This window comes from Phalacrocorax aristotelis, chromosome 6, assembly GCF_949628215.1.
Source record: "Phalacrocorax aristotelis chromosome 6, bGulAri2.1, whole genome shotgun sequence".
Taxonomy (NCBI): Eukaryota; Metazoa; Chordata; class Aves; order Suliformes; family Phalacrocoracidae; genus Phalacrocorax; species Phalacrocorax aristotelis.
The window spans coordinates 14,226,255-14,347,918 of NC_134281.1; the positions used below are offsets into that span (position 1 = coordinate 14,226,255).

Consider the following 121,664-nt stretch of genomic DNA (forward strand, 5'->3'; position numbering starts at 1 on the left):
GACACGCCGCACTGGGAGGGCACAAGATGGCGGCGCCCGCGCTGTACGGGGAGGGCACAAGATGGCGGCGCCCGACAGGAGAGGAGGCCCACAATGGCGGCGCCCGCGCGCTCTCGAGGCCCCCGGCGGGGTAGGGCTGCGGTGCGAATGCCTGAGGAGAGAGACTGGGCTGGAGGTGCGGTCGCGGCGGGGCAGGTTACCTCAGAGCCCCGGGGTTGGTTCCGGCCTCCTGCAGCCCTGGAGGGCCGCCTCCTTCCCCCGGTACTTTCCGGGGCCGGGCGGCAAGCCCGGTAGTCCCCGCGGTGTGCCCCCGCTGAGCTCCCAGGCCTCGGGGCTGGCGGAGGGGCGGTAGGGGCTGTGTCGGTGCTGCTGTGGAAAACCGCTGCGGGGCCTGAAAAGGCGCAAAAACCAATTATAACAAATAATCCGGGACGCTCAGGACATCCACGTGCTTTTAAGTGTCTTCTCCAGCCGCCGCATAAAGCGTGTTTTGTGTTTTCTGCTCCTTGTTAGCCAAAGCTGGCTCTTGCCAGGGCTCTGACAGCGGCGGCTTCCAGCGGCCAAATGCGTAAAGCCTGGCGGCAGCACCGGCCATGAGGTGGCACCGGAGAAGGGCAGTCAGCGGGCTGGTGCTGGGATTTAGCACCAGAGTGGAGTTACGGTGCCTGTGATAACCCAGCTGAATAAAGGAGCTACAAATTGGGACAGTTTGTCTTGCTGGCATGTGGACTGCTGCTGTTCCGTAAGGCAAGGTTTTACACAAGTGGATTTTAAGCTGAATCCAAATCTGCTAAAAAACACCGATAATGGACAGCTAAATGATGCCAGAGTAGAAGTGCGGCAGGCAGCTGAGGCATGGTAATAACTTGCCCTGAACTAACTTAGGCGAAGAGAGCTGGAGAAAGGAAAATGTTAGTGGTTTAACACATGACTAGGGAAGAGGTGATTGACACTTTATTCCCAAACATCTAAAGCAGATAAAAGGGAAGAACGGATGTTGTCTGCCACGATTGCCGGAGCAGGGCTTTTGCCTGTGAGCCCTATGGGACAACAGGCTTTTCATGTTTGCATAATGTGATCCAGGACTCGACCTTTCTTTAAAATCTTAATATGAGTCACAGAGATAATTCTTTGAATTAGCCTGAGATTGCCAAGTATAGGAAGGGGATTTCCTAAATGTTGTGAGCTTGGATCTGGAGTCAAATAGCCCCTTGGCAAAGGCTAAATAAAATGAGATGTCTCCTGCTGTGCTATGTTCAACACAGCATCACCTCCTAACTGGCCTTCCCTTTCTTCCCTCGCTGCCTTCCTCCTTCCACCCCAGTTCCTATAATGGAAATTTTCTTGGAAAATTACTTCAATTCTCCTTTGATTTATTTAGGCACCAGACCTGTAAATTTGGCAGCTGGCCCTGCTAGCATATCCTAGCATAAGTGGGTATTTTGTCACCATGTTTTGGGTGACAGCGGGGCTATCTTCCAGCAGCACAGCAAGAGATGCTCACGGGAATGGGTGTTCAGCTCATTAGCCTTGTGCTACCAGCTAGGGAAATGTTCCAGGTTCCTCTGCTCTCCAGGAAAAGCATGTTTATCTTGGCCCTCTTCTCCAAAGAGCCAGGATTTGGGGCCCCAGAACTGGGTAGGCAGGTTCAGGGAGAAACAACTGCAAAACATGGAGGGCTGAGCGAAACAGCTGGCTCTAATTTAAGGCTGGCCAGCAGTGCTGCATCTGGGGACTCCCTCCAGTTGTCCGAGCTAGTTTTGCTGTGGAAAGTTCCTCTACTAGGAGCAGTTGTCACTGTTCTTCCTTCAACCCCAGCCCCCATGTCACAGGGGATAAATGAACACCAGGCTGCATCTTTAATAACACATGTGGCTCCAGCCTTTATTTCCCCTCTCTCCCTCAGGGCAATTTCTCCTGGCAAAGGGAGAGAATGAAAGAAATGCACATTCCCCTTGTATTTGGAGATAATTGGGCTTCAATCATTATATCCCCGGCCAAAGTTTCCTCTCTGATGGGTTCAGCTGAAAGCCTGGATCTGAGCTTGCTGGCAAATGCAAAAGTTTCAACATCTGACCCATCCCAGACCCTAGCGAGCTCTGAATCAGGCTGTTATATGCTAACCCCATGGTCAGATCCATTTCTGATTATGATAATTGAGTCACGCCAAGCCTGTGCAGTGTCTGTTCCAAGACTTCAGCCCAACCATGTAAGATAAATTTATCTTTGGGTTGAAAAGCTGCTGCATTTAGGCTTGCTTCAAGGATGAGTTTGGCGCTGCAGGCCCCTCTCGCTGCTGCCCTGCATGTTGTGTAGACCTTTAAGCTTGCACTGAGCAGTGCCAGGCTGTTGTTACTTCATGCATGGGTTCAGTTAACAGCTGGCAGTGGGCTCCGGGCTGGCTGTGTTGGATATGGTGGCTGGGATAGCTCACAGATAGCTTGCAGGCCATGTTTGAGCAGGGAGAGGCTGCTTTTGCAGGCAAGGAGCACTGTGAGCCCCCTGCCTCCTAAATGTCCCAGGATGTGGTGCCGGTGTGTGGATCTGGCCACTCAGAGCCAGCGCCAAGCAGCAGCAAGAGCCAGGACTCCAGAGGTGGTTATTTTTCTTTGTGCATTATTTTCCTTTTTTTAATTCTCCCATTGTGAAGAATGATCCCCTCCAGCAGTAAAGCCCCAGAGAGCTGCAGGTCAGGAAGCAGCATGAGAGGGGTTACCAGACCCTGCTGCCATCTAGGCACTGGCATAATGCCCCAGCTCCTGGTGACATGCTGTCGTCCTCAGAGACACCAAGCAGTAGGAGGGAAACAGCAGGGATGGAGCTGGTGCCAGCCCAGCTGTCTGCCAGGACTGAAGGACGAGAGTGGTCTAATAAATGCCTCTGGCAGGATAAGCCGTGGACAGAACTGCACCCCAGGAAAAGCCCTATGCTCTTCTGTTTTTACAGGGCTCACGCCAAACTCAGAGCTGTGTCGTCTGTCAGAGCAATTTGTTCTCGAACGAGGAAAGAAGAAGTTGTTGTTTTCCTGAAGGAGCAGGCTGGCTGTGACCCCAGTAGCACACTGAAGCCTGTAGCAGCAGGGAATGGGATTTATCCTGGTGTGATCCTTGTACCAGCAGGGACCATAATATAACATGTTGTTCTCTGAGGAGCCCAGGGTAGGGGCAGGAGATATTAAACAGGGCTGTGCACGCGTAGCAGAAGTCATCCTGGCAACACCTTACCTTGGAGATTAATACAAATCTAACAGCGATCTTGAAAAAAATGACAGGCACATGGCTGTCGTGATGACTGAAAAAACTCTGTGCTTCAGATTTTATTGGTGTTTCACTGTTTAATCCTGTCCATGTAAAATCAAGGCAGCCTTCTGCCTGCCAGTGGGAGGCAGAGGGCATTTCTCTCTCTGTATTCAATCCCAAGCCATGAGAGCATACGTACAACTGGGCTGAGTGATGGCAGAGTTTACTTAGCCTTGCTAAGGCCCTCGAAAAGCAGCTGGGGGGGGAAGCCTTCCAGTTTCATTATTTTTACATCCTCATTTTTCAGCTAGTCAGCACAACTCACACTGAACCTCTGCCAAGCAAAACACACCGTGGTTCTTGCCTGGGGCTCGCCTGTGATTTCCATGGGAGTGGTGGGCCTGGAGGGGTGCTGGCTGGGGCTCAGTTCCTGCACTTTGTTCAGCTGCTTTGGGAAAGTGTCCTGCCTGGCACTGTCTGTTCAGAGGCTGCTCCTGAGGGTTTCTTCAAGTTACTTCAGAAATCTGCAGTAGCGTCCCCTTACAATGTTCACCTTTTTTGAAAATAATTTCTTCCCGGGTTTAAAAGAAATCTGTTTTCCTTCCCACATTAGACCATGAGACTCAGAAAAACTAATGGAGAAAACTGTCTGTGCCCAGAAAGTAGAAAAAATAATTGTATGAAGCATTGGGAAGCACACAGGAAAGCCTGCTGGAGCAAAATGGGAGAGCGTCTGTGAGTCTTGTCAGGGGGCAAGACCACTATGTTACAGGAGTTATTGCAATAGCAAGGAACATGCTGCAGCAAGGATGATACTTCATCAGTATAAAAAGTACTTTTAATTCTGGTTTTAAAGCTTACTAGAAATGTGACTGAAATAGCCATAGACAGGCACTGGTGGTCTAGTAATAGAAGAAATCTGCTATGCGTGTGCAGTTAAAATGCAGAGCCAGAGTAAAGAACAGATAATGTTGCCCACTCGAGGAGACCTGCTTTAGCTTGGGTGGGCCTGGATTTTGTTACAGGATCAGAGCATGTTTCCGATAGAGGCAACAGTGTTAGTTTAACTGTATCAGAAAATTAGGGTGTGATCAGGGCTGCCACTCAAATACCTCCCACTGCAGACAGGACATGGGTAGAACACCCCTTTGAACCAACCCTAAAGTGGCCTGGGCACATCACACCACAGTTTGAAAATGCTGTTGGCAGATTGGTGTCTGCAAAGCCAGAGGAGGCATAAGGAGGACAGGGTGCAAACCTCGGTTTGAAAAAACAAATGCTGCCTTGGACAGAGAACCAGGGGAGGGCAGGGCAGCTGCTGTCCTTCCACTTCCAAAGGAGGAGGCTGGGGGTCCTAGCCATGGGCAGAGGGCAAATGCTGGCTCCTAGAACAGCGGCTGAATCGCACCCTTGTGCTGCTGACTGGCTGTGTTCAGCACCTCCTGCCAGGATCTCACCTCTGCCAGCTGCTCATTTGCCCCAGGGCTGCGACCTCCCAGGGCTGACAGTGGAGGCAACAGCACTATGTTTGGCAGGAAAACATGGGAATAAATGCCGTGAAAGAGCACCCAGAGGAGACCCGCATGCTCCGAGACAGGAGCACCCATTTGGCCAGCGCCAAGCTCCAGGTACACTGGGGTCCTGGCTGGTATCTGCAGGCAGGGGTGCTGGAAAGAGGGGTCCTGCAGCAGCCCTGCCCCCTCAGCCCCGCCTGGGCTGGGAGATGGAGTTCGTTCCTAGCTTTGTGGGGTGGCCAAAAAGCCTTACCAAGCCCCACCGTGCCGTACCGCTCCACTCCGCGGTGCCCCCCACCCTGCGGTGCCTTGCAGCGTCCCCCACCCGCTCCCTCCCCGCGGTGTCCCCGCGTGTCCACATGCAGCCGCCAGGGGGCGCGCAGGCGCCCAGCAGCCGGGGAGCGCCGAGGGGGCGGTGCCGGCGCTGGCGCAGTAGCGTAGCACCGCCCCTTGGCGAATAGCGTGCGCTACGTGGGTGGCGTAGGGGGTTACCCGCCGGCCGGGGGGGGACAGTGGCCCGGCGTGGGGGGAAGCCCAGCCACCCCCTCCTGCCGCTGCTGCTGGCTTAACCGCCCCATGCACTGCAGCTCTCACATAAACAATAACAGTTAATGAAAGGGAGGGCCCGGTTCCCTTCCCGCAGGCTCCCGGCAGGAACCCCAGATGAGGTTGAATCCCCTGGGCAAAAGTCACCCAAATCTGGGGGGGGTAACGGAGCATCTTACGGGGATCCGCTGCAGGGATCAGCAGGCTTCACTGCATCATCCCGGTGTCATCGCCGTCCTGTCAATCTGCCAGGCTCTGGGGTGTTCAGTGCATCTCCTGGGCTTGCTGCAGGAGGTGGTGTTTGTCCCCAGGGTGAAGGACAGGGAGAGGTGGCAGACATCTACCCCAGGTGAGAGAAAGGCTGTCCAGTAATGCAGTGCCAGGGTGCTGTAGGACCATGATATGAATTAGTGCCCCGTCTCAGATAAGTGGTAATGCATTTTTCCTTCTGACCCTTTAAGGTCCTGCAAACGTGGTGCCCGGCCCCACCTCAGAACAATAGAGTCCCAGGGCCACGATCCCGTCCACAGTGTCAGTAACGCTCAGTGAGGAATTGTCACTGGCCACCCTCAGTACAATAACTGAGTCTCCATCTTTGCATGGAATCCTCTTTGCATGCATCTTTTTTCTCAGCTTGTTTTTGGAAAGGAAAGAGCTTGCGGTGTATTTACCCTGGAAGCCCGTTGTTCATGTAGAGTTTAACCCTGGATTTTAAATCCTCAGTTTTGCAGGACCTGCCACAGACAGTGGGAAGTTGAGGATCCCACTAACAGCAGTGAGAGGGGGTCATTTGCAGATTGGCAGCTCTTGCTGTGCCTTCTGCTTACTCCAGTAGCTTCGTGTTTGTGCTGTGCTTGCTGTGAGATAATGCAGATTTCTCACCAGGTTACTAAATTTTGGAATCCGTGGGTGGGGTCTTCCCTGGATGGTCCTCTGCAAAGTACCAGCTGGCATTTACATTACTCCTGCAAAGGCAGCCCCTGTGCCCCTGCCAGGCTCAGTCAAAACCTCTGACCCAAGCCTTGTTGTTCAGGGACCTCGGGTGTGCATGTACATGGCAGGCTGCAGTGCCCCCTTCCCCAGAGACAATCCCATGGTGCCGTGCCAGATGGCTGGTGGTGATTCCTTCCCACTGCAGGCTCTTTGATGTGTGACCCAAAAAGGGGGAGCATTAACCCTCTGTGAACAGCACTGGTCTTCAGCAGTGAATGCAATCACTCTTTCTTGATAAGGAAAACACTGATGATCACAGAAAACTTGAAGGTTAAAAAAATCATTCTTTCTTATTAATTTCTTTACTAGCAGGTCTCAGGCTCCTCACACACAGCTCTCCTACCTGCCTGCTAAGAAATGCCTGATACAGTGTTTGCATTGTTTTTCCCCAAGGCACAGGTATTGCTCTGCAAACTGATCCACTCCAACAGAAAGGCTGGCAGGCAGTGGGGCACGTAGCCCCACACAGATCACCCAGAAAGCAGGCTAAAAGGCATCCTTAGCCTCTGCCCTGTACTCCAGTAGGCCAGCCCTGGCTCTGATGTTGGGGTGGCCCTGGTGTCTGAAGCAATTTGGCAGAGGGCAGGAGTGCAGATTGCACAGAGCAGTTGTTCCTCAGACTGCTGTTGTGCTGGTGTAGACGGGATAATGCATCTTTTGTAGCCTGATTGCTCTCAGGTTGGCCAAGGACTTCACTTGAGGAGACAAACCCAGAGAGATCCTGTTCACCTAAGCAAAGTAAGAAGTGCTGTTTTCTATTTTCTAGAAATTTAGGCAGGTATATGGAGCCAGCCCTGAGCACTAGAACAGGGTAACTGAAGCTTTAACACCCACCTACAACCATTTCAGTTTTAGGCGATTGTGCTTTGCTGGGCATACCTTCAATTTGGTGGCTCAGGGATTTGCAAACAGTGAGTCATAACTCCCTGGGGTCAAAAATGCAGCTGCTGGGGCACCAAGCATTGAAAAGTGTTGTCCAAGATAAAAGCAAAGCAAACCTCACTGCCCACACACCCTTGTCCTTCAAGGATGAGTATCTTTGTCACCCTCTTTGAAAGCATGCGCTCAAAATTATACAGGCTTCTCGTGGTTGCCATTGATACAAAATTTTCTTCTTTTAGAGCAGACAAGAGGGGATTGTGAAAACCTGTGACTTGAAAGAGTTGAGGCAGATAGATCTGAAGCTAATATGCAGCACCCCATGCTTCCAGAGAGGTGGCTGGCACCTGAGGAGGGAACTGTGCTGTGGGATGTGTCTGCGTCCTTCCCAAGGAGGGTCCCAGAAATGCTCCCTGGGCCTCTGCAGACAACCCCTTCACATCCAGGATAGTCCTGCAGATCCTGGAAAGCACGGCTCCTACCCACATAGTGCTGCCTTTGGGACACCTCTTGGCACTGACTCACAGTTAAGGAAGAAGCAACGTGCGAGTCACCTGTCCCATAAAGTGTCCCGCTCACAGTGGTCACGTGGCACTGAGCTCCTGTCCCATGACATATTCTGGGTACAACAACAGCATGACATGGCCACCTTTGCCACAAAACTGCCTGGTTGCAGAGCTCACGTGGCTGGTCCACCCCATCACACAACACCCCATGCAGAGAGGAGTGGTGGCATGCAACCATTGAGTCCTGCAGAGCCTTCCAGGCACTGCTAGCCATTGGCCTGTCCTGCCTGGCCCCATGGCTTTGAGCCCACTAGCATCATGAGCTGGGAGGTCTCAGGGACACCAGGTCTTCACTGTGAAGGCTTCAGAGCCTGGTAAGTAGCAGCTTGCAGGACCTGCTGCTTTGGTAACACACGGCTCTAACAAGACTTTGATTCTTGAAGAAAGGCCAGTTCTGCAAAGGCCTGTGCAGTTCCGTGCTGACTGTGTACACCTCTTTCTGTACCTATTTTTAGACCATTCCTACAGTTTAAAAAACCTTTCAGAAATGTCCATGTTTAGAGGGACCCAGATCTGACAAAGTGACTCACTCTGGCCTCAGGGAAGTTATGTCACTCCCTGGATCATCTTCTCCACTTGAGTACTGAGAACAATCATAGGAAATTACCCAGCGTACCTCCAACACAGCTGTAAAAAATTAATTAGCTGATATTTAGCACTGGCTGTAAAAGTGGGAAGGTGGTGGTGGTGTTGCAGAACCTCTGTAGCTGGGGAGGCCAGCTGGGAGTCCTGCAGGGAACTCAGGTGATGGTTGCTATTTGTGTGACAGCCTCTTGGGAATATGGTCATAAATAGGATGTAGACGCCTCTCTGCCCCTGAGCCCAAAGTCTGACCATCAAAACACCCCTTTGCCATGTGACACTTGAACTTTCCATGGGCTTTGGCTTCTACCAGTCCAAGATCCAGGTGCCAAATGGGTTAGCACAAATCTGGGTGCTGCCCATCTTACACTGTGGCCCAGCAGCATGTGTTTTTTTCTCCCTGCCTCTCTTGCCCGGGCCAGTGTAGGCACTTGTCTAAGGGGATTTCCCCTGTGCCCAGTGTAATGTCCATAACCTCTGTAGAAGGCTGACTCAAAGGCAGAGCAAGGGAGAGATGTGGACCTTCACATATCAGGGAGTAAGCTGGCATCTGAGGGAAGGTGCCAGCATTGCCCCCTGTCAGCATCAAAGGGATCACAATGCTCCAGTGGTTTTGTGGCTCTTGCTATTGAGCAGGGTGAAGCTGTCAAATAGGTCCAAAACCATTTCTCTTATGTGCTTGTGTCTCCAGTGTCTGGTGTGAGGGGATGTGGCAGAATCTGGCTTTGCAGCACTGCAGGTCAGCCCCCACCCACTGTGTGGGGCTCAGGCTTCAATGGCTGCATTTAGACCCTTTATCAGTGCTTTGGATTTTTAAGGTGTTCAACCTCCAGCAGTTGCATTTTATCAGTTAGTACAGATGCTGGTAATCCCTTGCACTATATGCAATGTCCTCTGCACCTCAGCAGAAACTCAGATTGGAGATCTTCCATGAGATAATGTGATTGCAGTTGCTTCCTATGGTTGGTATCTGGTGATCAAGTCTTGTCCAGAGCTAGCTTTTTGCTTTCATGTGCTGCTGTATGACTTAGAAATCAGCTGAGGATTGCAAAGGTGAAAGCATTAGTAGATTACTGGAGTGGTATTTGTACTGCAGGCAGGGATTAGAGGGCAGGCAAAAGGTTATAGCTATACTCTTGCCAGTGGAAATACATACATGGTCATGCAATAGCAGAAGATTTCTAAAGAACAAAATGCCAGCAGAAGCAGGGTGAATCTGCTTTAGACAAGATAAATCGAAGCTTGGAGTACAAAAGCAAGATATTTTGTGTTTACTTCTTTTTAGTTCCCCTTTTTTATTTTAGTAAGTTAGATCATTATAATGATAATTTGAGGAAGCTGGTCTGGAAAGCCAAAGAGACAAGAGGAAAGCATTGCATAGCTAGTTGAGAGGACAGCTTTATGCAGGGATCTCTGGACAGTCAGTTTTCACCAAGCAGTGCATCCACTGTGGGCTGGTGCTACATCTTTCTGGGCACAGAGGCAAAGAATGGTCCCAGGGCTGCTGTACCCAGTGATAAGGAAGAGGGACTGCAGGACTCTCAAGAGCTGAGATATCCTGGATAATTATCAGAGGAATGAGCAGGCTCTTTCCAAGCTTTTAATATCACCAATAGACAGAGGTGGAGTAGCTGTGGATCCATGGGAAGAGGGTGAATGCATTAGGCACTGTGGGGAGTGCCAGACAGTCACAGCTAACGTTGAGGATTTGTATGTACTACAGCTAAGTGAACATGCTCCCCAGACCTCTCTGGAGGCCCTTCTGAAATCAGCAACCAGCAGTTGTTTTGTATCCCTGCTATTTCAGTTCACTGCGCCATTTTATGGACCAAGAAGAGAAAGGGAGGGTCCCTTTATTCCATGGACAAAAGCAAAGAGATGGTGTTAGACATATCATGTTTTGTTGTCTCTAATTGGATCCAGAAGATTAGCAAATAGAGATTTGATGTCACAAAGGGAGGAAAATCAAAGCTGGAGACATTCTTATTTCCTGGTTTAGAGGGATGAGTGCAATGAAATAGGTTGAATTTTATGCACTGGTAAACATCTTAAGACCTGTCACTATTACCTTAGGGATCTACTCACCTGTGTGAACGTCCCTCAAAGGCAGAGAATGGATTTCTTCAGAGCAATGTTAGTGATTGGGAACAATTGGCATTGGGTTTCAAATGGATCATTTTTTATGGGTTTTCAGTACATTTTGATATTATCAAATAAGTGGCTGGATGAGGAATACAGTTTTCTTCACAGGCTACTGAAACTAAGTGTGCTGGGCTGCTTACTGCACCATACTCTTGTTTCTCCATGTATCTATTCAGGTGAGGAGGTATATGTGTGTATGTCTGTATGGCCAAGCAATTCGCAAGAGCCATGGCTCGATACTTCCATTTGCCACTTTCCTACCACTGTCTCTACTTTCATTCTGCCACTGCGAATGTAGCTCTCATGGGTGTGAAAAGACAGGATAGCAAGGACCTCTCGAGGTCCTCCTGAGTGCCAGGATTTGTATGTTCTTCAAGGCAGTCAGGATCTTGCCTCATCAGTCTGAGAAAATACTGCATTCCTACAGAGGATCAGAAATTCATCACGAACAACTATTGCATGACACAGCTGTTGGTCATGCCAAGAAAACTAGCAAGTGACACGGGAACTTGGTGCGAGGTTATCCTCTGCGTCACAAAAGTATGTGCTAGATGGTGCCAGGATCGCTCTGTGGTAGAGGAGGAAGGAGGAAATTTCACCCACGGTTTTTGATTGCTTTTCATACTGTGTAAAAAGAAAGAAAAATATGAAACTTCTAGGAAAAAGAGCTGAGGAACACCCTGTAACTCACCATTCATGTGTGCTCGTAACAGCCCAGCATGTGGGTCTCCTGTTAAAGGAAAGGGACTGGGGTAAGCAAGTGCTCTGCCCCACCAGCTGCTGATGCATCCAGGGTCTACAATCCTGGGGCTGACCTGAGAGGAAACTCCAAAGAAATAATGTGTTTGGGAGGGTGTTCTCTGACATTTCACTAATCAAAGCTTTTAATCTTTTGTCCAGTATGGGTTTTAACTGGTACCAGGTTCTTCTGCAGCTCATTGCATCTAGTGGGGCACCTTAAAAGCACTAAAACACTAGACGTCACAGGCTCCCCTCTCCTGTGAGACGGATTCGTAACAGTGATACAGTCCTGCAGAGAGAGAAATGAAGACACAAAACTGGCAATGAACTTTCCAGCATCATATGAGGAGATCCCAGCAGCCCTGGCTTGCATTCGCCTTCTCTTAGTCTGCATTTCCACAACGTAAACCAGTCCAAGGACTCGTGGCCATGTCCTGACTCACCCACTTCTACCCTTGCATGAGGTGTACCCTGCATGAAGCCAGTTCAGTGCACTAAGCTGGCAGAAAATTTATCCATGCTGCTTTTGTGGTTAGTTATCAGCAGATTTAGTGCTGAATTGACTCAGGGCAGGGTCAGTCAAGAGCTAGCCCTGGTGCATAGGAGGGGGAGCATGATGGTGAGTACCTGAAGGTGGCCCAGGCTGGGCTGCCCTTTGGAGCGGAGGTGGTTCCTGCTGCAAGCAGCACATGGGCTTCTCTGGGCAACAGAGACACCAAATTGGGCTCAGGCCCCTACGCCACTGTTGTCTGACTTTTCTAAAGTAGGACACTCCATGTGCTCTGTGACAGATACTCCTCAGAAGGGATTCGGGCCAGGCCCAACAGATAATGATGGCTTCAACAGCACACTTGCCATGCTGTACCACCATTACTCTATTGATCTCAAACTGCTTTGCAAGCATTAATGAATCAAACCTTGCAGCGTCTTTCTGAGGTGAGCATTCCCATTTCCAGGTGACACACAAGGAAACTGTTACCCTACAGAGGAGGAAAGCAATTTGCCTAATGATATGTGGCAGATTTGTCTCAGGACAGAAGGAAGAGCAAAGGTCTTCTGGCTGCCAGTTCTGTGATCTCTCTGCAAATCAGTCCGTCTCTTAGAGTTGGAAGCAGCATGCTGTATACTGCCCAGATGCAATTGTTTTTAATATAGCTATAACTAACTGTGTTCCTTTTTTATCCCTTTTAATAGCTCTAAAAATACATTTTTTCCCTTGGTTGCTTCAGTTTTTATTTTCGTGAGTTCACAGGTTAACAAAACCCCCAATGGTCATGTGATTTGGATGAACAGAACGTAACAGTAATTGGTGAATAAGAAAATGAACTTGCTGCCAACACACAGAGTAGAAAATATGGATGCACCATGTTGTGGTTTAACCCCAGCTAGCAACTCAGTACGACCCAGACGCTCGCTCACTCCCCCGTGGTTGGGATTGGGGAGAGAATTGGAAGGGTAAATGTGAGAAAACTCAGGGGTTGAGATAAAGATAGTTTAATAGGTAAAGCAAAAGTTGTGTGCACAAGCAAAGCAAGGAATTCATTCACTCCTTCCCTTCAGCAGGCAGGTGTTCAGCCATCTCCAGGAAAGCAGGGCTCCATCACGCTTAATGGTTACTTGGGAAGACAAATGCCATCACTCTGAACATCCCCCCCCTTCCTTCTTCTTCTACCAGTTTTATATGCTAAGCATGACTTCATTTGTTGTGGGATATTGCTTTGGTCAGCTGGGGTCAGCTGTCCCAGCTGTGTCCCCTCCCAGCTTCTTGTGCACCCCCAGCCCACTCACTGGTGGGGTGAAAGGCAGAAAAGGCCTTGACCTGGTGTAAGCGCTGCTCAGCAGTAACTCAAACATACCTGTGTTATCAACACTGTTTCCAGCACAAATCCAGAACATGGCCCCATACTAGCTACTGTGAAGAAAATTAACTCTAACCCAGCCAAAACCAGCACACACCACCAGGACAGTTATTCTCCCATGTGTTAAGGTGCTGGAGAGTTTACATGGTCCTCTATCACTTGCCTGCATTATTGATCTTGGAACTGGTTATTACCCGATTAATCAACCTGATGTATCTTAAATTGTCATATTTTACTTTTCTTTTTTTCCTGACAAATGCTGTTGCTACTACCTCACTCCAGGTGACAGCTGCAAATAAAAAGATCCCAAAGGACAGATTTGTCCCTTTGTGCCCCATCCTTTATTTTTGAAAGTATGAAGTGGGAAAATTCCACTAGACCTTTCCTGCTCTCCTCAGAGCTGTGAGGGAAGTGCTGTGGCAGCGCTGCCGTGAAGACACCCTATCGCTCTGCTGCTGTGGGAAGGCACGGGGAAGGAACGTCCCTTCCCACCCACGCCCTCCACGCCCGCACGGGCGTAGCGGCTTGCGTGGTACCACAAGCAAAGTCTGGGGGGCCGGGGGCCCGTGCTCAGCCGGGCCCTTCGCCGCACGACACTACCAGTGCCCCGGCCCGTTGCGGGGCGCGGTCTCGGACACCCACGACAGCACCCGAGACCCCGCCGTCACGCGGCGCGCGCACCCCGCCACTCCCCTTTCTCCCCTCTCCGCCGGCTGCCGGGCGGCGCGCTGACGTCAGGGGCAGCGGGCGGACCCCGTGACCGGAAGTTGTCGGGGGGAGGCGGAAGCGAAAGCGGGGAGTTGCTTGGGCCCATTAAAGCCGACCGAGGCGAACGGGGGCTGGCAGTGAGTCTCGGGCGGGCGCCGCGGCACACGCACCGGGTGAGGCCGCGCGCGGAGATTGCCGCACGCGTGGGGGGCTGGGGGGTGGCCCCGGCTGGAAGGCGCCGGGTGGGGAACGCCGCGCGGGGCCCCTCCCCGCGGTGGGGTCGGGGCTGGGGGGGGGGGAGGCGGCCGCCGGGGCCTCTCGGCGGGGCTGGGGGAGGCGCCGTCTCCTGCTTTCCCGGACGGGCTCCACCAGCCGAGCCCGGCCGTCGGGGAGGGCCGGCGTTCGGCTCACCCCGTGGCGAGGTCAGGCGGCCGGGGCTGAGCTGCGCGGAGCCGGGCCGGGCCCGGCCCGCTGGTGTCCCCGGAACAATGGGGCCGGGCTGCAGGGGTCTCCCACGGGAAAGAGCTCCTTGACGCAGCGCAGCCGGAGGGGGGGCCCGCGGTCCTTCACCGAGATGCGCGTTTTTCTGGGCCCGTTGCGGGAGCCTCCTTTCTGGGGAGGTTTGGAGAGGCCTGAAGCGGTGCCTCCCGGGGAGGAGAGCGTATTGTCAGCGAGATGCGATGCTGCTGGAGCTTCCTTTCAAAGCGTGAGGAGGCTCGGGGGCAGCCGGCGTCCGAAGGCGGCCTGAGCCGTGGGGGAGCGCGGGGTTGGGGAGGTGAAATGCTGCTCCCGGTGGTCGGTGGATATCGCTTTTAAGATCAGCAGGCTGCCCCGGGAGCAATTAACGTGACAAAATAGGCGGCTGAAGAGACTGGCAGTTATTGCGAAAGTAGATCTCAACATGTGTAAAGCCTGAGTCAGTTCGAAGAAGTACTGGAGTGGATGCTAGAAGTGCTTTTGACTGTGAGTGTATAATAAGGTAAATTAAATGATAGGTTATTAGTCTCCAGGTATGTACAGACTAATAAATATAGAAATACCTAATAATTGTACTTGAGGCAACTACACTGTTTTCCCTGTAAACAGAGGAATTTTCTTAGTAGTAAAACAGCTGTTAAAAGGCTGGCTCAATCTGCAGTACAATAGGTAGCCTCAGCATCAAAACAAGTGTCTTACACACTAACTCCAAACCCTTCGAGTCAAAGCTGGAATTCTCAGTATTATCTCCTTGAAAACCAAAAATACTTGCTGATAAGCAGAGCTGTTGTGATAGGTGTATATAAGGGTTTTTGACATGCAAACTGGGAACACATGACAGAACAAAGTCCTCCCAACCGTAAGCAAGCTGTTCTTCGTTTGTCAATTGCCAATACAGGAGCTTTAAACCTTCCAGCACTTGCCACTGGCCATCCAGCTCTGGCCTGTGCCTAGCACTCTTGTGTTTCACAGTGGGAGTTGGGGCTGGGGGAAGTGGAGAGTCCTGTCTTTAGGGGAATGGCACATAACCAGGTGTGCCATGATGTTTGGCTGGCTATGATTTAAAGGCTTACCTGTGGCTATACTATGTTCCTGGGCTGCGGTGGTACCAGTAGTGTGTGATTGAAGCCGCAGCCTGCGGTGCTTCCAGTAAAGCCAGGCTGTTGGAGTTGATGTACCCTGTTCTTCTCAGTAGCTGTATTTGAGGTTAAAGTGGGTGGAGTCATTTGAATATTCCTTGTTAAATAATCAGGGCTTCATTGCTGTACTTATTCAGGAAGAACAAGTATACTTGTCTTTTTTCTCCCCCGCCCCCTTGTGACTTCCAACAGCTGACTGAACACATGACTTGCCCTCCATGAACTAATGAGTAGACCCACCATGCCTGGCCTGAGTCCTCAGAATCCAAAGCAGCTCTAATACTATTACTTTCAAGTGCTGCCTTTTTTTTTTTGTGCTGTTATGTTAATACTCTACTTCTGGTGCAGAAAAGCTGTAAGATGGGGTCAATCTGACCCCTCAATATGGAAAACTTTTAAAATCCAATAGCAGTTTCTTGCTCCCCTAACCTGCAGTGAGAAGTATAACTGATAAGATGCAAGGCAGTAAGTACATTAAACTCTCCTCTTCCTTATGGTGTCATGCTGTGGTCCATGTCCTCAAATACCCTACTGATAGCTCAGTGTGGCACACTAAGAGTTGTACCTTAAACGGCAAAGGTGCCAAGTTAAGAATTTAAATAGCTGTTGCAGAGACTACGCTACAGGCATTGTTGCCCTCCTATCAAAGCCAGTGAATCAAACTGTATGCTGAGTAGCACAGCCATGCTACAACATTGAGTCCTTAATTGAAAGTGGAAAAACGTACAAGTTCTGCTATGGGGCCTCCTCTGAAATCACCTAGGGAAGATACAGCTTTGCTTGGTTTACTGCCTGAAATGAATGCCTGTGGGCAAGAGGGCTACCAAATTAAATTTCTGCAGTACCTTCTTAAAGCTTCTGTTTTAAGACTCTTGTATTGGAAGGTCATGTGAATTACCTGTTGGAGCAAATCTCTGGCAAAGCTTGTCATTGAGGAAACATGAAAATTAAAATCAAACCATCTGTGCAAAACTATAAATAGCTTTGTCTCTAACATGTATGGGATTTTGGTCTGACTTCTCTGTGAAAATGAGACTAGTTTATGCAGAACTTAACATTTGGCTGTAAACAAATTGCCTGTGCTGATTAGGGTGCGTTTTTAAATGCTACATGGTGAGATAGGTCTCTGGCAATAAGGGTTATGGAATAAGGGACTTGAATATTTGCGTTTTCTAAAACCGGTGGGTGTGTGGGCTCACAGGTACTTGCTGGTGGCTGTCCTTGCTGTTATAATATAGTGATTTCTTCAATAACTGAGTATTTGATAAACAAGAACAGAACCCTTACCTTGTGTGCTGTCAGTGTTCCCTAATGCCTTCCAGGTTTCTTGGCTGTGACCTGAACAGCTACTAAGCCCTTGTTACTAGAGCCTGATGGACCTAAGAGTTCCTTGCAGAACTGTAGAATAATTTAAAGCTTGTTGCCTTGATGGAAGGGAGTCCAGATAAGACCTTACCTAAATGCTGAATTTAGCTGGTCACTAGCATGCTTGCATACTGCTTGTCTGACGGCAATCCTGCACCCTTCGCATGCTGAAGTATTTTATCCTTGCACAGCATTGTTTTGATAATTTCAGTTTAATTGCCTGATGAGTTGGAGTTCAGTTGGCTTCCCCTTGCAGCTTCCTAAAGTGATCTCTTGTAGTTGCTGTATAACCGTCTGCCTTCAGACATAGTTGTTGTAGTAGATTATGAGGATAAAAAGGTTGCTTTCTGCAGTAACAATCCAAATGTGAGCTGTGCGTCTCAAAACTGAATTAGGTATGGATAACTAATTGAATGACAATAGTTCATATACCATTTTCATTTCTGCGGTTAGCTGCTCTACTGAAGATTGTATTTCCCTTTAAATGCACCTTGAATAAAACTTCCAAATGAGTGCCCAAGGTCAGTGACTCCATATGTGCTGTTCAGAAATAGCAGGCAGTGAAGGGATACCCCTCTATCACATGGTTGCTCTCTGGCTTCCAGTGTGCTTGTTGCTTTTGTGCTCTGTTCGAGGGGATGCAGTGCTCCAAAGTGGTGTGCTACTGCATTTTCTGCTCAGTGGAGATCTGCTGTGGTGATGTCATTGTTGCTGTTAGTGCTGTTCCTGCGAGACTGCTCCTCCTCTCTGGTGCCAGCAATGAGCAGAGTGCTCCGTCCATGGGGGAAGCTGTGTCAACACTGCTGTTGCTAACTCACGGTCAGTGATGGGAGGGGAGCAAGCTCCTTAAGGCCACTGGAGTGTGATTTACAGCTGGTCTCAAATAGCCTTGACTTGTCTTGCTATGGAACCTGGTCTTGAGGCTGTGGATGTTTTCGCAGGACAGTGAAACTTCAGGAGGGGTGTGCTGACTTTGAGATGGGATTGAAGTGTAAAGTTGTGGCACAGATTCCTATTTGTATAATTTAAAGGCACATGGTGTAGCAAGTGATTTCCTTTTGCCTCTCCATAACTACTTAAAATGCCAACTTAAGGTGACTAATTATATCTAACTGTACTTGCATGACTTTCAAGCAGAAATTCCTGAATGAAATTGACTAGGTTTTTATATTGCCAATTAAGAAAACAGTATTTTTCTGGAGTCTGATACCACTGCATACTGTAACTTCAGTCACGTGGCTGACAAGCTGGACTGGGGAAGTGGTGGACAAAAGTGAAGTCAAGCAGCTGGAGCTGCTTTCAGAGGCTACCTGGCTGGAGTACCTGGACCTTGGGTGCTGGGGCTACCAGTTTATCTAATGAGTCTGTGCTGAACCCTTGATCTCTCTCCAGCTGGGAAGCAGCATCCTCTTGAAAGTAACCTGTGTAGTGCTTGTCTCCCTCAAGTGGGCTGAGTCACTTGGCTGTGTAGTGCTCTCTTCCTTTCGGCTCCCAGACATGGATAATGAGATCTGAAGTCCAAATTGGCACAGTGGTAACAGTGTCTCAAGAATAAGCAGTGAGGTGGTTGTAACTGAGGCATGCCTAGGCCTGATCTCCCTGCCCCCCCCCAACAAGCAGATGCAGTTTACCGGCACTGCTCTCTTAAATTTCACCATGCAAGTCACTTCAGTGAGGTTTGTAGAGCTTCATCGAGAGAATAGCTGAGCTGGCAAAGTATTAATGCAGGATCTGTGCAAGAGGTATGAGGGTATGAAGTATGAGTCTGAAAGTGACTCTCCACAGTAGGAATTCCTTGTTAGGCACTGACTCAGCTGTCATGGCAAGCTACCTGCTACACTCCCATCCTGGGACTGGTACCGAAATACTTGTCCTTCCTGCTCTGCAAACTACATTAGCATAGTAAGAGGTATTGAGGGTGTTTAGGATCAGGAGTTCTGCTTGCAGATCAAGGCTTCGTTCTTAGATTGCAACCTGTCCCTAGAGAAAGCCTCTTCTCTAGAAGACTCATTACTGAGTACAGGACCTCCTGGAATAGATTTACAGGAGTAAGGCTTTTGCCATTATTGTTGGTTTTGTACTTCTCCATATCTGCTTGTCTGGCAGTAGGATCTCCCATCAGTATTTGTTCTACCTCTGCTATCAAGTTCCTGGTGCTGAAGGAGAGACAGTCAGTATTCACTCTCTGATCTGAATCTCAGGTGTAAGCTACAGGGTCCAGCAGGCCTCCTGAAGACCATTGTGTGACTTGAAGGCCGGAACCTTGGTCAAAGTCTCACTTCAGTCACTTGTTTCCTGTCCAGCCTCTAGGAACTGGTGGAAGCTAGCAGCCAGGAGTAGATAAACAAGGCTTGTTTACCATTGACAAGGTCTAAGATCTGTGCTTTGCTTACTGCTGCAGAGGTTATCTAACACCTCCTATTTGTGTTTCTAAAACTGAAAGCATGACAGGAATGTGCGAAACCTTAGGGAGCTGTAGACAAAACTAGAAATTAATCTGAGTACTTGAAAAATACTGTCAGATGTGGTAAAGATCCAGCAGCTTTACTGTTTCTTAGTCGCCTGGCTAACTTGCAATATTTTGAATTGGTCAGCTTTATCTTTGGGACACAAAGATTAAAACCCAGGTGCTCCTGGCACTGTGCTTGATTCAGAGAAAGTAATGGGGGAATTCTGTTCAGTGGGATGGCCTGATGTGAGAACCACATTGGGCTATTGCTATTCATATAGGGGTTACTGAAACTGTTGGCTCTACTGGTTGGGTGGCTGTGTGCCAAAAGGCTGACAGACAGGACTATAAGCCAGGCTGTACGGGCACTATAGCTGTGTTCCAGTTAGTAGTATAAGATTTGTCTTGCTTGATTTGGCAGCTCTCCACCAAGGAGACTGTTCTGGTAGAGGCATGGCAACATGGAAGCTCTACTGGTATAGCTGAAATGCTTTGCGTAGGCAAGGCCCTTAGTCAAGATACGTGGCTTGTTGCCTAGTGTCTCCCAGCAGCCAGCAATGTGCTCAACTCTCCTCCCACATCCTGAGATTGTCTCCCCCAGGGCAGAATAAGGGAAGTTGAGCTTGCTCTGATCAAGGGGGAGGGGTGTTAAAGCAAGCATGCCTGTTCTTGTAACAGCTTGATACTTGGGGAAAATCAACTGGGAACCACCTGAAATCCTGTAGGATTTACAGGGGAACTGTTTCTTCCTGGAAGGTGGGGGCACAGCAATACTGACAACTTGAGCCTCCAAAAGAAGGCTAAGCTGAAGATCTTCAGATGTGTGCTGTTGGGCTGTTAGAGCTCTATATATGTCTGCGCATTCGTGGGAGAAAGGTTCTGTGGTATAAGGGCCCTTCAGCTGCTGGAGGAACTTTTGTGACTGGAAACATCTAGCTTTCAGTAAAGCTTCTGAGTATGGGTTTTTCACAGAGCTGTCTTCCTGTAACCTGAAGACTACCACTTTGGCAGCCCTGATTTTCTGTCTGGGATCCTGATCTTGTTACTGTGTGGCCTTATTGCAAAAAGGGCCTTCCTGCATTCCTGTCCAGTGCACAGCAGCAGTCTCCAAATACCTGCTGCCTTCTGTGGAGATGGTGATCATGCTCAGGTTGCTGGGGAGCAAAGTGATCCATCCAGGATGGCTGTCCGACATAGCTGGCTGTATTGCTGAGGACACTTTCTGCACTCCTTCCCTCCTTCCTTTTGGCACAGGATGTTTATCACCTGGAAGAGCCTACACGTGCTGCTGTAACTTCACATGCAGTGGCAGTCTGGACAAAATAGTGTTTGTGCAGACAGCAAGAAGTGACCTGCAGACCTTTCCCACTGCTCCTAAGCATACCGGTGGTCTGACTAAACATGCAGAGAGACATCTGCCTTGGTACTGTAAGAAATGCATTTCCATGCTTGTTTTGCTCCTGCTTTCAAACCATGTAGTCAGAACAACATGAAAATTCCTCAAGAGAAGGTGGCTGCTGTGATATCTAAATGAGTAGAGATAAGTTTCTAAGCTTTACACCTTCCTGGATGTGGCAACTAGTCCTACGTAGTTTGGACTTTCTAGGGTAGAGTCACAATTCATAATGGTAACTTCAGAGCAAGAAACTTACTCAGTTCCACATCTATTATTTAAACATTGTGCAGGCATAAAACAACTCTGATCTGGAGAAATGCTGGGAGGTGTAACAGGGATGTGAATCAGTGAGGCTTGGACTGGAGAACTTGGCTTTGAGAACTTGGGCTTTGAGCCTGACTGATCATGTGCATCAGTGCCTCTCAGGAATGCAGTGTTCTCCAAATCTGAGCACTTGCAGCCCTAACAGAGCCACAGCTGAGCTGAGACCTCAGACAGGGCAGACCCCTTCTCATGTGCAAGTCCTGTGATTCCACTGTAGACATGGCTTGTACCAGTGGCATTGCTTCTGCCTTCCCTGTGTTATCTGGACTTTCTGGCAAACCCTTTTCCAAGGAGCCCTTTGAGCTCTTGCCCACAGCAGGGATGCATCCTAGAGCCTCCAGCTGGCAACTGAGAGTATGTCTGAGGCAAGGTAAAACCTCATTGCCACTGAAAGGAGCATCTTCCCCAGAACCAGAGAAGCTCTGGAGCTTCCTTGGTCACACCAAGAGCTTATTTTGCTCATAATTGTTCCAAAGCTTTTACTTTCCAGCTGGGTTTCTTGCATATTCCCCCAATCTGCTTGTTGCCTCCATCATTCCCTCCCTTTAGCACTGAGCTGTCTTAAGAGCATGTTATCCAGGAACATGATGTAGCTTGTGGGCCTCATGTCATATCCATCTGGCAGGTAGCTCACAGACCAGGTCAGCTGGCTGTTAGCACCATGTCACACCAGTTTGGTGCTCACATTGAAGCAGCCAGTGAACTGAACTTGAAGCGATGCGGCTGAGCAGTAGCTGGATGCTGCTGGCTGGTTCCTGAGTTTCAGTTGGTCCTAGAGCAGTTCTTCCGGTGCTGGAGGCTGCAACTCCACCCTCAGAATGAGTTGGACACTTACTCCAGACAGCTGTAGTCTAAAAAGCTAATTCCTCTGGGATACTGAAACATGTTTTAAGATTCTGATTTGATCTGAGCCATGTCAGTGTGCTAGCAAGCCTCTAAAATTCTAGGCTGTTCTTCAGGAAGGTGAAGCTTTTGGCTTAGGTGGGGGTAGGAGACACTGGACAGCATAACTACACCTGACAACTTGCAATAAATGTTTTACACAAAGTATCAAAAATTAATTTCTAGCTGAAACTTTCAGATCCCTGAACAGAGGTAATTCCTGCCTCATGGGGCTGGCTGGGAAAGGCACCAGCCAGGCAGAAGACTGCTCTTGGTGAAACTGCAGTAAGTAGCAGGCAGCCTAGCTGCCCCTCCTGAGGAGGGAACGATGAGCTGTGGTTGAGCTCTTGGCTGGGTATCAGCAGGAGGGAATATGTTGGTTAGAACAGCAACATAAATGTGTGGGGAGGAAGGAGGTGGAAAGCAGTTTTGAGATGCTACTGATACAGCAGCAGCTAGAGTGTACCCTTCTGTGAAGCTGTCACAGGAATATCTTGCCAGCTGCTTTTGGTGTGGGCTCCACTTTAACTGACTGCTTCTCTGTGGTGCATCAGTGAGACCCAAAAGCACCTCTAAAGCAACTGTGTTGACTGTATGGACTGTAGGAGTCGGTTGCCCTAAAAAACCCATTTACAGAGAACAGTTCGTGCAAGTTGTTAACCTGAATGGCAAGGTGTTCCTAATTTGCTTTTTAGGCACAAAGCCAGCAGATGTGCCCACTAAATATGACACTTTCCTAGATGGGATCTTCCAGCCAGCTGGGAAAGCTGAGTTACTAGATCTGCCATGGGAGTGGAAGATGGGTACTGTCCTGCTTTTGCTTTGACAGTGGCTGCACGACACAACTTGCTGTTAAAACTTCATGTGCTTCTGTAGCAGTCATCGTTGTGAGGGTGCTAGGCCCTTGTTCTGCTTGTGCAGCACTCAGGTTTCGTAAGGAAAATATGCAGGCTTTATAACAGTCAGGGGGCGGGAATCAAAGGCAGGCTTATTTCTAGTTTCTTCCTTAAAGGCAGCTTGGCACCTCTTAAGCCATGTTCATACAAAAGTAACAGCTCCTGCTGATTGTCCTCTGGCTAGTGCTCAGGTTTTTTCGCAGCTGAAAGGACAGGGCTTCTGCTCTGCTTGTGGGCTGTTGTGTCACTCAGGAGAATGCAGGTGAGAGATGTTAAAGGTTGATATCCGCTGGTCTTGGGTAGACATTCATGTTGAATTGCTCAGGCTGTCAGTTGTAGCTTTGCATTAGTAGATACTGTGTTAGCAATGTCTGCATGACCAGGTAGTTGGAACCAAGCTGTTGTTGTCAAATAATATTGGTCCAACTTTTTCAGCTCCACCTTGAGCTCCTGCTGCAATTAGAGATAGATGCTTCAATATGGAGGGTGTCTGAACCACCTGGATGTTCTGCAAGTGGGAACTGTGATCCTGGTCCACTAATGGCAATCTCAGACTATCTCCCTTTTTTCAGGATGAGGCCTTGCATTTTCAAGGTAGCTGGATTGGGACAAATTCGTGTGTCTACTCAAAGCCTCAGCTAAACTTGGCTTGATAAATTGTGGCAGGGAACAGTGTGACCATGGGGCAAGTGGTATGTGCCATTCTGAGCTTGATCCTCTGAGAACAGGATAAACATCCAGTGAGCATCTTGTTTCAGTGGCTGAAGGTGTAAGCAGACAACCCCCTGAGGTCTTGAACATGCTAGGCAATTTGCTACTTTTGGAAAGGAACTGGTTCAGTATGACTGAGCTGGTCCTGAATCATTCTTACAGCTTTGGTTTCCTTGAAGAAATGCAGAACCTTGGGGGGATGACCAGTAAAAATAGTTCTTTGATATAGTACAGAGACTTGGTGCTTTGCAGCCTCCCCCATGTGAGAGAACAGTGAGCAGAGGTGGTGTTTCTCTGGAAGTGCACTTAGCTGAATTTCAGGATGCTTTTCCTGCATTTCAGGACAGGATGTTCTTCCAGTGTTCAGCTGTGGCTGTCTTCTGGTCAGTCTTGTCACTATGAGCTCACTGCAGTGCATGGTATCCCCTAAAGGAGTACTGCTCTATCCAGATTAGCTTTCTCATGGCTGGGTGTTTTTTTTCTAAAGGTCCTGTGATATAGTGGAGAAAGTAAATGCTCTGCTTATCAGCCACAGCACCCAGAACAGACCTGCAGTGCTGCAGGTTCAAATGTGCCTTTTTGTGCAACACCCACTTTTGTGCCCCCTGCTGGGACAGGGTAGCAGAACTAGGTATTCATAAGTGCAGCAGTGAGTTTAGCTATGCTTGATGCATGCTTACCTACTTTTTTGCACCTTGTCAGCATAGTGTTAAATATCCCTGGCAAAGGATGCAAGGTGGGAGGTGCAGTCCAAGGGACTTGCTTCAGTGTTCAGCTGGTTTCTAGTGGAAGGTACAGATGGCAAGCTGGTAGATGTAGGAGCAGAAAACTCCTGGTCAAATGTCTCAGTTCTTCTAGCCTATGCATAAAAATGCTTTGGTTCTTAGGATTGTGACTTGAACTGGTTAATAGCAAAGCTGCAACAGTAAGGACTGCTCCAGCAGCTTGTCGGCAGGTTAAAAACTGTCATGGGTATGCTGAAGCTTAGGGAGCTGTTGTCTTCCACAGAGGTGAGATTCCCTACCCCAAGGCTAGCTACTTTCATACTAAAACTGTTCATGAGCAACTTAACAGGGTGTTCCTATTGCAAGGTCTATTTTGGTTAAAGGATAGCTAATCTAAGAGTTCTGGTGGGCTATCAATGCGTGCTCCTACTGTTCTTTGCTTGTACCAACCTAATAATATTAAAATGCCTGCATTGAGACTTGACACGTGAACATCTCTAAGGAATCCTTAACCATCCATTTCTGCTTTGAGTTAGAGGAGCTGTCTTAATATAGCAAGTGAAAGGACAATTGTAGTGTTCTCTGAAGCAACAAGGGAAGCCTAATTAGATTTGGTATAGGCTTTATTTGCTCTTGCAACTGAGGAGCTGTAGCATTATAGAGCTTCGTATGACAGTTTTTTACTCTTTCCAGAACAGCTAAGCCAGTAACACATGCAGGTCAGATGTTAGGGATTCTCCCTCGCTGCTCCAGCAGGCCAGCCTTAGGAAGGTGGTAGTGCTACTGTGGGAAAGAGCATGCTATACCAGGCTAATCTCATGAGGGTCAACATACTGTTAATGGCTTGTTTGCTTAGAGGGATAGGCATTAAAAATTGAGTGGAAGGACTCCTCTCCTGTATGAAAGGCAGCTGTGTCATTCCCTTTGCACCAGTTAAGTCAGGAGGGGGAATGATGCTGCCTGGCCTCCTGATTGATGGGAAGTTTCTGATGGCTCCCGAGCAGGGCTAGCTGGGTGTGCTGGTAAGCTGTGTTCTGAGCAGTCATGCAGGTGACCTTGCTCCAAGAGACTTCATATAGTGTAAAATAGAACTGATGTCTTAGACCAAATCTTAACAAACAGGTTTTTCTTCATGATATCTCTGAAAAAGGAAATGTTTTTTCAGAAGTGCTCCTGGGATTGGATGTGAGCCCTGTGTGAGCTCGCACACTGCCATCTTAAGGGCTTATGTGACTCTTACAGGATGCTGCTTTAGAGTAATTATACCAGGTATCATAAAGCAAGACAAGTTGCATATATAATGCAAAATAGTCTTAGGCTTGGATACCACTGACTCAGCACTATTACAGTTGTCATCTCAACTCAAGCTGAGCTTGCTCTTTGTAAGAGCATAGGAGAAACCCTGCACAGCCTACATCTCAGCTTAGCTCAGTAATTCAATGTTTCTTGCGGGTGTGACTGGAGAAACTCCTCATGTGAACTAACTGTTCCTTCAGGTACTCAAACCTGCTTTGTCTGTGAGCTAAAGATATGTTCTTCTTAGTCTCCCTTAGTTGATTTTATACTAGCAAGGCTCACCAGAAATGAGATCTATGTAGCTTAGAGCATGTATGTGGGCTCCATTTCTGGGCCACAAGGCAGTAATGAACCTACTCCATGCCATGCAATGTGAGAAACAGCCTGTGTTATCAAGGGAATAATCATAAATTGCCTCTGACTTCAGGGAAGCAAATTTTTGAGTACTGAATGTGGCCCAAGGTTGGTTGGTTGCACCTTGTTCTACTGAGACAGCAGATAAAGTGCTTTAGCCAGGATCACAGAATTGTAGGGGTTAGAAGGGACCTCTGGAGATCATCTTGTCCAACCCCCCTGCATGAGCAGGCACACCTACAGCAAGGGGCACAGGAACGCATCCAGGTGGGTTTTGAACATCTCCAGGGAAGGAGACTCCCCAACCTCCCTGGGCAGCCTGTTCCACTGCTTTGTCACCCTCACAGGAAAGAAGTTTTTTCTCATATTGAGGTGGAACTTCCTATGTTCCAACTTGAGCCCATTGCCCCTTGTCCTGTTGTTGGGCACTATTGGAAAGAGTCTAGTCCCATCATCCTGACACCCACACTTTAGATATTTATAGGTATTTATTAAATCCCCCCCTCAGTCTTCTCCAGGCTAAACAAATGCAAGTGTCTCAGCCTTTCCTCATATGGGAGATGCTCCAGTCCCCTGATCATCTTTGTACCTCTCCACTAGACTTGCTCAAGGATTTCCATATCCTTCTTAGACTGGGGGGCCCAAAACTGGACACAGTACTCCAAATGTGGTCTCACTAGGGCAGAGTAGAGAGGGAGGATAACCTCTCTCGATCTGCTGGCCACACTCCTTTTAATGCATCCCAGGATTCCATTGGCCTTCTTGGCCAAAATCCTTCGAATGGTGTTATGGAGACCGGTAAGGCTTCACTTACAGGACCTTCAGAGAGCACTAGTGTCTTTCACTTACAGGATGTCAGTTGTTAAAAACACTGTCTGAAAGCAAACAATGGAGGAGGCATGGTATCCTGTAGTTTGACCCTTTGGGGTGCTTCATAAGAAACCCCAGTTAAGCTAACAGGGATTTCTTCAGTCCATCTAGATTGAAGATCTCACTAGGACCAGCCAGACCCCTGTTTAGCCCAAATAGCTGCTTTAAAGCTGGAGCTGCTGTTGGAGACCTGCTCAGCCACACAGAACATGTCAAGAGAGGTAGCAAAGGTAGTGCTGATAAGAGCAACTTGATGCCACTTAAACTTAGAGGGGCTTCCTTCTATAGGAAGGCTCTAGGAGGTCAAACAGTGGTATTTCCTCCAAGACCTGGAGGTGTAGTCTCTTCTCCAAAGGCAAGGTCTCTTGTACTGGGCAAGGAATAACTCTGTGTTGGTCTGTTTATACCTGTAATGAGAAGACTAATAAGAGGGCTTTGCCCATCAACTGACTGGGCTTCAAAGCAGTATTGATCAAGCCTAGGAGAACAGGCTTGGAAAACTTTAGGCAGTGTCCACTGCTGGCCTCTGGTGGGGCTGGAGCTCCTCACTGTCTCATGGCCCAAACCAAATACCAAGCTGAGGCAGCTCCTGTGCTATGGCTCATATCTGTTGCATCACCTGGGATGGAAGCTGAATGTCTCACCTGACATTCATGAGGCAGTAGTAGCCCTTCATGTGACTGGGGGTAGCCCGTCAGCTATGACAAGAAAGCAATGTAAGGTCTGACTCAGAATTCCTTCCCATGTCTGCAGGTGGCTGCTCAGCTGAGCTACTTCCAAGGTAATGGGACTTGACAGAGCAGTTTCCCCTGACTTCATAGTGGGACTTCAGGCTGTGTTGAAGTTGAGTGCTAAGCATCCAGTGTGATTTAGTGTTGTAGTTTAGGGCTCTGTAAATCCCTCTGAGCATGAGAACTAATGCCAACTCATCCAAAGCTGCTTCGAGTACCAGGAAGTGGTGAGCTGCAGCAGCCAGTGGCAACTGATACTGAAAACACTCAGAGGAAAATAGAAGCAGTACGTGCTGGGTTCTGGCACAGTCACTTCAGGGTGAGTTGTTTTTCTGTCCTGAGGTAAACAGGTGACTCTCACATTCTCATACAGATGTTTTCCATGACAGTTCAGTGTACACAGCTGTCTTTAAGCTGTTTAAAAGCTTTGCTCACTTGCTGCTTGTTCCATCTGGGCTAATTGTGCTGCAGAAGTCTCTGGGTTGGCTAACACAAGTGTCACTTGTGCTACATGCTTTGAAAACACAGGAGGGGCAATCTGCTTGAAGGAGCTTTTGTGGTCTGTTTTCTTCATGGCTATAGAGGAGGTGAGCTATAGCGTGTGGATCTTGGGAAGAGCAGAAGCAGGACTAAACATTGGGGCTGTTGACAACTTTCAGCTGGCTGTATCTTGGCTAGTATAGCTGGGCTGCCAGTTGGATCAGAGCAATGCAGTCCAGCAAATAAAGTCCAGCATAGCCAGCCTTGGAAAAGGGAGGTGTTTACACTTGGAGAAACTGTCCTGTGCAGGCTCTCTGGCATCTGTTAACACCCACCTGAGGAGACCATGAGCTCTGTGGGTGGCCTGTTACTGCTGTTCACTCAACAGCCTCTGGCTGTTGTTGTCTTAACAGTGTTTCCCATCTAGATGTATCACTAGATGTATGAGGTGGGTGCAGTCCAACAGGGTGTAGCTGTAAGTACACCACTACCTATGGCAGCTGCGGGGGGCCACCTTCACCTTCTGCAACATTCACTTATGGCAAAGGTTAAAAGACTGCATGTCTTTTATCGCTCAGAGTTTGAGATTATTAAGACTTGCAACTGACTGTATCTAGTAAGAGGCTGCTACAGCTTGGAGTGTGTTACCTCCTGTAGTAGTGGGGTGATGCAGGTTGCAGTTATCTAGCAGCTTGGGCTGTTGCAAATCCTGGGAAACACATAGGTCTGAGCTGCTCGGAAGATGCATATATCAATGTTGTTGAAGTGAAGGTCTCGTTAGCAGTGGAAGTCAGGAACAGCTCCTGAAGAGTAGTTGTGTGGTATGACGAATGCAGTGTAGCAGGATAGGAATCTTAAGGTAACCAAGTCCCTGTATAAGGGGTTAATACATGAAGCCTGTTGTCAAGGGTCTTTGAATTTAGGTAGGACAGTTATAACCATCTTCTGGCTCCTGTTGATGTATGGAACCTGCAGGGATCCTCAAGAAAAGACAAGGCGTCCTTGTGTTGTGGACCAGGTCAGTACCAAACCAGGGTCTGTGATCTGATCAAGCCTGAGCACCTAAGAATGGCTTGTCCCTCCCTTCCCCAGAGGTGGGGAAAAGGGCCTCATGGTAGGAAGGACATGCTCAACCACTAACAGCAAGACATTGTACTTTCTCTCACTGTGCTAAAGCACATCCCAAAGCGTACTCAGGCCTGCTGCAGCTGATTTATTTCTAGCGTCACCAGGCTGAAAGACCTGGGAGCAAGTGAGAGTGTGAATCTCTGGAGCTCAACTCTCTTGCTAATTGGATGGACTGTTAGCGGCCCATTTAGAGCCACCTGCCTATAAAGTGGACTGGAGTCATGGCATGTTGCAACTGAACAAACAACTCATCCTCTTAACAGAGCAATGGACTGAAAGTTGTGAGGTTTGTCACTGTAGCCTTACTTGTCCCTCCATCGAAGGTGGGGGGCAGTAGTTAGCTTCATATGCTTTCAGCAAAGCCATGGAGTCTGGTAGCAGTTTGCCTTGTAATTCAGCTGGCCTGTGTGGTTTTGTTGCAACTGCTTCAACTGCAGCATATCCTTGGTATTCAACATTCTCACAAGGCACAGCTGCTAGAGAAAGCTATCACATCTTAAAGCTGTACCTGAAAGGTGGAGGAAGCCCTTTTAAAAATTTTTTCAACTGAAAAACCACTGAACAGCATAAACCTTGTATGGTATTAGACACATCTGTGCTCGCATATCACTTAGTAGCATGTGTAAGAATTAGCCTGCATTGGGAACTGATATGCTTTACGGCGCTGCTTCCAATGAGGTTGAAGATGGCTTAGGCTAGTATACTCACAAAATGGCCAGGAAATAGGGTCCAAAATGGACTTTGTACTGTAAAGAACAAGTGCATGGCTTATCTGCCTGTTGGTATTAAGTTGCCACTACTGGTCTGACATGGCCCTGCATATGAAATGGGCAAACACCAGGTTAGTGCTCAAGTGTAGCCTTGAGTTGAAGGAGTCTGGTTTCAGGAGTACTGGGCCCTGTCTGTTGCTGGTTCCTTGCTGGGAGTCAGGTTTCTCAGACTCCAAACTTGCTGCTTTCTGCCTTGAGGAATGACATGCTAATGGTGTCTGATGGGATTGTTCTTCCTTTCTAGTGTAAAAGATGACTTCTAGGAAGAAAGTGTTACTGAAAGTCATCATCCTTGGAGACTCTGGGTAAGTGGAGGAGCCTTTAAGCTGCCAATCTGCATCTGTCTGGAGCAGTGCTCTTGACTAGTGGGAGCCTGGATGCACAGTAAGAAACCAGCAGTGCTAGGAGGAGAGATTTTACAGCCCAAGATAGCTGTGTTACCTTACATAGCTTTAAGAACTCTTCACCACACTCTGTCCTGAATGTGTCCCTGCAGTTTAATATCTTGAAGTTCTGCCACAATGTTAAACGGGAAATGCAGTGGGTAGACCAGTAGCAAAACTGGAAACTGGATAGCTTTTCTGCAAGAAGGACATGTGGTTTTGAAATGAGCATTTCACATGTATTAAAGTAAAAAAAAATAAACCCCACAAAACTGCTGGTAAGCAGTCTTAGGTGACTTCTTAAAACTCTGCCTCTGTCAGATGTAGTTTATACTGAGCCATCTGCTTAGCTTCTGTGTGATCTAGCTAGATCCTGCCCCTTGGAGTGAAAGGCTTTGCTCTGTGCTGTTGAGCAAGGAGTCTGCTCTGCTGTTACAGGTTACTTGCTGTGCAGGCTGTAACCTGACTCTCATGACATAAGGTTTATTTATACCACTGTGCCCAGCAAGCTGTTGATCAGGGAGTGTTTCTCCTCCACACAGAGGGCATGTGAGCCTCTAAGCTGGCTCTCTGGGGAGGATCCCTACCTCTGGGTGTCTAGCAGATGCATGTCTGAGCTGTTGCCAGCTGAGATTGTCTGTTCCTCCACTTCTTCCTTCTGCAGAGGCTGAAGATGACTGTTTCTGGTGGGTTTCTGTGGGGCATTTAATCTTCCAAAATTGTCCTCATGATTGTAATATGATGCATACTTCTTACCAAGGATATTACTGATGGGGAAGCAAGGTTTCTCAAGATTGTAATTCTTCGTATCCTTAGGTAGCTAATGTTCTTACTCAACATGTTGCCTCAGCATTGACTGCTGTAAAAGCCCCTTCTTGCAGAGGTGGGTGCATTTTTTCTGGTTGAAAGGCCGGGAGGCTATGGTGGAAGGCAAAGGGCACTGGGATGTGTTCTGTTTAGGGTGGCTGATTTAAACACTGTTGTAGAAACAGCCTACCTAGTCTTTTTTGTCTTTCTGTATAGGGTGGGAAAGACATCGCTCATGAACCAGTATGTGAACAAGAAATTCAGTAACCAGTACAAGGCTACGATAGGCGCAGACTTCCTGACAAAAGAGGTCATGGTGGATGACAGGCTAGTGACAATGCAGGTAAGGAGTGACTCTGCTCCCTGCTGCAAGGGGTGTCTGGCTGCCTAGACCACACCTGTGTGGAAGTATCTGCTCCAGTGTAGTCCAGAGTGGTGCAGAGGTCAGAGTGCTGGGTGTGAATCTTGTTTAGCACTGAACTGCTCTTGGCCATAGGTGCTGCTAGGAATCTCTACAAATCTGTGCGTGGGCTGAAGAAGGGAATGCAAAGATCAGTTTTGGCTCAGCTAAGAGCACCTTTGCGATGCCCAGTCAAAAACCAGCATTTGGTACTGTCTGTAAACTAGATCTTGTTAGAAAGATGCACTTCCATAGTGTTCAGGAACGAGAAAGGGCTGGGAAAGGTCTCCTTAGTCAGGTCAACTACTCATGCTGCCCTGAGGCCTGTGGGTATAGTGTTAACCTGCCAGTCTGCTTATGTCTCTAGTTTCTGAAGCTTTTCTCTCTCCATGGTGAGACTGACTGCAAGGCAGCAAAAACCCTGTTGCAGCCATCAGAGGAGTGTTTGGACTGTGCTGGTACCCAAGTGTACCCAAGCACTGCAGGCAGGTCACCTGCTGACCCTAATACCTAAGTCCTGCTTGCCCATAACAGGGGTATGTCCCATGCTGAGGCTGAACACAAAAAGGGCTAACTGTCTTTTAGAAGGATGTTTCTGGCTCTTGCTACTTAGTACCTACAGAAATTCCCAAGCCTTCAGGTGCTCCTCTCTGGCTAGCAGGTGGGGAGTTTAGAAACAGATGCCCTAATTGTGGACTATGTCAGAGTAGCACTGGCTTATCTGCCCTGTCTTTTGTTCCAGATATGGGATACAGCAGGACAAGAACGATTTCAGTCTCTGGGAGTTGCCTTCTACAGGGGAGCAGACTGCTGTGTGCTGGTGTTTGATGTCACGGCCCCCAACACATTCAAAACCCTAGACAGCTGGAGGGACGAATTCCTTATTCAGGCCAGTCCAAGGGATCCTGAGAACTTTCCTTTTGTTGTGCTGGGAAACAAGATTGACCTAGAAAACAGACAAGTGAGTACTGGGACTTGCTAGCCTCCTCTTAGGAAATTGCTGGAGTGGGAGATGTTGTAGGAGCACGGGAGGGTTATGTGAGAAACAGGAGTGGGAGGTGCCTGAGTGTGTCTCAGCTGTTGTGTGCTACTGGGGAAGAGTTTCTCCTGCCTGGAAGGGTCAAATCCCTGCACACAGCATGCTCCTGCCTGCTGGTGGAAGGATTTGCAGCATCTTCCTGGGTCGGTGCAAGGAGAGGAGCTGATTCCCCTCCCCCAGAATTGCTGAGAAACTCCTGTGGGAGCAAGTCCCTGCTCTGCAGGTACCCGAGCAGTCTGTGCCCTGTGGTCTCATCTTCCTTAGGCGTGACGGTCCTTGCCCCAGGGCTGAGTGTATCCAGTGGTGGGCAGCAGTCTCCTGTGCTCTGTATCGTGGCTGTAGTTTTGATGAGGTCAGAACTGCTGTCTTAGCCCAAGTTGGATATGAGGAGTCTCTGGCCTTGCCCTGGAAATAAAACTCCTGTCCTGCATAGCTGAAGGTGGTGATGCTGCTCTCTGTCCACCCAGGTTACCACAAAACGGGCACAAGCCTGGTGCTACAGTAAAAACAACATCCCTTACTTTGAAACCAGTGCCAAGGAGGCCATTAATGTGGAACAAGCTTTCCAGACGATTGCACGAAATGCACTTAAACAGGTAGGAAGGGGGCTGGTGGGTACCCTGTGCTGATCCTGCCTGCCAAGCTCAGCTGCTGTGGGCAGCCTTGGGCTCTCCAACAGCTTTTCCCAGCTGAGAACAGCTCCTTGCATGCTAGGAGCTGTCTGTAGAGCTGTGGCACTAATTCCTTCCTTCTCTCCTACTAGGAAACTGAAGTGGAGCTTTACAATGAATTCCCTGAACCCATCAAACTAGACAAGAATGACCGGGTGAAGGCTTCTGCGGAGAGTTGCAGCTGCTGAGGGGAGCGGGGCGGGGTTGAGCACAGTCCTTCACAAATGAATATCACACTTAGGCCTTCAAACACACAGCCCCTCTTCTGTGTTTAAAACGAAATTTAAAAATTTCCATCTCCAGCTGCCAAAATCCACCCATCTCCCATGAGCATCTGCGAGTCCTGCACTTCAGAGCTCATGTCCCCATACCATCCACATCACACTTCGTGGTAACAGACCTTTCTCTTAATTTAAAATGGAAACTCTTATGTATGTTTGGAACTGAATCTAATGCCAGGTGTCCAATGGAGAGAAACTGTTTACAGGTGATCTGTGTAACAAGTTACATACATTTTTAACTGTCTCGTGTTTTCCCCTGTGAAGGCTGCAACTGGAAAGGCTGATTACCCATAGTTCATTGCAAGCTCAGCACTCAGTCCAACTAGGTTGAGTTTTGTATGTATCTCTGTTAATGCTTGTTACTTTTAACTAATCAGATCTTTTTACAGTATCCATGTATTATGTAATGCTTCTTTAGGAAAAATCTTATAGTACATGTTAATATATGCAACCAATTAAAAATGTATAAATTAGTGTAAAATTCCTGAATTACCTGTTCAAGTACTGAAACACAGATTGTGTAGAAAGTGAGGAGGACACTTGTGAACTGCAGCGTGCTAGCAACACAAAGTCCAGATAGAGGCAGTATTCTGTACAGTAGCGATGAATGATGTAAGCCGCCTTGTTTTGAGGCCAAAATGGCTTCATCTTCTAGAAAAATCGGTCTGGCTTCCTTGTATTGAAATTCTCAGATTTGCATAACAGCATTGATATGCACACTGGATTATTGGATTTAAAATTAAATACAGCTATGAAATGACCTCATTTGTTCACCTCCCCTACTGCTTAACTCCTAACATCCTGGAGCGAGTGTGAGAAGGAGCCAGAGCTGAGGTGTCCCAGTGGCTCTTTGTGCTGTGGAAGGAGCTCCTCTCCCACCTGGGTTGTGGTAGCTGTTTCTTGATGAATGACCTGGACTATGAATCTTCCCTTTCTTCTTACTGACTGCTAATCTGGATTTTTGGTATGGAAAAACTTGGCAATCTAGTCCCTTTCCTCTCTTCCTTTCTTCCTGGTATTTGTTCTTGCGTTTGTAGCTTGCTTAAATGGAGCCCTTCTACCTGTTTTCCAGAGGTCTACATTCTAGTACGTAGGCTGAGCTCTTATGTAAAGAGACAAACATGATGCCAATAAACTTAACAAGAACAAACCTTCTTGTTTACTCCTGGTTCTGACTACTTTCTTCCACTAACATGCTTTCTTTCCTCTATATAGTCACCATTTTAGCAAGCCAGTGGCTGCTAATAGGAAGCACAGACATCCTTCATACTAGAACGTCTGTGCCTTCCAGATTGCTTTTCTTGAGTGGGTTGAGCAGGCCCTGCTTGCTTGGCTGACCCAAAACTGTAGTAGGGCAGCTCTCCCTCTGCCTTTCTTGAAGTTGCTTGCAGTGGCAGGGATGGTGCTCTTCTGTAAGCATAGTCCTTCGGCCCTGGCCTGGGCATGTGAAAACCTTTGTGGAAGGGTGGAGAGGAGGGTAGTGCTGCTAAAGCTCTTGCTACCCTCTGCTGGGAGGAGTTGGTGGGAAGGGCAGGCTCAGTTCTTCCCAGCTCCTCAGTTAGGTGCTTCAGCTGGAGGAGAAGCAAGGCTGGTTTGAGTTAAGGACCTTTCCTTGGTCGAGCCCAGTCAAAGTTAAGCCTTTAATTTCTAGACTCTGGGCATGACCCTCTGCTTGCTTGCTGAGCTCACTACTGCTATGCCTACAGGAAGATGGAAAACAAAGTATAGAGAAATGAGGCCAGTTATTTCAAGAGCCTTCTAACAGTCTTTGCTCTATATCCTATTTTATGGCTTTATCCTATCGTGCTTTTTTCTTATTTGACTGGGCTTTTGCTGTCCACATCAATTTCAAATAACTACTCTGCAATAGCACTGTGTCCTGGTGGGACCGCTTTTCTGTCCACATCTTTTTGACAGACTCAGACTTTCTACTCATCTCCATTTAAAGTGTCACTCTGCACTTGTTTTGTGTATGTACAGTTCTAGGGTGGGGAAGTAATAACTATGAAGTGATGTTTTGCAGAAAGGGGATGGTCTTAACCCTGCACCTAATGCCTGCTGCTTTGGCCTTGGGTGGTGGAGCTGAGGCTGGAAGTGCTGTTTGGTGCAGCTTTGGACGAGCCCTGAAGAGACACTAATCTCTGTCCTATCAAATAAACTGGCAGTGACACAAGGCACAGGGAGAGTGCTCCACAGGGGGTAGAACAGCTGTGGAGCTCCTTGCTGCAGGATGTTACAGATGCTGAAAGGGAGGGGAGAATTCTATTTACCACCTACAAAGCAATGCTTTTGCAGTGAGAATATATATGCACACAGTGCAGGAGGTGAGCAGTGTGGGAATTAGTGCCCTGCTGTTATACTCAGGGCTGACGCTGTCACAGATGGGGACTGGTGTTCCTGCAAGAATCACTTGTCGTAGTCTGAAGAAGCCTGAGACTGGAGAAGCTGGCTGGGCCGATTGTTCCTGCAGGGTACAAGTGTGCTTAAAACCACTGTTCAAAACCACTCCTACATCAATGAGGCCTCATGGCTTCTGTGCTGATGTTTTTGCCTAATGAGCTGCAGGTGCAATGGTGATGTGTGCAAGGGTGACTTGCTGCTGGGCAAATCCCAGAGGAAACCTTGCCCTGGAAGAGGCTGAGGTGTTCTGCTGATGCACCGAGGCAGCTGAAAGGCTGGTTTTGCTCTTTGCTCAGATCCTGGCTGGGCAGGAGGGAGAAACCTGAAGAAGGAGGCTGGCTGGTGGAAGGGAAGAGGGGTGGTTTCCCCATCCACACCATGTGTAACAGGCAATAGCTGCAACCAGGGCCCTGCATTTGCAAAGTGGTGTGATCCCAGCCCTTACCAGTGGGTAAAACCATGAGCGGGGTTGTGGTAGGGTAGCCAGGTGCACCCTGCTGAGGGGTTGGAGCCATTCACGAAGGCAGCTGTGTTTTGTGAGGCGCTGGCACAAATATGAAAGTTGAGGAATCGAACAACCATATTGCTGCTGCAGGGGCTGTGTGTGTGGGGGAGTAGTGTCAAATTAAAGACAGACCACCGGCACTGGCACATGGAAAGCGGCACGGAGAGGCCAAGCTGTGAAGCCTGGGGTGGGAAAGGTTGCCATGTCCCTTGGCAGCAGCACTCAGGCGGGCTTTGGGCCTGGGTGTTTCCCACATTGCAACCTGCCCTGACCCCACAGCAGGACCCCTCCTGCCTGCTGCCACAGCCATTGCGGGCAGGCAGGGTGCCAGCCCCATCCCTGCACACCTGGAGCCCCAAACGGCCGCCACTGCCACCAGCCCCCACCACCACCACTGCCGCCCCAGCACGCAGGCATGCGGCCGGGGCTGCAGCACCCAGGTGTGCACAGACCCCCCCACCCAGCACATACCCTGGGGTGCTTGTAGGGGAATGTTTGCTCATAAGCACAAAAATAGGCTCAGGACTCTGTAAGTACACAGAAATATTTTAGCTAAACATTTGTGTGTATGTGGTTTACATATACAAACACATTTACACAAGCAGTAATGTGTATACGTATATATTTATCAGAAGACATCTTTTGTGAGCTAGAGAGCAACATAGCAAGGAAGCACAGGAGCACGAACAAGACAGCATGGCGGGGGGGATGGGGGGAGAGTTGCTATATTATACTTACACAGACACATATCCCAAGGCTCAGAGACAAAGAGAACAAGTTAGTTTACTTTTAGGTTTCCGTTTATGAGACATGCGTGGTTGCAGGCTTACCAATGCACACACACGCAACAATTATTTCTTCATATACATACACATATATATTCAGAGAAAAAGATACCTCACACGTAGATATGGCTACCCTCATATATTTTTTTATATCTTTATATAAAAGCATTTAAATATAAATGTATAGATATAGACACCTACAAATGTGTGTGCATGTCTATGTATTATCTATCAGCCCTGTATATGGAGAGAAGAGATGATCATACACACTCGACACATTTTAAACTATTTTATACTTATATGCTTGTTTTTGTAAGCGCCCATGTGTGGGGTTTCTTCTTTCTCTGTCTACACACACAGAGATACCCCCCCAATACTTTATTTTTTTTATATTTACACACTTCTCTGTGTTTTCTATGTATTTTTATATATTATTGATATATTTATGTGTTTTTTATATAAGAGTGATATACAGGTGTGTGTGTAGTTTAGCTAGTTCTGCATTTCTTTGAGAAAGGAAAGAGGGGGAGGCAGGGAGAGGTAATGAAAGAAAATACAGGCACAAAAATAAATTCTGCATAGAGGTGGCTATGGGGATATCTGCATGGGGGGCGGGGGGGCGACTGGCTCCCTTGTGCGCTTTTGCCATACACACACACACACACAGACAGAGAATATAGATCAAGATAGATACATATACACATCCTCCCATGCATCCCAGAGATTATATATGAGGGCAGAAGAGAGGGTAGGAGAAATCACACCCTCACACATAGATACCCCACATGCATTTGAGGGGTGTGTGGGTGTGGAGGGGATGTTTCTGTGTAGGTCCTTTTCTCTCTTGGGGAGGGGCAGGGGGAAGACAGAGAGGATGTTAGGAAATACAGACACACACAATTAGTTATGTATATAAGTAAACAAAGTATATGTGGCAGGGGACATGGGAATGGGGCCTGTGTGTAAATAGGGTGCATGCTCTCTCTCATACATGTATATATGTGCATGTGTGTCTACATAGAAGAGAAAGGCTATATGTGTGAACAGCTCCTGTGCACACTCTCTGTAAATATATATGTACACAGAGAGTGTAGTGTGTGTCTTTATCTGTATAGATGGGGGAATACCATGTGTGAGTGTGTCTGTGTGTGTGCACACAAACTTCTCTAATTATACGTTATAATGTATTAAATTATATATTCATATATGTGTGCATATATAGTGAGATAGATATTGTGTGTGTGAACGGTGCTCTCTCTGGGTGAGTATATATGCATACATACAGAGTGAGAGAAAGAGGTGAGTGAACAAGTCACTCTCCCTCCATATGTAAGTATGGATGTATATATGTGTATTTGTGTATGTGCATATATTTATAGCAAGAGAGAATGTGTGCAAGAATAACTCCCTCTGACATACATATGCGTGTGTGTGTGTGTATATATATAGCAAGAGAATTTGTGTGAAGAGCACTCTATCCCTTTCTAAGTATATATGTATATACATGTAGTAAGAATTATGCATGTGTGAACGGCTTGCATGTTCTCCCTCTGTATATGCACTTGTGTATAAACAGTGTTTTCTCTAATTATATATGTATATTGCGTATAGAAAACTGTGTGTGAACAGTCTCTCTGTACATATATATGTAAGCATATATATATGTGCACATCTGTAGCAAGAGAAAGTATTGTGTGTGTGAGGACAGCTATCGCTCACTCGCTACACATGTATATACGTAGAGAGAGAATATATACCAAGATAAAAGCATATATCTGTATATATTTATGCATCCCAGAGACTGTACTTTGGGGGAGGGGAGAGAGAATGGTAGAAAAATGTGTGTGTGTGTCCGTGTGTACTCACGTGTGTTTGAAAAGCTCTCGCTCTTTTTCTCAAGTATATACACAAATATAGCTGAATATATATATATATATGCACACACCCACCCCAGGAGAGAATAGTGTGTGTGAATGGCTCTCACTCTGTGTGTGTATATGGCAAGAGGGACTACTGTGTATGTGTGCATGAACAGCTAAGCTAAGTATAGATGTATATATCAGGGGAGGGGGGGAGTAGTATGTGTGTGTGTGTGCACGTGCGTGCGTGTGAAAAGCCCTCTCTGTGTATACATGTATGCGCATATAGACAGAGATGGGGGGGGCGGTGCAGGCATTGGGGTGTGACCTGAGCTCTTGTGTATATGCCTACGTGTGTGTGTGTGTGTGTGTGTAAAATTTTGTTTGTATGTATGTGACCAGTCTCTCTCTGTATATATCTATATATATATGCATATATGTGTGTGTGTATATATATATAAAGGAAGATTGTGTGAGAACAGCTCTCTGAGCAGCTCTCAGTATATATGTATATATGCAGGAGGGAGACAGGGGAAAAGAGAGACTGAGACACCTGTTACCTCTTTCCTCCCCACCAATATCTAAGTATATACATATGTGTGTGTGTGTCTGTATAGCAAGAGAGAATTGTGCAACTGTGAGCGAACAGCTGTCTGCCTGTATATATGTATGTATATAAATATATATGTGTGTATATGCAGGAAGAGAACTGTGAATGTTAAAAGATCTCTCAGTATATACTATATATATGTAGTGAGACAAGGGTGTGTGTGATGAGCTCTCAATATAGAGAGTGCATATATGTGCAGTTTTGGGCCCCTCACTATAAGAAGGACATCAAGGTGCTGGAGCGTGTCCAAAGAAGGCCAATGAAGATGGTGAAGGGTCTAGAGCACAAGTCTTATGAGGAGCGGCTGAGGGAGCTGGGGTTGTTTAGCCTGGAGAAGAGGAGGCTGAGGGGAGACCTTATCGCTCTCTGCAACTACCTGAAGGGAGGTTGTAGCGAGGTGGGGGGTCGGTCTCTTCTCCCTAGTAACAAGCCATAGGACAAGAGGAAACAGCCTCAAGCTGCGCCAGGGGAAGTTTAGGTTGGACATTAGAAAAAACTTCTTCGCTGAAAGGGTTGTCACGCATTGGAACAGGCTGCCCAGGGAGGTGGTGGAGTCTCCATCCCTGGAGGTATTTAAAAGACGGGTAGATGTGGTGCTTGAGGATATGGTTTAGTGGTGGACTTGGCAGTGACAGGTTAGCGGTTGGACTCGATGATCTTAAGGGCCTATTCCAACCCTAACGATTCTATGATTCTATATAGCAAGAGGATGTCTGTGAGAACAGCTCACTAAGTATATACATATATGCATAAATATGGAGAGAGAATAGTGTGGTTTTGTGTAAACAGTATGCGCTCTAATTATGTATGTATATAGAGAGTGAGGATGTGTGTGAAGTTTCTGTGTGTATATATGCATCTATATATTCATATATATATAGCAAGAGAGAGTAGTGCGTGTGAGAACGGCTCTTGCTCGCTGTACTTATGCATGTACATACAGAGATTATAGTATGATATATATTCATATGTACACACTCCCCCTATATATGCATATATTTAGGTACCCCAGAGATTACACATGTGTATGGGGCGGGTGGGGGAAAAGCGAGATGGAAAATGTGTTTGTGTGCATGAATCGCTCTCGCCTGTTTTGTTATGTATATATGTATGTATGTCTAAACATACATTAAGAGAGACAATGTGTGTGAACAGCTCTTTATAAATGTATCTGCAGAGAGAGAGTATACTGTGCATGCATTTGTGTGTGATCAGCTCACTCTCTTAGAGCTGCAGAGATGCAATTTTCTATAGAAGATATAGATGTAGGTGTGTGAAAAGTGCACTTGCTCTCTCACTCTGTGTATATATTGTACATATCGAGAGAGACAGAGAGTGTGTGTGTATCAGAAAGCAGACCTCTCCCCCCACCAGTATATGTGTATATGCATACATATGTATGTGGGTGTGTGTAGTGAAACAATTGTGTTCAACCAGCTCTCCCCCCCTTTCTCTATATATGTCTCTGTGTGTGTATATATACAGTGACAGAGAGCTCTGTGTGTGTGAACATCCCTCACGCTCCCTTGCTATATATGCGCACACATACATATGTATGTATCTGTGGCTCAAGAGGGAGAAGTGTGTGTGTGTATGAGAGACAGACAATGGGTCTACCTTTCATTATATATGTATATATGCACCTTTTTAATGCAGTTAGAGAATTATGTGTGTGTGTGAACAGCTTTTTGCATGTGTGTATACATATAAGTATGTATGCATATATGCTTATATCTATATATAACAAGGGAAAAATATGTGTGTCTGAACAGCGCGCTCTCTCTCTCCCTAAAAAGTATGTACGTAGTGAAAGAATTTTGTGTGTTTGGGAACAGCTCTCTCCATATATACACACATATAGACTACATATGCATGCATGCGTGTGTGTATATGCATATGGGGAGAGAGGAGGAGTGTATGTGTGAGAAACAACAGCTATCTACATATACGTGTGTGTGTGTGTCTATATATGTAATTGGAAGAGAATTTGTATGTGAACATCTCTCCCTAAGTGTATGTATATACATATAGAGAGTGAATTACATGTGTGTGAACAGCTCTTGCCCACTCTTTCTGTATACACACATATATATGCATGTGTATAGCAAGAGAACTGTGCCTAAGTCTATATATGTAGTGAGAATTACATGTGAACAACTCTGTATGTAGAGTATATATGTATTATGCATATATATGTATACATACAGCAAGAGAAAGGAGTATGATGTGTGAAAACAGCTCTCTCTATATATGGAGAGAGAATAGTGTGTGTGTGTAAGCAGCCCTCTAATTACATATGTATATGTGTATATAGAGAATTATGTGTGCATAGTTTCTCTGTATATGAGTGTATATGTATATATCCATCTATATAGAAAGAGACAGTATTGTGTGTGTGTGTAAGAAAAACTCACTAACGCTCTACATATATATATCCATAGAGAAAAATATATATACACGCATACATTTCTGCACCCCAGAGATTATACATGTGTATGGGGTGGGGGAACATAGAATGACAGGAAATGTGTGTGAGAGCATAGCATGCGCGCTCTCTCTCTCTCTCTGCATATATATCTGGAGAGAGAGTGCAAGAGAGAGAACGATGTGTGTGAACAGCTCTCGCTCACTCTGTGTATGTATGTGTCTGCATATATATGTATATAACGAGAGAGAATACTGTGTACATATTTGTGTGTGAACAGCTAAGTATAGATGAATATATGCAATTCCATATGTCAAGGGGGTAGCGTGTGTCTGTGTGTGAAGTATCACACGGGGTGTGGGGGTGTGTGTACACATACAGGAGGTTGAGAGAGGCGTGTGTGTGTGTGTGAGCAGGAACAGGTCCCCCCCCATATACATATGTATATACATATACAGATACATTATGCCTGTGTGTGTATAGTGAGACTATTCTTTGTGTGTTTGACCAGCACCCTCTCTCTCTCTCATCCCCCTATTTCTATATATATCTATATATAGATATATATCTATATATGCATATAGGCATATCCAGTGAGAGTACTGTGTGTGAATCTTTCAACACTCTGTATATGTGTATATGCACATATATATACACACCGATAGAAGTGCATGTGAGAGAAGTGTGTCTCAATATAAGTATGTATGCCTATATATGTGTATACACAGCAAGAGTAATTGTGTGGTAACAGCTCAGTCTCACAGTATATGTGTATATATGCATATACAGATTATGTGTGAGAGAAATGTGTATATGTGTGAATGGCTCGCTGTTTTTATCTGTGCATAGGTATACGAAAGAGAGGTGTATGGGAACAAGACTTGCTGTGTCAAAGTATATATGTACATATAAGGAGAGAATGTGTGTGTAGAGGGGGGAGCTATTTTCTCCCATACTCAGAGAAGCACACATACACACACTGCCTCCACCCTGTATTTTATTCAAATATTTATATCTTCCTATATGTATACATGTGTGTTCTCGCTCCTGCCCTCTCCTTGGGGGGACGGGAGAGACACGCTCCCACTGACACTCCAGGTGCCCAGCACGTGGCGTTCAAGCACGGAGCTTCCCACACGCACCCACAGCCACACAAATGTGCAGCGCTCATCGCCCGGCCCGGCCTCGCCCTCCGCCCCATGCATCTTTTATTTAAATATTCATATGTTTATGTCAGTATTTTACAAATATATACCTAGGTGTTATGCATATGCATGCACTTACATTTCTTTTAAATTTACATGTAGCTATTACAATAAATAATAACTATATTACATATATATGTAAGACACCCCTATAAAATACACACTCCCCCTATACAACCATAACATATAGCCAGCTTAAAGGTAAGTCTCCATTTGGTTACAGCATTAGCTCTACACATTTAGACACTTATATGTTTGTATGTTACACACACACACACACACGTATCTATACATTACACATCCTACCCACCGCTGCACCCCGTTGCAGCAGTTTCAGGCGGGGCGGTGGGTGCTACGTCCCAGGGGTGGGTATGCAATGCTGCCTGCCCCAGGGCCGAGGGGGCCCTGCTGGTCCTGCTGTGGGGTCCCGGGGCCGTGCCCTTCCCGACACACCCAGGCCCCCCGCACTCGTCTGGGTCACCCCACTCCTCCTGCCGCAGCGTCTCGCAGCTCCCAGAGACCGGACGCAACTCATCACAGGGGTGCCTGGACACGGCTGCTATGGGGGAACAGCGCCCCGCCGTTATGGGGGTAGTGTCTCTCCTGGGGGGAGGGGGGGGGGGCGGGGGGAGGAATAGGGCACCCCGCTGCAGGACGGGGAGGGGGACACGGCCGGGCAGGACCCGGCCCCAGGAAGCCCCACCGACGCGGGCAGAAGGGGCTTGTCCCCTCGGCGGCGGGGGGCCCGGGCGAGGGAAATGGCGGAGAGAAGCCGGGGGATGGGGAGAGGAGGAGGAAGGGAAGGCGGAGGGGCTGTGAGGTCTCGGCGCGGCGTGCGTGGGCAGGGGGCGGGGTGCGAGAGTGTGTGCGGGTGTGTACGTGTGCGCGTGTGTAGGGCTGTGTGCACGCGTATGCACACCCCTGTGCGTGTCCCCACTGTCCCGGCACACGCCTGCGGGTGCCACTGCGCACGCACCCGCCCCGGCCCACCCACGGCGGGGGCACACGGATCCCGCTCCCAGGTGCGGAGCGGGGGGGAAGAGGGGGCCCCCCAGGCTCGGCCCCGGGGCTCTACAAAGGCTCTACAAAGTGCACACCCCTCCCTGGGAAGCCTCGTTCGCCCGGTGGGATTTGGGAGGTTGGGTGTATTTGGGGAGGTTCATAGCCCCGCTCTTGCCCCCAGCCCTCCAGCCCATGCAGAGCTGCGGCCTGCAGCGAGGCTAGGAGCCCCAACCCACCCCGCGGCGAGCAGGGCTGCAGGGACGGCAGCGATTCACGCACCGTGCCAAGCCGGGGGTCCCCCTAGTCACCCCCTCCGCCAGTCCATCTGCACCCGCCGCGCTGCCCGCATCCTCCGCTGCGGGGCGATGCCCGCCGCGGGGGAGGGGGGTGGCACACCGGATACGCAGGGCTCCCCACATGGGGCCCCAGTCCGGGCGGCCGCCGGGGTGAGGGTCGGTGGGGGGGGCGGCCCCCGTCGCCGGGGCGGGGACCCCCGGCCTCGGCGCGGCGTCTCCGCGCTGCTGCCGGCGGCCGCGGGAGGGCGTCGCCTGTGTTAGTTCCCTTCGGAGAACCCGGGGCCAGCGCCGACGCCGCCGCCCCCCGCCGCCTGCCACCTCCCCCCTCCGGCGGTGGCCCCTCTCGGGCGGCGGGCGGCGGCGGCGGCGACGCGCGGGGGGGCCGCCGCGGGGCTCCAGCTGCCGCCGCGCCGGGCGCCCCCCTCCTCGCTACCGCCGCCGTGCCGGGCGCGCCCCCGAAATCGCGGCGGGGGGCGGCAAGCGGCGTGCAACGGGCAGCTGGGGGGCGGCGGCGGGCTGGGGGGCGGCGGGGCGCGGGGCGTGGGGCGGGCGGGGCGGTGCGGGGGGGCCGGGCGGCGGCGCGGGAGCCCCGCGAAAGGGCCCCAAGAAGCACAAGTTGGAGCTGGCGGCGGACCAGGCTGTTGTTGTTCTCAACGTGGTCCGCCCCGCGCCCATATAAAGGGCGGCGGCGGAGCCCGCCCCGGCAGAGCGCGGCGGCGGCGCGGAGCCGAGCGGAGCGGAGCCGGAGAGCAGCGCCCCGCGCCGGGCCTCCGCCACGCCGCGGCTGCCCGTGCCCTCCCCAGCCGCTCCTCCCGCGCCTGCGGCATCATGTCGGTAGAGCTGGAAGAAGCCGATCTGCCCCTGACCGAGGCGGAGGAGGTGCCGCTTGCCCCGGAGAAGAAAGCGGCCGCTAAGAAAGCGAAAGGCGGCGGAGGCGGCGGCTCCTCCTCGCTGTCGCCGTCGAAGAAGAAGAAGAACAACAAGAAGAAGAACCAACCGGGCAAATACAGCCAGCTGGTGGTTGAGACGATCCGCAAGCTGGGCGAGCGCAATGGTTCCTCGTTGGCCAAGATCTACAACGAGGCCAAGAAGGTGGCCTGGTTCGACCAGCAGAACGGCAGGACCTACCTGAAGTACTCCATCAAGGCCCTGGTGCAGAACGATACGCTGCTCCAGGTCAAGGGCACCGGCGCCAATGGCTCCTTCAAGCTCAACAGGAAGAAGCTGGAAGGCGGCGGCGACGGGGGCGCGGGCAGCGGCGCCCATAAGTCTCACAAGAAGGCGACGGCTTCCACGTCCCGGCGGGCGGAGAAGAAGCCGGCGGCCAAGAGCAAGAAGCCCGAGAAGAAATCCCACAAAAAAGGAGCTGGCGGCGCGGCGGCGAAGAAGGACAAGGGCAAAGCCAAGAAGGCCGCCAAGAAGGGAGCCGCCTCCCCTGGGGGCAAGAAGGTGAAGAAGTCGGCAAAGCCCAAGGCGCTCAAGAGCAGGAAGGCATGAGAGCGGGGCGCAGGGAGCCCCCGCCGCCCCCCGGACTGTGAGCCCCGCCACACAGGCTGCTCTGAGGACGGACCCCAGGGGACCCGCTTTGTCTTTGTGTTGCTGACTCGGCGCCGCCGCCGCCGCCGCGCGCGGTGAGCGGGGCTGCGGCTTCCCCAGCCCTCCCTTCTCCGGCACCCCGTTTTTTCCATCCCCCACCCCTCCCCGCGCCCCCAAGCTTCCCCCACCCCGCGGCTTCGCCCCGATCGCGCCCTTTTGTTTTCGGCCGTGCCCCTCCCCGCGTATAGACGGTTCCCAGCCCTCTTCCCCCTCGCCCCCGTCTCCCCGGTGCTTCGCAGGGTTTTTTCCCGCCCGGTTTCCATAGCAGCCATTTTGCGGCGGCGGCGCCCCCGCTGCCCCCCGCGCCACGTGGGCCGGCTCCCGCCGCCCGGGCCCGCGCCCCGCCCCGCCCCTCCCCTCCCTCCCGCCGGGCGCTCCGTGCCTGGTCGCAGCCATTTCGAAAAGCCACGGCGCCCCCTATTGGCTCCCGGCCCCCGCCGCCATGGCAACGGCCCGTTGGGCGCCAATTGGTGACCGTGGAGTCGGGGGCCTCTTAAAGGGCCGGCGCTGGCGGGCGGCCGCGCCCCCCTGGCGGGACTGCCCGCGGGGAGCCCTCGGGCCGCCGGATCAGGTCGCATCTTCAATGAATGGCCTTTATTTTTTTTTTAAAACAGTTTTGGGTTGGTTTTGGTTGGGGGGGAGGGGAGGGAGGGTTTTTTTGTTTGTTTAGTTTTTTTCATTTATCGTCGTTTCAAATAAATTGTTAAAAAACGCCGAGCTGTCGTGTGCTCCCTGCAGGCGCTGGGGAGCGGGCGGGGGCTCGCGGCCTCGCTGCCCGGAGGCCGCCCGGGTGTTGATGCGCCAGGGCCGGCCGGGGGGGGCCTTCGGTGGGGGTCCCGCTGCGCCCGCCGGGGAGGGCAAGGGTTCCCCCGCCGCGGAGTCTGAGGAGGAGAGCACTCCCCGCGCAGCTGCGCTCGGCCCAGCGAGGGGGCGGGCTGCGCTGTGGGGGACACCTACGGCGGGTACCCGCAGCACAGAACCCCCCCACCATGCCAGGCAGCATCTGGTCCCCCCACAGCACCCGAGTGTGTGTGTGGGGCAGCTCCCAGGGAGGGCTTCCCCCCACCCCGCCTCCATCCCTTCTTCCAGGCGCGAGAGCCGCCGGAGCTAGGGGTCCTGCTGCGCGCTCGCCTGCAGGCATGAGTGACAGTGCAGGCATGAGTGACAGCGCCGGGAGCAGGAGCCCACCTCGGAGCCACCCCTCGCCTCCATGGCTGCGCCTATTTATAGCTCGCACCAGCGAGGTTGCATAAAGCCCTGCCAGGGATCTGGGCCATCTTGTTCTGCCTGGCTGCAGGGGCGAGGGGTGAGCCCGCAGCGCCGCGCGCGCCCCGCCTCCGCATGCCAGGGACCCCCGGCTTACGCGGGGGCTGCAGGAGCGGGAGGGAAAGGGAGCCCGACCCATGTGCTTTTGCTCTGCGGCAGGGAAGGGAGCGGGGCAGGGAGGGTGGGAGGCGGTGGTGTAGTCACACTGTACCTGGCAGGTCATGCTGTACCTCGCAGGTCGGCTGTGGTTACACCCGCAGCAGGTCAGCGCTGCCCTCGGGCCAGTCCGGCTGTCACCAGGGCCATCAGCACCAGCGTCCTGCTCAGCTGCTGCCAACAGCGAGGGAGCCACCAAGCAGGAGCAGCACCCCAGAGCTGCCACCGGCCCCCGAGTGTGCCCAGAGCCCCAACGCGCGCCTGGGGAGTGCAGCACAGATCGGCCCAATGCACAAGGTCCCCGGGGGGGGGGGGGGGCAGCAGCCAGCCCGTGCCTGGGGACAGCCTCAATCCCAGGCGACAGCAGGGCCCTTCAGCACTCCCCGGAACAGAGCAGCCCCCTTCCTCCAGGCCCAGTCCCTGTGCGGCTCTTTTATTCCTGCACCCCTTGGCACACACGGGGGAAGGGAAGCACGTTTTACTCCCTTGCTATATTCAGTGAGAGAAACCAGCTGTGCTCCTGGGAGAGACCAGCAAAAAGTTCAGCTTCTGGGAGCCTGAAGCCTCCCTCTGGGCCTATATTTAGGACAGGCAGCTGCCAGGTCAGGTCAGCCACCATCCCACTGCCCATGCAAGTCCCACACCAAGCCTGCGCTCCTGCCAGTGACCTCAGGTACCAGGAGAGTGCTGCTGCGTTCCAGCACCCACCTGCAGTTGCCTCCTTAATCTATAGATAACACTGCAGGTTTTGAAGGGGATGCCATCACCGAGGTCTGGCTGGTCCCATGGTCGGCAGCACTAGCGTTATACCTCAGACACGAGTGGCTGGCTGGAGCAGGCACAGTGGAGGGGTCTCCCTGCTCCCCAGGAGGGGTGGCCACACCAAATGCATCTTGTCAAGGGCACAGCTCTGCCCTTGGCGTGGACAGATGGGGCAAGCCACTCGACTGGTAAAGGAGCATTACCTCAAAGGTAAGCCAGGGCAGCATCCCTGCAGGCAGGTACCGGGCATGCGAGGGCAGGGGAGGCAGCAAGCCTCCGGCTGCCCAGCAGAGGGAAGGCAGCAAGGCAACACACCATGCTGGCCCAGCTGGAGCCCTCGCCTCTCGGACAGAGGGGCCAGCAGCGTCTTACTTCACAGGTTGAGACTGCCAGGAGTGATGAGGCCAGAGCATCCCCAGGCAAGCTCCCGTGGGTGCTGGCAGCCACAAGGGCCAGGCTCCAGAGAGAAACCCAAGCTGCAAGGACTTCCAAGGGCTGGTGACTCCAGCCTTGTCACCCAGACGAACACAGTCCCAGAGCAGTGGTATGCAGCTGGTGAAGGTGCTGCTGCACACAGCGAGATGCACAGCAGCCTCCTACAGCGGACAGCTTCAGTTCCAGGTCTGTGCTTTCTCACCGTCAGATGCCCCAGAGGAGGCAGGGGAAGAGCCCTGCAGCCTCCCTGCTTTCTCCTCGAGGGAAGCAGCAGCCAACAGACACCCTTGCAGGCTCATGTGACCTCTGTGAAGGCTTGACTCAGCCAAGTCCTTCACATTTTATGAGCTCAACTGCTCTGGTGCTATGAAGCATTGAGAAAAGCCAGGACCAGCAATGCTGCTCCAAGAAGCCACAAGACCCATCTCTGGAGCTGCAGTCTTGAAGGTAACAAAGTCCATTTCAGCTTTATAATAAAGACCAAGACTTCTGCTCTCCTGGTCATGCTGATGTTCAGATGTGAAGTTTAGGGAGTGATAAAGGCCAAGCCCTTTAGTAATGCTTGGCAAGACAGACAGGCCTTCCTTCATTCTGCCTTGCACCAGCCCAGCTTTCCCAGCTGGTCCATCACGTGACTGGCAGAGGAAGTTCAGAACCCAGCTGGAGCTCAGTGTTGAGGGCACCACATGTGCCACCAGCTCCTGGTCACAGCTGCAGGCATCGCCCCACCAGCCTGGGCAGAGCCACGCAACAGCTAGCACAGCTATGGAGCTACTCAGCCCCCAGTGGGCAGTGCAGCAGCCCAACCTGTCCCTGTTCCCTGCCCCTGCTTAATACTCACTTCTGCCTTTTGTTCTGGGCGTGTTTGGTGGGGCAGGTGTACTGCTCTACAGAGAACAGCCCAGCAGCTCCAATCCTGACCTACACCTTCCATAGCCAAGCACAGATCTCACCAGCACCCAACCCTGACCGTACTGGAAGTTGTCTAAGCCTTCCTCAACCCCTTCTCCCAAACCCAAGCCAGAGGCAACTCCAGCTTGCAGACCAGGATAGCAGAGACATCCAAAGGCAGGTGTTGGAGTAAGAAACAGACCCATATCTCCAGGGGTCTCCTCCTCCCTTCCCATCACGATCAGCTTTTGCCATCTGACCTCTGGAAGCCTATCTCTGCTTCCTTGCCTGCAAGGTCATCCAGAGGGTCCTGGGCAGCCCATTGGGTAGGGAAAGCACCTCCAGCATTGGGTGCAGGCCCTGGGTCCAGCCTTACTCCTCCTCCATTGCTCCCAGACCAGGGGCATCTCAGGCATCCTGGCACTGGTGACAGAGCAACCAGGCAACACAGCATCACCACAGATGGGAGAAGAGCTGGAGAAAGGTTTTATCTGCTCCCAAGGGTAGGAAGAGACTATTCATCTGAGCAAAGGGCAAGCAGCACCACTACTAGGCCAGATTTGGTGTTTTACTAGTCCTACCCTGGCTTGGAAAAAACTGAGCCCAGGCACCAAGCTGCCACCAGAGAGCCTGCTCCCACAGACCGCTGCCAGATTCAGTAGGTTCGGTGAGGTGACAAGACACAGCACATGTGACAGCATTCAACAGGGAACCAGTTTAATCAGATATTGGGTTTGTACTGTTCTTTTCAGTATCACAAGTTCTGCATTTTTCTAATAAATACAAAGCACTCACGTTGTACAGAATGTTGGTCCCAGAGAAAACAAGAGGGAGAGAACAAGACACTGTGATACAGACACATTGACCACCACACCAGGCAGCGGAAAGGAAACGCCTCATCCCCACCTCGCTGACAGCAACAGTCACTCTACAGCAGGAAGAGATATCCCAGGGGTCCCTGCTGCAGCAGCAGGGCTGTGGCCAGGTACCCCCCACCCCGCTGAGGTCAGGGTACCCCAGCACAACCACTGGACACATCCACACCCCCATTAGCACGACACTAACAAACACACTGCTTCCACATTCCACAATGGAGTGGAAAACCCCTTCATAAAACCAGCTGACAAGTATCCAGCTTCATCTACTCGAGATAATAATAAACTCGGAGCCAGGGTAATTCACTTCATCCACAAGATTAACAGCTGATTTGATATGTTAAATACATGCTACTTACAGCACATAAATATAGGTTGCTCCTTTTTTTTTTTTTTTTACTTAAAAAACATTTTATGAAGGTCTATGGTCCAATTGCCTAGACACCGCCGCATGCACACGACTATCAGCCTCCACAGAAGCGCGCTGCTCTGGGCAGCGAGGAAAGCTGTCTCTGCATCAGCTATTCCAGGTGTCACGGGACAGCTAGCCTGCCCCCATGCTCACACATTATCCACACAGCCATTAAATAAATATGGTACTAGCCAAGAGTGGGTTTTAATACAAACTCCAGGGTTGCTTTTAAAAAGAAATATTAATCCATAGAGGGTTACAGTTAACAGATATCATCATCACTTTATTTCTCAAAACCAGAAATAGTGTTGAACAAACAAACAAACAAAAAAACAGAGCATGTAATTTCCAGAAGTGCAACCAGGGTACAGGATAGCTCTCAGCAACACGAAGGGCTTCTGCAGCTGGGAGAGGAGGGGAGCCATGGCAGAAGATGGCAGCTCCCGCTCCCGGCGGGCGCCTGACCTTGCGACGCTCTCTGAGGGGATTTGTCACTGCACCCTCCGCCCCACCCTGCTAGTAGGGCCCACAGCATGGGGGACCACTGAGTCCCCCCAGCGCCCACTGTGCCAGGGAGCTGCGGGAAGGTGACTTTGCAGGGAGGGACCCCAAACTAAGAGACCTTAAAATAAATAGGACCAGCGCTTCTTTACAGTAGGCAATGCACTAGCTTTACCATGAAAAAAAACTAAGACTAACAGTCACTTCTTGCCAACGGAGAAACTTTTCCTCCTTTTCACATTTTGCAGCCCCCTGTCCTCCCCACCGCAGTGCGACCAGGGAGGCATTGCTGGGGGGGGCACACAGCAGCAGCCGCCAGCCCCATCCTCACGCCAGGGTGAGCAGGGCCAGCTGGGGGAGCCCTGCACAGCCCCAGGGCTGGTGGAGGGGAGAAGCAGCCGGGGGTGTCCGTGTCCATCCCCAGGCCAACCAAAACAATCCTCAGCAGCTACCAGCAGCTCTGCACCGTGACCCAACCACACGGCTCCGGATGCCACGGCCGCCGACAGCTGAGATCCAGCTGCTTCCTCCAAAAACACTTCTTCCAAAGGGAAGAGGAGCAGGGCAGGGGCATAAGCAGAGCCTGACCTCCCCCATGCTCTCCCAGCACCCCACCGCAGCCCAGGCTGGGAGAGCTACTGGAGGGCTTAGCAGAGTGCTGCCAGGGCTCACCACCCAGCCCGGGCTGGGGGCGGGAAGGGAACCCCCAGCCCCACTAGGAGGGGAGGTGGGGTAGTGGTGAGGAGGGGGCCGGGAGGGGAGCTGGGGGGAGGGCAGCGTTCACTTCTTCGAGCTCTGCGTCTTCTTGGGCAGCAGTACGGCCTGGATGTTGGGCAGGACACCGCCCTGGGCAATGGTCACGCCGCCCAGCAGCTTGTTGAGCTCCTCGTCGTTGCGGATGGCCAGCTGCAGGTGCCGCGGGATGATGCGCGTCTTCTTGTTGTCGCGGGCCGCGTTGCCCGCCAGCTCCAGGATCTCAGCCGAGAGGTACTCCAGCACCGCCGCCAGGTACACCGGCGCCCCGGCGCCCACCCGCTCCGCGTAGTTACCCTTCCGCAGCAGCCGGTGCACCCGGCCCACGGGGAACTGCAGCCCGGCCCGCGACGAGCGCGACTTGGCCTTGGCCCGCGCCTTGCCGCCGGACTTCCCCCGGCCCGACATGGCCGGCAGGCAGCGGCCCCTCGCCGCCGCCGCCTCCCAAGAAACGCCGCGCACAGACGGTCCCGGCGCCTGCAGGGAGATAAACGCCGTTACACCGGGCCGGGGCCGGGGCCCCGCCGCCACCGTCCCCGCCCGCCGCTGCCCTTACCCGCACCGCCGCCGCTCCGCCCTGCGCGCCGCCCGCCGCCGCACTGCCCGCACCACTGCCGCCGCGCCGCGGATATCCCTGCCCGCCCCGCCGCACGCCGCTCCCCATTGGTTGCCGCCGCGTCATGCGCGGCGCTCATTGGTTGTCGCGCCGATCCCTGATTTGCATAGGGCTCGCAGCACCCCGGCTCCGCCGCGGGGACGGCGCCGAGGGCAGCGCCCGGCGGGGAGCGACCCTCGCTCTGCCTCTTGCTTCGGAGGACCCGGCTCCCAGCGGGCTAAGCCCGGCCGCAGCCAGGGCTCCTCCACGTTCCGGTAGCTGCGTCGTGGCTGCGCCGGGGCTAAGGCGGTTTGGCCGGAGCCCCCGAGGGTGTCCCGGCAGCGCTGCTCCTCACCGACTGCCCCTTTTGCCTCGGCCAAAACCATAGCCCCCCTCCCCGACCAGCCGAATGCTTCTCCTGGGAGGGTGCCAGGGCCTGCAGACGCTGCCCTCCCTGCCAGAGCATCACGCATCAAAGGGGAAAGTTGCTCCCAAGCCAGCTTTTAGGGCCAGGTCATGCCGGGCTGAGTGCGGTCATCTCCTTGCCAGGTAGGAGCAACCATGGCACACTGGGCGAGCAGCCAGGCTCCAGCTCAAAGGTGGTGGAGTTCAGCAATAACACCTCCTCATTAAATCCTCAGTATACTTTTTTTTTTTGTGATGGTGCTGCTGGTGCTCAAAGCCTCGAGAGAGATAATCTGTACCCTGCATCTCTGTATTGTCCCTGCCTCCTGGAGGGAAGGATTGCGTTCCCCAGAGCAGGGAACAGTAAGCATCCCCACTTGTGCTCAGCATCTTCACTCCCTCCACAGCAACTAGAGACTTGAAATGAGCTTTGAGATGAGCTGGTGACCTTTGGAAAAGCCTGATCTGCAGTTAGCACTGACCAGACCAGGGCAGCTGAGCTGCTCACCCTGGAGAAGCAATGGCCGCACAGGGAGAGAAACTGCCCTTCTCGACCTGCAAGGACAGGCACCAAGGTGACACCCCAGCACCTGAAGACCTATTTATTCTGCCAGAAGCTGCTAATGCAGCAACTCTCTTGCCTCAAGTAACTGTGGAAGCGATGATGAGCCAACCAGCAACAGGCTTTCTGGTTGGAAATCCTAATCCCACTTTAGATTCCCATAAGCCAGGAGACCTTCTGGGCTCAGCCGCCTCGTGGCACGCGAGGGATTCAGAGGCAGATTTGGCTCTGAGAGCGCTCAGGTCTCCTCAGGTGCCCATCCCATGGCTCCTGTCCCTGGAGAGGGACAACAGAGCCAGGGCAAGCCCCAGCTACGGCTGCCCCTGCAGATCCACAGGGGCAGATCATTTGAAAGAAGCCCCAGAATAAATCCCCAGGGAATATTTTCCACTGGCAAATGGAAATGCTCCAGCAACGCAGCCCTCAGCAGCTCATAACTGGTCTCCCCCTCGTCAGTTGGAAAGGAGATACAAGCTCTGCCTGCAAAAACAGAAGGAATGGGGCTGTGGTGGGCAAGGAGGGCAAAGACACGCATGCAGACAAGGGCACTGCGCAGTCAACCTGTTAATCCCATTTTATTGTTCCCAATACAAATGAAGTACTGCTTTCCAGCAAGGGTCCCGCTGCGTAAGGCTTTTGGTCTGTAACAGCTGGCTCCGTTTATAAAATCCCTGACCTCAAAAACAACTGCCCAATGCTGTTCCGTATCAGCACTCTGGTTGTCTGGGCTTTAATGAACAACCTATATGAACAAGGCAGAGCGCATCCCTCCACAGATCAAGAAAATCCTCTCTAAGTCTTCAGATCCCATTAACAAAATGATTGTGCAAACAACGTGACCAAGACACTGTCTCACCCTGCTGCCTGCAGGGAAACCCAAGCAAAGCCTGGTTCCTCCCAGGCACTGCTTAAATGTCTCCCTGTTTAGGAGCCATGAACACACATGGCAAGGCTAGTGCAGAGCAAGATGACTCTTGCAGATCTTCTTGAGCCTGGGTTTTCCTCCTAGTAATTATTGCATGCTGATGGCTGGACTTGATGATCCTAGGAGGTCTTTTCCCACCTTAATGATTCTATGATTCCTCTGTACTGCAGCCATCTTTTGAGGATGAGAGTATTTGAAAGGAAATTGTACAACATCAATATGGAATTAAGTGGAAAAGAGTCATCAGTTTAATACCAAAAATAAGGAAAAGAAAACAGGAGACGTGAACTGTGAACACTCTCAGAAGGCAGAAGCTACACCTCCTCATTGGGCTGAGATGCATCTCAAGGCTTTATCTGCGCTTGGCACAAGCAATTGCCGGGGAGGGAGGCCAGCAGGTTATATCCACTCCCATCAGCACAAGACAAAGCCAAAACCTTTAAAGACAAACATCAAGCTTTAACAAAACACAAAGAACAGAGAGAACAACACAGAGCAGCAAATCAATGCCTGAGAATCTTGATAGCCATCTGCAAAGGCTTCCAAAAAATGCTCCTCATTCTGCTTAGGAAAAGGAGAAGGGAAAAGGATGGCTGGCCATCCTAATGGTGCCTAAACCTTGTACTTCTTCGCAGCTGGCTCTCCCTCCTTCCCCAGCCACTGCTGCAGGATACCTGCACTTGTTTTCTTGGGCGAAGGGCTGTGGATGAACTGACTCGTCCACCTGGGCAAATCATTTTCTTTCTTCTGAGGAGAGCCCTCCTGGGAATTTTTTAACCAGCCCAGCATCACTTTACTGCTTGGGGTGGTTTTGACCTCCTGGAGAGACAAAAGACAGGGGGAGAGAAGTCAGAAGCACAGCGAGAGCAGGGCAGGCAGCCAACTCTGAGAGCTGGTCCAGAGAAGGATGCGGAGGCTGGAGCCATGGCCCTGCCTGCAATTAAGCACATTTGTAGGAGGTTCCCCAGACTGTTGGGAACAGGCTTGTTTCAAGTCCCATTTCACATGGGATTTGCCTCATTTGGCAGAGAAATCCTGGCACAGGGTGACAGTTTATTTCTGGAAGTAGAGGGGAGTCTCTTTGGGGCTCTGCTCCAGCATCAAGTACAGGCATGCCCCACAGACGCTGCCTGCTGCTGCCCCTCCTGCAACCTGGCAGCACCATCCCTGCTCAGGACATCACCATGGCCAAGCTCTCCCCTGCCAAGCCCCTGCCATCCCTCACCTTTGTAGCACCCAGCTCGATGGGTGCAAGACACTCGGGTGCATTGTTGCGGACGCTGTTGACAAAGGTGGACACTGGGTGGAAAACGATGTTCTCCGTGGGCTGGATGAGTTTAACTGCTTCTTGGGTTGGCACTTCAGCAAAATCCAGCCATTTTCTGATGGCCTCATCCCCATCCAGGATGGCTGGCATCCTAGGGGACAAGACAGTCAGAGCCAAAGCCCATTGCCAATATGGCAGAGCAGGGTGCCAAAAGCCAGGCTTGTAAGCTAGCAAGGAACTGGCAGCTCAGGGGAAAATAGGGTAAAATGAAGCAGCAGGATGCTCTTCCACAAGGCAGAGCACACATTCAGTTCAGCCAGGTAGCTGCTTTGCTGGAAGAGGCAGAGGGATTGACTGCCAGGCCCTGGTCAGGCAGAGTTATCCAACTCTGATGGTCCCCCACTGGGGCACAAAGATGGTGATTTATGGAAAGGGTGTGAGCTGGTGACCCCAAACAAGCCAGTACGGTTGTAGCATTTGCCTCCAAGGGCATCAGGAGGCAGCAGGACTCCCTGCCTGCGTGCTGCCAGACCAGTGTTTAAAGGCACAGCTTTCCTGCCTTGATTCCCCTACCGCCCTGCAGCCACCCCCACAACTCTCACTTGCCTGTGATGGATGAAGCTCACGTCCTTGGAGGCATCCACGGTGATGATAGTGTAAGTGTACAGTGTTTCTCCTCCTGCTGGTGGCTCCCAGCTGTCAAAAATCCCAGCCATAGTGAGCAACCTCCAGCCTCTCCATTCCTCGTCTTCTTCCTTCCCCTCAGCCTGCAGGAGGGAGGGCCCACCGCCCCAGTCAGAGCCGGCCCACGGACAGCCATAGCATTGCAAACTTGCCAGTGCTGTGGCAAGTCAATGACTCAGATCTAAGTCACGAACTGAGGGGGTTTCCAGGACCAATTCTGTTCATTTGAGGTAACTCCAGGAGAGTACCAGGAGCCTCATCCCACAGGCAAGCCAGTGCCCTCCTGCCCTTCTGAACATCCTGGCCACAGGCTCAGCCAAAGGAGGAAGACAGCAAAACTCCCAGCCCAGTCCCCTGTGAGACACATTGCCCGCCCATGCAAATATCCGGCATGCGGGGAGCAGCAAGCGTGACGGTGAGGATACTGTGGCACTGTTTACAGCCAGAGGACCTCAGCGGTAGGGACCGCCAGCCGCAGAGGGATGCCAGGGTGCCGAGCCTGCACAGGATGGAGCGCCGTTGGGAAACAGACCTCCAGAGGGGGCTACAGCTGGAGGGAAGGGAGCTTTTCCCCCAGCAGCTGGAGGGAGTGAGGGTTTAGAGCTGGGTGTGAGGATTCAGGCACAGCAAGGGACTCCGTACCACAGTTTCCTTGGTCTGGGGGAAGTAAATGAAATATGGCTGCTTCCCCGCGCCCTGCTGCTGCCACTCGTAGAAGCCATCTGCCAGGACCACGCAGCGCTTACCCTTGAGGAGAGCACCCTGGGGAGAGAAAACAAAAGCAAGCTGTGAAAAGCAGCTTCGGGCAGCCTGTGAGGGAGGATGGGGGCTCCTGGGAGCTCCCAGCCCACTCGCTCCCTCTTGGGGTTCCCCTAAACTGCTCTGCAGGGTGCACAAACACCACCACCAGCACTGTGATAAAAGATGAGCTTCACCAGCAACAACCTTTTCAGTTCTTCTATTTTAATGAAATCCGCCAGCTCTGCAGTACAGGGACTTACCCCCGTGGGCAGCAGGCAAACGGTGACCGGTACTCACTGCTAGGGAAATACTTCAGCTCCGATTTTGCCAACTGTGAGATCTCTTTAAGCTGGACACAAAGACAGCAGCAACTCACCTTGTAGGAAGACTTCTTCAGCATGGTGTCACTGCGGCAGTTGGAGGTATTAAACTGCATTTTGGAGGGGTCATCCTTTTTGAACCAGGAGGGAACCAGGCCCCAGCGCATGTCCATGAGGACCCGCTCAGAGGAGTCAGCATCCTTTTCAGCGAGACAGAGAAAGGCCTCAGGTTACAGCCACATCGCAGGGACCATGAGCATCCCCACAGCTCAAGAGAGGGACTTTGAGGAGCCCTATAGAAACAGGTTCTCCCCCAGCAAAGGAGGAACAGGCTTGTACCTCTACCGAGAGCTGAGCCAGGGCTTGCAGCCCCTCCAGCACCAAATCTGCCTCTGCTCTTTGGTGCGATGCCACTCAGCAGCCATGCTGAAATAGCCACTAATTATAACCTTTTGTGTATTCTTAATGGCTTTCCTGTAAGAACTAATCTTCAGCAGAAAGCACAAGAATATTTTGCAGGAATAAATAACTAAGTGTCTCAGTTAGGCTCGCCCGATGACTCTCTGGAGGAATGCACACATGTTTTCTTCAACGGGAAGTGCCTGGACACACGAGCTCCCCAGCTCTTGAGTAAACGGTCACGTGGGGCTGGTGTTAAGGTCCTCAAAACTTCCCTCCTTACAGCAAGCGTCCCAAAGGGTGTGAGCCTCACCTTCATTTTAATAACGTGATTTCTGCTGACCTGGTTCACTTTCACTCCTTGCGCTTTGCATATCAGCTGCCTTCGGACAATGGAAACGGCTTGCGGCTTTCACTTCTCCCCCAGCTCACTCTCGCTTTCTGCCCGCAGCTGCCAGCCCCGGGTGTGCACAGCTGGGTGAGCAAGGCCCCGGGGGGCATTGCTTCCAAAGAACTGCAGTAGATACGTATATATACGTATACAGACCTACTATAGGTGTGTGTATATAAGGACGCATATGTGCCTCCTTTTGTTAAGTCTTCCAGAGCCTCCCAGAAATGAGAAGCGGCAAAAAGGGGCACCTTACCCCACGCCCATATCCCAACAGCTGAACAGAGATGCACAACTGAGCAGGCATCTGCCTGTGACCTGTATCACGCTCTCAGCCCCATATTCCCCTGCTGCACCAGCCTATCGCCTGCCTCAGAGGGATGTGGGACCCCAAGGCAGGAAAGGAAGGGACGAAGGATGTCCCATAGCATCGCCCAGGGCACTTGGAGGCAGCCCCACCCCACCCCCTGTGCCAGTAAGGGCTGTGGAGCACAGCAGCCCCTTTTGCTGCCCCCCGGCCAGCGGAGGAAGAACAGAAGGAGCCCAGATTGGGGTGTTTCAATTCAGCGCACCCAGCTTCACCCCACTGAGCACGAAAGAGCAGCAACTCACTGGGCATCCTCTTGTGTGGAAACCGAACAAGATGCACAAACGGTTGTACAGGCTGCTCAGGTTGTCTGGAGAAGGTCTGGTGAGGCTTAAATTAGCTGGGATAACGGTCACCACAGGTGTACAGTTCTTTTACAGCTCTTAAGTTGAGATTTTTTTTCTCTACCCTCCCCCTACCAGTGCAACCTGAACACTGTCAGCAGCGTTATGAAATTAAAAAAAGCAGAATAAAACCAGCAGAGCAATTATATGCATTCGGGAAAAAATTCTACCAAGGTTAATCACATCTATACAGATTTTTAGCAGACGATAAAACACGACGCTGGATTCCCCGCCCTCCTTAGGGACATGTAAATACTAACAAGAAGAGACATCTTCGCAATCAGAAAATTCGGTCCCTGCCACGCACGCTGAGCAAAGCGGAGCCGAACAAGCCATTACAACTCAGACTGGGTACCGCACCGCCCCGGGAGGCACAGCCCCCTTCCCGCCGCTCGGCCAGCCTCTGCCGTGAGCCACCGGACGCACACCCGGGTTTTGGGGGGGGCAGCAGCCGCCGCCGCCGCCGCCGCCGCCGCGGGGCACCCGACGCAAGGGGCGCTGCCGGAGCCGGGACGTGGCCCCGCCGCCCTCGTTGGGGTTTGCAAAGCAAGGGGAGGGAGGTACCTGCTGCAGGTGCCGGCGGGAGAGCAGCACCGGGCCGCTGGACTGCGGGCCCTTGTTGTAGCAGGGCCGGTACCTCTCCGCCCGGATCCACTCGGGCTGCCGCCGCTGGCCCCACCGGTCGCGGTAGGCGCAGGCCCGGCGGAGGCTGTCGGCCCCCAGGGAGCAGGCGGTGCGCCCACACATCCCGCCGCCCGCCCGGCTCTGCGCTGGGGCGGGACGGGGACGGCCGAGGGCCCCGCTCCGCTCCGCTCCGCCCCGCCGGGGAGGCGGCCGCGGGAGGAGCGGGGCCGGGGCCGGGGCGGGGCGGAGGCGGGGCCGGCCCCCCGCCGCGGGAACGCCGCTCCCCCCGTGAAAGGGCCACGGCAAGCCACGGCATGGTTTTATCTAAGCGACATGAAAAGGGCAGGGAGCGGCTGTCACCCGGTGTTGTCGCCTCGCCTCAGCATGCTGCCAGCGCGACAGAAGCTGGCGACCTGCTACGAGGCCCTCCGATGCAGGGACAAAGCGCTTTGTCAAATCGGACCTTAAAAACATGGTTATTTTATAGACAGAGCCCCAAATACAGCTGTACTGCAGAGAACACAAAAGCTGCTGTAGTGAACGTGATCCCTATTCTGCTGCCAGAGAAAGAAGCATTGCCCACGGGGACTGGGGGTCAGGACAGTCCTGGAAGAGGCAGTTTATCCGACAGAGGCCATGACCACATCCACTGGGAGCTCCTCTCCACTGCGAGCGGTGACCTGCATCGTCACGGTGTCGGTCAGAACAAGACGAGACCGTACCAGGAGGTCGTGGCCACCCCGGAACACACCTGGAAGGGAGAGTGTGAGGAAGGAGTCAGCCTGTTGCAGGCTGCCCCCCCTCCCAGCCTTAGAAATGAACACTGCTGTGTGGCAAGGGCAGCTTTCCCATGTGCGGTCTGGCAAAGCCCCAGCACTGGGCCAGGAGAGACCCTCGACCAGCACATTTCTAACTCATTATAACGTATCTGAGACTTTTGCTACTGTAAAACTCATGAAAGCAAAGTGTAAGATAAACTCCAGCTGAGAAGAGATCCAGGTACTCCTTCAGTGATGAGCAGTCACTCGTCTAAGAGCTCCAGGACACATCCATTTTGCTGGACAAGGGTGCTGTACTTGCTCCCCCAGGCTCACTCCAAACCAGGATGCCACAGATCAAAGACAGCAGATTCCACCCAGTTGAGCCTAGGGCTGATCCCAACACCCCTCCCATCACAGCACCCTCCCTGATCCCAACATCAGCTGCTCCTCACTTGCAGAGACAGAAACCATGTCAGGGACAAGACTCCAAATCCTAGCCAGGGTGCAGCGGGCTCCATCGGAAACTCCTGCCCTGATTTTCAACAGGCAGCTCTGTGCAACCCCCCAGAAAGCTGCTACTCGAGTGGAGACCTCACCCCACAGCTCACCTGCCAGGTACAGAGTGTGAGAGTTCTTGTTATCTGGCACTTTATCCGATCGCTCACAGGGCTGCATCCCCAGGAACTTCACGATATTACTAACTGCCTCTGTTAAGGAAAAAAATAAAACAGGCTCCATATCACAGGTGTCTTGACAAGGGCACACAAACAGCATCTAAACATGACTCAAGCCCTCCCTGCACATTAGGGTTCATGTTCCTTGTTCAGAGGGACACATAGCATTGGTAGTATTGTCATTTTAGAGGCTGCCAGGGAGGCAAAGGCAACACACAAAAACCCCTCCGCCACATAGCCATTCTGTTATCTGATGCAGCAAAGGTGCAACAGAAGCAGGACGGTGAATGAGTCAGCCAACGGAAATAAGAGTGCAGCTGGCTGCATGCTTACTGTGCAACCCTGACAGCCAGCTTGCCTCTCGGGGGACGGATGCAGAGAGAAGGAGACACCTCACAGGTCTTCAGGAGGCATCTGAAAAGGCCTCAGGGAACATATTTCAAGCCCAAGGCACTGTGTAAGGAAGCACTGAGATGGCTACAGAACATGGACACCCTTCTGAGCCATCAAAAGGACTGCGTTTTCACAGGCTTCTCAGGAACAACAAAAGGAGTCTTTCATACATGATGAAAGAGAAGAGGGCTCACACCACAGGCCTGCCCACCAACTTCATGTCTTCCGCTTTATTGACCTTTTTTTACTGGTCTGGAGTCCTAAGGTCAGAGCATCCCCTGCTTTCACAGAAGGGAAGTGGGAACTTGCAGCTGACCTATGGTCTGCTTGTTAGGGTAAAGTGTGAGAGCAAAGCAAGATGTTCTCTTGCCTCCCACAATCCACAGGGCCCAGAATACTTGTTTGGTTTTTTTGAAACCTGAACTAACTTGTTATCACACCAACTGTAGCTCCACATTTAACAGCTACGGTGAAACTATTTATGAAGGGTTTTGCCCCATTAGCCTTTCTGTGAGATCTAAAGTGAGCCAGACTGCACCTCTGGACTTTGGCTGTTGGAGAGAGAGAAATGTTAAGGGCTCTGCTGGGTTCAGGCACCCCCTTACCTTCAAGGGTTTTAAAAGCAGATAAAGTAAAGGTCTCTTCCTTTTCATACTCATCACCTACTTCATCCCAGGCTGCTCCGAAGTTTGGCTTCAGAACTCGCTGGATGTGATCAGCCACTGTTACCTCCAGGTCTTCAAGCTGGTGGTAGAAGAGGTTCAAATGAAAGATGGTTGTTCATAACTCTGCTCTCTCCAGAGTGAGCTTTAGCCTGGATTCCCTGAGATCAGGTCAGTGCAGGAGACAGCTTTCACTTCAGGCCATGAATACATCACAGCAAGCCCTGCCCCTTCTAGTTTGCTTGGGCAAACACCACTTGGCTGAGCAACTACTTGGCCTGGGAAAGCCACTGGCCATGCCATTTCCAGGGTTTACACAGCAGGTTCCCGTTCTGAGCACAGCCCTTGGCCTGACAGAGATCAAAGCACTGGACAAACGTCCAAAACAGAGGACAAAGACTAAGAAACAGCCACTTGTGCTCACATAGATGCAGCATTTGTTTCCCTGGAATGCACATAAGCTTCTATTTTGCCTTTCTGGACTGTTGTTTTGTAGGCTGGTAAAGTACAGTGAGATACTGCCAGGCATTTGCAATCACGTAACAGTGTGTGCTGGGTTAGCCGAACTACTGCTGTGACTACATCTGTGTAATGCAGCAGTGGGCTCATCCCTCCAGAGCATGTATCGAAGAGCACTCAGCACCAGAGCTGGCTAGATACCAGCCTGCATTAATTTCAGCTACCGTACCGCTGCAGGAAAGCATCTCCTCCTGATTCTGGCTGAAAACATGTGGAAGAGTTTATTTAAGTATCATTCAAATGCCCTGGCAACTAGTGGGAAGCAGAGAGAGGGGTTAACCTTGCACGTTCCTTTGGTAAAACCCCTCCTCGCTCCTTCTGGGAGGATGTTGTGTCCTCAGTGACTCACTGCAGAGCAGTGCCTCTAATCAGATTCACAGCAGTGACAGGCAACACAGACAAAACAGCTTCTGGAGCTAACAGGGCAAGCTGAGGTTGTGGCACAACATCCCTTCCTTTCTGGAGGGTAATCACCACACTCTGAGGCAGTCCCTGTTTCTGACCAGGCATTAAGTTCAGCTTCTTCCTTTGTGGCACAAAAACTGTTCTGGAAACAGCACAGCCTGGAAGCGAGGTGTTTCTGCAGCATCAGTGCTTTCATCAGTCTTGGTTCAGGGGAGGGAAAAGGCCCACCTTCCCCAAAGCAAGAATAAGGATGGCAATCTGCCTGTATCAGGCAAGCCACTAGGCAGTTAACTGTGCCATCATGGAGAGCAACTCATGGAGAACAAAAGATGACCCATGACCCTCTGTCTCCACAAACCTGATTGTGCAACTGCTGGAGCCCATAGGGCACAGCCAGCCAAGCACAGAGGATATGCCATGGCCTCCCACAACATAAGTATCCTGCACAGTCAGTTGTCTGCCTGGAGAGCAACAGTAGGATACTCAGAGACAAAGCAAGCTCCCCAAACCCACATTTGCACCTCGGGACAGACACCACAGAGACAGCAAGAACCCGCTCTTCACATGATGCTGCTCACATCACTGTCAGTGGTCACATAGTTGCTTGCAGGTATCCGAATACAGATCACAAAAGCTCTCAAAATGACTGTAGTTTCCATGATCAGGTACACGCCCAGCTCCTTACCACATACTCATCCTCGTAACCCTCGTCGTCTGTCTCACCCGTGTTCGGATCACAGTCCTTGACAGTGAACTTCATCATGCAGCTGAAGGTACAGGCCACTGGAGGTGGGGGAGGCAAAGGCGAAGCTCACATTACACCAGATCTGCAATGCTCTGCAGCAGAGCGGGGCTGGGAAACCTGCGGCAGCTGGGTTCTCCCCCTCACTGTCAGCAGCACAGGCTTAGCCCATGACCTAGAGAGGGCTCTCCAACAGTTTCTCTCTCTCAAGGACAAGGTATTTATTTATAATATTAAGGCTAGCAAACAGCGATAAAGACAGGCTCATGATGGTTGTACAACACCATAATCCTCAGATCAAGTGCTATTACTTATGAACCTCAGGTTGTGTTGGGAATACTAACTAAACATGTCCCACCAGTGCCCTGTGAAGAGACAACCTCCTTATCTAGAGATTGGTTCACGTGCCTGTGAAATGAAACCACCTTGCACTGCAACAGAGCAGCTGATTAATACCGCTGGGCTGGGAGAGGAAGCGATGGGGAACTTATCCCCAAGAAGATAGGCACTGCTGGGTGAATGGCAGCAACACACATAGGTGAGCAGTCCCAGAACAAAAACCAGGGAGACCAAAGCACAGGCAAGGCCTGGTTCATGTTCTGGACAGTGACAAATGAGAGGATGTTCAGTTCAAGTAGACCTCCCTGAACTTCCAGCAGTTTGTCTGAAATATCCCTTTGCTACTCAGAGCATCTGGGCACTCACAGCGCTTTACAAGTACCAGCCTCCCCACATACTAAACACAAAGAAGAGACAGGCTAAAGGGACAGGCCAGGGTGCATGGGAGACAACTCGGCAGAGAGCTGAATGCTTATCTGCCAGCTCTCATGGCCTGACTCAACAATGCTACAGCACAAGGGAACCAGGAGGGAAGAAGGGAGGCCTGACAGCCCACAAACAGCAAAGAGAAGTCATGCTCAGCGTCACTCAGGGCTACACCCACACACAGGCTATAAATATCTGGCTAGGATGCAAGGTAGAATGTGTGGGGGCGAGCAATACGGTACACTTAATTTGGGGGACTTCAGGGGATGTCAAGAAAACAGAGGACAAACTGTTTACCTGCTGTTGGATCCTCTTCAGACAGTGCCACCAGCGTGTAGCAGGTACCTGGCTGGTTGTACACCAGGGTTTTGGCAGGTACATAGCCAATGACCTCATATCCCTCTGTTGGCTCCATCTGCACTGTGACATTCTCCAGGATCTGATCATTCAGGGTGTTCGTGCAGTCAAACTAAACGGGGAAGGGGAAGCAGCAACAGCTTGAAGCAGCTCACTCTAGATCTAATAGCAGACTCACTTTAGGCAGAGTGGGAGCATGGTATCAATTCATGAACCCCTAGCTGTTTGTGTTTCAACAGCGCACCTTGCTATCAGCTGGCTAGTCACAGGGCTCATGCATTCCAGTTTAGTCACAGAGCAACTGTGACTAAAACCTACTAATTTAAATGCTTTAGGGGAGAAGCTAAAACCCTGCAGGGGACTCCACTGCTCCAGCAAACTTTTTTTTTTTTCTTTTAAAAGGAAACAACACTTAAAATGAAACAGCCTGCTGCCTGCCACCCAGGCAGGAGCACAAATTCAATGAGGGCAGGGATGTGTCAGCTTCGGCCTGTTTCAGTTCACCAGTTAGCATGGAACATTTTCCTCTAAGTGTACTTTGTCCTTTCTCCCTGGATGGTAATTCCCAGGTTAACGCTTTGCTGTATGGAAATGCGACTATTATCTTGCCTATGTCTTCTTACCCAGTGCTACAGGGACACAGCAGATGGGAAGATGACCCGCTGCACAGCTCAAACTAGGGATAGTTTGAGCACGTTTCAGCAAGTCTAAACTTGCTGATTAGACTTTGTTCCGGCTGCAATGACAAGTCACTTAAACTCATACAATTGCATCTGGTGGATGGACAACAGAAACAAAGATCAACCCCTATGAGGACTGTGTAAGCAGTTCTGAGCTTTTAAGGAGCTGGCTAAGGACAAAACACTGCTGCTATCAAGCTAGTGTAGGACTCACTGTGCCTTTAGCTCCCCAAGGCCCAGGCAAAGATGCTGGCACATTAATCCTAACATCTCACATGTAGCAGCAGGGTGGTACAGCCAAGGCTGAGACATACAGAAAAAAGCACCTGTACCACACAGGCTAAAACAAAATATAGGCAATGAATGGCTCTCCCCCACCACAACCCTTTCTTGGGTACCCTTTTCAGCCTCTTAGATATAGTAAGCTTTGCTCTTTTATGCCTGAACTATGTGCTTGGGGACCCTCAGGAATGACCACACCTCCCCATGCCAACTGCTTGGTGAGAATAGCCCCATCTAGTGCTTGTTTGATGTATTTGGACTGTACGTGTAAGCATTGTTCAGCCACAGACACACATGCTTCCTAATTAATTTTTTCTGTGGCTCTGCTGCCATGGATGAGAAACTAAGGACTCCTCACTGCAGTGACATGCTTTGAACACAGATATGCCTTAGCTATTTCTTCCCAGTAGAGCTTTTAACCAGTCAGAAGCTTGTTTTTTCAATACTCTTTCAGCACCACATGCCACAGCTACCCACCTGGAACACCATGTGGCTGACAAACGTGTGCTTGGTGCAACGAACCACATACTCTGTCTCCAGCTCTGTTAAGGCAACAGGCTCTGGGGAAGACTTGAAGAGCGGGCCCAGTCCCCGAAACTCTGGGATCGCCCCCAGTTGCTCTGAAACAGAGAACAAAGAAACCGTTGCTTTTCCCAACCCACAGGAAGGTCTTAGCAGTTTCAACGTTCTCACTTAAGCTGCCAGAAGCTGCTGCAGCAAGGAACTATCCATTAAACACTCATAAACATTCACAAGGGACTTTTAAAGGCAGAGTCATCTTTTGCCCACATCTACTGCAAGATAGAAAGGACTACAGGCACCTCCACCTCCCAGGAGCAAACAGTTCGCCTGAAGTTGGGAGCCCATGTCACTCCCTGCAAGGAGATGGGACAAAGCCAGAGGGTCTAAACAGGCTCAGCAAGAGGTGGCTATATTGGTCTCACACACAGGCATAGGAGAGGCTTTGTATCAGTTTACCTTGGAATATTTCTTGCCGTGTTGCTGCCACCTTCTCTGGCTGTTTGACTACAGCAACAGGGGCATTTTCTGCAAGAGAAAAAGAAAACAAAAACAAAACTGAAAAGATTTGAAGGTGAGGAGTAAGAAGTAACTAAATCAGAAAAACAGATCACTGTCTGGATTTGCCTAAGGAAAGGAAGGGAGCTTACTTCTCATTTTGCTATGGACTAGACACCCATATTTAGCTTCCTAAACACCTTTGGAACTGCAGCAGCTCCAGTGACGATTACCAACTATTACTATTATTAGCAGTTGAACTAAACTGAAACACTAATGTGGGAGCAACCAGATTTGCTGGCCTTAGTCTTTACAGAGATGTAATCCCACAAAATTCAAATAGGATGGAGCTCAGCAATTCCCAGCAGGCCCAATGCAGCCTATTGTCCGAGGGCTGGTGCTGCTAGGGAATTACTTGCAGTCTGGAGCAGCATTCGGGGGACTGTTCCTCACCTGCTCTTTGCTCAATGATAGGAGCTGTTGCCAAAGGAACAGATTTCAAGTCAAAGGGTTTCTCAGAGGGCTCCAGGGTGTACTGATGCAGAGCCCTCTCCAGGCCAGGGATGGACACTGTCAAACCTGGGGACAGAAGGGACAGGTCACTGAAACCAGAGATAATGCCATCTCTTTGTCACTTCTTAAATCAGGAAAGAGGTGCAGACTTGTTTTGAGGACTTCCTGCATTACCATTCAGGATGTAGCCAGCATTGAGGGCTTTCTGCTTCTGCTCCAGGACATTCAGGTAGAAGGTGGCTCTGTCTCTCACTTCGTTGTCATCATCCATCACACACCTGAGAAGAAAGTGGAAAAATTTCTTCAGTGCAAGGCAGCAGAGTACACATGAATGAATCCAGGTGACTAAGCCACCTTATAGGGCCAGAAAAACATGTCATAGGAGACAACCAGTAATCTACTAGTAACTGTATTAGAAAAGCAATCATCCACCACACTTGGCTTCTGTCCACTTTGCAGTGCCGAATGCAGTGGTGATCCCATCACAGGATCCCAGGTACCCACTGCACCTTCTCAAACCCACAGCTAGAAGAGACTAGACATGCATGGGGATGCTAACAAGCTCTCCAAAAAACTAGAAGTTTTCACCCAGGATGTTGAGAAACTCCAAGGTGCAACTCACCTTTTCAGTAACACCAAGATACTGGGTAACATCTCCTCATTCTGAGCTCCAAACTTGGCCAGGGCACTTACAGCACCTGTAGCACAAGTATTGAAAACAGAATTAGAAATCAAAGAATTCACCTGAAGTTTCCTCTGTTTCCTGGCCTTGTTCAAATGCCATGTCAGAGATGCTAGCACTAGTATAAAGCATTACTGTGACTAGAAAGAGGCAGATGCATTACAGCAAAGTGCCTGCAAACCTCCTCTGCCTCGTTTCAGAGTCACTGCATCTCCCTCCCCATTTCTGAGCTGCAAGCCACCTCTTCCATCAATACTACTGCAGGATCTTTGCTGTGTAAAAAGATCTGCTCAGGACTAGAGCAAATCACAATCCTCAAAAGCAGAGACGTTCTAGCAGTATACTGCCTTGAAGATCTGTCATAGGATAGACAGCTTTCCAGGTCTGCCTCTTACCTGCCCGGACTTCTTCATGCTCCAGGACCACCCTGTTGTAGATGAAGCGAATGTATTTGGAGGGGTTGTTGGTTTTGGGCCCTTCCTGCCCCAAGAGGTGGAGGATACGAGTGGCCAGCACAGTAAACTCGCAGTCCTCGATGAATTCACAGAGGTGAGACAGGCCTGTCTCTTTGCTCTCCGAGTTCTCCTCAATGATGCTGATGATGCAGTCCACAATGGCTCGCTTGTATTCAAAGCCACCCTAAGGAGCAAGGGGGAACTGCTCAGCTGGAAATCTCAAATTATTTTAGAGGCTCTGAACTATCCAGACAGGAAAGAATTTCATTTGAAAAGGTCACTCACAGTCAGTGCTTTGAATCTGGGTTTGAAAGGAGAAGGACAATAATGCTGCCCTGACTTCTGACCCTCTTTATGCCCAGAGGGCCAGCTAATATTCTGAATGGTTGCAGTGAAGAAAAAAAAAGTCCTAAAGAAGATAAAACAATCCATCCACCTGAGGGGTTTATATCTCCTTCAAAATCCTCTGCTGCTAGAATTAGTGCATAAAAACAGCCACATGGGAGGAAAAAAACCCGACCCTCTCCCCTTTAGCACCAGAAATCTGAGGATGAATCACAAGAGAAATATATTAAGGATCATATCTGCCACAGCAGGACCCAGCAAATAGCCCCATTAATGTGGGAAGACAGGCAATCAATACCTCCCCAGGCACACCCCATAACCTGCCATGCCATTAATGCTGAGTTACCTTCAGACGTTATTTACTAGTGTCCTCAGTACACACCAGGGAACTAAACTGTGCACTATCCTCTGCCAATTACATGCACAGTGCTGGGCATTTGGGGGATCTTTCTAGAGCTATTTTGGATTTTTAAAAAAAGCTTTAAAACAGAATGGTTTGAACTACAAAACCACATTAAAAATTATACCATCCACCCACAGAAAACCTGGGAAAGGAGAACAGTCCATTTTTCACAGGAGCAAAATTAGATGCTCTGGTTTGTTCCCAAATGAGAGGCTGTAATTGGCAGAAAGTGATGTGAGAGCAAGCAGTGGTGCCAGCTGTGTTGCAGGCATGTTAGCTCATTTAGAAACAGCCTCACCAAACCTCTGTAAAGCTGTCTTTCTGCAATTTATTTCTGACTGAATGCAGAGAATAGTTATAAGGTACTCGTGATCCCTTCACTGCCACAGCACAGAGAACAGAAGTGGTTCCATGTCATCAATAAATAGGTTGTTATTGAATCTTTGTGTACAAGACAAAACTTCTTGGAATTTGCTGTCAAAGTACAAAAGAAAGCTGGTTCAAATGGGAAACACACGATTGCCAACAGACCTGCTGTTGTCAAAATTTGCTTTGAGAGTTAGTAAACCCCCAGAAAAGTCAAAGAATGAAAACCACATTAAAAACATGCCTGGCAGTGTGTGTGTAACTATTGTACGCAGCTGGCCATTTCTGCCAGATAGACTGCAAGCCTTTCAGAGAGAAGTTCTTACTGCACAGCATCATCAGTAAAAGCTTGGCTCTCACAGGGGTCACTGTGCAGTCCTGCAGTTCATGCGCACAAACAAGGAACACAAAGTAGTTGTCCTGCAAACTTACCTCTTCCCGAAGCATAGTGAAGAGAAAGTTCATGAGGACGGCATGTTTGCGAGGGTACTTCTGACAGAGTGCATTGATGGCCTGCACCACTACAACCTGGAGGAAAAGGGGGGAAGTAAAAAAAGATTTTGTCTCACCAGGCAGGAAAAAATAGTTGGATTGTGTCATTTCTGTGCTGGTCCCTAGCCTGGAAACTGCAGTTTTGCCTTTACTTATCCAACAAATACAGTTCCAGGAGGTATAATCCTAAGAATTGGAGGGGATTGATCTTTATGCACTGACCAGCCCTAGGAAAAGCCCACACCCACCAGAAAGAAGAAAAAGAGATTTAATTCTCAAACAGCACCTCCCCAGAAAAGAGCACACGACTTTGGAGCTGGGTGCTGTATGACCGAGGCATGGCTTAGGCTGAAAGCCTCAGATTCTTTCTCTTCCCTGCAAATACTCTGCAGCCCAGCTCCTAGAAGCAGCTCCATGTGGGTTTCAGAGTGCACACACAAACATGGACAAAGACCAAGGGGTTTCTTCAGGAACCTGTGTGTCCCTTCTCCTCCCATTTCCTTACTTTAAACTCATCTGAGATTTCTGACATGAAAGAGGAGATCTGCTTCATGAGCCGGTCAATGCTGCTCTCACTGCCAGTTTTCAGCAGCGTGGTGATGGCCAGGGTGGCTATGCTGCGGTTTGAGTCTGTCACAAGGTTCTCCAGGTCTAGATTACAGGCAGTCACAGCAGATGGGTGCTTCATGGCCACCTAGAGCAGAGAAGGTAGAGTGGAAATCACTCAGTAGATGCAAAAGGCCCAGCTGGCAAGACCCACCAAGTCTCTATTGGCTCCCACTCCTTACTGTAAAAATAAATGAGGGTCATCTCAGAAAAATAACTAATCGAGATTAAAGTAACAAGCTCTTTCTTCCTGCAGAATTGCACCTCTTGCTGGAAGGGAAGCAGTAGTAATAAACACTTTTTTACCATTTTTAACTTTATAATTCTCCTCTATATGTCAAGAAAAGAAAGCTATGAACTCCCAACAAAAATCCAATGAGCCTAGCTGTGAAGAACAGCTTTGTGGGTGGAAGCACAGCAGCTACCAGACACTGCCATTCTGTCTTTCTTTTTGAGAGTTTACAAGATCAAGAGAAAAGCTGGAGAAAAGATTGCCATGGAACAGGCATGAAGCAACATCAAGGTTTGATCCCCATTTTACAAGTTGTTCCTTCACCATGGGAAGCTCAGAGGCAAAGCAGTAACATGCAAGACCAGCAATATTCTTACAGAGACCTGTGAGAGTGATTGCTTTTCTTTTCCTCTCCTTTCTGTAAAGTGTTCTTTGAGGCTTTATTTCACCCAGAAAGCAATGAAACATAAGGCTGCAGTCCAGGGTAGAGGTTATTCACACAAAATCATCGCATAATCTGTCCTCCTTTCTCTTCTGAAGTCTGCACCTCCCTGCACATGAGAAACTATTACAGCTCCCAAGAGGCCAGCTCCTACCTTATTAAGTGTACGGACAGCTGCATATCTCAGTGCTGCTTTTGGGGAGCTGCAGAACAGCTGCAAAACTGCAAGACAGGAAAACCAACAAAGGCAGATGTTTAGGCACTCTATTGTTGTGAAGCATTTCATACCTAAAGCAAGAGCTTCAGTAAAGAGACAGCTGCCAGCACAAAATAACTAGAAGCATGCTTAAGAAGCAACTGCGAATTTACCAGCTTCCTCCCTCCCTCCCTGTTTTGTCCCCTTTGCCACACAACCCTTCTGACAACTAGCTCCTACCCTCCTCCCTCTTCTTCCATGGTGCTGCTATCCTTTGCTCCTCTTGAAAGTCAATTTCATCACCTGTCATCTTTCCCATTAAGTCAATTTGAACTTCTGTTCTCCATTTTTGTGCAAATCCTGTTCCTCTCCCAGGGCTGGCCCATGAAGGGCACCCTTCCTGTGCCTCCCTACCTGCCAACAGTCCCAGCTCAGAAGAATCTCTGGACTGGACTGAGCTGGGAAGGCAGGACCCCAACACCTTGGCTTCTTGCACTGTTACACTCACTTTAAAGCAGGGAGATTTACCAGTTAGAATTCAGCCCTGTTTCACAGGAGAAAAAAAAAAAAGACCCTTCCAGTAACCCACACTTGAACACACCAGGCAAATACCTTTACAGGAGCAAAGCTATTCACACACACCACAGGCCCTCAGCAGCAGCACAAAGCAACAAAGGGTACGGCAGCATTACAAGCCTGAAACTACACAAGGTTCTTGTTTCTTGGGGTAATCAGCAGGTGTCACCACTGCAGGCCCATAATCCCCTCCCCATTGCCAGAAGCATCACATTTACCTGAGACAGCCGGAGCCAGCTCTTTGGCAGTGCAGTTGGGCAGGTTAACAATGGCAGATGCAGCTTCATAGACCACCATCTCGTGCTTGTTTCTTAGGCAGCTCTCAATGAAATCAAACAGGGGGCTATCACGGCTAAGGGACAAAAAAGCACGAGAATGAATGAAGACAAAGGTGCTAACAGAAACGAAGAATCCAGCAGCAGAAATGGGCAGGTCCCATAGTCTGTGGAAAGTTAAAAGCAGCCATAAATCCACTGTCCCCAGATTTTATAGTGGTCATTATACAGTACTTCCAGCACGTTTGGGCTAGAAGTCAGCCTGCCTTCTGAGAAGACAGCCTCCCTTACCCCTCACACACTGAGAGCTTACCATACACACCAAAGTCTTAACCACCTGGAAGCCATAGTGGATTCATGACAGCCAAATAATTACAGAAGTCAGAGAAAATGAAGTAGAATATCTCAATAAAGAACAGCCATGCCAAACAGGCAAGAGAAACAAGAAAGTATTTGATGTGCAAGCACATACACAGACAACACTCACAGAAGCTATCCCATAACAACATGAAACCATCCTGTATTTTCTCTGCTGACTTTTAACCAACAGTAAGAGGGTAGAAGCTGCATGCTGCACTTCAAAGTCAGAAATAATTTCCCTCATGAGATGGCAAGTAAGCCTGCAAGACAAGATGGAAGTAGGACCTGAGGAATTTATTCCAGCATGGCAAACGAGCCCCCTCACCTGCCAGCCTCTTCCTCCAGCAGCTTGCTGGCTACTCGAATCATCATGCAGTAGGCAAATGGTGACTTGAGGCCATGACGTGTGAACTTGCTGAGCATCTTGTTGACTGCCAGGCGGTCATTCTTCCGCACATGGTAGAGCAAGCCCAGAGCATGATACTATGCAGGGAAAGAGACAGTCACAAACCCACAGTGTGTTCTTCCCACTTCTATCCCCTCCATTGCCCAGAAGTGTCTGACTGAGCTCTAGTAGTTTGCTGCACTCCCCACTGCTGCTTGCTATTCCCTGTGTGGGCAGGGGGTTTCCTACCTGCACCATGATATTGTCACTGGAAGCTGCCTCCTGAGCTTCATTTACCCAGCGTTTTACCACATCATAACTGGTCTTGAGCAGGTGCTGGGGGAGAAAGTCACAGACACACCCATGAGAGGAGGGTAGACGAAGCTTTGGGAATCACAGCTCATATTAAGAAGCAGCAAGCTTTCCCCATGATGGTGCTGGCTGCAGCAACTTATAGAAGAGCAGAAGATCAGCATGCAGAGACTTGGCCATGATGGTCATGGCCTCAAGAGGCTGATGTTATCCCACAAAGTCAGCACCAGTCCCTCAGTTCAAAAAGAATGAAACCTTGAAACTCCAAAGATGTCCAAACCCACACAGATAACTGCTTCCCAGCCTGACTGTCCCTCAGGCCCACCTGCAGGGAGTACCTACCAAGGAAGACACCAGAGCAGAGCTGGATACACTTGGCACTTTGTCAACAATCGCCTGCTTCATGTATCGCTCAATGGCCTGCAACATGGTACTCTGCAGGGAGAGGGAAACAACAGCTGGTACAGAAAAGCTGTCAGGAATGTGAAAGGGGAGATGCAACGGCATAAAAAGCAGAGTAAAAGATGGGATGGGGTGAAGTAGGGAAAGGTGAAGGGCCTAGGGCTGCCCCAAGGGAAAAGTGGCACTTACATCAGTGATTTGACAGAGCGCTCTCACAGCAGGACCTCGGTAATTGTCATCCTTCCCAGTCATGTCCTTGGTTAAGCTGGTTGAAAACAGGAAGCTCTCAATACTGCACTCCTGAGCCAGCAGCTCTCAGGCATGTGTACAGTGCACAGAGAGCAGTAGGCAGCCAGGAGCACAGCTGAATGACAAGCAGGCAACTGCAGGTCTTGGGCAAGTCCCATCGGGGTGTGTGAAGGCAGGAGGAAAAGATCAGTACTTGGGTTTCAAGCCCATCAGCAGCTGTATGAGCTCTTGATCACCATGGGAGGCAAGCCCATCGGCAGGCTGTTCAAACTCCTGATCACCACAGGAGGCTGGAGCGCACACACATGCCCCTAAGCCATTCCCCTTCCTTACTGAAGGCTCATTCCTGCCCTTTCTCCAGGATCCTGATGAGTGCGAGACCATCTATGAAGTGATGGGAGTTCATCACATCACAGCACTTGGGAATGGCTTCTGCCTGCTGCATGGCCTTGGCCCTCAGCAGACCCTGTACCCTCACACCGTTGTCTCCTGATATGGCCCCAGCCTTTCAGTGTGATGAGCAGCAATTCAGGAATAACTCACAGAGGGAATTTTGCTCCCCAGTGAAGTTGCATCTGTGCTGCTACAGGAGCAGTAAACCCCTACCTACCTGTAAGCCTTGGGATTTATGCCAGAAATCTTCAAAAAGCTTCAAGGCATTCAGACAGGAAAGTAGGATTTAATGACACAGCCTTTTGCAAAAGGGGAAAAAACAGCAGTGCTGCCATACCACGTAACCAAAATCCAAACACCCATGGGCACAGGATATGGGGACACAGTACATTTCACATACATCACTAGGAGTTCAGTGTCTGTATTTTAATGGCCTCTTTTAAAGGAAAAAATTTCCTCACCAAGGGCATTCCCTATCCTCACCCTGCTTAGGGACTACAGTTATCTCCAAGAGGTTGGACAGGCATTACTGGAGGACATGTGAATATAGCAGTAAGAAAAGTGAAGTGACTGACCTGCTAGTAACAATGATTACATCTTCTGCAATAGAAGACATCTCTTTGATAGTCAGGTAACACATCCTGCGAAGAGTTGGCTGACAAGGAAAGAGGGAAGACAGACATCAACTAAGAGGATCCCAGATAGGAAAGGATCTGAGTTTTCCCTGCTTCTGTGAATTTATTGTGAAGATAAAGAACGTGATACCTTCAGAGAGCCCCAGTGGCTGAGTGTAAAAGATGTACAAAACCCATATTGATTAACGAAACACCTCTTCCTCTTCTAAATGTTAGGATGAAGCTGCAGAGACACCAGATTTAGCTGGATCTACAGTTTTGTCTTTCACTTGTCATTCACACGAACAAGGACAAAAGCTTGAAATCATTAGCTGATGGCATCCTGTTGCTTCAAAAGCAAGAAACCAAGCAATTTATATTCCTGAGTCTGGGGGCTTCTACACTGCTCTCATCATTTTAATGCCTTGAGGTTTGGGGAACAACTAGTGATGGTACTACTGCTGTGGGTAGGTACTAATTCCTGGCCTCCTCCAGGACATACCGCTGTTGACTCTCAGCAGGAAGCAGGATCTTTTTATGCTGGGCACAAAGCACAGTGTATTCTAGCTGATTATATGCTTGATCTGTGCCCAACACAATCTCAAGAGTTAAACAGCAATTCAGAGGGAAGAATCTCTCGTCTCAAGACGATGCTTCAGTCAGGCTGCTACAAGGTCTGGGAAGGGCTAGAAAGCTGATCTCTCTTTCTAAACTTCCATCCTACTCTTCCCAGTCAGATCAGGTAGCTCCAGGCAGGATGGAAAAGCTGATTGTATAAAAAGGCACATCTCAAGGCTGAAAAAGGACAACATTGGCAACTTGTCCCACCAGATAAATATAGCAGAAAACAGGTAGACTTACATCATTGGACTGAAACAGCTTGGTCATAGCAAAGAAGGATTCGGTAGCTTCCATGACACCAAGGTGCTCCCCCTAGAAGATGTTTAGAAAGAAGCAAGGAAGTCCCAGTTACCACAACCAGCTTTGGGCCTGCTGCAGGTGTCTCTGTATAGGTGTCATTTACGCTCCGTTACCTGGTTTATGAGATACAGGATCTTGGTGAGGATGTGAGCACATTTTCGTGGGTTTATGGGAGTCTCGTTAAACACCCGTGCCTGGAAACAAAGCACACACAAGGACACTGACACCAGTGCGCTCTCAGAAACACTGTCCTGTCTGGTCTTGGCAACGGATACAAACAAGTTGTGGGTGAGGTATGGCTTGATTCGTAATGTCTTTGGATCAGATTTCCCCTCAATTCCTGTTAAACATGGTCCCCTTTTAAACAGCTGGTTCTACGGTCTCATCCTGGGATTGCAAGTTCAAGTGCAATTAAGGTTTAAAGGCCAAATCCTCATCACACTTTCACCCACGTAAGTCTGGATCATGTGCTAGTTAAAACACTACTCTCCTGACAGATGTACGCTAGCTCTGCAAGGCTAACAGGAGCCAACACCATTCACAACATTGCAAGCAAAGAGATAATGCTGAAACCACAGGGTCTGGGGACTGAGAATTTTATGTGCTGTTGAGCAGAAAGGCATTTTTTCAGAGCAAAATCATAGACTATTCAATAGCCACTTACACCCTGCTCATTAACTTTGTCATCTACAAGACATTTGGGGTGTCCAAAGCCTATTTTCCAACCTTCCTGTTTTAGGATGAGCTTTCCCAGATAATTGTATTAATTTTATTACTTTTTATAGTTCACAGACTTTAATTTGTTGGAGAGACCATTACAACCTTCTCCCTTCCTCCCTCCAATAATAAAATAAGAACTAACAGGAGCATTGCCCGTTTCTTTCAGAACTAGCAGGGGACTGTAACAAACACCCACCTCCTTGCTGAAGTTCTCCAGTGACCTACTCAAGAGAGGGAGAGACTCTAGTTAGAAAGTGATACACGAAGGAGAGCGATTGAGGATTTACCTCTTGCAAGACTGCACTCTTCTCCAGGTGCTGGAAAGGGTTGGAACCCCCACCTGCAAAATAAAGAGATTAAAAGTCTTTCCATGGATAGTGCTATGAGAAAGCAATGTTCTAACCATACCCATACTTTAAAAACAGACTGAGCATTTTGGAGTAACTTTCTCTTGAACACCAAGCAACCAGAGCTCCCTCTTTTAGGCTATATTAGTTGGATGTCTTCATTGCAGTTCAGGAAGGCAGAGCAGACAGGACATTCTTCAACTTATCACCCGCCCCGCAAAGAAGTAACTAGCCAAGAGCCAAGGTAGACTGATTAGCTGTAAAGTAGCTGCACTCCACTGTTATCCCCACAAACCTATTTCCAGCCCCTGGGCTGCGAGATTGCTGACAGTTCGAGCATCAGTAAGACAGGCCTAGAAACAAAATCTCAGACAAAAAGAGACATCGCTTGCCAGACTGGTGAGTCAGGAGTCCTTTATCCCTCTCTTATAAACCAATCAGGAATCCACCAGTAAAGTATTTTTGGCTCTATCGCTAATTAAGAGAACAAGACAGTGGACTAGAGAGTCTGGACACACAGTATCTTTCATTGTAACTTTAATTGTTCTACTTAATAGAATAAATTATATTAAATAATTAAAACCCTCACCAATTAAGGATGAGATAATCAGAGGGAAAAGCACTATCATTCTGCCTGGTCTCTATTAGCTTGCCTCCTAAGAATTTGTGATCTGCAGCTTTCAAAAGCTGCCAGTTATTGATAAGCAGGTTTTAATTAGTACCTATGTTCAGCCCAGCCCTGGGACAAAATGCAGCCATTTCCAGTGCTGTTCCAATGTTTAGCAAGCCTGATCTGCTTGAAAGCACAGCTGCTGGGCCCAGCTCCGATCTGACCTGGGCCTGAAGCGCCCTATGCTGGCACTGGGAGCCTTTGCAAGAGTAAGTCTTAAACCTAAACACAAACACTTCTGCACCCTGGCTCCTTCCCAGTTCATAAACTGCCCTCCTCTGGCTCAGGGGAAGTTTGCAAATGCAGTAGATGGCCAAACAAAGCACACTTATGCGGGGTTGGGGAGAGAAGAACAAAAACGTCTCTAGTATGACTATGAACCAGCTCTACCATGAGCATGCAAACGTGCTCCAAAGAACCTTCCTAGCAGCACAGTATTTCCCATGACCCAGCACGTCTACAATCCCTAAACCAGCCATCAACAACAGAGCACTGCCTCTTCATCTTTTGTAGCTCTAAGGATCTTGAAATATATTGCACATGAGGTCTTTGACCAAGTATTTTTCCATCGGAAGAGAATCAGACAGAGGAAAGGCAAAGGCTGTGCAGAGTGAAAGCTCCTAGTATTGGATGACTAACAACAATTTGTACTGATTTGCAGAGAAAGAGTCACTGACCGAGCAAGGATCTCAGAATAATGCTATGCCCAAAATTACATCTGAGAGTGCATTTCTGAGAGCCAGTGCAAGCAGCTCATCCAAGGCTACCTAAACCATCCATGAAAAGCAAAGAAACAGAAGCCAATTAAGCAGACACACACGTGTCAACAAAAAGACTCTTCTGTTAGCCTTTACATGGAAAGAATGGGTATAAAAGGCCTGTAAATTCAGGGATGATGCACTCTACATAAGACCAAGAACAACAAGCAGTCACGCTATATACATTTTGGACACATACACAAATCCACAGGAGAAGGGCAGGTGCAGTAAATCTTAAGAATCTTAATTCAAAACAGAAGCAACAGGACGAGAAGTAAAGGCAATAGTGAAGAAAAAACGTTGGGAAGCAGGCGAGCAGGAGTGCCAGAAAGGAGAGCTCTGTGAACTCTCAGTATGAACAAAATTAACAACAGTCAGCATCGTAATACAAGGAAGTACGTCTCCTGCCAGCCTTGGCCACAGGTAACGCAATACCTTGAAGCATGCGGTAGGTGCAAATGAAGAACAGCCTTAAAAATGAAAGCCAAGAGCGGTTCCTCTCCAACAGTTGCCTCACTAAATTCTCTGCTTATCAAGATGTCACTGGATGCTTTGGACAAGGGAAACAAAGGCAAAGCATTTAATGCACATTAAAATAAAAAGCAAGCACAGTCATGCAGAACAATCACTAAGATTTACGCTGAACCAATTAGCTTCAGGATGTACTGATATGTTATGCAGACCAAGCCACATAGAAAGCTTTGTAGAAAGATGAGAAAGATACCATAAGGCACAACCATGAAAGTAAACACTGTCATATCCAGCCTCGATTCCACCTGAATTACACACCACATAAAATATCAACCTCTTCCTTACTACTTGGGCCTAAAGTTTTGAGAGGTCCAGCAACCACTCTGTGTTTCTTCGGTGCGCTCAGCCTTTCAGACCCACTGAAGCTGGCACCAATCTTGTTGGAAGACCAGACCATGCGTGTTGGAAAAACAGTACTAAAAACTACAAACTGGATTCTACCCTGCTTTAGCACCTGGCTTGAGAGTTGGACCATGGTGAACAGGGCTAATATGCTCAATATTCACTCTCAGCCTCTACACCTGCAGCAGATAACATCGGTGCGCTGTGCCAATGCAACAGGTTTAGCCTCTGGTTGCAGCAGTGAGAGAAGGATGACAGCAGACTGCTCCAGTGCTTCCACGGCGCTTCTCACTGTACTCTTGTGCACACCAGCCAGCCCCCCCTGCAACACTAGTACCAAGTCTCCCCCCAGAGCTCCCCAGGGGTCCCCCCCTCACAACTCCCCCCCCCCCCGCTTACCCACAGGAAGGGGGGATCTCCCTTCACAGCTCCCCCTCCCTTACCCACAGGAGGGGGGGATCTCCCCTCACAGCTCCCCCTCCCTTACCCACAGGAGGGGGGAGCCTCCCGACAGGGCGCCCCCGGCCTCCCCTTACAGACCGGCTCGCCCCGCCTCCCCTCACCCGACTCCTCGTCCTTCTTGTCGAACTTCTTCAGCATGGTGCTGCCAAACGGCCCCGCGGCGAAGCCTTTCCCGCCCCGTAGCAGTCCCAGTCGCAGTCCCAGTCCCGGTCCCGGTCCCGGTCCCAGTGCCAGTGACACCGCCCGCCCCTTCCTGCTCCCGGCCCCTTCCTGCCAGCCTGTCACCGCCGTCGCCGCCCGCCACACTGCGCAGGCGCGGCCCCGCCCCCCGACGTGGCTCCTGGCGGCGGCCCGAGCCGCGGGCGGGGCGCGGAGGTGTGGCGTGGAGCGGTGACTGACCGGAGGGGAGGGCGGGGACCGACCGGGAAGGGTGCGGTCTGATTGGCGGAGGGGACGGGGCGGGGCTAGGAGGGGGTCTGGGGCTGGGGTGGGCACTGGGGTTGGGGCAGTAGTGGCACTGTTGGCACGGGGGTACGAGGCAGGAACCCGACCTGGGGAACAGTGAGGGTGGGGAGGGCAATGGGCCTGGAGACACTGGCACCAGGGGACACACTGAAGAAGACACAGCATGGGGGGGAGACACACCGGGCCTGGGAGGAGGCACTGGGAGCACTGGAGTGACACTGGGCAGTGGGACACCCTGGGTACGGCAGGGAAAGGGCAGAGTGAGGCACCAGGAAGCCCGGGGGACACGGGGGCCAGAGCAGGGGGGCACACTGGGCTTAAGGAGGGGAGATGGGGGGGATGGGGCAAGATATAGGAAGGAGGATATGGTAGCAGGAGCTCAGTGCCCCTGGGACAAGGGGGCAGAACCCCCTCCTGGGGACAGGCGTTTATCACCTGGACGGCCTGCCCTGGAACTTCCCTGCAGTGACACACCGGCACTGGCATCGGCAGCTCCTTCTGTGCCCCGTGTCCCTGCTGCCACCCCCAACCCATTCTGCACCCTGCACCTGCAAAGCCCTGGACCCAGCCTTGCAGCACCCGCCTACTGTGGTGGGATGTCCCCGGGGTCCGGTGCCACCCAAGCAACTCCTGAGCTCTGGGGCAGGCAGGGAAGGCAAAGGACATAATAGCCACCCTGCCACCTCACCACAACCCACCCGTCTGCTGGAACATCCCTTTGCCAGCTACCGAAATATGTTCCTTCAGCAGGGCATGGAGTCACCCCAGTTTCTCCCACCCCATTCCCAAAGCCAATGTGTGCTCCAGGGCAAAGGGGCTGCACTCACCCTGCAGCAGGTACTCCTCGAAGAGCATGGCTGTGTCCCCCACCAGCTCCAGCAGCCCCCCCAGCAGGCGTCCCCCGGCCTCTGCCTCCCTCGCACCACCCTGTACTTTGCACAGGGCGTCTGCACTCTGCTCTGCACCACTCTTATCTCCCAGCCTCGCCGAAGACGGTGGCTCCAGCAATGCAATGCAACGTCCCTGTTGGCCCAGAGCTGCTGCAGCCACCCTGGGCTGGGGTCTGGCGCTGCTGCTGGTGCAAGGGGTGACAGTCCTTGTTTGGGGCTTAATGAACTTCAGTCCCCAGCCTGGGACATGCCCCCACAGCAGATCCGGGGAGAGGTAACACAAAATGAGTGTGGATAGGGGTGCAAAACCAGTATAAACCACGACAAGTTGTGTTCAATGCTACCTTTTATTGTGCACGCTTGCCACCACTGGCTTCCAGGTTCAGCCAAGCTTTGGGGATGATTTTTGTGTGCCACAGCCACCCAGAGAGAGGTAGCACATAGGAAAAGTTGCCTGGCTGGATGCAGCCCCTTTGGAGACATCCCAGTGGTGGGTGAGTGAAGAGAAAAGCAGTGCACAGAAATCCCTGTGATGCCCAGGGCTGGGACCTGTCCATGCTCCAGGGCTGGCCCTGGCAAAGGCAAACCCAGCTGTAGCTCCTCTGGTGGTGCTGAGGTGACAGTTATTAAACCAAATCTTTCTGTGTCTGCTGCTTGTGCCATGGGCATCAGGACTGCAGGGATGAGGTGCCATGTCCGTGATCCCCCGCGGTCACACTGATGCCACTCTGCGCTCCCCTCTGCCAATGCCCCCATCAGCCCCACTGCCCTCTCCAGCCCTGGCCAGGGAGGTTCATTTTCTGCGCCCAAGGCGGGCCATCAGCTCGGTGTTGGCAGCCGCCTTAGCCTGCAGGTCCTTCTCTCTGGCCAGGTCAAGTAGGATTTTCAGTACGTGGGTGGGGACATCAAGTGACAGGGACACCTTTCGTGCCTTTTTCTCCAGAGCAGGTCTCTTGGTGGCTGGGAGCACTGGCCAGGGCAATGCTTTTCTTGCTGGCCCTCGTATCAGCGATGGACTGAGTTTGTCCGGATGAGACCCTTCCCCAGACCCATGGTTGCTCCTCCACATTTTGGGGAGACCTGGCTGCATCTCAGCATTGGTAGTTTCCTGCCTTGTCTGCTTGCCTCCATCCCCGGCTTGGGGGTCTGGCAGGACTTGCTCACGGTTCAGCCCCTTCCACGCTCTCACCGGCATCCCAAGGATCACCAGGAAGGTGAGCAGCATCCTGCAGCACAGCATGGCCGAGAGCGCCTGTGAGGAGCACACAGCTGGTGCTAAGCATCAACCCCCCCAGCATGTTGCCACGGCCCACAGGCAGGGCTCATCCCCACCAGGGTGCCACACACAGACCCCACCGTTCCCAGAGCCAGCTGTCCATGCCCAGCACATGGGGGATCACCTCCCTTTTGGGGAGCCTTCAGTTTTCCACCCTGATTTTAACCTTTTTACATGGAGGGGGAGTTTTGTGGAGGCTGAAGGTGACATGGGAGGCAGATCAGTCAGGCGTCCCCATCCTTTCCCACAGGCCCTGGCCAGATGCTGGCTGTCCCCTCCACTTCACACCCTCCAGCCCTTTGCCACCCAGGGGAAGGGACATTCCCAGCTGGAGGGTGGCAGCGTGGGGACTGTGGCCACTCCCCAGCCCAGACCTGCCCTTTGACTGGGGAAGTGTGACATGCCCAGGGTTTCAGGATCAGGCGGGCTGTGGGGCTTTCCTCCTCCCACGTCTTCCCTGGCAGATGCTGCCAGACCCCATGGGGCTGCTGAGCTCTCTGGGACAAAAGCCACCCTACTGGGAGGGTCACAAGCCACTTGGTCTAAAATACACAGCAGGTCAGTGGCAGTAGGGTGACAAGGGCACAAGTCCAGCCACATGCACTGACCTGTGCCAAGTCTCAGCATTTTCCTACAGTCTGGCCCCTGCCCTGGTGCCAGGGAGGGCCCCAGGGGATGCAGGGTGCTGTGGGGTGGGAGTACAGGGGCACCACCACACAAATCCTGCTGTACAGCCACCTCTCCTCTAAATCAATTGCCCAGCGGGGTTTGTCCAGCTAGAAGGAGGGCAGTAAAAGGCATCCAGCTTCCTGCAACCCATCTCTGGGGTGAAACCTTTTGGAAAGTACCAGACCGGGCAGCCAGAGGTAGTTTAACAAGCTGGGAAGAGAGTAATGAAAAGCATCCAACCCCCTGCAACCCATTTCCCAGCTAACTCCCCCTAAGAAAGCATCACCGAAGAGCGCAGCCTCACCATTTCCAGCAGGTCCTTGTTCCCCTGATGTTCAGGCAACACTCCTGGAGTGCAGGGATTGCAAGCTGGGGGTTTGTCCTGCGCCCCACTGAGCCCTGGCTCTTATCCTGCCCCCAGCTCCACCTCCACCCCATGGAGGGGGTGACAGTGACACACAGTGGGGGGACACACACAATGTTATTAATACATTTTGCCTAATAGCAGATGAAATCATCCCAGGCTGTGGGTGGGTGTTTGCCCCCTCAGCTCCATCCACTGTGTTTGGAGGGGATTCCGGGAACCCAGGGCAGCTCAGGCATAATTATTTCATATCTGACTCTCAAGATGGTTTTTATCCATCTAATTGAGCCTTCCTGCTCCTGTCAGCCTTCGTTAATCACTTCAGGAAGGGAAAAATGCACATGCATATCACTGCTGGCCGGCATCCGTGGCACTGACAGTGAGTGCCAGCCTCCCTGGCATTGTGCCGCACAAGGCTCCCGATCATCTCCTGGTGCCAGTTTGGCACTGCTGTCCTGATGGATTCCCTGGCCCTGGCCAGCTGGGAGACATTGCTGGAGACACGTCACCTCCCTGCTGTGCCAACCCCAGATCACTGCTTGAGCCACTGGTTTGCCGCCAGCTGCACCAGTCCAACTGGGACACCACAGTTTTGCAGCTTACCTTCACCCAGTCCGAATGGGATGGCACTGGTTTCCATCCCACCTGCACCAGTCCAGCCTGGCTCAGCGTCTCCACCAGCTGCCTGCAGTGGGGAGTAGCCTATAGGCGTTGCTGTGGGGTGAGCCCCATGCAGAAGGGTTTTGCCCCAGAGTTCCCCACTTAGTGGCTGTGGAAGCACCCGGGGCTCTCAGGCTGGGCAGGCACCTGCATGAGATGAGTTGGTGGGTGCTCAGCCCAGAGGGCTAGCCAGGGCGAGGAGCCAGGGCACTGGGGACTGGGGCTTAGACTGCTGGGGGTCTCACCCACCCCTGCAGTCACAGGGTGACCCCATCCTGTACCAGCTGCCTCACAGCCTCCCTGGCAGGGTCAGGGAGAGAAAATAATGCTGGCTCTGTTCCTCCTCCTGGGGACAGCCAGGAACTTGCCCCCCGGCTTGTCAGAGCAGCCAAAATTAGCAGCTGGTGGTGATTCACCCAGTGCATCATGCAGCACCACAACCTCACGTGCTGACATGTCATGGCCTGGCCAGGGGGTCACGGCCTGGCTTGCGTCAGCCAGGCACGTGCCAGGCATGTTGATGGGGCACTGGGCTCCCTGGCAGGGTGAAGACCCCCAGCCAGTGCTGCCAGCAAGGAGCAGCTGGGAAGGGCATCCCAGCTGCAATGGGCAGAGGACACATGTGGCTCAAGAACCGGCCCCAAACCCCACGGGCATCTCCAGTGGCGCACCAAGAAGCATGGCATCTCCCTGTGAGTGCAGCTTTTAATAGCACAGCACACACACCCCCCCCGCATTGGTACACATATACATTCGCTGTATACAGATATACCCAGAGAGCAGCGGTACATACGGGCGCTACAAAGCCCGCCCAGCAGCCCACAGCCCCCTGCAAACCCCGGGAGCCCACATTGCTTTCATGAAGCCTTTGAGAGCAAGCGAGGTGAGCAGGAACCTCCTCTAACATAGCACCATCCTCAGGGTTTCCCCAACAGGCCGGGGAGTGGAGACAAGCACCCCCTGGATTAAAGACAGACATGCTGTTGGCAGGCGTGTGAGCCTCCAGCCCCCCACAGGTCTTTGCCAAACCATTGCAGCTGCAAAAGTGGAACTGAGTCCTGTTTGAGGCTGAGGTGAAATTTATTGAGATGGAGCTGGTTGCAGGGTGGGTGTTGAGGGATGCCATGCAGGAAGGCACCACCTAGCCCAGGGATGCAGGCAGCCTCCCCTGGCAGAGAGCAGGGAGTTGAGGGGGGATTTGGGAGACTCATGGGAGGGGCAGGGAAGGAGATTAAAGTGTTAGATGAGGGGAGCCCAACCACACCAAGTCCCAGCTCTGCTCCTGGGGGAGGGGACACGGGGCCAAGCACCATGCCATCAGCAGCAAATAAGTTAAAAATCAAACTGGCAACAGCCCAGAAAACTTGTGGGTGGGAAAGGGGGTTAAGAGCCTTGCAGGGGGGATGGTTTCCCATTTGATACAAATTTCACCTTAACAGGTAGTAGAAGTAATATGAAAGGAAAAACCTGTGAGCAGCAATAAGACACGTTAGAAATAGCACCAAGTTCCTGCTAGAGGCTGGTGGACATGCCGCCCCTGCCACCATGGGCAGCCCAGCCCTGGCTGGGGCGGCAGCTGGGCCCCACCACCAGGCAGCCCTGTCTGCCAAGCCATTGCCCATGCCTATGCCTTCAGATGCTCTCCCACCTTGTCACTGGCAATGCTGCGGGCACCTGCAGAGAGAAGTGAGAAGGTGTCAAAGCCGAGGTGGGGACCAGCATCATTCCCTGGCCCAGCATCAGCCCAGCCCACAGCACCTGGTAGGGATGCTGTCAGACACGCCGGTGCCAGTGGCCAGGCCCATGCCATGCCTACCTGCCCCTGGGTGCTGCCCGCAGTGCAGCTCGCACTCCTCCTTGCTGTTGAAGCGGTTGCGGTTGCCCCGGCAGCCGCTGTAGATGAAGGGCCGGCACTCGGAGACTCTTTGGTTATAGTACCACCGTAGCGTGTAGCGCTGGCAGTCCCCCTCATCCAGCAACAGGCTGCAGGGCTTGGCTGCAGGCGGCAAACAGCAATAGTGAGGGCAGGCAGGAGCTGGCAGCCCAACAGCAGTGGAGGCAGCTGGACCCACTTGGCAGAGGAAGAAAAACCCCAGGAGGGGAAGGCAGGGAATGGTTCCTGGATGAGTGCAGCAGGGTTTGGCTAGAGGGGACATCATCATGCCCTGCCCAAGTGCTGGGAGTGAGGGCAGGAGACGCTGCTCTGTGCAAGCCCTCTCCCAGAGGCAGCTCCCAGCAAAGGCTGGAGATAGAGCTGGGAGGAAGGTGGCATAGGGACACGATGGCCAAAGCATCCTTGGAAGTGTACTGGAAGGACCCTCTGCATGCTGCTGCTGCTACCAGGGCTTCCCTGCTCTCCTGGGGACTTTAGGTCCCACCAGCCCAGCAAACTACCTTTCACTGCTGGGTGACAGCTTCATTGAGGGGGGTGGAGCACAAGGTCTGAACAGCGTGTGCGGCACAGTGCTGCGATGGGAAACGCACACCCTGCCTGGGTGCCAGCAAGAGGGCTGCAAATTCCAAATTCCCCCAGCCAGAGGGCATGGGGATCTGCTGCAAGGCAGGATGTGGAGGCATCACCCCAGCAAAGCCTGGGCAGTCCCATGGTCACCCCCAGTGGCTTCACCCTTGGTGCCAGGCAGGTGCAGGGAAGCTCACCGCTCATCACGGGCTGCTCCAAGCTGTCCATCTCTGGGACCTCGTCGTAGTCCTCCTCCTCCCCATACAGGCTCTCATACTCAAGGTCGTCAGTGTCAAGCATGATCTGTGTATCCTGCCCTGGGAGACAGCGCTGGGCATGAGCCTTCACCTCCTGCTCCATCCTGCTCCCCCAGCCACAGCCCTGGCGCTGCACACGCCTGCATGCGCACAGCACACACCTGTGCATGCCTGCACACACATACACGCATGCACACACACTCCTTGCTGCCCTCTATTTTCCCTGCTCTTTAATTAAAGCCCCCTAGGACTGGCAGCATTGCCACTGAGATTATCCCTCAGTGCCTATGAGCAGAAGGCAGGGACATGACTGGTCACACACATGGAGCAGGGTAAAAAGGGGGATGGGAACTAAAAGCACAGGGATGACACTCACTCTCCTCTTCCTCAGCGTGTGACAACTTGAGCACAGGGACTGGGTGAGCGCTGCCAGCTGGGAATGGCTGGGTGGGGAATCGCCCTGCAAGGGGGAAGGACACCATGCAGGCATCAGGATGGATGTGGGGGCATCCAAGGGCACTTCCCCCCTGGCTCCCAGGGGGAAAACACCCCTTGCACGTGCAGAGAAGCCCAGCGCTGCCCCAGCACTGCTGCAACATGCCAGGGTACACAGCCTGGAATGGGGTGCCTGAGGACACCTCCTCTCTGCACCGCAGACCAGGGCTGCCAGGAATTTCCGGCAGAAGGACAGGCAGGAGAAGCTGCTGCCCAGTGAGACAGCGCCTGCTGGGAGCCCAGTAGGATTGGGATGACTATGGGCACGGGGAGGCACATGTGCCCTTGGGGCCAGATCTTGTAGGTCCTCTGAGCTCTCCATCACCTCTTTGGCCGTGCTCCCTCTCCTGGCGGATGCTTCTTCCTCCTCCCTGGGCAGTGTGGAGGCTGCTCCTGGCCTGAGTCCCCCAGCCTCCTTGGAAAGAAAGCACCCCACCTCATCCCAGCCCACCCCTTGCCCCCCCATTCCTCCAACCTAATCCTGCAGCCCACCCTCCTATCCAGCAGTCCTGGCCCCTGCAAGCCCACCTGCCCCAGCTCTAGCACCCAAGCATGGATGGGGCGCAGTCACCATGGTCCCTTCTCAATCGGACACACCCTGGCAGTGCCCAGACCCCATTGGCACTATCCCGAACTGGCTGCCCCAGGAATCCCTGCTGCACCATCACTTCTGCCCTGCATCATCACTTCTCCCTGTGCACAGTCCTGTACTGATGCTGGGCCCAACTGAGGGGGTCCTGGAGGGTCCCAGCTGCCTCCAGAGCACCCAAAACTGGCAGCACACCTGGGTGCCGGGACCCCTTCGGTGCCACACACATAGGGCAGGGGGCTAGGAAGGGAGAGTCACAACCTGAGTGCTCACGTGAATCCAGGTGCTGTGGGAAGTGGCCACCGCAGGCTATGGGAGAGATGGGGCGTGGGGTCAGGGGCAGTGGGGGCCAGACCCCTGACCCCAGGGCAGTGGTGGGGGATGCTCACCACAGTGCTGGTTCATCTCCTGCCTGACGAAGGCACGGATCTCCTCCTCCTGCCGGGCACATGGAGGAGCAAAGGACCCACATCGCAATGGGGGATGGTGCAGTTAGAGAGGAGGAAAAACCCTTTCTCCAGGCCCCAGCAGAGCTCGGTGGTGGGGGAAGCCTCTCCATCAGTGGCAGCAGGACAGATCTGGCACCCCTTCCCACCCCAGTGACCTGAGCACTGCGAGCCTATACCAGTTCCCTTCTGGCTCCTTACCGTCATGCCTGGCTCCCCCTTCTCCCCACGGAGCCCCTGGATGCCGGGACTGCCCTAGGGACAAGCAGAAGCAAGGTGGGAGGCTGGCCCTGGCTGGGACTCACCCAGGCAGGGCCAGGGACCCGCTCACCCACCTGCTCTCCTCTCTCACCAGGGATACCAGGTACGCCACGGGCCCCCTGTACTGACTGTCCAGGGGGGCCTCTCTCCCCCTGCAAAGGACAAATGCTCGTGATCTGGCTAGTGGCTCTGGAGCCTCTCTGCTCCCTCCAGCACCATGAATGTGCTGCTTTTCCTGACAGAGCTGGGAGAGGGCTCCTGATGCCACCAATCCCTTGCCCACTCCAGGGACAGGGTCCTCCACTACTCACGCCACCCAGAGTGGGACTGACCACCAGTGGTGGGGACTCACCTTCTGGCCCTGTATGCCCTCGGGACCTCGTGCGCCAACGTTTCCTGGAGGTCCGGGGGGGCCAGGAGCACCGTCACTACCCCGGGGACCAGGGCCACCGATAATGCCTGGGGCACCCTGTGGGACAGCAGAGGGTGAGGCCAGGGGTGTCGGAACCCCCCAGCCCCAGATCAGGTGCCATGGGCATCTTCCAACCCTGCAGGTGAGCATCCCCAAAGCACTGGCACCAGAGCCTTCTTGTAAAGAATGGGGATTTATTGTCATGTATAGTTTAGTGACATAATTTAGAGCAGCACCAGATGGCTCTTCTGGGAGCATCAGGCTATGATGAGCTTCTGATCAAGGCCAGCTCCTGGTAAATGCAATGTGGTGCAAGGCATACTGTCCCTTCCAGCCCACTCACCCGGTCTCCTTTCTCCCCCTGGTCTCCTTTGGCTCCCTGCTGCCCATCGAATCCCCGGTCACCCTGTGAAGAGGAAGGAACGGGCAGCGGGGTCAGGCAGACAGGGACAGGCAGACAGGGAGTTGAAGTGCCAGCACAGCTTTTCCCAGCACCACCCTGACCTACCTTGGGTCCCATGAGCCCCTCCTTCCCAGGGGTGCCTGGTGGCCCCGACAGACCCAGCTCTCCCTGGGGGACAAAGCAGATGTCTGTCAGCCACCAGCTGCGCATTCCTGTTCCACCTTGGCGTCAGCAGAGTGCTTACCGGCTCGCCTTTCCTCCCTGGCAGCCCTGAGCGCCCTGGGATCCCCGGCTCTCCCTACAGCAGGCAGGAGAGAGGCAGGGCAGTCAGTCCTGTGCCCCTCAGTGCACACCCCAGAGCTGCAGGCAGAGGAGGGAACCCCGTGCCCCTGCTGCAGGGCTGAGGTCTGGCCTCGGCCACCTCCCTGCTCCCCCCAGCTGGCAGAGGTGATCCAAAGGGCAACATCCAGGCCTCTGTGGCACCCCATGGGCACCCACTCACCTTCTCACCCTTGTCCCCATCAATGCCACAGGCACCTTTCATGCCCCGGTCACCCTGCAAGGATGAGGAGGGGAGTCAGAGCCACACTGAGCTGGCACGGGTCCTGGCCGGGAGAACACCAGCGGGCAGAGGGACTAACCCACCTTGGGACCGCGCATGCCATAGGGTCCCATGTCTCCCTTCTCTCCCCGGGCTCCAGGGATCCCATCGCGGCCAGGCTGGCCCTGCAAAAGAGCATACAGAGTGATGGGGGTCCACTCCTGCCCCGCAGTGGGGTGGCAGCAGCACTAAGATGTGGCTTCTCACCGGCTCGCCAGGCTCTCCCAACGCTCCAACCTCTCCCTGGGGAAGGCAGAAGCATCAGTCAGGGCAGGTGAGGGGGACAGTGCCTCCAGCACTCCCAGCAGTGGAAGATGCTCAGCTCCTTACCTTCTGCCCACCAGGGCCACGTGCCCCAGGGAAGCCTGTGGAGCCCTTCTCGCCTTGCTCGCCCCTCGCCCCCTGCAAGCAGAAACCCAGATTGACACAGGGCAGGAGGGAGAGCTCTGGCCACTACACAGCCACAGCAAAGCCATGGTGACCTCTGAGGCTGGCTCTGGCAGATCCCCTGGCTGGGGTGCCAAGCACCATGCCAGGATGCCCACAAGCACCAGCATATGGGGCACAGGGATGCCATCATGCCTTGGTCCCTCTATCCATTGCCTATGGTGCCCAACCCAGCAGCCCCCAGCCACACACAAGTGCCTCCAGCCCTGTACCTTCTCTCCAGGCATGCCTTGCTCCCCCTTGTCCCCCTTGTCCCCTTCTGTGCCCTTCAGGCCACGCTCTCCCTGCAAAGAAAGAAACACAGGGATCAGGGAATGGGTAGACACTCAGACACATGGCAGGGTGGGGAGGACAGACCCCACCTGGGGCAGGGACATGGGGGTCTGTAGAGTGGCTGAAGGAGAAGGGACAGTGTGCTCTGCAAGGGAGGGTCTCCTGGAAGCAAGAAACCCCCCAGCTCTTCTGGCAGGCAGAGGTGTGTGGGGGCTATCCTGTGCCATTCAGGAGAGGGGGTGAAGGATCAAACCCGTAGGGCTGGAGCTGCCATGTGCCAGGAGGAGGGCAGGTGGGGTCTTTGGAAGAGGGATGCACAGGAGGGCCCCTGCTCATCAGGACAAGAGGGACAAAGCAAAAGGGGACAGCGAGGATGGGGACAGCAAGGATGGGGACATGGGGACAGCTCTTACCGGCTCCCCCTTGCTGCCCCGCACTCCAGCAGGCCCCTCCACCACAACAGTATCACCCTGGACACCCAAAGAAGAGAGACAGGGGTGAGTGGGCAGACTAGCACTGCTGACCTCCCACCCACTGCCCCTCACCTTGGGGACTCACCTTGTCTCCTTTGAGCCCTGGGGCCCCAACGTCTCCCTGTGAGGAAGACAAGATGGTGACATGGTGCCAGGATGCACGGTGGGAAGCGGGCAGCAGCTCCCTGGTGACCACAAACCCTGGGTGTTCGCCCTGCCTGGCTCCCCAGCCCCCAGAGTCCCTTACCTTGTCCCCACGCTCTCCCCGGTTCCCAGGCAAGCCCTGCGGGAGAGAGGGGAGAGAGGGGAGAGGATAGGGATGGTCAGGGAGGGACCTGGACAGGGGTACAGCTGGGGAGTGGGGTATTTACCGCTGGCCCGCGATCCCCTTCTGGCCCTGGTCGCCCATCTTCACCCTGCAAGAAGAAAGGGTTGTGAGAAGGGGGTCTGGGATAAGGGCACCCCTAGCATCACCCTACCCCAGAGACAGGCATGGCGCTGGCTCACCATCCCCTTAGGGATGGCACCATGGGATTTCCCATCCCCAGAGGTGGAGACATGGTGGACTGTGGTGGGGACACAGAGGGCCCATGACATTACTTACCCGTGGCCCTGGGTCTCCACGCTCACCTCTGGCTCCTGGCAGCCCAGCCCCTGGAGCACCCTGCCAGGGGGAAGGCAAGAGCTCATTCCTGTCCTTGCTGCCCACCATTCCTCCCAGCCATGTCATGTCCCCCACCATGCCACAGGACACCCCACAGTCCCTGCCACCTCCCCAGATGCCTGGCAAAAAGCAGGCTCCCATGTGCCACCATCCAGAGTGGGCTCAGTATCCCCTGGAGGGTGGCTGCAGCAGCGACACCCCATGAGAGGAGCAGATCCCCACCCCTCATGCTTTAGGGCTGCCCCCCATCCTACCTTGTCACCCTTCAGGCCAGATGCCCCTTGTATGCCCTAAAAGAAAGGAGAGCGGTCAGCAAGCTATGGGAGAAGGCGATCCCAGGTGCCCTGTGAAGCATCCCTGGGTGGGAGCCACAGCGGATCTTGCCCCTGCACTGGAGCCCCCAGCAACCCCCAGCCCCAGGAGCTGGGAAGGTGCAGGATGGGTCCCCATCATCCTGCCCAAGATGGGGGAGAGCCAGGGTAGAGCCTGCACCCCCAAAAATGCTGTAGCACTGGAGCTCCATACTCACGGCTGGCCCTGGGGGCCCCATGGGTCCTGGTGGTCCAGGGGTGCCATCTCTCCCAGGAAAGCCGATCAAACCCTAGCAGAAAAACACCAGTGAGTGGGCAGGGACTGTGGCTGGGAGGCAATGGGGTTTGCAGGTACCCCACTGACACTGCCCAGGGGTCCACGGTCACTGGGACCAGTGAGGAGAGGTGCTGGCTGTAGCCTTTACCCTCTCTCCTGGGGGGCCTGGTGGGCCAGGCTGCCCATTGTCCCCTCTCAGGCCTGGCTGTCCCGGCGTCCCAGCGATGCCTGCCACACCTGGGGGTCCTGGTAGTCCTGGCAAGCCGATGTCACCCTGGAGCAGGGAAGAAAAGGATAGGGCTCATGAACACAGACCCTCAGGAGCATGCTTCTCCCTTGGCCAGCCAAGCCAGAACAGCACCCAGGCATTGGGGATGTGGTGAGAGCCAGGGTGACATGGGGACAGGGGTTACCTTCAAGCCCAGAGGCCCGTCCTGTCCTGGCGGCCCCTGCACACCGACACCTGGTGATCCCTGCATGGTGGCAGACAGCGCATGGCACAGTGCCCCTTGCTGGCAGGCGCAGGCGTGCCAGTGGCACCGCGACACCTGGAGTGGCCCCTGGGAGCAGGGGACACATACCTTCTCCCCTTTGGCTCCGGTGGACCCCTTGGCTCCCTGTAAAGACACCAAGCCACTAGGAAGGTCTGGGCAGTAGGTGACAAGGGTGCAGGTTGCCCCCCACCTCTGATGGCATCCATGCCCCAGCCACCCATGTGCCTCCTACTCACGTCTTCCCCAGGATCCCCTGGCTCCCCGAATCTTCCTGGCTCTCCCTGTCAGGGGGAAACAAGTAAAAAGCAGGGGTGTGTGATGATGTACTGGGGAAGCAGCTGCAGCTGGATCCCTGCACTGTGGCCAGGCAGCCAGGGAGCCCAAGGCCCCCCACGGCCCCCTCCCTGCCACCCCTCGGGGTGGCACTCACCTTCTCGCCCTTGGGGCCCGGCAAGCCTCGGTCACCCTTGGAGCCCTGCCAGGGGGAGAGCAGTGTTAGGGGAGGGGGAGGCCTCAGAGCTGGCTCACCCCACAAAAGGCAGGAGTGGTAGTAGGAGGGATAAGGTTAATGGAGAGGATGATGTTAATAGGAAGGACAAGGTTAATGGGGCCAACTCACAGGTTCTCCCAGCAGCACGCCCTCCAGCAATGCCGGCTCGCCCTGCAACAACACACGGGTGCTCAGGCATGCCCACAGTGGGTGCCGGCACACTGCGGACCCTTGCCCACCCCAGCCCTGGTGGCTTCAGCAGCACACAGGGGTGGGAGTCCCTCCACCTCGCACCCTGGCTCCTTACCTTCTCACCTTTGACACCGGGAGGGCCAGTGATGGCCTGAGGCACAGAGGAGAGAGGAGGCAGGTGAGCAGGGCTGCATGGGGATGCTCCCCCTCATCCCAGCCTAGGAACATCAGGGAAGCTCCCGGCCACTGAGGAGGCAGCTCTGCACTCACCTGCCCTGGGGCTCCAGCATTCCCTGGCTCTCCCTTGGGACCAGCAGGGCCTGAAGGTCCCGGCATGCCCTGGCACAAGGGCACAGCCCTCAGCCTCAGATGCGGACACCCCATGCTGAGCCCCATGGGGCTCCTGCTGGGACCGGATGAGGTGAGCAGCAACGTACCATCTTCCCAGGCATCCCTGCCTCGCCGTCCTTCCCCGGCATGCCGTCCCTGCCTGGCACACCTGGCTTCCCGGTCTCCCCCTGTGGGTGGTAAGAGTGGGGCTGGGGCATAAGGGTCCTACAGCCCCCCAAGTAGCCCTGAGTGCCCATACTGATGGCAGCCAGGCAGTGGAGGAAAACACACTCACCACTTGTCCTGGCAGCCCAGAGGCACCTGGTGGGCCCTGCAAGGGAGACATTAGCAGAACTTAAGCTGTAGCCCAGGCTACAGGGAATGGCCAAGGGACAGGTTGAGGGACTGAGGGGTCCTGCAAATACCTACCCCCGGGCCAGGGGGGCCAGGGGGGCCAGGCAGCCCCATGCTTCCTTGGGGACCAGGCAAGCCCTGCAATTGTAACAGCTGCATCAGAGGGGATGGCACACTGCCCTGGCACAGCCGGGACCTCGGCTGCCCCCATGGGAAGGTGCATGGCAGCTTTGGGCGGGGCCAAATGGGTGCTGGTGGGGAAGGCACAAGTGCTCACCCGGATGCTGGAGCCAGGTTCCCCCGGATCACCCTGCAAAGAGAGCACCTGCGTCAGTCCCACCACACTGACCCACCAGCCACCATGGTCACATCCCCATGCCTGCCATGGGGCTGTTCCCCAGGGCCAGCTGGATCTGGAAGGGGGCCAGCCAGAAATGCCCCTCCTTCCAGCCCAAAATGTCCTGAAATGTGGCCCTCCCTCCAACCCCCAAATCTGTCAAGGCACCGCTTTCCTCTGCCAGGTCAGATGTGATGATGCTGATGCCTTACCTTGCTTCCAGGTGGGCCCTGTGTCCCTGGTGGGCCAGCACTACCCTGCAGGGGACAAGGGGACATTAAGTTGGGACAGGGCTTGTTGTTGGCACAGGATGGGGAGAGGGCAGTGAAGCAGCATGGTCCCAGCACTGCCACCCCTCCCTGCTCCCTGGGGGGACACCCACTGTCTGGCATCTCCCTAGCATGACAGTCCCCTGCACATGGCACAGGGTGGCTTCTTACCGGGGGTCCTGGGGGTCCTGGGTCTCCCTGGCTGCCCTGAAGGGAGGAAGAGATGGGGTCACTGCAAGGATAAGTTTTCCCAGTGGGTGCATGGGGTGTTCCCTGGGAGAGGAGACCCTGACAGTGTCAGCAGCTCTGGTAAGCACCCACACCAAGTGAGGACAAGACTGGCCAGCTGCTGGCAAGACGCCTGGGGCCAAGCACCCACCCAGCCAGCAGGGTGGCCCCCACAGCTTCAACCAGCCCCCATGGCCAGGATCACCCTGGCTGCATGTTGAGGCAGGGGGGCACAGTGATATGCAGGGGTACACAGACACCTACCGGGCGTCCCAGCACGCCGGGGAAGCCTGGCAAGCCCTGAAAAGAACCATGTCAGAGTCAGCAGGCAAGTGGGAGCCCACCACCCCCAAACAGCCCTGCCTGCCCTCCCAAATGCTCCCTGTTCATGGTGTGTGGTACCCAGCCAGGGACACTTATTGGGGGTGGGGGAAGCCCACTAAAGCCCCACAGGCCCTATGCAGAGATGGGAAGGAGATGAACGAGACATGAATGCTCCCTCTGGAGCCAGTGGTGGCTGGTGTGGGACCACAGGACCTTCCCCCTGTTCCAGCCCACATCCCCCCACCATGTCCCCACTCACCGGCTTCCCCTCGGGGCCAGCCAGCCCTCTTTCACCCAGGAGACCCTGGAGCAAGAGATGAGGACAGGGTCAGTGCCAGGCAGGGGTCAGCGGTCTGGGGACAGCACCAGGCGGGGGGACAGTGCGGTACTCACTGGGGCACCATCCCTGCCTTTCTCACCGGGCTCCCCTCGCTCGCCCCGCAGGCCACTCTCACCCTGCAGCGGTGACAAGCACAGGGTCGTAGGACAGGTAGTGGCCTTCCCATCCCACCCCAGGGCCTGCTGACACCCAAAGTGGGGTGCTTCCAGCAGTGCTCCCACACAAGGCTTTGCTCCATGGGGCTGCCCCACTGGCAGCGGGAGGCTTGCAACCGCAGACCTTATCTCCTTTGGATCCCCGCTCGCCCTCGGCTCCCGGCTCACCCTGCATCGGGAAGAAGACAGATGCCATCAGCCCCTGCTGCCCCCCTGGGGATGCCTGCCCCACCACCATCCTCAGTCCCAGCCCAGCTCATCGTGTTGTCCCTGGCTCAGTCACCTTGCCTGCCCCACACCTTTCTGCCCAGCCACACACCTTTGCTCCCTTGGGTCCGGCAGGGCCACGCTCGCCTGGGAAGCCCGTCAGGCTGCCCTCCACCACGTCTGCCTGCAGGCAGGGCACAGTCAGGGCTGGCACCCAGGGGAGCCCAGAAAGGTCCCCGCAGGGACACAGCCCTCCCCAAGCCCCTATACCAGGGGACTGGATGTGGCCATCCATCCCTGGAAGTGCATGCCGGCATCCCTTGGGGGTGGTCCCCCAGAGCAGTCATCACCTACCTTGGGCCCCGGGGGCCCTGGGGGGCCAGGCATGCCGTCCCTGCCCTGGGATGGGGAGAAAAATAGGTTGAGCATCAAAGGGATGGCAGGGCATGGGGGAGCAGAGCCATCCTGGTATGGCCACTTCTAGTCCCTACAGGGTATCCCGCTTCTGCCTGGAGAGCCCTCCGTCCCCCTGAGAGGTGCACAGCTCACCTGCTCACCCCGGTCGCCCTTCTCACCCCGGTCGCCCTGGGAAAATAACGCAGTGGCCATCATGGGGCTGTCCCCAAGCCCCTTCCCCAAACCCCAGCCCCATGCCTCCACACACACTCACCTTCTCGCCGGGTCGCCCAGCCTCTCCCAGCTCCCCAGCCCGGCCTGGCACCCCAGGGATGCCCGGCTTGCCAGGCTCCCCTGGCTGCCCAGGCGGCCCCTCAGGACCCCGCTCACCCACAGCACGGCCTGTGGGGCCCTGGGGGCCAGGTGCACCTGGGTCCCCCTTGTCACCTTTGGGTCCTCGCTCACCAGGGAAGCCTAAGGAACCCTGCAAAACATAACACTGTGCTGCCAGAACCAGCTCTGTGCAGGGGCTGTCAGGTCCCCTGAACATCCCAGGGCTGAGCTTGCCATGCGGCCCCCATAGCCAGCCTGGGTAAGGGGGAGCGGGGGAGCAGGGGAGCATGTCTGGGCACAGCATCAAGCCCAGCTCCACTCACTTCTCTGCCTGGAGGACCCCTCTCTCCTGGCTCCCCCTGGCTGCCTTTCTGCCCCCGCAGCCGCTCAGACACTGGCAGAAATGAGTCTGAGCTCCCGTCGTAGGCACCCGTGAGCTCCTTCAGGGATGAAACCTGGGAGGGAGGAAAGAGCCACCAGTTGGGGGGTCAGTGCAACCCAGCCACAGCAGCATCTCACAGCCCCGTCAACCTGTCCCAGGTTGCTTGGATCTCCCACCACCTCCTGTGTCCTTCGTGCTGCTGTGCAGCAGGAACAGCCCACAGCCCAACAGGCAGGGACTACGTACCTTGATGCCAAGCGCTTCCAGGCTACGTTCAATGTTCTGCAAAAAAAAGACATTAAAAACAAAGTGGGTGTTGGTTTGCTCCCTCCACAAGGGCTGTGGAGGGTCCTCTGTCCCCCAGGCCTGATGTCGCAGCCCAGCAGGCTGGGGGGGACTCACCACTGCAGTCCCGGGGTCTCCGCGTGCTCCAGGTTTGCCAGGTTGCCCCTAGATTTGCAGAGGAAATGCAAAGATGAACAGAAGTGTGGTGGGTGAAATGAGTAGTGCTGATGCTGTCCTCGGTAGGTTTCAGAGTTAACACTGCTGTTGCTGCCTGGGCAGAGGCTGCAGTTGCCACCAGCCTAAGGTGCTTGCAGCTTGTCAGTACTCACCGGCTCTCCTCGCAGTCCAGGTTCCCCTGGGTCCCCCTGAAACACAGCAAAGTCATCAGATGGGGCAGAGCCAGGCTGCCCAGCCCCAACTCCTGTGCCAGGGTCCAGCCCTGCCAGTTCCACCAAGGATTCATCCCCTCTGGCACAGGGGCAGGAGCACACCTACCTTTGGTCCAGCCACCCCACGAAGGCCTGGTGAGCCCTAGAAGACAAAGAGGGGACGCAATGGCACCCAGCACCCACAGACATGGGGCAGTGCCCTGAGGGCGCTCATGGCAGCCCAGACTCCAGGGGCTGGAGGTGGCACCATGGGCTCGAGGACTACGCACCTGGCCAGGGGGGCCAACCTGCCCCGTGACACCAGGGAGGCCGGGGGGGCCGAGGGGGCCTGGCACACCTCTGTCCCCCTGCTCACCCTTGACACCATTGCGGCCCTGCCAAGACAGCAGCGTGACCCCCAGGACCTGGGTGCCCAGGTCTGTACCCAGTGGGTGCATGTACACACTACCCCCATTACCACACTCCTCTGCAGGGAGGTACTCACATCTCTGCCAGGGGGTCCCGTGTCTCCTTTGTCTCCCTAACCAGGAGGGAGAGGAGTTAGAGGGATGCTGCCCCAAAATGATGCTCCTGGACCCGAGCAGGGAGAAGCCACTGGGTGCGTGGTGACTGTGCAGAGAATGCACAGAGACCACCCGGGGCTTGGCTCCTTACCTTCCTCCCATCCTCTCCTGGTGTCCCATCTTCTCCCTGGGGACACAGGCTGCCAGTCAGTGCCCAACTCAACCACCCCAGCTACCCCTGGCATGGGCACCACACAGGACAGGGACAGGCACCAGGAGCACAGCTTAGAGTGCAGGGCCCCTTTGCTGCGTGCCCCCCTTGCCTTTATGTTGGACTGGGATCACTGGCCCTCGGGACACCCAGGTGAGCCCCAAAGCCAAGCCCCAATCCCCCTACTCACGTTCTTGCCACTGAGGCCGGGTTTGCCGTTGTCTCCGGGTTTGCCCTGGGAGGAAGCAGAGGCAGTGAGAGATCCCACCCAGAGCTTCTCCTGGCACTGGCAGCTGGGGGTCCCTGGGCCCCACCATGACCCCAGTGCACAGAGGGGAGCTGGGCATGGGGTGAGCCCCAGAAGATGGAGCCAGCTGGGATTGACTGCAGAGGGCATGGAGCAGGATGCATCCTAGGGCAGAGGGTGGCCAGTACTTACAGGGACACCGGGTGGTCCCAGAGGGCCCATGGGGCCAGGCGGTCCCTGCTCCCCACGCAGCCCGGGCAGCCCCTGTGGGGAAAGGAGACAGGGGAGCACAGGACAGCAGGGCACCTGCCTCCCCCAGCCAGCTCCGGGAGGAGGGAGCATGGCTGGGACAGTGGCACCTTACCAGGGAGAGGGTATGGTCCCACTGTGCTGCCCCACACCAAGGAGCGCAGGACAGGATGTCAGTCCCTTACAAGCACGATGGCCCCAGTGGGAGCACAACCGAAACCCACTCTCCCCGAAGGTACTTACATCCCGGCCGGGGTCCCCCTGCTTCCCTGGGTCTCCCTGCAGACAAGGAAGAGGTGAGGGCAGGGACATCCCCCACCCTGCCACAGGCCTCCCATGAGCATCCCCAGCCTGGAGCAGAGGGTGTCTGGGGAGGTGGCTCCTCCTGCCCCATAGCCCCACCATCTGGCAGCCCTCACCCATGATGCCCAGGGGCAGCCATGAGCCCCACCCTGGACCATGCTCACCCTGGACCATGCTCACCCGCAGCCCGGCAGGGCCCGGGGGCCCGGGTTTGCCTTCCAGCCCATTGCGGCCATCCAGCCCTGGTGGGCCACGGTCCCCCTGTAAGAGAGCAGGGCAGGAGGATTGAAGCTGTGAGGCAGGATAGGGGTGCTGTGGGGCAGCCTGCAGCCCGCAGCCCCCTCACCTTCTCTCCTGGCAGGCCTCTGTCCCCAGAGTCACCCTGTGGGGTGGGAAGAGGAGTGAGCATTGTCACTCCTGAATGGAGCCAAGCAGGGCATGGACCCCACACTCAGCCCCTTGTGGGGAAGAGGGCACTCACCCGTGCACCGGGGGGGCCACGGGGGCCCTCCACACCCTGCAATAGAGACACATGTTCAGCAGTGGGGCATGGGGGAAAGGAGGGGGTTCTGGGTGCTCACCCACTAGCCCCTGCACACCAGGACCCTCAGTTCTCCTACAGAACGTTGCCCATCTTGCTAGGTGCCTCTGTCCTGCTGCCTCCCACACCAGAGACCCAGCACCTACCCTCTCTCCGGGCAGGCCTGGGGAGCCGATGTCGCCCCGGGCACCCTTTGCGCCATCCTCGCCGGGGTCTCCGGGGTCCCCCTGAGAGGGAAGGGCACCACAGTTAGAGGGTACTGCTCTGCTGCCAGCACAAACACCTGTGCTGAGTATGTGCCAGATCCCGTGTTGAGCATCTCTGCTTAAGCTCCGTGGTTTAAGGGTGGTATAATAGCAAAGGTCTGAAAACATGGGCATGGGCTGAAAAAAGAGCCAGCCAAGCCGGAGGGGGAAGGTACTGGCCATGGCCAAGGACCAAGGCACCCTCCAGCACCCTGCAGAGCACAGCCCACAGGCAAAACTGCCCCAAGACTGAGCTGGCTTGTAAAAGCAGAGCACTTGGAACACAGGGTACTGCTGTGGGATCTGTGTGGGGGTGGAGAGCCACAAGCACACCAGCTCCTTTGAGGATCTCAGCTCTACAGGGGCGTTTTGCCCCATCATCCTCCTCCCAGCACCACGCAGGAGCATGAGCCCACATGCCTCTGGATTGCATGTGCCCCCTGATGCCCTGTGGCCCCGCATCTCATGCATCTCAGCCACAGTGCACATCAGCTCTACATAGAGGGGGCTGTTTTGGGCAGGGAGGGCTTGGTGCACCAGGACCCCAGCACACAGCCAGAGCCAGGTGGGGAAGGAGCTTGGGGCACTGCCATCAGCATCCCAGGGGACCCACTCAATACCTTCTCGCCCTTCTCCACCACTCCGCTGAGCCCCACATCAACCTGTGGGGCAGAGAGGGGCCATTAGAGAGCATGGGGCTGGGCTCTGGCCCATGGACAGGGAAAGGGGTGGGGGCAGAGCTTACAGTTCGTCCTGGGGGTCCGGGAAGCCCCTGAAAGAAGAGCATAGGAAGCAGGTTAAAGGGAGCTGGCCTGGCCCCAGGGAGAACAGCACTGGTTCCGGGGTGGGAGCCAGGTAGGTGGCCTCATGTGCCCCCCACACCAGTGTCACTCACCGGCTCCCCACGGTCACCCTTGCTCCCTGGTGCTCCAGGGCTGCCCTGTGGGAGAGAGAGATGGGGCGAGGGGATGAGGGGATGGGGGACCAGGGGGTGGTTGGTCCCCTAGGGTGGAGGGTACCCATGGGGTAGGGGTGGGTGCAGGACAGTGGGGTTCGTGGGGCAGTGGGTACCCACGGGGTGGTGGGTGCACATGAACTGGTACTCACGTTCCTGCCTTCAGGACCCGGGTCCCCTGAGTCACCCTTCTCCCCGGGGGGGCCGCGGTAGCCGGGAAGGCCCTGGGTAGGGGCAGAGGGAGGATGTGCATTAATGGGAGCCACCCTGAGGCTGCTGGGCATCTTACCCACCCTGGGGTGCCTGCCAGCCCTGCACTTACCCGGGGGCCCCTGTCTCCGGGTTTGCCAGGCAGACCTGCTTCACCCTGGGGGGAGAGAGAGGGTGAGTGGGGATTAGTGGGGAGGGGGACAGTGGTCCCATGGGGTCCTCACTTACCGGGGTACCTTCATCACCCTTCTCTCCACGCTCTCCCTGCGGCACAGGTCAGCGGGCACCAGCCAGGGGGAAAAAAGCACAAGTCACTGGTGGCTCTGTGCTCCCTGCTGGCTCCCCACATCCTCGGGGCGCCAGTGCCCCATGGCCCCCAGGCCTGCCACCCGCCTCACCCCACGCTACCTCCTTGCCACGCAGCCCAGTTTGCCCCGGGGTGCCTGGTCGGCCTGGCTCACCCTTCTCCCCTGGCTCCCCCAGGTCGCCCTAGGCAGGGGGTAAGGGGGAATGGGTCAGGGAAGCATAGGGGGTGCAGGGGGCTGCCAGGGAGAGAAGGGGCTCAGCACAGCACCCTCCACTCCCCAGAGGGGCATTGTGGCATGGCATACAGGACAGCCCCTCCAGAGCCCGACGGATGAACAGACGGATGGACACATATATGGAGGGGTGATGCCTCCTGCAGTGACAATACCTTTGGGCCACTCCTGCCTGTGAGGCCAACGGTACCCTGATTGTTGGAGAGGGAGAGCGTGTGTCACCAGGTACCAGGGTGGCCCCGTGCTAGGTGAGGGACCAGGGCCACGAGCCCATGCCAGGGGATGGACCAAGGCCATGAGCTGGTACCCCAGCTCGAAGCCCCGCCAGCTCCAGCCCCAGGGCACACCCAGACTCACCCGCTCGCCTTGATCACCTTTGGGGCCAGCTGGCCCCGGGATGCTCAGGCCAGGGGCACCCTATATGTGAAGGAATGCAGCTTGGAGCAATAGCACAGGTGCTGTGAGCCTAGGGGGGCTGTGCCATGCCCCCTGTGCTCCCCACCCCCATCTCCAGGAGGTACTCACTCGGGCACCTTTATCTCCTGCATCACCCTTGGGGCCAGGAGGTCCTTCTGGTCCTGGGAAGCCTCTGTCACCCTGAAGCAGACAAAATCAGCCACCCCAAACCACCCTCCTTCCCTCCACTGCAGCTGGGGAGAGCCAGGTCTGGGCACCACCATGGGCATCCCCTCAGGTTGACACCCAGCTGTGTTGTCCCCCCTCCCCTGCCCTTGGCCATGCCCCAGGGGGTGCCAGCATGGGGCTGAAGAGGCATGGCCGGGGCAGGGTTACCTTCTCTCCTGCAACACCGGCCACACTGGGAGCCTGGGGGAGAAGCAGAGGGGACCATGTTGGGCACTGCCCCATGGCTCCTTGTCCCGGGGCTGCAGCAGCCAGAGGCAGACCTGCTGGGCAGCATCACTTACCGGCTTGCCAGGTGGTCCCGGATCACCCTGCAGAGAGATGGGTGTCATTGCTGGCCCTTTCCCCAGCAGGACCCTGCCATCCTGCTGGGTCCCCACTTTGCCCTCACCTTCTCCCCTCGGGGGCCAGCCAGTCCAGGAGCTCCCTGTGGTGAGAGAAGAGACCTCAGGGGGCTGGCAGAGCCTGCGCACATGCTCTGGGGGCATGGTAGCCCCCGACTCCCAGGATGCCAGGTCCACAGCACTGCAGCCGCTGCCCCAGCTCACCTCTCTGCCTGAAGGCCCTGGTCGCCCCGGGGGTCCAACCTCACCCTGGAGGAGGGAAGGAAGAGGAAGGTGTCAAGGGCATCCTCCCACCCCATGCCAGGGCGGCTGCTCCGGGGCAGGGGCAGGCATCGCCCTGACATGGCCACAGCCACCCCAGCCTACCTACCTTCTCGCCCTCAGGGCCTGGCACACCACGGTCCCCCTGCAGAGTGAAGCAGAGGAAAGTTTCAGGGAGCCTTCCCTCCATCCATGCCACACTGCCCCTGCCCCACATGCTGCCCCAGAGCCCTTTGGGGCCTGGCCCTGAATCCCATACGAGAGCACTGGACTGACAGAAAACCCAGGGCACAGCCACCACAGGGCCACAGGGACACCAGCTGCCAAACGGCATGGTCCCACTCCAGCACCACCTCACCTTCTCGCCCGTCTCTCCCAGCTCGCCCGGTGCCCCACGGTCTCCCTGGTGCAGGAGGAAGACGAAGTCAGGACCCATGGGGGATGGCACGGGTCCTGGCACAACACCCAGACCCCTTTTGTCCCCACCAAAGGAAAGGCAAGAGCATCCCTTTGGTCCCCACACCACTCACCTTCCTGCCCTGTTCCCCTGGTGGTCCCCGAGGGCCCTGCAAAGGAGCATAGAGAAGATGTCACCTCTAGCATGACAGGGCAAATACCCAGGCTGGCCAGAGCAGGAGTCCTCTGGGGTGCCCTCAGGGCTTGGCTCACCAGTGAGGCCAGCTCCTGCCCACCTTACCTTCTCTTGGCAAACTTACCCGGTCTCCTGGGTCCCCAGGGCGGCCAGGTGGCCCTGGGAAACCTTCTTTGCCATCACCCTGGGGATTAGGAAAGGTGACAGCCATGCCCATGAGATGGGGATGCCCATGAGGGGGGGATGAGCATCCCCACTAGAAAGTGGTACGGGGTCTGACCCCAGCACAAAGCATCCCCACTGCCCTTTTACCTTCTCTCCTTTCAGGCCAGGGGGCCCAGCAGGTCCCCGGGGCCCAGGGTCCCCAGGCAGGCCCTGCAAGAGAGCACAGCTCAGCCCCCGGGGGCACAGCTCAGCCCTGGGGACACACAGTTGTCATGGCCCCACTCCCCTCTGTCATCCCTGCTGGCCTGGGGGCCGGACTCACCGGGGGGCCGGGCTCCCCTCGAGGTGCTGCCCCATCCACAAGTCCAGGGGGGCCCTGCAGAGACAGGGGTCAGCTCCTGCGTGACAGCCCTAGAGGGCTTGGTCCTTCCAACACCCTAGGTGGGCTGCAATGCCCTCGGGCACCCACAGGACCTCTGTCAAGGAGGGTAGAGGAGCCAGGGAAACGTGGAGCCACTCACCCTCTCCCCTCGGTCACCCTTCTCCCCCTGCAAGGGCAAAAAAAAGCAGGTAAGGGCAGTTCTGGACTCTTCCCATGCACCCTCGAATGGAGAGGGGGAACATGCTGGACAGAGCCCATCATCAGTGGTACCAGGGCACATGCAACTCATGCATGTGTATGTGCAGGTGGCACAGCCCATGAGTGGGCAGGAGCATTGCACAAAGGAGCAGCTTCAAGCTGCTAGCTGTCCCTCTGTCCATCTGTCCACACATCCACGCAGCTGTCCCCACGTGGCACCAGGGGGCATGTACCTTCACAAACTCTCCCGGAGGTCCCGGTGGCCCCACGGGTCCAAGTGGACCAGGGGGGCCTGGATCACCAAATGGTCCCTGTGGGCCAGGGCTCCCAGGTGGGCCAGAGCTGCCCTGGAGGACAGAGATGCTCCATTAGCTGGGGCTGCAGCACAGGCTGGGGGTGCTGGTATACCCCGCCCAGCATTGCCACCCCCATACCTACCGGCATGCCTGGCTCCCCTTTCTGGCCTGGAAGCCCCTGTCCTCCATCCAGGCTCACCCTGGGCTCTCCCTGAACAAGGGCAGGGAGGAAAAAAAATTCAGTGTCCCCATGTGCCCAGTTGTGTCCCCCAGTGCAGGATGGGGTCCACAGTGTCACCCTGAGGCTAGGGGCCTGGCAGGGAGAGAGGGAGACCCTGGGGTCACCCAGACACTGAGTGCCAGGAGGTGCCAGGGGAAAAATGTCCCTACTGGTCCCCAGGGACCCCACAGGGCAGCCCTATGCCCATCACCTACCGGCTCGCCTTTCTCCCCCTTCGGGCCAGAAAGTCCCATCAGCCCCCGTGGACCCTGGGAACAAAAGGTAAGAGTGAGGGGTGGGGGTGGGGAGGGAGCAGGGCTTGAGAGGGATGGGGCCATACTCATGGGATCCCCTCGGGGGCCAGGGATGCCCTAGAAAACAAGAACTCAGAAGGTGAATGTGCGTCCCTGCCCGCCAGAGGAGTGGGGATAGGATGGGATGGCATAGGGCAGGATGGCATGGAATAGGGGCTCCAGCCAAGGCAGGGATGGATAGTCCCTGCTCAGTACACTCAGCCTGGGACACAGACACTGCAGACAGCAGCAACCCTGCCAGCTATGGAGACCCCTTGGTACAGGGAAAGGGTGGGCAGAGTCTGGCTCAGGGAGGAGGCAGGGCAATGGGAAGAGCCCACGATGCACCAGCAAACCCAGGGGGACACCCCCACTCACCGGTTGGCCGGGGGATCCGGGGTTCCCCGGGCGGCCGGGGCTTCCCGGTGTCCCATCAGCTCCAGGGAGTCCCTGCAGGAGAGAGGAGCATCACACCAGTGCCCTGTGCAGCGCTGGTCCTGGCACTGGGTCCCCAGGACAGCCCTATGGCAGAGCCAGGCCTCGGGGTGCCTTTCCCCTGCGTGCCAAGTTGGGGTGCGAGGGAGCAGCGTAGGGCTGGACCAGGGCTCCCCAAGGAGATACCCTCTCCTGTCTGGCTGAGGAGGAGGGACAAGGGGCAGAAAGAGACCCCTGCACGGCTGGGTCTCAGTGCCTGGGTGAGGGAACTGGAGGTACTCACCCTGTCACCCTTCTTGCCTGGCCGCTCAGCACTCTCTCCTGGCAGACCTGGTAGCCCTGCAGGTCCCGGTGGGCCAGGCAGCCCATGGCGGCCCTGGAGGGACAGCGGAGAGGATGGGCTGGGTGGCAGGTGGTGGCCAAGGCATGTTCCCTTCTCTGTCCCTGCAGTCAGGGCTGGACAGGTTCCTGCCCTAGCACCCACCACTGGCAGGACAAGGGGACCATACCGCTGCCCCCTACCAGGGAGCTGCCCCCAACTCCCCACCGCAGCGGGACATTACCGGCTCACCAGGGGGGCCCGGCTGCCCCATGCGTCCTTGCGGTCCCTGCGGAGACAAAGCCAGTGCTAACCATCCCCTGTGGGCTAGCATCAGTGCAATTTGGAGAGGTACATCCCCCACAGAGCCACCAGCAGTGGGGGAACACCAAAACACTCACTGCCTCGCCACGGTCCCCCTTCTCGCCCTACAAAGGGACAGAGGGAACAGGTTAGGGGCTGTATCCCCATGCTCAGCTCTCCCCCGTACTGCTGCCATCAGCAAGCTCAGGCGTCCTTGAGCCCCGGGGACAGGACAGGGCATGGCACAGGGATGCTCACCCTAGGGCACTGCATGGTGCAGGGCTTCGGCTCCATCTCCGGCTGGCAAAACAAGGGAAGCCCGTGTGAACCCAGGGGTAAGAGAAGCCCCCGGCCCCCATGGGGCTGCTCCCACTCCGCACTCCTTAGGACACCCTGGCCCCTTACCCTGGTGGAGATGATTGTGCAGAGGTCATCGGTGAGCTCCCCCTCTAGCTCTGCCAGGTTGCTGCCACTGTTGTAGATGTACCGCGGGTCCTCGCTGGTGACCACACGCCGGAGCTGCTCCCGGTCCGCCCCCTCCAAGCCCACTGCCAGGACCTGGACCCCTGAGCCAAGAGCACCCTCAGTGACCTGCAGGATGCGGCCCCCACCCCATGCACCCCTGTGGGACCCCATCTATCCTCACCCCCAGCTTTAATGTCCCTGGCTGCAGCGATGGCATCATCCCCAGAGGGGCCGTCAGCCAGGACCACCAGCACCGCTGGCACACTGGGCCGGCGCCCTGCACCGGGGCTCAGCAGATAAGTCCTGGCAAAGGTGATGGCTGCCCCTGGGGAGGGAGAAGGAGGAGGGGGGCAGTCAGTGGGGTCCTACTGGCTGCTGCCCGTGCTCCCAGTACAGCCCCTCACCAATGGCGTTGCCGCTGGGCTCCTCGTAGCGCATGGTGCGGATCTGCTCCAGCACGACAGGCAGGTCACTGGAGCGGTTGAGGAGCAGCCAGGGCAAGCTGCGGTAGCTGTACGTAGCCAGAGCCACCTGCAAGAGCGCAGGGGAGTAGTGGGCACTGCTGCCTGCCCACACCCCACAGACCCCTCACCAATGCAGCAGCCCTGTACCTGGGTGCCCTCGGGGCCTAGGCGCCCCAGGGCAGACACAGTGTTGGAAAGGAGGGTGCGGACAGCATCAGCGCTGGAAGAGCTGTCACGGGTGCCATGCACAAGGAAGACGATGTCGCCACGGGCATTCCTGCAGACTGCAAGTACAGGGAATAGGTGAAGCTGCTAGCAGAGAGGTGACAAGCCCAGCCCAGCCCCTCAGCACAGCCCTGCCATACCGGTGCGCTCGCTGACAGAGGTCTCGGTGCCTGGTGTGCTCCCCAGGAGCGGGCGGAGTGTGAAGGTGTAGCGCTGGCCCAGGCGCAGCCCAGAGACCTGCTGGGAGCTGGCAGTGCCGGGCAGCGTCCGCCCGGGCTGCCCCCCAGCTGCCGCCCAGGGGACAGAGTCAGGAGGGCCAGCCAGCCCCCACAAGGATGCTGCCCCCACCCCAGGGCCGCCTGCCCGCTTGCCTCACCTGTGGGGGGGGTCCAGGAGAGGATGTAGCTGGAAGCACCAGGGACAGGGGTCCAGGCGAGCATCACGGAGTCTCTCCGCACCTCCGTCACCCGCAGGCTGGTGACGTGGGCCGAGGCAGCTGCTGAGGAGAAGGAAAGGGTGTCCCAGCCCCATGGGGCAGCCCCCACCCCACTCCTGGCCCCCCACCCATCATCCTCCCCCATCCCAAAGCTGGACAGCCCCATCCCTGGACACCCCTCAGGGCTCCATTGCCACACTGGGGGTCCAATGCCCCCTTGGCCCCACACAGCCCCTTACCAGTGACAGCAGTGATGGTGGCTGGCTCACTCTCTTGACCACCAGCCAGGCTGGTGATGCTGATGTGGTAGCGCTGGCCTGGCTCCAGTCCCCCCAGGTCATAGGAGCTGGTGGTGGCCGGGAGCTGCCGGCTGTGCTGGGGCCCCCCTGCCCAATGGGAGGGAAGGGTGAGGGGATGGGGTACAGGGGCTGGTGGGGATGCAGGGGTGCTGGCCAGCCACACTCACCCTCAGCCAGGCGCCAGACCAGACGGTACCCAGCACTGCTGGCCACTGGCACCCAGGCCAGGAGCAGGCGGTGCTCTGAAGCCTCCGTCACCTGGAAGGTGCTGACAGGGGGCACCGGGGCTGCCTCCGCTGTTGGGTAGAGAGGCAGCCATTAGGGGCAGGGGTGCCCGGCTCTGCCCTGGCACTGCCCCCCTCCCCAGCACTCACGGGTGGTGACGATGACAGAAACGGGGTTGCCCTCCCGGTTACCGATGAGTGCCGTCACCTTCACAGTGTAGGAGACACCACCCTCCAGGTCAGGGATGTCAAAGGAGCTGGTGTGTCCAGGAACCCGCTGGCTGCTCTCTGAGCCTCCTGCCAAGGACCACGGCATCAGTCCCCCACCCCGCCACTCTCACCGCCCATCCCTGTCCCTGTCCCACAGTACCATCCCTGCGGCTCCACACCACGCGGTAGGCAGTGGCTCCCGGCACGCCAACCCAGGTGACACGGGCGACGTTGCTCCTGGATGCCTGCACCTCCAGCTGGGATACCGTCCCCACCTGCTCAGGTGCTGTGACACCAAGACGACTAATATCACCTGGGCCCAGGGCAAGCGGCACCAGCTGGCGCAGACAGGCAGGGGGACACCTCACCTATCCGCCCCGTGGCAGTGACAGGGCTGCCCTCACGGCCATCCACGACAGCTGAGACACCAACAGTGTAGATGATGCCGGCACGCAGCCCCTCGATGGTGAAGGTGGTGGGGTCAGCAGGGAGGAAGCGGGATTGCTCCAGACCTAGGAGAAACAGTTGGGCTGGGAAGGGCTCTGGCACCACTGCCACAGCACCCTGCGGTCCCCACACTCACCATCAGTGCCTCGCCAGGTCAGCAGGTAGCTCCCAGCGCCTGGCAGCCCTCGCCAGGTGACACGCAGCTGGCTGGGGCCGGCCTCTGTCACCCGCAGCTCTGAGATGCTGCCCACCGCCGGGTACTCTGCACCACCCACAGCACCGCAGTGTCACCTCGGGGTGCCCAGAGGGGCCCCGTGGCTGCCCAGGTGCCCTGAAGGCTTGCAGGGGGATAGAGGACCAACAAATGCTGGTGGGGGAACACAGCACCGGGACTCCCAGTGCCAAACCCTGGCGCATACTTACTGAGGCGGACAGTGAGTGTGGTGGTGCTGCCCTCCCGGCTGCCCACCAGCGCCGAGACACGCACCAGGTAGGCAATGCCCTCCTGGAGGTCACCCAGCTCCAGCTCCGTCTGGCTGCCTGAGACACGCCTTGTCCTCTCTGTGCCGTCTGCCAGGAGTGAGATAGCCACAGAACCTCAGTGCTGGCTGGCCAGGGTCCCCTGGGTACCACATGTGCGCCTGCCTGCAGACTCACCCTGGTTATTGCGCACTACCACTTTGTACTCGGTGGCGCCGGGGATGCCGGTCCAGGCCAGCCGCACCCGCCTGCCCGCCTCTTCAATGAGCCGCAGGTCTGACACGGCGCCCACGGGCGCCTCCACACCTGCAAGGGGACATGGTGGGGAATGGCTGGAGCCATGCAGCCCAGACAGTATGGCCTCCATCCTAACCCTGGGTTGTGACCAGAGAGCTGGGGGTCTCAAGGCCAAGGGGGTCCCCAGTCTGAGCAATGCCATGCAGGATGTCCCTCCATCCCAATGGCTTGGGAAGGTGGGGGACAATCCGGGGGACCCATGGTGGTTACTCACCTGTCTGGAAGGTGGTGACAGGGGTGGCCACCTCCCCGCCGTCATAGAGTGTGTAGAGGGTGATGCGGTACACAGTGCCTGGGTGCAGCCCTGTCAGCTGGTAGGTATTGGTGCTGCTGGGGAGTGACACTGTCCTAGGGGGCTCCGGTCCTGCAGGGAGGGGAGGGTCACTGCTGGCTGCTGGCACAGGAGGTCTGTGGAGGGGACCAGGTGCCCCAAGCCCACCTGTGGCTCTCTTCCACTCCAGACGATAGCCACGGGCATCATGGGCACCAGTCCAAAGCACCTGGATGGATGTGGGGCCCAGGATGTTGGTCCGCAGTGTCTGCTCTGCACCTGCCTCTGCAAAAGGGACCACATGGGCCAGGCTACCCCGTGCCACTCTGCTGCCAGACACCCACCCCAGCGTGTCCCTGGCCCCTTCACACAGCAGGGTAGAGAGCATCACCATGGTGTGGGGCCCCATCACATAGCAATAGCACTGGGGGTAGAGCCAGAGACCAGTGTCAGGATGTCACCACCTGTACCCACCACCTACCCATCCTCTGCCGCACGGTGGCTGTGGGACCCTCCAACTGCCCGAAGAGCGGGGCCACTGTCACCACGTAGTCAGTGTTGGGCTGCAGCCCCCGCAGCGCATGCGATGTCCTCCCAGCATCCAGGTCCACCCTGTGCCTGTCCTGCCCTGCAAAAGCCGGCACAGCAGTCCCTTAGGGAATCCGGGCAGTGGCTGCCACCAGCCCCATCCTGTCCCTCCTCCCTGGGGCCACCAGCAGAAGGGGAACAAGCTCTGGGATGGACATCTACCTGTGAGGGTTGCCCAGGAGAGCCGGTAGCCAGTGGCACCGCCGACGGGCTGCCAGGCCAGCAGCATGCTCTGCGCCGAGACATTGTGGACAGCCAAGTGCTGCACGCCTGCTGGGCGCCCTGTGGGCAAGAGGTGCCCGTCACATCCCCCATGCGAGGGTGGGGCAGGGGGCAGCGGGAAGCACCTTCACCTGCAAACCCTCCTGCTCTGCAGGGGGGGGAAGCCCCCTTGCCCTTGCTCATGGATGCCAAATCCCACTGGGGTCACTGAGTGCAGCCTGCACCCGGGCGGCTCCTTCAAAGCAACCCCAGCTCCAGCAAACCGGAGCTCAAACACCTTCCTCTTAATGCCTTAAATACTTTCTGCAGGTTAAGGCTGCCTGGGACAGCTGAAGGAATCGGTTTGCCAAAATTCGAGGTTTGTAAAGGTGTTGCCCCAGGGCCTCACCCCCACTCTTGCCCAATGATGCTTTCCACCACCCTCACAGAAACCATGCTTTCCTCCCAGAGTGGTGCTTGAATTTATAAAAAAAGCCCTGAATTTTTTCAGTTGAAGTTTTTACATCACATGGGGAAAGCTCCAGTGGAAACACTCCCATATGGCTACAAAGGAGCTGGGAGAGCACACAGTTCTGCATCCCCTCCAGGAGCCCCTTTTGGGGCTCAGAGAATCACCTTGCAGTCATGCTTGCCCACATCCCCATCCTGGCCCCCCAGGAAGCAATGGGCCAGGCAGCCACATCCCCATGGGGCATGGTGACTGGAGGGGCATCCCTGTGCTAGGAACTCATCCTTGTGCCTAGCTGAGCCCAGGGCCGGGTGCAGTGCTTACGTGTCCGGGCAGTGAGGGTGATGGGGATGGCAGGCTGCTGCACGTAGTGGGGTCGGAGCATCACCACATACTCAGTGTCAGGGCGTAGGTTGCTCAGCGTGGCTGACTCTGCACTGGCCCCCAGGGTCTTCTCCTCCCCCTGTGCTGCTCCTAGGGGGGAGGTGGAGGAGTAAGGGTGGGCATGGGGCACGCCATGCACCAGGCCCAGCAGGGAAGGGGTGTCCACAAGCCGGCACCCTGCCCTGGGGATGCCAGGCAGTGCCAGGGGTGGGGAGTACCGGGAGAGGCTGGGATGGTGGCCAGGGCAGGGGCACCCCCCAGAGCACCCAGGGCCAGGGAGGGGCTGCCAGGTGCGCAGCTCCTGCCCAGAGCCTGGCTGGGATGGGGGTCTACCACTTGCCCCCATGCACAGCCACCATGGGGGCACACACATGCCTGCCCTCCCAGCCCCAGGCTGGGGCACACACCAGGCCACTGGCCATTGTGCACACCCAAGCACATACCCCAAGCCCTGCGCACCAAAGCATCTGGCTGTAGGAACACACATGCCGCCTCCACATCTTTGCATGTATATGTGCCCCACAGCCTGCAAACAAGCACTGGCCGCTGCGGTGAAGGCAGGCGTGCACACAGCTGTGGTGCTCTAGGCATGCACCCCATTCCTGCACCCCCCTGTGCATGCACCCTGCCTTGCAACCCCTTGCCATTCCCTGCCTGGCCCAGGGGGCTGCATAAAGGGAGGACATACAGACAGCACCGGTGCCTCAGAGGGACCATCCCCTCACCTTGCACAGTGTAGCTGAGGCTGTAGCCCTGGGGAGGCTCAGGGCCAGGCTGCCAGGCCAGACGTAGAAAGGTTGGTCCAGTCTCCACTGCGCGGAAATCCAGCACAGAGCTGGCACGGCTCTCTGGGGGCACACGGGGACACAGATGAGCCCCCAGCTCCACGTGCCACGAGTACCCAGCACCTGACCACGTCCCCATGGGCATGGACACTCACGGGTGCGTGCTCGGCCAGACACCGACTTGCCGATGTTGTTGGCATACTGAGCGATGACAGTGACCAGGTACTCCGTCCCCATGCGCAGCCCCCGCAGCACAGTGCTCATCTCCCGTGGCCCTAGGCTCACCTGGGCAGTGACAGTGTCACCCCCTTGCCTTCCCCAGGCCACGCAGGGGGCCGCCAGGGATCCCCGGGGACTCCAGGTAGGGAGGTGGGAGCACTGACCTCCTGCCTTTCTGCCACAATTGGCTGCCCTAGCCCAGTCAGTGGCACACGCTGCACCCGGTAGCCAGTCACAGGGCCACTGGCTGCTGTCCAGCGGATCCGCAGCTGGTCAAGGCCCTGCTCCAGGATCTCCAGGTTGGAGGGGCCGGTATGGCTCAGCTCATCTGTGGGGGAACACAGGGGCCATTGGCTCCAGTGTGAGTGGGGCGGCAGGGAGAGTTTGCCAGGACAGCACAGCCATGAGCCCAGCAGGATGAGATGACCAGGAGGGCATTTTGGGGAGGATGGGTGCTAAGGGTGAGTGCATCCTGGTACCCAGCACCACTGGCACCCATTGCCCGCAGGGAGGTGGGTGGGGTCCCATACCCAGCGGGCGGAGGGTGCCCCCAACGCTCGTGCACACCCTGCGTGTCATCAGTGGCACCAGCGTCCCCAGCAGCTTGAAGTCTCCAACATAGAAGAAGAAGGCATCAGTGGGCATTGAGGCCACACGGATCAGCTCCTTGCGGTCAGCGTTCTTGATCCCTGACAGCAATGGAAATGATGGGTGAGGGCAGGGACCCTGAATCTGGCAGGAGACCCCCTCACCCGGTGCCGAAGCCTCACTCACCCACAGCAAAGACCTTGATGCCCTGGCTCTTCAGTTTTGATGCTGGCCCCTCAGCATCATCCTGGGACTTGCCATCCGTGATGAGGATGCAGATCTGTGGGGCCAGGCGAGAGCTGTGAGACCCAACCCAGGGCCCATGGACCCACTGCATCCCACCCTGGGTGACCCCAGGGCCACTGCCCTGCTCTTACCTGGGGGACCCCAGGCCGGAGCTGCGTGGGACCAAAGAAGTTGTCAGCAATGTAGCGGAAGCCGGCACCAGTCCGTGTGTTGCCACCCTTGTAGCTCATCTGCTGGATGGCCCTCCGGACACTTGTGCCATCGGTGTGCTGGGAGAAGGGGAACTCCACCCTGGGGGGCAGAGAGGGATGTGTTACCTCCCAGCCCTGCTGCCCCATCACCCCACATGCCCCCTTCCCCAGGGCTCACCGCGGCTCATCGCTGTACTGCGCCACGGCGAAGCGCACCGCCTTCTTGCCCACCACCTGCACGAAGGGCCCTACCAGGTCATCCATGAAGGTGCGGACAGCACGGAAGTTGTTCCTGCCGATGCTGGAGGAGCCGTCCACCAGGAAGGCGATGTCAGCCTCCAGCACGTCCTCGCACACTGCTGCGGGGCAGTGACAGTGCTCAGGGCATGGACCAGCACCACAGCATGGTGCTGCTGGGCACCTCTTGCTCCCCCCACCACCGCATGCGTCTGGTGCTCAGCTCCCACCTTGGCTCCTCTTCTGCGCCGTGGCAGCCAGGGGGCCCAGAAACACAGGGAGCATGGTGAGGAGCAGGAGCCAACCGCTCATCGTAGGAGCCTGCAGAAGAGGATGCTGCCACCACTGTCCCACGCCTCTGGGGACAGTAGTGACAGAGCAGCAGGGAGGTTCCAGTACCATGCCATGCAAGGATGCGTGGCAGCCTCGGAAGGGCATGGTGCCAGTATGGCCCTGGGGACCACAGCTGGCACCCCACGGCGCAGGGGAGAGCCCCCACTTTGGGCGCGGGCAGTGAGGCAGCAGGGCTGTGCCCGGCCACGTTAGCACAGGTCCCCCACGCCAGAAGAGTGACCGGCAGCACCCAGCGCCCACACAGTGCACCGGGTCTGCCGGCTCCCCGAGAAGTGCCGGGTGGGCAGCGGCTGGCCTGTGCCCGGCCAGGTGGGAGCAGTACCGGGCGTGGGAGGCCACGGTCATATGCTCGCCCAACGCTGGGCAGCACCTGGCTCCACTCAGCCTGGCCGGGCCTGGTCCACGGCGCCGCTGGCTGCCCCGGGGAGCCGTGCCCCCGCCGGCGGGAGGCTGCCAGCCCCGGCTGCGGGGTGTGCGCGGGCTCTGCCTCCACAAGCCCTACCCGCTGCCTGCCTGCCTGCTCCGCGCCTCGGCACCAGCAGCAGCTCACCCCGGCTGCTCCTGCCCACCGCTCCCCCCGCCAGCAGGGGCTCTCCGCCGTCCCGGGAAGGGCTGCTCTGCGGCAGCTGGGAGCCAGGAGGGGCAAGACCTGGCCGCGAGCACCCACACTCCGCCGCTTCCCACGCACATGGCTGCGGGGGTACCCGGCCTGACACCACTGTGATGGCCACGCCGGGTCTCAGCCCAAGCACCGCCTGGCTCAGCTGAACCCAGGAGGTGCGAGCCCGGCGGCCGCCCGGCGCGGGTGGGCGGACAAGCGCCCAAGGGTACTCGCGTGGGAATCTCAGTCCTGCCCCGCGGCGCCCCCCGCCTGCAGCAGGACCCCCGCCATAGCCCTCCCGGCCGCATTCACTCACTCACCCACCGCCCCCCGCGGGGCCGCTCCGTGCCGTGCCGCTCCGTGCCGAGCCGTGCCTAGCCGAGCCGGGCGCGGGCGGTGCCGGCGCGGAGCGGCCCCCAGCGCTCCCGCCCCTTTATTGAGGGCGGCCCGGAGCGCGGTGCTGGGGCGGGCTGGGGGGGTGGGGGTGCGGGAGCGCCGTGGCCCCCGCCCAGCCCGGCCCCCCAAAATGGGCTTTTCCCACCCGCTCCCCAGGGAGGAAAACGGCTTTTCAGCTGCTCCCCCAAAAAGTGCCGCACCTGTCCCCCCCCGCCGGTTGCACCCCGAGCAGGGGCTGGAGGCCCCGGGATGGGTGTGAAGGAGGAGTGGGTTGGACCACCGGGAAGAGTTTCAGCCAGGCTTGCCATGGAGACCTCGGTGCAGGGCTGAGCAGGCCCGGTGAGGCTCAAGACAGGTTTCCCTCCAGCATCTCTATCCTCTACGTCCCAAGAATGTGGTGAGCGGCTCTGGGACCTGCCAGACAGGAGCTGGCCGCACACCTCCATCCATCCCAGGGGAGTGTGTCCCCAGGGACCTCAGGGCACTGCCTGGCCCTGGGCAGATCTGCAAGGAGCTGCCATGAGGACCCAATCCCCCAGCCTCCTCTGGGTTAGAGTCTGGCTCTGAGCACCAGCTCTGCAAAGGACAGTGATGGTGGAGAAGGGTTGCTCCCCATGCCAGCGCAGCTCCCACGAGGCTGCAGGACAGCCAGGCCTGGGCCAGGACCTTTCATGCACCCACAGCTTGTGGGACCCTAGCACCCATGGCTGAAGTATGGCAACTGCCCCGTAGCCAGCTGTGGGGCTTCATCCCACCCTGCTCTGGCCACCATCTCTCAGCAGCCACCAGAGCAGACTGGTGGTGGAGACCTAACCCGAAGCTGGAGGAACCCGCTGGAAAGCCACTGGTGGTGTGACTGCAGTTGGTGGAGGAGGCGAAAGGGAGAGGATGCCCAGCAAGGTGGGCAGGGACCCCGCACTTCCCTGGCCTCACTCCCTGCCTGCCCAGTGACTGGTGGGACTGTGTCCTGGGGCTCCTCCTAAGACCAGGGTTCACCCCTGACCCTCAGGGTGCCCTTTGCCCCCAGGGCACCCTGTGGGACCACACTGTACCCCATCTTCCCTGCTAGTGCCTGTGTTTACCTGTGGCTGACCCTGTGGCTGACCCTGGCTCATGGCCCCAACACAAGCCCTATGCCACCTCCCCTCTGTCCCCTTGGTCACCCACATCTCCCTGTCCCCAACACTCCATGTACCTGTGCCCTCCTGGCCACCAGCCCAGGGGCTTCCCTTCAGCTCCTGGTGGGGCAGTGGGCAGGTCCAGGGGCATCTTCCTGTGGACTGCAAGGGGAGTGACAGTGGGGACCCTGGGGCCCAGGGCCACCTCACAGCTGGGGGCCTGGGGCAGGGCCACCTGCCACCAAGCAAAGATGCTCCAGGGCGGGCTGCAGGCAACTTTCCCAGGCACACACTGTTCCCAAGCAGAGGAGGAGCAGCGATGCCCCCACTCTTCTTAAAGGCGCAGCGAGCAGTGCATACCCTCCTCTTTGTTAGCCTTCCTCTTGTTAGGCCCCAGCCTCAGCTCCCAGACCTGGCCAGATGGCTCCAGAGTTCACCGTGGCCACTGGTTTCCCCCTGCCTGCCCCAGCGCTGTGGGTCCAGCTGTGGGCCCAGCATCCCCAGGTCAGGACCATCCCAAAACCCTCCACCCACCAGAGCTTGCTTAATGAAGGCAGGGCGGCCTGTCCCAGTTAGACAAGGGGCTTCGTTAAACAGGGAGCGGAGGGGTCTGCCAAGGGCTCTGTGGCTGGCCCCAGGCCCAGAGCTGGCAGAGCAGCCTCACGGCATGGTGCCGGCAGCAGGGCAAGGGCAGCCAGGGGTTGCCCTGGCTAATGGGGGCAGCGCTGAAGCAAGCATCACCCAGTAGGCACTGCAGGCAGAGGCACCAGGGCAGTGGTGCTTTGCAGCCATGCCAGGGGCTCTGCCTGCCACCTTGTCCACCAGGAACATGGCAGGTACTGGTGTGGGGTGGTCCTCAAACCCCACTGCCCTGTGGGCAGCCCAGCAGCATCTTACTGTCTTGCCAGCAGCATCCCCCTTGCATGGCACTGGAGGGGAGTGTGCAGGGGTGCTGGGTCCCCAAAACCAGAATGCCTCCCCCTCCATGGTGTTTCCCAGCTACCCCTGCATACCAGGCCCGGGAAAGGAATCCGCGGCCCCGGGCGCAGGACAGTGCTGCCTCAGCAGAGGGAGAGCACCAGGTGCGAGTGACTCATGCGGCCGCCCTGCGCCGCTGCACGCCAGTCCCTCCGGAAACATCCTGAAAAGCTGTCGGCCCTTTCCCAAGCCTGATGGGCTGGCAGCCAGGCCACCAGTCCTTATTCCCACAGCCCGGGCTTGGGGTTCCCCATCTCCCAGCTGGCTTGGCCCCAAAGCACATTGACTCCTCTCCACTGACACTGATCGAAGCTTACAAGCCTGACCCTAACCCCTGCCCCTCACCCCTGCCTGCCCTGTGCATGCCACCGTGGTCCCCAAATGACAGTCACCAGCTGGCCACGCACCACCAGTGGCACAGCCTCTACTACCCCATAAGTCTCAGATCACAAGAAGCCCCAAAACATCTCCCAGGCCCCACTGGCCTTGGTCCCTGCAGGACATTGTCCTGGGCTGCAGGCACAGGGGGAGCACCAGCTCCAAGCCCCACAGGGGTCACACCACCCCCAGGGATGGGAGCACCCTGGTTTGAGAGTGGGCACATAGGAAGCACTGGAGCTGAGCCTCTCCCTGCCCTGCGCTTACCAGGCAAGAGCCTCGCTGCTGCTTTAGTGGGAAACAAGAGGAAAATCACAGCCCCAGGTGAGGTTTCAGCTCTGTGTCGGGCGGCAAGAAAGATGAGTCACATAGCACGGTGAGATGCAGCAGGGTGAGATATGAGCTGGGCTGCAGAGCCAGCTGTGGCCACGGTGCCATGGGTACTGCGCCCCATCCTCTGCCCACCCTCTCCATGTCCTGCAACCGCTGCCTTTGGCGCTGGTCCAGCATGGGCTGGGATTCAGCAGGAGCCTTATAGGATTTTAGTTTCCTGGCCCTATGGTGGTCTGGCAGTGCTCCGCGCTCCAGCACGACGTGGGCATCTCCATCCGGCAGGGGTGCACAGGCCAGCTCCAGGGCTGCTGGAAGGGAGCTGCCCCCTCCCAGGCCCTTCTAAATTTGCGGGCTTTCAGGCAGAAGGGAAGAGCAGGGACCTGGTGCCAAGGTAGGTGAGGAAAGGAGGTACTGGATGGAGCCGGAGGGGGAACCTCGCCTGCCACAGGGGCTGGTTGGGACATGCTCCAGGAATGTCTCCCAGCACCAGCCACCGCCAGCTCCCTGCCACGGCACCCAGCTGCCCACCCCAGCATCCCGAGAAAGGGGCCTGGGGACCCCCACCTCTATCACCAGCCAGCCTGGGGAGAGTGCTAGAGGGCCAACATCGCTCTCACAGTGTGGTCTCAGGGACCCTTGTGCCACCCCACAGTGCTCAGCAGCAAGCCCAGGGGCTGCAAAATGGAGCAGGGTGGGTAACTGGTCACCCCTTACCTCCTGCTGACCTGCCCCAAGGGGTTTGGGGTGGGAGACAGCCATACCAGCCATCCAAGCTCCACAAGGGAAATGGACAACAGATCCCCAGCTCCTCCGTGCCGGAGGGGACATCTTGCAGCACCCTCTGTCCTGCTGCTGCCCAAAGCCACATTCCTGCCGGAAAAGGAAGCAAAGTATCACATCAGGGTGAAGCTGTGACAGGCGAGCTGCCCTCTCTGTCCAGTGGCTCTAGGGATGCCCAAAGCAAGTGAGATGCTCCTGGCTACAGGGACCACAGTGGGTGCAGGGACAGCAGCAGGGAGGGTCTGGTGGGTGAAGGATGATGGAGGCAAGTGGTCCCACTGCAGCCAGGCTTGGGGTTGGGCTGAGCCCGCTGTGCCCCCCTCAGGGCTTCTCATGGGGCGAGCACATGTCCCAGCTCCCCCACAGCTGCTGCAGAGGGATGGGAAGTTTTTTCTGTCTGTAAACTGTTGTGTCTGGAGACTGCTGCTGGCACAGCCACACACCAGCATCTCACAAAGCTGTGCTGGAATGTGGCCAGGCTCTGCCATCCACATAGACAGGGCTCAGGGAGGGAATGGTGACACCGCGCAGATGTGACCCTCCCCATTGGCTGAGTCAGGCAGGAGAAGACAGCCCTGGTCAGCCTGACTGCAGAGGCCGGGCTAGCTCTCAGGGACAACGAGGGAGAGGAAAGTCAGGCACTGCCAGGGCTCTGCTGAGGGCCGGTGGTGCTTTGCAAGGGCACAGGGCCAGCATGCCAGAAAGTGAGGGTGATGGTGGGGATGATGGCAGCTGGATGAGGAGCCAGCAGCACTGCAAGGGACTTGAAAGTCCCTAGTTAACAAGTTATCTTCATCAGCTGCATCCTGCAGCTGGGCCTTCAGTCATGCTGGGGATGCCCAGAGAGGCTGCAGGGTGTCTGGGGCTGGGTGTCTGGGACCTAGGGGAGGCAGGAGGAAGCAGGGTGCAGGCAGGGGCTGAAGTGTCCCTGGAGATGATGTGTCCCATGCTTCACATGACCACCCACACAGCCTGGCTCATCCCACAGGAATCCAGCTTCTCAACTGATTGAGGCTGGAGCTGCTCCCCTCCACTCCTAGACCCACGGTCCCCACCTGTGGCCAGGACGAGGGTCTGTAAAATAAGACTGGATTGCCCCTGTAGATGGGGATACAGGAGAGGGTGGAAATGCAGGGACCAGGTGCAGCAAAGCTCCCCCAGAACCTCTGCGTGAGGCCAGTGCTGCTCTTTGCCATGCTGGCAGCTCCATGGGGTGCACATGCCCTAGTGATGCCCCAGCCAGCCAAGCACACACTTCTACGGAAGGGAAACTCCTCCCTCTTCATAGGGGCAGACAAATTGCCTGCCTCGGGGGCATGGCGGATCAAGACACTCAGGGCCCAGCCCTTGCTGGGGGGTATGCAGGCACCCGCAGACAGCACCCAGGTAACAGCCATGCTCGGTCTGCAAGAAGGGGGACCCAGGAACTCATCGTGGTGACAGCAGGGGCTGGCAGAGCAGAGGGAGTAGTTTCCCCTCTGAGAAAATGAATGGAAGCCGGGGGAGAGCCGCCAGCCTGCGGCACCCGCGCTCAGGGCACGTGTGGGCTGGGTCTACAGTGCTCAGAGCATGACTCTACATGCCAGGCGGCTGAGCCAGCCTATGCCCGCCTGCACCCGCTGACATGCAGATGCCTGCCTGCCCAACCCTGTGCAGCTGCGGGGGTCCCTGGGGACCAGCACTGCTGGCAGTGCAACACCTTTGGCCTGGTGGCAGGATGCAGAGGTGAAAGGTGGCATTCCTGCAACCATTCCCTGGGAGAGCAGTTCACAGCAAGATCAGGTCACCAGTGCTTCCTTGCAGCACCGAGGGAGGTGAGGAAATTGTCTTACCTGCAAACACCAAGGTGTTACATCTCTGGCTGCCTTTAGCCCTCACCAGCATCCCTCTGGGAAGGTGTTGCAGGCAGATGGGGCAGCTCAGCCCTGACTGGGTGCTGGGGGTGCTGTCACCCGAGCAGGGGCTGCTCCTGGCCTCACATGGTACCTGCCGCTCTGCACCAAAGCTGGCTCTGAGGGGCAGGGCAGGAGGGACACTGCAGCTTCAGGGGGCCAGAGAGGCATGCAGGAGCCCAACACTGCTCCCGGGACCTGTCAGGAATAATCACCAGCATGACAGGCAGGATAGTACCACTGCTCTCTACTTCAAATCAGACTGACCTGGGGAGCAGTTGAGCAGGGGCATCTGCAGGAGCCCAGGACACAGAACCCAGCTCCACAGAGCCAGGGTGTTTGCCAGGAGCACAGCAGCCCTTGCCACATACGGGGGCAATCTGCTCACCTGCTCCCAAATCCTGCAGCACCTCAACACCCCATCAGAGGGAGACAAGCACCTCAAAGCT

The 121,664-nt window shown here is 54.6% G+C and overlaps 7 protein-coding genes across 8 annotated transcripts in view; 2 read left to right on the top strand and 5 right to left on the bottom strand.

Moving 5' to 3' along the window:
- RPN1 (ribophorin I) overlaps positions 1-1,269 on the bottom strand; it is a 9,562-nt gene extending 8,293 nt beyond the window's left edge. Inside the window, exon 1 of the mRNA XM_075096043.1 lies at positions 1-1,269. This exon is cut by the window's left edge and continues 229 nt beyond it. The gene's annotated coding sequence lies outside the window, so the exon portion shown is untranslated.
- A 12,295-nt stretch (positions 1,270-13,564) lies between these two features.
- Positions 13,565-34,104, top strand: RAB7A (RAB7A, member RAS oncogene family). The gene is made up of 6 exons (XM_075096044.1): positions 13,565-13,942; positions 30,007-30,067; positions 31,169-31,295; positions 32,095-32,313; positions 32,859-32,987; positions 33,155-34,104. The coding sequence occupies exons 2-6, from the start codon at positions 30,015-30,017 to the stop codon at positions 33,248-33,250; spliced, it is 624 nt and encodes a 207-aa protein (XP_074952145.1). The 5' UTR covers positions 13,565-13,942; positions 30,007-30,014; the 3' UTR covers positions 33,251-34,104.
- Positions 34,105-45,122: 11,018 nt separating this feature from the next.
- H1-10 (H1.10 linker histone) lies at positions 45,123-46,630 on the top strand. The gene has a single exon (XM_075096045.1). It carries the CDS (start codon positions 45,259-45,261, stop codon positions 45,925-45,927), a length of 669 nt encoding a protein of 222 aa, XP_074952146.1. The 5' UTR covers positions 45,123-45,258; the 3' UTR covers positions 45,928-46,630.
- A 4,364-nt stretch (positions 46,631-50,994) lies between these two features.
- Positions 50,995-52,708, bottom strand: LOC142058602 (histone H2A type 2-B). Its single transcript, XM_075096046.1, has 2 exons — positions 52,634-52,708; positions 50,995-52,554 (listed from the first exon to the last, which is right to left on the bottom strand). Exon 2 carries the CDS (start codon positions 52,483-52,485, stop codon positions 52,105-52,107), a length of 381 nt encoding a protein of 126 aa, XP_074952147.1. The 5' UTR covers positions 52,486-52,554; positions 52,634-52,708; the 3' UTR covers positions 50,995-52,104.
- Positions 52,709-54,789: 2,081 nt separating this feature from the next.
- On the bottom strand, positions 54,790-60,013 carry HMCES (5-hydroxymethylcytosine binding, ES cell specific). Its single transcript, XM_075096049.1, has 6 exons — positions 59,642-60,013; positions 57,633-57,776; positions 57,158-57,277; positions 56,438-56,598; positions 55,790-55,982; positions 54,790-55,383 (listed from the first exon to the last, which is right to left on the bottom strand). Exons 1-6 carry the CDS (start codon positions 59,822-59,824, stop codon positions 55,177-55,179), a joined length of 1,008 nt encoding a protein of 335 aa, XP_074952150.1. The 5' UTR covers positions 59,825-60,013; the 3' UTR covers positions 54,790-55,176.
- Positions 60,014-60,158: 145 nt separating this feature from the next.
- COPG1 (coat protein complex I subunit gamma 1) lies at positions 60,159-81,441 on the bottom strand. Of its 2 annotated transcripts, none has more exons than XM_075096048.1 (24): positions 81,300-81,441; positions 77,185-77,237; positions 76,291-76,371; positions 76,118-76,189; positions 75,218-75,297; positions 74,190-74,265; positions 73,941-74,033; positions 73,536-73,622; positions 73,227-73,384; positions 72,485-72,618; positions 71,649-71,716; positions 70,720-70,908; positions 70,155-70,250; positions 68,549-68,792; positions 68,094-68,169; positions 67,646-67,749; positions 67,412-67,537; positions 66,920-66,988; positions 66,419-66,561; positions 64,920-65,091; positions 63,801-63,898; positions 62,135-62,273; positions 61,071-61,169; positions 60,159-60,452 (listed from the first exon to the last, which is right to left on the bottom strand). In XM_075096048.1, the coding sequence occupies exons 1-24, from the start codon at positions 81,325-81,327 to the stop codon at positions 60,322-60,324; spliced, it is 2,616 nt and encodes an 871-aa protein (XP_074952149.1). In that variant the 5' UTR covers positions 81,328-81,441; the 3' UTR covers positions 60,159-60,321. The 2 variants fall into 2 exon arrangements, with proteins under 2 accessions (XP_074952149.1, XP_074952148.1); XM_075096047.1 differs by lacking the exon at positions 81,300-81,441 and adding an exon at positions 80,109-80,309.
- A 3,578-nt stretch (positions 81,442-85,019) lies between these two features.
- COL7A1 (collagen type VII alpha 1 chain) lies at positions 85,020-115,737 on the bottom strand. Its single transcript, XM_075096050.1, has 120 exons — positions 115,661-115,737; positions 114,616-114,706; positions 114,327-114,507; positions 114,089-114,248; positions 113,898-113,991; positions 113,654-113,812; positions 113,288-113,451; positions 113,060-113,189; positions 112,845-112,967; positions 112,060-112,209; positions 111,228-111,347; positions 110,959-111,105; positions 110,646-110,762; positions 110,421-110,570; positions 110,087-110,215; positions 109,853-109,999; positions 109,566-109,691; positions 109,351-109,494; positions 109,143-109,268; positions 108,923-109,069; positions 108,716-108,844; positions 108,489-108,635; positions 108,190-108,309; positions 107,954-108,100; positions 107,736-107,872; positions 107,529-107,655; positions 107,306-107,449; positions 107,065-107,225; positions 106,918-106,959; positions 106,758-106,784; positions 106,601-106,645; positions 106,321-106,413; positions 105,981-106,052; positions 105,645-105,680; positions 105,525-105,578; positions 105,232-105,300; positions 105,027-105,140; positions 104,735-104,761; positions 104,536-104,589; positions 104,361-104,423; positions 104,173-104,232; positions 103,987-104,022; positions 103,815-103,859; positions 103,566-103,601; positions 103,400-103,444; positions 103,243-103,278; positions 103,136-103,162; positions 103,002-103,034; positions 102,735-102,806; positions 102,567-102,626; positions 102,365-102,400; positions 102,079-102,159; positions 101,899-101,934; positions 101,783-101,827; positions 101,613-101,684; positions 101,401-101,445; positions 101,251-101,277; positions 101,126-101,167; positions 100,407-100,487; positions 100,201-100,236; positions 100,066-100,101; positions 99,900-99,980; positions 99,660-99,695; positions 99,360-99,431; positions 99,111-99,155; positions 98,861-98,896; positions 98,691-98,726; positions 98,476-98,580; positions 98,313-98,348; positions 98,147-98,182; positions 97,935-97,982; positions 97,779-97,814; positions 97,474-97,605; positions 97,092-97,301; positions 96,971-97,006; positions 96,776-96,820; positions 96,534-96,605; positions 96,339-96,383; positions 96,113-96,175; positions 95,979-96,023; positions 95,660-95,695; positions 95,339-95,374; positions 95,111-95,155; positions 94,839-94,871; positions 94,637-94,699; positions 94,503-94,538; positions 94,315-94,395; positions 94,148-94,216; positions 93,993-94,028; positions 93,815-93,856; positions 93,626-93,670; positions 93,432-93,476; positions 93,283-93,318; positions 93,115-93,174; positions 92,850-92,975; positions 92,643-92,714; positions 92,368-92,403; positions 92,054-92,113; positions 91,821-91,865; positions 91,697-91,732; positions 91,535-91,570; positions 91,390-91,446; positions 90,916-90,987; positions 90,587-90,658; positions 90,464-90,499; positions 90,301-90,381; positions 90,158-90,211; positions 89,900-89,953; positions 89,761-89,823; positions 89,596-89,658; positions 89,193-89,309; positions 88,915-88,992; positions 88,781-88,834; positions 88,523-88,571; positions 88,395-88,442; positions 87,870-87,959; positions 87,426-87,509; positions 86,990-87,109; positions 86,148-86,327; positions 85,020-86,005 (listed from the first exon to the last, which is right to left on the bottom strand). The coding sequence occupies exons 2-120, from the start codon at positions 114,695-114,697 to the stop codon at positions 85,956-85,958; spliced, it is 9,102 nt and encodes a 3,033-aa protein (XP_074952151.1). The 5' UTR covers positions 114,698-114,706; positions 115,661-115,737; the 3' UTR covers positions 85,020-85,955.
- Between the last annotated feature and the right edge of the window lie 5,927 nt (positions 115,738-121,664).

Bases quoted from the DNA above. Each gene is read 5' to 3' on its own strand.
- RAB7A (XM_075096044.1), top strand. From the start codon at position 30,015: ATGACTTCTAGGAAGAAAGTGTTACTGAAAGTCATCATCCTTGGAGAC. The intron at 31,296-32,094 runs GTAAGGAGTGAC...CTTTTGTTCCAG, and splicing joins ACAGGCTAGTGACAATGCAG to ATATGGGATACAGCAGGACA. The intron at 32,314-32,858 runs GTGAGTACTGGG...CTGTCCACCCAG, and splicing joins TTGACCTAGAAAACAGACAA to GTTACCACAAAACGGGCACA.
- H1-10 (XM_075096045.1), top strand. From the start codon at position 45,259: ATGTCGGTAGAGCTGGAAGAAGCCGATCTGCCCCTGACCGAGGCGGAG.
- LOC142058602 (XM_075096046.1), bottom strand. From the start codon at position 52,485: ATGTCGGGCCGGGGGAAGTCCGGCGGCAAGGCGCGGGCCAAGGCCAAG.
- HMCES (XM_075096049.1), bottom strand. From the start codon at position 59,824: ATGTGTGGGCGCACCGCCTGCTCCCTGGGGGCCGACAGCCTCCGCCGG. The intron at 56,599-57,157 runs GTACGGAGTCCC...TCCCTCCTGCAG, and splicing joins CCCAGACCAAGGAAACTGTG to GCTGAGGGGAAGGAAGAAGA. The intron at 55,983-56,437 runs GCAAGTGAGAGT...CTTGTCCCCTAG, and splicing joins GTGAGCTTCATCCATCACAG to GATGCCAGCCATCCTGGATG.
- COPG1 (XM_075096047.1), bottom strand. From the start codon at position 80,145: ATGCTGAAGAAGTTCGACAAGAAGGACGAGGAGTCGG. The intron at 76,190-76,290 runs GTAACGGAGCGT...AACATCTTCTAG, and splicing joins TCCTGTATCTCATAAACCAG to GGGGAGCACCTTGGTGTCAT. The intron at 73,385-73,535 runs GTAGGAAACCCC...TTCCCTGCATAG, and splicing joins GTGACAATATCATGGTGCAG to TATCATGCTCTGGGCTTGCT.
- COL7A1 (XM_075096050.1), bottom strand. From the start codon at position 114,697: ATGAGCGGTTGGCTCCTGCTCCTCACCATGCTCCCTGTGTTTCTGGGC. The intron at 102,401-102,566 runs GTGAGTCTGGGT...TCCAACAATCAG, and splicing joins AAGGTGATCAAGGCGAGCGG to GGTACCGTTGGCCTCACAGG. The intron at 101,446-101,612 runs GTGAGTACCAGT...TCTCTCCCACAG, and splicing joins CGGGTCCTGAAGGCAGGAAC to GGCAGCCCTGGAGCACCAGG.